This window comes from Siphateles boraxobius, unplaced genomic scaffold (assembly GCF_051911475.1).
Source record: "Siphateles boraxobius isolate OS27281-9 unplaced genomic scaffold, OSU_SipBor_1 130, whole genome shotgun sequence".
Lineage (NCBI taxonomy): Eukaryota > Metazoa > Chordata > Actinopteri > Cypriniformes > Leuciscidae > Siphateles > Siphateles boraxobius.
This window is the reverse complement of record NW_027508734.1, coordinates 37,941,581-38,085,759: the sequence shown is the minus strand read 5'-3', so window position 1 is coordinate 38,085,759 and position 144,179 is coordinate 37,941,581. Positions and strand designations below refer to the sequence as shown.

General features: G+C 42.0%; 1 protein-coding gene across 4 annotated transcripts; it reads left to right on the top strand.

Annotated features, from left to right (window-relative positions):
* The first annotated feature begins 40,243 nt into the window (after positions 1-40,243).
* mtss1lb (MTSS I-BAR domain containing 2b) lies at positions 40,244-131,843 on the top strand. 4 transcript variants are annotated; one of them, XM_077229335.1, is made up of 15 exons: positions 40,297-40,776; positions 67,904-67,965; positions 68,076-68,149; positions 110,542-110,626; positions 114,726-114,817; positions 114,913-114,987; positions 116,619-116,776; positions 123,160-123,267; positions 123,386-123,483; positions 125,630-125,762; positions 128,214-128,288; positions 128,569-128,718; positions 129,146-129,322; positions 130,705-130,870; positions 130,989-131,843. In XM_077229335.1, exons 1-15 carry the CDS (start codon positions 40,693-40,695, stop codon positions 131,750-131,752), a joined length of 2,301 nt encoding a protein of 766 aa, XP_077085450.1. In that variant the 5' UTR covers positions 40,297-40,692; the 3' UTR covers positions 131,753-131,843. The 4 variants fall into 4 exon arrangements, with proteins under 4 accessions (XP_077085452.1, XP_077085450.1, XP_077085449.1 ...); XM_077229334.1 differs by having other exon boundaries at positions 125,543-125,762; XM_077229337.1 differs by lacking the exon at positions 128,569-128,718 and having other exon boundaries at positions 40,244-40,776.
* Positions 131,844-144,179: the final 12,336 nt, after the last annotated feature.

Here is a 144,179-nt window from a genome sequence, read left to right as displayed (position 1 = left end):
CTTGAGAGGATCTGCAGAGAAGAATGGCAGACAATCCCCAAATCCAGGACTGCAAAGCTTGCCGCATCATACCCCGAAATACTTGAGGCTGTAATTGCTGCCAAAGGTACTTCAATTAATATTGAATTAAGGGGTCTGAATACTGCAATGTGATATTTCAGTTTTTTTTTAAATCAAGTTATCACAAAACTGTTTTTCCGCTTTGTAATTATGAGGTATGGATGTAGATAGATGTGATACAATTCAAAGCATTTCAGCGTGAGGCTGCAAAAAAAATTTGGAGAGAAAAAAAAAGAAAGGGTTGGCATATCTGAATATATATTTAGTTCAAAATGTATTTGTAGTAATTCCCTTGCGTGGATGTGTGAGAAGGAAGGAGACCGGGGTTGGCTGGCTGAGGCTCGTGGGTATTTTATTCAATAAACTCAGATCACACTCGCGCCACATGCGCACGTCAACATAAATCTCATTCACAGTTCAAAGTACTCGGTAACTTGTCTTGCTTCAATAGAGTCCTCTTTCCTCTACGTTCCCACGAGTCCTCAGCCCTCTCTCCTCGAACGCTGGTTCCCGTCTCTCTTTTATACGGTCTCCCCACGCCAATTACTGCAACAAGACACAGGTGTCAGTCATTTTGCACTTGACCCACTTACCGCCGCTCGTCTCTCCACTTTCTCTCTCGTCGCAGACCTCGCTGAACCACGCCTCCCCGCCACATGCCCCCACCGCCGACTCAGGCCGGGGAGCCATCCGGCCTGCAGCCCCCCCCCCCCCCATTCCTAGAGAGGAAGTAAGCCACAGCCATCTGCACCCCCGGCCTGTGGATCACCTTGAACTTAAAAGGCTGTAACGCTAGATACCAACGGGTGATCCACGCGTTTGTGTCCTTCATGCGGTGGAGCCACTGCAGGGGCGCGTGGTCCGAACAGAGGGTGAACTCCCGCCCCAGGAGGTAATAGCGCAGGGTGAGGACCGCCCACCTGATGGCCAAACACTCCTTCTCTATGGTGCTGTACTTAGTTTCTCTCTTCGAGAGCTTACGACTAATGTACAGCACCGGGCGGTCCTCCCCCTCCACCTCCTGGGACAGGACAGCACCCAGCCCCCTGTCCGACGCGTCAGTCTGCAACAGAAAAGGGAGAGAGAAATTAGGAGAGTGCAGGAGCGGGCCACCACACAGAGCAGCCTTAACCTGGGTAAAAGCCTGTTGGCACTGCTCCATCCACTCGACCGCATCTGGTACCTCCTTTTAGTGAGGTCAGTCAGTGGGCTGGTGAGGTCCGAATAGTCAGGAATAAACCTTCTGTAATATCCCGCCAGCCCCAGGAACTGCCTCACCTCCTTTTTGGTCTTAGGTCTAGGACAGGTTGCAATTGCTGCTGTCTTGTCAATTTGGGGACGCACCTGTCCATGACCCAAGTGGAAGCCCAGATACCTTAAAACCCCGTGGAAGCTTGCAGGACCTCTCGCACGGCGAATAAGAGGGGTTCTAGCCATCTGTCCCAATTTTTATGTTTTTTGATAGACGCTGGTACGCACCGATTTAATGCCCAATAATTCATATAATTCGCTTAACGTGCGTGACATAAACGCGGTGCCTTGATCCGTGAGAATCTCTTTCGGGATTCCCACGCGGGAGATTAAACGAAACAGGGCGTCTGCCACACTTTTAGCTGATAGCCACCCCACTGACCCTGACAGATTAGCTGACCCACCCCACGCTTTTGGGGCGGCCGGTGGGTTTACCAACTGACATTCACAACACGACGCGCACCACCTGCGTACGTTCTCGTGAATGCCCGGCCAGATGAATCGGGTCATTAAACGACTTAACGTAGCTGTCATCCCTAGATGCCCCGCCATCGGATTACAATGTGCCGTCTGGAAAACCATTTCCCGACGGCCCCGTGGTGCTAACAATTGGGTTGTATCTTCCTTTGTCTGAGTGTCTTGGGTCAACCGATACAACCTATCTTTAATAATGGCAAAATAAGGATAGGAGAGCGTGCGGTCAGGTTGGAGGATCTGCCCATCGATGGAACGGACCTGTTCAAACGCATGTTTGAGCGTCTCATCTTGGGACTGTTCCAGGGGAAAGTCATCGCGAGTGGAGAGGTTTAGCCTCGCCAAGCCGCTCGGTTCCTCTGAAACAGTTCTGCTGGGTCCAGGAACAGCCTCTCCGACCTGAGCGCTCGCCCCCCTTCCCCGCCTTTTATTTTTCCCAGAGGCATCCGTTGTCAAACAACCCAATAATTGTTCAAAAGCTGGCCAATTCGTTCCGAAAACTAATAGATGCCGGAGGCGCGGGCTAACTGCAACCTGCACACAATGATTTTGTCCCCTGAAATTAATAGTGATGGCCTTTAAGGGGTATTCTACTATATCCCCGTGCACACACCTCACCTTAACCATGCGGCCCGTATCCAATGCCCCAGATTGTATCAGGCGTTGATGGATGGAGGTCTGGTTACAACCTGAATCCACCAAGGCCTGATAGGTACCCCCCTTAATACTCACAGGTATCTGGTATAAACCGGCTTGATCGGGGGCGGCCTGTGGGACGTCCGGGATCCGGACCAATGTCCCAACCTCCATGACCGGGAAGCGGTCCACGAAATGGCCCGGATCCCCGCAACGCCAACAGGCCGGCCCAGGCTTCCCCGTCGCCCTAGTGGCAGGAAGCGGGTCAAGGAATTGGCGTTGGGAGAGCGCAGCAACCGCGTCAAACCCCTTCAGGATGTCCCGGCCCCCCTCCCCTGACGGATCCACGCGACCCGGCTGGACCCTCTGCTCCAGCCTTCCAACGGGGAGGTGCCCTCGGTGGTCCGGTGAAACAGGTCCTGGGAAAAGGAACGGGCTTAGGGGAATGGGAAGAGAGAGAGACAGGGGGAGAGGGAGAGAAATAGATGGCAGGGGTTCGCCGACCCCGGAGCACGCCGCCAGTTGATCCTACGCCAGCTGGATGGCCAGATCTAGCGACGCCGGCCGGTGGCACTGGACCCACTGGGCAGTCCTCTTCGGTAAGCGCGAGACGTACTGTTCCAGTACCACCTTGTCGATGATGGCCTCGGCGTCGCCCCCTCCGGCCAACAGCCATTTGCGGCACGAGTCCCGGAGCTGCTGCGCCAAAACAAAGGGTCGGTTAAAGGGACGGTGTTGTTCAGGGTTAAGGCCGACCCTCTGGAGAATGGCTCGTTTTAAATCAGCGTATACCAGGAGGTTCTGGACGGGCAGTTGTTGAGCAGCCTTCTGGGCTTCCCCCGAGAGCAGTGGTATCAGCCGTACCGGCCAGCTGGTCAATGGCCACTCACATGCCTCAGCCGTTCTTTCAAACAAGTCCAGGAAGGATTCGGGATCGTCAGAGACACCCATCTTCATTAGTGCCATGTGAGCGCCTGGAGTGGAGCTGGGGGAAGCCCCTTCCGTCCGAATCTCCCGGTCCAGCAAGCTCCGGAACAGCTCGCGGTCCGCCTGCTGGGCTTGCATCATGGCTTGGAATCGACCTTCCTGATCCGCTCGCAAGTCCAGCAGGGCTTGGTGGTTCTCCTGATGCAGACCCACGAGCGATGTAATGATGTCCGCAAATGGCGTTCCCGATGATCCTGACGGAGTTTGCATCTTGGCGGCGACGTTCTCCTTCCTTCCCGGGTTTCGGCACCAGTGTAGTAATTCCCTTGCGTGGATGTGTGAGAAGGAAGGAGACCGGGGTCGGCTGGCAGAGGCTCGTGGGTATTTTATTCAATAAACTCAGATCACACTCGCGCCACATGCGCACGTCAACATAAATCTCATTCACAGTTCAAAGTACTCGGTAACTTGTCTTGATTCAAAAGAGTCCCCTTTCCTCCACGTTCCCACGAGTCCTCAGCCCTCTCTCCTCGAACGCTGGTTCCCGTCTGTCTTTTATACGGTCTCCCCACGCCAATTACTGCAACGAGACACAGGTGTCAGTCATTTTGCACTTGACCCACTTACCGCCGCACGTCTCTCCACTCTCTCTCTCTTGTCGCATACCTCGCTGAACCACGCCTCCCCCGCCACAGTATTGAACCACACCATTACCGTTCACTTGAAGATAACCGCACTATGAGTACATCTCGACCTCCTGCAAAACTAGTGCCTTTGGTGCATTTTAAATATGATTAAAGAAAAATTATATAATGTAAACATTCAGTGCCATAGCTTTTCTAAGTAGGATTAACACTCTACAATCCCTACACTCCGCTTACTGTTGAGCAGTCTAACAATTAAGCATGACACCAGGATATAACATCATTTTCAATACATAATGTGTGACAGAATTATACAGAATTATATAGTTTAATTGATAATCACCTAATCAAAATAACTCTTCAATTCTATAAACATGACTCATTTCCACACAAACGTAACCAATTGAAGCGTAATACATATCCCCTCAGTGAGACACGCTAATCCTGCAAAAAATACTATACCAACATAACCCATTTTCATTCAATTAAACATTAGAACCAACTGGATCATTGAAAAATAAATAAAAATTGGATCTAGAAATTAAAACAAAACTGGCTATATGAGGCAGATATGGGAGAACATGTGGTGGCAGTTGTACGACAGGTGATGGAGAATCTGGACTATGAAACAAATTGTACATTCAACAGCCATTACATATGTATATCAATAAAATATTTGCACAAATGCCAAAATGCTTAAACATCTATCTGTGGCGAGCAGGACAAGGCCGAGGGACGTGAGAGAACGGAGCGAGGCCGGTGGCGTGAGTGTTAATGAGCGACACCTGTGAGATGCACCGGTCTAGCATCTCTCACGGAGGAGCGGAAGCATAAAAGTGGAGCGACGACGTTGATGATCGAGGGTCAAACAACGGGTCAAATGTCGACGGCTTCTGCAGTCGTCGCTGGGTCAAAATCTAATTGAATATTAAATATCCTTTCCATCTCCCCTAGCACCAGAGACCAATACCTTTGCAATCTGCTACATGACCACATACAATGTGTTAAAGTACCTATTTCAATTTTGCATTTTAAACACATAGGCGATAAAGAGGAGTTGAAAAAATGTCTGCGGTTAGGGGAAATATGGAGTCTATGAATGATTTTTAATTGTATTTCTCTTATTCGTGTACAAACAGATATTTTTTTCGCATTAGACCATATGGTTTCCCATGTTTCATCGTCAATGTCAGTAGCTAACTCTTCAACCCATTTAGTTTTAATACTCTGTGTATCAGCAGAAGAGATTGAGCACACTGAACCATAAATCCTACCCAGAGACATTTTTCCTGATGATAAAAATAATAACCTTTCAGTAGAAGAAATTTCACAACTTCTAACCAGTGTTGTTTTGTTAGTAATATAATGTCTCAATTGGAGGAAACGAAAAAAATCTAATTTGGACAAATGCTACTTCTGAGTTAACTCCTCAAATGACATTAATTTATTGTCTGAAAAAATATCCCCAAGCTTACTAAGTCCCAAACAACACCATCGTTTAAAACCATCATCCAAAATTCCTGGGGTGAAATCAGGATTGTTAAGTATTGGGGTAAAGAAAGAAGTCAATTTAGATCTACCTTCAAGCCTACATACTGATCTCCATGCTTTCAGAGTATTTACTATAATTGGATTGTCATATATCTCTTTTATTTTTTGAAAACTCTTAACAAAAAGAAAAGCTCTTAAAGGAGTTTGTGAAAAGGAAGATTCGATATCCAACCAAGTAGAGGAAGAATCATTCCTGACCCACTCTGCAATGTATTTCAGATGAGAACTTAACTGATACTTCTTGATATTTGGAAAATCCAATCCCCCCATAGAACTTGGCAGATAGAGTACTGACATTTTTAATCTAGGCTTACGTTTACTCCATATAAAGGAAGTTAGCCAGCTATTCAGGCCCTTTAATGTCTTATTTGAAAATAGAATAGGAACCATTCGAATAGGGTATAATAGTTTTGGTAGAACAATCATCTTTATAAGTGCTATCCGACCTAGCCAAGATACTGGCAAGGAATTCCAGCGTTCTAAGTCTAGATGTATTTTCTCAAATAAAGGAACAAAATTAGATTCATACATTTGCTTCAAGGACGAAGAGATAGAAATACCTAGATAGATAAAACCTAGAGGCGACCACTTAAAAGGAAAACAGGGTGTAATATTAGGTATGGAAATGAGAGTGCCTAATGGCATAGCTTCAGATTTATCTAAATTAATTTTATAACCAGAAAAGGTACTATACTTGTTAATCAACTCGATCAGAGCAGGAACTGACTTCTCGGGCTCAGATAAAAACAGCAATACATCATCAGCATACAGCGCAATCTTGTGATGTTTATGTCCTATCTGCAAAACCGAAATAGATGTTGCCGATCTGATTGCTTCAGCTAGAGGCTCTATGGCCGCAAACAAAAGTGGTGACAGGGGGCAACCCTGCATGGTGCCTCTATGTATAGGAAAATAATCAGATCTAAAACCATTTGTCAATACAGCAGAGCGTGGGTCCGTGTACAAGACTCTAATCCATTGCACAAAATTTTCACCTAGGCCAAATTTCCCCAAAACAAAGAAAAGGTAGGACCACTCAATACGGTCAAATGCCTTCTCTGCATCCAAAGAAAGCACTAGCCCATCTATGGATTTCCCTTTAAAGGCATAGATAATGTTTAAAAGGCGTCTTATATTGTCAGATGAATTCCTACCCTGTATAAATCCTGTTTGATCGATCCCAATTATTGTAGGAAGAATTTTTTCAAGGCGCATTGCTAAAATTTTAGAAAGCAATTTCCGGTCCACATTCAGTAATGCTATTGGCCTATAAGAGGAACATACATCTGGACTTTTACCTTTTTTTAATATAAGCGTGATATTAGCTTCTCTAAGGGTCTTTGGTAATTCTTTAACCACAAACGAATAATTAAACATATTAAGCAATGGGTCTACAAGCAGCTCTTGAAACTCCTTAAAGAACTCTCCGCAAAACTCATCTGGTCCAGGTGATTTACCATTCTTTAGAACATTAATAGCATTAATAACCTCCTGTCTAGTAATTGGTCCATTGAGGGAGTCTTTTTGTGTAGCTGAAATTGTATGAAGATTAATCTCAGAAAAAAAGTCAACCATTTGCTTGAGATGGTCATCTGTTTTCTCAGAAGAATATAGGTTCATATAAAAATCTTTAAACAAGTAATTAATATTCTTATTATCGTGAAAAATATTATCATCTGAGACAATAGTAGCGATAAGGTGAGATGCAGCACGTTGTTTTGCAATATATGCTAGAAATCTCCCAGGTTTGTCTCCATGCTCATAAAATCTTTGTTTTGAGTATCTTATTTTCTTCTCTGCTTCCACGGTAAGAAGACAGTCTAAAGATGCTCTAACTGCCTGCACCTCTTTCAATAAATCTGCTGATGGAGATCTGTTATACATTTTTTCTTTAACCAATAACTGAGCCTCCAAAGCCCTGTGATTCATCATTCTTTGACGCTTTCTAGAGGAAGAGTATGAAATGATTTGCCCCCTTGCATAAGCTTTACAAGTTTCCCACAATAAAGATGGATTATCTGTGGATAGAGAATTAATAGATAGAAAGGATTTAAATTCAGAAGAGAAGTAAACTGAAAATGCGCTGTCTCTAAGTGTTGCAATATTAAGCCTCCACTGTATAGAACAGTCCACTGTATTCCTGAATCGAAGCTCCATAGTGACACTGGCATGATCTGTCAGTAAAATGCTTTCAATATTACATGATAGTACTAAGTGTAGATCTGTTTTTGGCATAAAAAAGTAGTCTAATCTGGACTGACACTTATAGGAGGTAGAAAAAAAAGTATATTCCTTATCAGCAGGGTGAAGAGTTCTCCAGACATCTACAAAACCAAGATCTTTACAAATATTCTGCAGGGATCTCGCCTGAGCAGTTAGAGACGCAGAGCTATGTGGGTGTCTATCTACAAGAGGATTCATTACACAATTAAAATCTCCACCCACAATTGTTAAATCTGCTGACCTGGCACTCAATTCCAGAAACACTTTAGTAATAAAGTCAGATGGATGAGCCGGAGGGTAATACATATTTAGTATGAGAATAGTTTTACCTTGCAACAAGCCTACAACAATAACATAACGACCGCCCCTATCTTTAATACAGTTTACAATTTTGAACGGTAAATTACGTTTAATGAGAATGGCAACACCTCTACTTCTAGTTGTAAAAGAAGAAAAATATACCTGCCCAAAACCACCCTGTTGTAATTTCAAATGTTCTGCATCACTCAAATGAGTCTCTTGTAAAAGAGCAATTTCTATATTTCCTTTTTTCAAAAAAGCAAGTATCTTTCTCCGCTTTATAGGATTAAGAATACCTCGAATATTCCAAGTAAAAATCCTAAGCACTTTAGACATTCAATATTGTACAGGCAATCAGTGCAAACATAATACAGATGATTTTAGAGCATAATCCTTTAAGGGAACCCTTAGGAAATCTGAGCCTCAAACAAAAATTAACTAAAATCAAAACAGAACACAGAAAACTATACAAGGGAACAAACCTGCCAAACATGCAGGAAGAACTGTTCTTACTCCTTTCTTCTGCAGGCAACTGACTACTCCCCCAAACACCACTCACATCTCTGAACATAGGGTAAACACAAACCTCACCCCGCTCTCAGTAACATGATACATCTTCGCTCAGCATGTTATTTTGTTGAAGTACCACATAGCCTAACTGTCCGCGAAAGCTCGCCAAATTATCCCAGGCTGTCAACGAACTCAGTCGCGTCATCTGAAGAGGCAAAGTGCTTCACTGTCCAGTTGACGGTCAGCCTCAGAGTTGCAGGATATAGCAGGGCATACTCAATCTTCATCTTCTGCAGTCGTCGTTTGACATCGTCGAAAGCCTTGCGTTTCTTTATCACCATCGCAGAGTAATCGTTGAAGAACGAAATCGTCGGTCCTGCGTCAGTGCTCCTTTCGGGATCCATGCCAACACGACGAGCTGCATCCAACACTCGCTGTTTGTCCGTAAAGTTATGAAACTTTATGATGACAGGTCTGGGTCTGGGTGCTTAGGTCCTGGTAATGGTGCTAAAGCGCGATGAGCACGATCAAGCTTAATCCGTCCAGCCTTCGTTGCAATCTTTAAATAATCGGGCAACCACCTTTCAAAGAAGTGCACCAGATCGCTTCCTTCCGCGCCCTCCTGAAGACCGATAAGACGCAAATTACACCTACGCCCGCGATTCTCCAGATCGTAGATGTGCGCTGACATTTCGTTCATTTTTTTATGGAGATCAGCCATGGTGGCCTGCAGAGATTCCGTTGAGCTTTCCACACCAGCTAGTCGTTCCTCCGCCTGGCCCACTCTCTCCACCAAGGCTTGGAACTGAACGGTTTGATCATTTATCGCGGCTAGGACAGTATTCACTTTCTCATCTATTACCTTCGTAATGTTTTCAGTTAATTTATCCAGAGCTTGAGCAAAGTTAGAGTTGGAACTTTCCTCCTCACGACTCATGCTCGCGTCGCTCATATCATCACCCTGCTCGCCGCCGCTGATAGTAGAACTTTTCGGCACATTCTTCTTAGCTTTCGGCATTCTGTCAGATCCTTTGAAAAATATTGATCCAAAGACATGGCACAAAAACCATTTAAGCTCGTAGAATGATTCCGCTGAGTGAAAATATTAATTAATCAAATATTTGAACTAATGTCCCGAGAGCTCGCCAAAAAACCTGTTCACTCTACGACGCCATCTTTCTTCCCGTTTGTTTTATTTTAATAAAGTTTGTTTCATGTTCGCCGGTTCCCGCCTCCTTCCCTGAACATTGTTACACTATCATTTTACACAATGAGAATGAAGATTAGCTCATTATTTCCTCATCAGAAGCACATATGGATGTCATGCAAATGAGATGTTCGAGCATGTGCGTTATGTGTGCACTGAGGGGATCCCTGTCCATGATTTATTTAACAGGGGGATGCTGGTTATTGAGGCAACGTACATATGATGTGATGGATGAGTCCTTCACATGATTTCTGTGTAATGTGTGCGTGCGTGCGTGCGTACGTGTGTGTGAGGGAGGGAGGGAGATCTTGCCATCTTTTTTAATTTCTCCCATGGGAGGCAGTTAAGAACCAGGCTTAGCAAGGGGGCAAACTGCCTAGGCTTCCCCGCTCCATCCTTACATTGATCCCTCACCTCTCTCCATCTCGGATGACCCTCAGAGGGGGTAAAGATAAGGTCATGTCATCAAAGGGTGGAAAGCACTTGTACTGCAAACACAGGGCATGTAGTGAGAAAAGGCCTAACTTTTTATAGCTATTCGGCATAGATATGTACCCAACATATATTCCCCAAGATATAAATTATCCTATTTTAGGGATGCAGCAATATATCGGCCGATAAAAGCAATTATCTTCCCTATCGGCCATCGGACGATTGTTTAAAAACAGTTGATGATGAGGGCTGATTATATCATGTCAATCAAAAGGGGGTGGGAAAACATGCCAGGCTGCAACTCATAGTGTGTGAAGAAAATATCTCTTGTGTTGAATTTAGGGCTGTCGTTGTTATTGCGACGATAACGCATAAAATTGTTTTTAAAATGGCAATGCTAAAGTAGGCTCTATTTGACCCTATGAATCAGTCTTAGTTCAAGCCGGGTTTCCCTACAACAATATTTCCTCCCATTCAATAATTCCAGAGCTTTGTGCTTTACTTCTAATAATAAAGTCTCAACTTTCAAATTCTTTAAATTTTATCAAAACATTCAAACTATAAATGGCATTTTGACATTCTTTGTGACATGACAGATAGCTGTAGCGCCTCAATTCAAGCGGCACTGCGGATCGTCTTTTCTTCCACTTTAATGCAAGCCATTGCACAGGAAAAAAAACATGCATGAACATTAAAAGGTATGTTGAAAGATACAGTACAACTATAACTTACCCAAATGTATAATGCACATGTAATCGATCAATCACTGTTTCAACAGTGGAAAGACATCAATAAAACAGCTTGTAAACAATGTCACTTAAACTTGCATTTACCTTAGGAAAGTTATCCACTGATAATAGATTCTTTTGATAGTGTAACAAGGTTAGATGTTACGTGAAGGAGGCGGGAACCGGCGAACATTCAACAAACTTTAATATCAAGAATAAAACATAAAAATGAAAGTAAAAGACAGCAGCCCCTCACGGACGACTGCTGTCACATATAACAAAACAAACACAAGTCAAGGGCTGGCGTCTCTTGATCTCCACTGTCGTCGCTCCGCCTTTTATGGTTCCTCTCCTCCGTGAGAGATACGAGACCAGTGCATCGCGCAGGTGGCGCTCATCAGTAATCACGCCACCGGCCTCGTTTCGCTCTCTCACGTCCCTCGGCCTCGTCCTGCTCGTCACAGATAGCTACTGTATAAAACACTAGAAGTGCTTATTTACTGTTAACTATATATGCATGTTTGAATAAATTTGCCATAAAGACATATGTTTATGTGCAATTGAGGTGTATACAAACATTTCAGTTTTTAAGTGTAATTGTACCCTGTACAGTTTACAGCATGGGAGAGATTTTTTTTCTTCCAAATAATTGTGTATTGGCGGAGAAATTTTGTATCGGAGCATCTCTATTCTATTTAAAAGTTGTCTCACTTCTTAACCTTTTGTTGCGCATTAGTTTTTGACAAAAAGCCTCCAGATCGTGCAAGTTTTTCGGGTTTTCCAGCATGCTTTGCACATTTTGTTTTTCCCCACATACATACAGTTTTGACACTTAAGGATCCCAAAAGGCTGCAAACAGGGATTGAATTTACACTAAAGACCACAGCCTCTAGCATCAGTTACTAGTGGTCTCCATTACAGTTACACATGTTATATGTACCTATTATAGTAATAACAGTAAGTTGAATAATTGAATAATGAAAAATGAATAATTACAAGCATCTAGCCCTAAACCGGTAACTCTTTATTTTACAGTGTCCTTGTTACACATTGCATGTAGTTACTATAGTAATAACTTTACGTTAAGCGTAATTACATGCAACTAACCCTAAAACAAACTTAATTCTAACTCTAACCCTATAGTAAGCAAATGTGGTTAAATAAAATGACTATGTACTTAAATCTAAAATTTAACTGTAACAAGGACACCTTAAAATAAAGTGTAACCAAATTTTTGAACAGAATAGTTTGTATAAATTAAATTATTATTTTTTCTTGAGGAATATTCTTATATATCCATCATACTGTAACACACGAAGAAGAGAATGAAGTAGAATAGACTTTAATCAGGAATACACTGGAAACACAACCAAAAACAACCAATAACCGACAAAGGGCTAAACTGAACAGAGTATACTGTATATGCAGCAGATAATCAGGAACTTAATTTGATGCAGCTAATGATAATCACAGAAACAACAGTGACTCCGCCTCCCGGTAAGCACGGCCTCGCATAGTAACTGATAGTTCGAGTGTGGAGGGAGGGGGCCTTGGAGTAGGGCGTGGAGCTAATGATGGACAGGAATGTGGAGTCTGTGGAGAGACACATCATGTTGGAGCCGACAGGTGAAGGAAGCCAGGGTGGAGTTTTTATTGAATGCCTGGGCGAAACATGGAGGGATGAGGGAGCCCGGACGAGTCCTAGGGCTGACGGACCACAGCCGAGGCAGAACAGAGCTAAGGCGGAGCCAACGGGTTGACAGGTCGAGGTGGATACTAGGCTAGAGGTGAAGCTGGGGAATCCGCATCCTCGTGCCAAACTGGTGATTGGGACGCCAGAGGTGAATCCGATGAGCTGCATGGAGTTAGCGGTGGGTGCAGAGCTGAGGAGACAACACCAGTGGAGCCGACGGGTCCAGGGGACTGTATGTAACCAGTGGAGGAGATGGGACCAGGAAGTCGGCCAGGAATATTGGAGGAAAATTTCTGAATGGGACCAGCAGAGAAGGCAAAGATTCAAAGGGTGGGGACTCTGGAAAGAATTGGATCTGCGGACCACAGGTCGATAAGTTAGTGGACCGCTCCTGACTCTGGGCTGGACCGGACAGAGTGTGTAGACTCCGAGACTAACTCAGTGGTTGCCTCAGGCATGCATGTTGTGATGGGGAAGCTGCCATGCTGGAGCATCCAACCCAAAAACTCCACCAGACTCTTCTGTTCGGGAGGAGGAGCATTGGTAAGTCCATGTTTCTTTTACTTGTCTTTAGGGTTTAGAAACCAAGGAAACCGAAACGAAATAGAGCATGGAAACAGGAACTAAAGGAAACAGAACAGAATATCAAAATACACATGCAACTTCAGGAGCTAAATACAATTTTAATTTTAATTTAATTGTTTTATTACAGATTATTATAACTCCCAAAATCTATATTAATGGATCTTCACGAGAAAAAGAAATGTTTGTGCAAAGCCAAACAAAATTAGTTTAAAGATGTATTGGATGGGATGGTACAATCGTGTGTGTGTGTGTGCGCGCGTGCATATATAGTATGTGTGTATTGATGAGTGTGCAGGAATCTATGTTCTGCATTCACATGCTGTATGTTGTGAATGTGTGCTTATGTGACGCCTCAGTAACTGGGGCAGAACTGATTGCTGCTGATGGCTGTAGGCGCGTAAAGACCTACATTCAGCACAGACACAGAAAGGAGGCATAGCGAAAGAGGAAGAAGGTAATGTTGCAGACAGCGTGTCCACTGTACTGGTTTCATTTTCCTCCACTAGATGTCCACCAAACAGCTGACTAAAAATTCTATTTTAAAAAATCATAAAAAAAACAGAAAATCACTCCAAATAGAAGTGGAATGACGAATGATTAACAGCTGAAAGAGAAGGAGTGATAAAAACAACAACAACGCTTAGATAGGTCAATCACCAGGGACAGGATCTGGCCCATCTGCTCAGCTGATATAACAGTGAATTATGCATGCAGATTGGCATTGCATCTCCATCCTCACCCCCAAACACGCTTCATGACGCAGTTATGCCATCTCAAAGATATGGATGTGAGTGAATGAAAAGAGGAATGTGTTATGGGGGTTAACAGAAGTGAAAAGAGGGTGGGTGCATTGGAGAAACGTTTGTGAGGAGAGAAAAATTGAAAAGGCGAAAGGAAAGAGGAAGAGTGTTGCTGCTTTAGGGAGTATAAAGGATGAAGGTGACTTTTCTTCCTGTTTCCTCGTGTCCTTTCACAGGTGTGTGTCTGCTCGTGAGAGAGAACCCCTGTGTGGAGGAAATCTGTTCTTCCTTCTAAGAGTCATACTGCATGAGCTGACATCATATGACATTATTTCCTTCAAAAACAGCTTTAAGCAGGGGCGATTGTAGGTTCTCTTACGAGAGTATCTCTCGTACTGCGTAATATCTTACGCTATGGGGAAAACCTCTTTTCCACGAGATACTGAAGCCAAAAATTATCCTTAATTTTGAATTAATGTAAAACGCTGTGCAGCAGCATGCAGACATAGCCAGGACGGCTCGTGCGCCTATTGGCTGCCCTGCGGCAACAGCAGCAGCCTATCGAGAGAGGCGCTGCGTGACACCATATCCAATGGGGGCATTTCGCGCCCATTTCGTCACGTCCCGCCTGAAAGGGCGTGGTCTAGCCCTATAACTATAGCTCGATAAGGCTGGTACACTGATTTTCATCTTTTCAGCGAAGCATCACGCATCGCTGGATCCGGAGTGAGAAGCCACGCCGTCTGAGATAAGCACACAGCGGGACCAGCCATTGAATCTGAAGTCGCTGGCATCGCCGCCTTTAGCCGCCGTACCTGCTACGCTTTTCGGCCTTATATCCTTTTCATGCTGTGTGTGTGTGTTCGCTGCTGCGACACACATTTTTTCACTGTCTCTCTCTCTGCTAAAAGAGCTGCGTCTTTTTCAAGATGCAAAGATCCTGCGGCTCGTGCTGAGCCACACTCAGCGACGGGGACTGTCATGTCATCTGCGTTTCCTGCCTGGGTGAGGATCATGCGGCTCTCGCTCTCGTCGACGGCGGATGCCCTCACTGTGAGCTACTGCCGGTGGTGACTCTGAGGACTCGCCTGGCATCATTCTCAGAGCCTGCACTACAGCCCGCTGTAGCGCCGCGCCGTAAAAGTGCGATGCCCAGCGCGGCCCCGAGCCTTCTCCTGCCCGCCAAAGCTCGCCGGTTCGCCCGCCAGCTCCGCCGTCTGCCGCCGCTTCCGCCATTGAGGTTGACGAATCAGCCCCGAGCCTTCTCCAGCCCGTGATAGCTAGCCGGTTCGCCCGCCAGCTTCACCAGCTTCACTTGAGTCGGTGGCTGACGGATAACGGCCGCCCCGCGCCGCCGCTTCCGCCATTAATGACGACGAGATAGATGCATCTGTAGAGAAGGCCAGCTGCTCTATCCTGGCGTCGGACAGTGTGGATTGGGCGAGCTCTGTGGACCTCCCCCTTCTGCCCGCGAGTCGTCAGGGTAACGGGCCAGCATTAAAACCGCGGCTAGCTTTCTTTACGTTATAAGAAAGCTACCCCGCCCGCCCCCCCTGGGCATGCGTCACCGGCGAAATGAAGAAAGAGTGTATTTTTAGTCCCGCCGAGGCTGGACCAATCTCCATTTCTCAAACATTTCTCAGCTCCTCTTAGTTGAGCGGCTGAAAATGTCAATATTGCAGCAATGAGCCTGTTGTATAACACGCACCCCTGCAAACAAACGCCAACACACACAAACTGTGATGACGCTCTGTTATCCGCTCGAGCTATTTTAAGCTTTTGTCGTTTCCCCCTGTGGCTCAGTGGCGAAACCCAAAGCCTTCGCACGGGAGACCCGTGTTCGATCCCAGGTCTCGCAGCAGATAAAAATTTAGTCTCGCCTCGGCCAGACTTGCACAGAAACTTTTCGCTCGTTCAGTTCCAAGAAAATGTGCCTGTTCCAGTGTATTTTGCAGTAAACAAGCCGGTACCATGGCCCGCTTGCCTGCACAAGAATGCCGTTTCCACGGCGACCCAGAAAAATCATATAAGCAGTGTATTTTCTGGTATTCCGGCCACAGCCGATGGTGTTATGAGTGTAATAAAAACGCCCACAGCCCAGCGTTCATTTCTACACACAAACACAGCCCGCCACAGTGCAGGGCACGCACAAATGAGATTGACTCATGTCATTGTGCATTAAATGTAGTGAATGTGCCCACAACCCAGTGCCCACAAACACTACACACTGCATGTGCCACGTTTTCTGTAAAACGAAACCAACACACATACAGTCAGCTAAAACCCACGGTGTTTAAGTCTCGCTGCGGCCAGACTCCACCGAAACTTCTCGCTTGTTCAGTTCCAAACAATGTGACTGTTCCAGTGTATTTTGCAGTAAACAAGCCGGCACCACAGCCTGCTTGCCTGCACACAAATGCCATTTTTACGGCGACTCAGATAAATCCCAAAAGAGTGTATTTTCTGGTATTCCGGCCACGGCCGATGGTGTTATGAGTGTTGTAAGAATGCCCACGTCTCAGTGCCCATTCCCACACAGAGACACAGCCCGCCACAGTTCAGGGCTAGCACAAATAAAATCGACTCATGTCGATTGTGCAAAAATGTAGTGAATGTGCCCACGACACAGTGCCCACAAACACTACACGATGCGTGTCCCTCGTTTTCTGTAAAAACGAAACCGACACACATTCAGTCAGCACAAGCCGACGGTGTTCTCAGTGAAGTGAATGTGCCCGCCGTCCCGCGCCCACATTCCTTCACAGACACGCTCAACCCCACGGGGTTTGTCCCGCTCTCTCTCTCTCCATAACCTGTCATAGAGAATTCGAGCGCGACCAGGCTACCCGCCGTGATCGGCGCGCCTCCCGCCTCGCACACTATAAACACAGTGTTTATGTCTCAGCACACCGAAGCTCTGCAGCCGCCGCTATGCCGCGACCAGAGCCCGGATTTCATTCTACCACTAGCTATTCACGCAGATGCGTGGGCAAAGCTTCCCGGGATATCAGAATGGGTGTTGAACACTATCAAAGAGGCTTATAAAAAAAAACCCGTTCGGCCTATCCCTAGCACCCCGTACATTTACGAAGTGCATGGACGCGGCCCTCGCACCCCTGAGACTTCAGGGCATGCGAGTTTTGAACTACTTGGACGATTTGCTGATTCTAGCTCGAACACATTCAGAGCTCATAGAACACAGAACCACATTACTCGAGCATCTCGAGAATTTGGGTCTCACAGTCAATTGGGCGAAGAGTTCGCTGTTCCCCAGCCAGAAGATCTCTTTTCTGGGAACAGTACTGGACTCCCTGTCTATGACAGCACGTCTGTCGCCAGAGTGAGAACTGGATATTCAGCGCGCCGCGAAATCCTTTCGCCGCGGCTCTATAGTCCCGCTCAAAGGTTTCAGAAAATGCTGGGCCTCACGGCCTCGGCATCTTCAGTACTCCAGTGGGCCCGCATACGCCCACTGCAGTTATGGCTGAAAGTGCGAGTTCCACCCCGGGCATGGACCTCTGGTCTATTTCACCTCAGGGTCGACATGAAATGCGTTTCGGCTCTGGAACCTTGGAAAATAGCCGACTGGTATCAGTCAGGCGTGAGTCTGGGGACTCCCTTGAGTGTGACGGTGGTGTCCACAGACGCCTCCACCTTGGGATGGGGAGCGCTGCTCGAGGGCAGACCGTTCTTCGGCCAGTGGTCAGAACGGGGAAAGCTCCTACGCAAATGCCAGTCAACAACACGCTATGGCGCTTTTGTCCCCAGATAAAAGGCCGCCACGTCTTAGTCAGGTTGGACAACATGTCAGTGGTGGCATACATAAATCACCAGGGTGGCGTCGGGTCCCGAAACCTTACAGGCTGACGGAACGCCTCCTGGTCTGGGCTCAGCACAACCTGCTTTCACTGAAAGCAGCGCATGTGCCTGGTCGCCTGAATCTGGGACCAGACCGTCTGTCCAGAAACAATGTCCAAGCAGGGGAATGGTCGCTGCACCTGCAGACGATCCAACTGCTGTAGGAGACATTCGGCAGAGCGCAGGTGGACCTGTTCGCGTCCCAAGAAAACGCTCACTGTCCGAACTTTTTCTCCAAGAGCAGGGATGCGCTGGCCCACGTATGGCCCCGCTGCCCCCTCTATGTTTTTCCCCCCCTCTCGCTCCAGCCTCAAGTGCTGGAACGAATCAGGGAAAACGGATTGCCCAGTGCTACTCGTGGCTCCGCTCTGGACAAACCATAATTGGTTCCCAGTCCTAATGCGGCGGACCAGCACTGCCCCGTGGCCGATACCGGTGAGGAGAGACCTCCTCTCTCAGGCAAAGGGCTCAATTTGGCATCCTCGCTCGAAATTATGGTCCCTACATGCATGGGCCAGTGGTCAGTGTTCTCTGCCTGGTGTCAAGCTCAGGGCTTTTCACCCGCAGATTGCGGGGTTACGGAAGTGCTCTCCTTCCTTCAGGAGCTACTGAATAAGGGCAGAACCCCATCCACGCTCAAAGTATACGTGGCAGCCATAGCGGCGCTTGCAAAGCTGACGTCTGGCCAGTCACTGGGGAAAACGACCTGGTCGTGCGATTCCTCAGGGGAGCTCGGAGGCTGAATCCTCCCAGACCCCCCTCAGTCCCTGTGTGGGACCTTTCTACGGTTTTGGAAGCCATGAAAGGTGCCCCATTCGAGCCAATCCATTTGTCAGACATAAAACATCTGTCTCTCAAAACGGTATTCCTTATGGCTCTCGCTTCAGTGAAGTGCGTAGGGGACTTGCCAGCGCTTTCGGTAAGCGCGTCATGCATGGAGTTTGGGCCTAATGACTCAAAAGTCATACTCAAACCAAGACACGGGTACGTGCCCACATCCCTCAACACACCGTTCAGGGCCCAGGTTATTTCCCTGTGCGCCCTCCCGGTTCGTGATGAGGAGAAGGATGCGAGTCTCCTCTGCCCTGTCAGGGCACTGAGAGCTTATGTGTCCCGCTCGTTGGTCTTCAGACTGACTGAGCAGCTCTTCGTTTTGTTTGGTGGACGCTCCAAGAGACTGGCCGCATCAAAACAGAGCCTATCCAGATGGATAATCGACGCCATAGCACTGGCTTACACTTCTAAGGGCCTGCAGTGTCCTTTGGGTGTCAGAGCGCATTCCACGAGAGGCGTGGCCTTGTCGTGGGCGTGGTATAGTGGGGTTACCGATATCTGTACGGCCGCGGGCTGGGCCTCGCCGTCTACATTTATAAGGTTTTACGACTTAGAGGTTCCCGCCTTACAAGCCAAGCTTCTGTCGGTATAGAATTCAGTGCTATCTGCCCTGCTGTGCCGGCCCAGATGCTGAGTTTTGCTTGTGCATCGCTCACTGAGCGATAAAACAGCTCCATGGGTGTTGAATAACCCATACTATTACCCAGTTCAGGCTGAACACGTTCACCCTGTCTGCGTGAAACACTGTTAACATAACTAGCTCCTGTAGGATGCTATTTCATGGGGAATGATGCTTGCAGCCTCTCTTCTCCGACTCTCTGTGAGTCTATGGTGATTATGCACTATATGAGCTCCCGGTTACTGCCCTTGGGACTTTGGTGTCGGATCCCAGTACGCACAGCGTTTTGCATTGTGTTCCCCATAGCGTAAGATATTACGCAGTACGAGAGATACTCTCGTAAGAGAACGTACTCGGTTACTAACGTAACCTCGGTTCTCTCTAGAGAGGGAACGAGTACTGCGTATCTTGCCGTGAATACACAGCTCTGGTTCGCTTCGGCGATGAAAACCAGTGTACCAGCCTTATCGAGCTATAGTTATAGGGCTAGACCACGCCCTTTCTGGCGGGACGTGACGAAATGGGCGCAAAATGCCCCCATTGGATATGGTGTCACGCAGCGCCTCTCTCGATAGGCTGCTGCTGTTGCCGCAGGGCAGCCAATAGGCGCGCGAGCCGTCCTGCCTATGTCTGCATGCTGCTGCACAGCGTTTTACATTAATTCAAAATTAAGGATCATTTTTGGCTTCAATATCTCGTGGAAAAGAGGTTTTCCCCATAGCGTAAGATATTACGCAGTACTCGTTCCCTCTCTAGAGAGAACCGAGGTTACGATAGTAACCGAGTACGATTTCAATAATAGGGGTGCACATCTCCCAATGAGGGTATGATTAAAACATATTAGAGTAGGCAATAACAATTAATTACAGTAGGTTCTGCACTATCAAGTGAACACCTGAATATTGATTTTATTTCAAATAATTTTAACCAGATCATATTCATTCATTTAGAATATAGACAAACCTTATATTGCTGTCACTGTTATGTATATCTTTCCTGTATTAAACCATTCCTTTTTTGTTTTCTATTTAAAAAATATAATAGCACATGAATCCTTTCAATTTGCCAATTTTATGTGGAGATAAATTGACATCAAAAACCATAAATACCTTTACTCTAAGGCTAATAAATGTGTCACAATCAGCTGCTTGGTCATTGTTTAGTAGAACAAAACTAAATGTAGGGCTGGGTATCGTAACAAAATTTTCGATACCGATACCGATACCTTGACTTCGATTCCGGTTCCTGAACGATACTTTTTTCGATACCAATTTTATCCATATAACATTACCTAAAAAAAAACGTTTATTTTTACACTCATATTTTGAGTCTGTAAAAAAGCACCAGTGCTAAAGTTTTCTATGTTTCCTAATCATTTAACAACATGTATTCTTTACTTCAATGAGCTCATTGTTTCTGCCTTAACTTAATGCATTGTTTAACAATGAAACTGAATGAAAATTAATTGAAATGCATTACACACAGTCACCCCTGATAACAGATCACTCTAAATTGTAATTTAGACACATGCATTTTCTGTAAAGCTCCTTTGAAACGATATGTATTGTGAAAAATGCTATACAAATAAATGTGAATTGAATTAAATATAGACTACTGGGGTGCGGAATATATGCCTCACGCTCAGCACACATGAAGCTTGCGCAAAGCACTGGCAAAAGTAGCCTAATGATTATGGATGTGTCGGGAAATAGCAAGGAGATATTTTAATTGTTTATTAATGAACAAGTGTTTACAAAACGTGTTGCCTGCAAAGATGATTATTGCGAATTTGCGATGCTGACTCGTCATCCCTGCAGTAGTGAACGCGCACGCTCCTATATGGATTAGGTAATCAAACTATTTATTTCTAATTGTTTCGTTTAAAAGTAGACATATTTTGAACATATATAGAACTATTTCTCATGTCTGTGAGGCAAGTATCCTATACGCTGAGTTTTGGTTTATATGTGACGCGCTCCAGTTCTTGTAGTCGAAGGCGGATAAACGTTCTACTCTCGAGTGTATTCTGTGCGCTTTTAAGTGCCTTATCAGATTTACCGTGTTACCGGTCTTGGCAGCAAATATCTTGTCGAAAATATTGCATTGTGTGCTTATGGCATCGAGTCGGGTACATAGGTACCCTTTTGATCATTTCTACATATTTTCTATCTATCTGGTTTGGACGCTTACACACACACACACATACACATACATACACACTACAGCCACACGTGCGACGAGGCAGAGCCACGTCTCTGGGCAGCCGCGTAAACTAGTGTTTTTCCGCCACAGCCGATCATGTTGCATGTTCATTGTTTCACTGACGTTGACGAGATTAACCACTTAGGTACCGAAACTTGGTACCGAAAAACAAGACATGTTTCGGTACTCGGTAGTATCGAGGCAATTCGGTCGGTACCTAAAAAGTACCGAACTCGGTACCCAGCCCTAACTAAATGTACATCATGAGGTAGAAATATACAAGCAAATGGAAATTAATTATTAGCAAAGCTGCTGTTCATAACATCTCAAGCAAAAGAAAGTCATGCGCATTTGATCTGATATAACTGGAGTGCAAGGTTATGAGATGCATTATGTGAATGCTTGTCTAAAGAGATGTGTCTTTAATCTAGATTTAAACTGGGAGAGTGTGTCTGAGCCCCGAACATTATGAGGATGGCTATTTCAGTTCAGGAGCCAAATGCGAGATCGCTCTCCCAACTTTAGTGGGCTTAGGTATCCTACAGTAGGTACAACCAGAAGCCCAGAGTTTTGTGACGTTAAAGAGCGTGATGGAGCCTAAGCCAAGCATGTCTGACCAGTTGTGTGAGCCGGCAACATCTGTAGTTCCTGTGGACATATTTGTGGAATATGAGGGGATGGAGTGGAGCCCTTCCCCTTCAACTATAGTGGATGAAGATGCATGGGACTCTGAACTCTTGGTTGATTTTGAGACCGATTCTATACTGCTTCTTTTGTCACCTGGCACTAAGCCTGTTTCGTCACCCAACACTGAGTTACTGAAATCTGTGTTCCCACCCTGCCTCCCACTCCCAACTACACTACCTGTTCTGATTCATCTGAGAGATTTATGTATGAATTGTTTGCCTGTTCCGAGTCAATCAAGAAGATCGTTCCTGAGATATTTGTCTGTCCTGTATTTACCTAGAGATTTTTTTGTGAAACCCCTGTCTGCATTGCCCTGTACTTCAGCCCTCCCCTCAGCCCTTTATCTCCTGATCAGTTCATCATAAATACGACTCAGGCTCAGCGTTTGCCAGTCCAGCCCTTGAGTGTCGACCCACTAGCCCCGTCCAGAAACTCTGTGCCAATCACTCCACCTCAGCTCCTCTGCCCCTCGGCTCCACCAGGGACAATCATCCTTACGGCTACACCAGGGTTCCCCATCCCTCAAGCTCTGCCTTGGTCAGTCGTCGCTCTGCCATTGCCATGGTCTTACAGGATTTTGTCAGTAACTCCCTCTGGCTTCACCTCAGTCCTTGGGCACACCGGCTCCGCCTCAGTCTTCCGGCACCCTGGTTTCGCCTCGACCGCTTGTCCCGGTCCCACTGGGTCTTTGGCTCCCCCTGGGTCTCCACCACCATCGGCTTTGTCTCAATCATAGTCCAGTTGGGCAGTGCACATAAAAAAATAATACCGTTACTGAGGTGATAAAAGCATCAAATTTTACATGAAGCTTCTTTAGGACCTCTTGAATGATTTCAGCCTAGGAGCCCAGCTGAAATATTGAAATTTAGAGTCAAATCACTTAAAAAACAATATTCATGAACATTTTTGTTTTGGTTTTTTTCCCTCTCAAATAAAACTTTCAGGGTAATGGCCTTTTAAGACCACTGAATAAGCTTCCTTTTGTTAATTTGTGCTCAGGCCAGTACATCTTCCAAATTATAAGTGTAAAATAGAGTGCCAAGACACCTTATACCTCAAAAAACCTCAAAAAGCCCTGTATAATATAGGCAGAATTATTAAAAAAAGGCAGCAAAAACGCTTAAATGTTGAGAGATCTTGGTTTTCTCTTTTATTTTTCAATTTAACTAGGCTATTCATATAGCTATCTACTGAGTTCATAGTTTGGTCATTAGTTTTATGTTAGGCTCTATTACATCACATTAAATCCCATTTGTGTGTGACAGTACATAGCTAGATGTACTTTGTTATTTTGGTTTCCTATTGTAGACGTGTTGCAGGTCAGCATTTCTTGATTCGTTCGTTCTTTTATGCTTACATAACATTAGTTTCTGAAACTTCAAAATGGAGCTGAACTGGGCTCTATGTATTATTTGCCAGAAAGACACCTCTGAACCCCTGAGATGTCCCTTGCAGACATCTGGGACAAGTGGTGATAAATCTAATGCCTATAGATCATTGCTTGCTAATGTCGAGCAATTCAGGGCGATTGACAATCTTCCAACTAAACTCTATTTTGGGAATGATGAAACTGCTAGCAATTTTGCTTCACATTCTGCTTCTTGGCACAAATCTTTCCACATAAAGTTTAACAATTCAAAGCTTATGAAAGCAACAAAGAAGAACGTGCGGTATGTTGTTGAATCTGGAGGGGGAAAGCCAATGAAACGCCAACGACTGGATGTTCTGTGAGGGTAGCATAGAACAAGGTGCTCTCCATGAATTATCAACATTTGACACTGACAGGAATATCCTAACCATGATCACTGAACTTAAGGACACAAGGTTTATGACAAGGATTATTGGAGGAGATTCAATTGCAAAATAGGCAAAATACAATTTACCCTGCCTTGTAAAGCTGAGAAATCGCTACCGTGGACTCGCTAGTAACAGCAACCAATGCCCAGAAAACATAGATGAAAAAATGAAAGATCAAAAAAAATGTGAGTCTCAGGCTTGCCTCACAACGGGACAAGGCATTCTTTATAACACAAAGAAAAGGGCAACACCCACTGCTAGGATGACCACCAGACACAGCCTTGAAACGTGAACCACCACTATTTACCCTATTTACACAGGCCTTAATGTACATGTAGAAACCTGAAGCAAGCAACTGGTCCAGGAATCAAACCAAATGGGTATTTGCATTTCATATGACAGAGTTATTCAAATTGAAGACTGGCTTGCTAAAGCCACATGTGAACGCTTTGAAGTTGATGGTGTTGTGGTTCCAGCTTGTCTCCAGAAAGGGTCTTCACAGTTGGTGCCCTTGATAACCTTGACTATGACTCAAGTTCAACCGTTTCTGTTGGCTCCTTTCATGGTACTGGAATCAGCATGTTTCAGCTACCAAATAAGGATGACTGTTGTACGGAGACCCCCCATTATGAGACCACCTTTTGAAAATAAAAATAAAGCTCTTCCTGAGACTTTTGCCACTGTCCTCGCTGTAGCTCTGAAAAATACTTCTGTGCCAGAGTGTTACAGTTGTAGTTACAGCTATGGGCTTATTGGATTATGCAAGAGAAGAGGAAAACAACTGGGTCATTCATGCACTGTCACTTCTATAGAAGACAGAATTGGTCAGTGATGATGCAGTTGCATGGTCTGCATATCATGCTTCTATTCAACCACTGGTGGAAGACACCGCAGCAAAATGTGCACTCCTTCCCCTGTTTTGTGATAAATCTCCCACTCCAGCCACGATTAAACATGGTATGAATGTTCTTAGACAATAATTTCTTGAATTTCTTAATCCTGGGCAAATCCCAGACACTACATTTGACCAGCCTCTTTTGGCTCTGGCAAAGTTAGTGCAATGGAAATGACCAGACACCCATGGTGAAAGAGTTCATGTAGTTATGCTAGGTGGCTTACATACATAAATGGCCCTCTGGGGTGCACTTGGCCACCTCTTAGAGTACTCTGGTTGGACGACAGCACTCACTGAAGTAGAAGTAGCATCTTTTGGAAAGGCTGACTCATTTCTGAAAGCAGCACATATAACTCGCACCAAGCATGCCTACCAAGTCACTCTACTGTCACTTCACAATCTACAGCAGGAAGCTTTTAGGCTTATTGCTGGCCCCAAAGATCACTCAGAGAAATGACATGCCGAAGAAGAGTCCAATTTTCATGTATTAGGATCTAATACTAAGATGTGAAACCCTCATTCTCATTTTTGTCAGAGCTCATAAAGAGAAGAACTTCCTTCTATATGTTGAAGTTTTAGAAGAACTCATCCCTCTATTTTTGCCTTGGACCACAAACTATGCAAGATGGGTGTCTGTCCACATCAGGGGCATGAAGTCTTTGCCCAGCACCATCAAGGATGAGTTTGAAAAGCGTTCTCTCAAAGTCATACAAAAAGTTCTCTGCAATACCTTTCGATCAAGCTCATGAACAAGAGAATAAGATTGTGAAAGGTTGCGGTGGTGCAGTTGGTCTCACAGAAAACCCAAATGCTTTCAGACGATGGATGATCTCTCAACCAGAGTTGGGGAGTGTAGCCAACCTGTCTGAAACTATTAAAAGAATGGGCAACCCTTTCTTGGATGGTTCTAAAGATCTAGTCACTCTTGACAGCCGTAACTGTGCAGATGAACAAAAGGTGCTTACTGAGCGCAGCCAATCCATCCATGATCCAATCAAGAGGAATTCATTGTAACTCTTCAAGCAAACTCAACGCAAGACATTACCTACACACGGAAAGAAGATTAAAATGCTCCAGAACAACGTGACACACTTTGGTCAACTGTATATTGCAATGCAAAGCCGTGAGAGTGATTTGGATAAGTAAGTAAAGTAAGTAAGTAAATTTTATTTATAAAGCCATTTTATTTTACCATAGCGAAGCTATCCAAAGTGCTGAACAAAGTAATGTAAAATAAATAAATAAAAAACACAGAAGCTTAAAACCAAACAAAAACAAAACATTGAAACAGGCAATCAAGTATCAAACGCCAGGCAATAGAGATATGTTTTCAATTTTGATTTAAAAGTACAAATGGAAGGTGCAAGGCGGATGTCCAGAAGGCAATTGATTCCATAGACGGGGGGCGGCAACTGAGAAAGCTCTGTCTCCCTTAGTTTTTAAACGGGAGCGGGGAATTGATAATAGAGCCAGATCTTAATCTGCATGGTGGTAGAGGAGTAAGAAGATCAGTAATATAAAATTGAGCATGATTATTAAGAGCTTTAAAAACAAACAACAAGATTTTAAACTGAATTCTAAAACGGATCGGGAGCCAATGAAGGGACGCTAAAATTGGGGTGACATGATCAAATTTCTTTGTCCCGGTCAGCAGCCTTGCAGCTGCATTTTGTACCAACTGCAGTTGAGCAAGTGATGACTGAGGAAGACCCAGATACAAATAATTACTATAATCTAAGCGTGAGGTAATAAAAGCATGAATAACCTTCTCCAAGTCTTGTGCTGACAGAAACGATTTAATATTTGAGATAATCCGCAATTGATAAAAACTATTCCTAACAACAGAATTTATTTGTTTAGTTAAGCACAATTCTGAGTCCATGATGACGCCAAGGTTCCTAACCTGGGAGGAAACAGAAGGAAAATAATTGCTTAGCTCCATAATAGCACTGCTCCTCAATTTTGGGGAACCAAAAACAATAGTTTCCGTTTTGTCCTCATTAATTTGGAGAAAGTTAAGCGCTAACCATTTCTTAATGTCCCCAATGCATTCAACAAAGGTTGAATTAAATCACCAGCTTTCAACGGCAGGTACAGCTGTGAATCGTCTGCATAACAATGAAAGGATACATTGTGCTTCCTAATAATATCCCCAAATGGACGCATATACAAATTAAAAAGAAGGGGAGCCGAAATAGAGCCCTGCGGAACTCCACTAATAATAGGAGCAGAAGATGAAGAAAATTTACCCATCTCCACTGAAAAAGACCTGTTTTTAAGATAAGATCTAAACCACTGTAAGGCCGTACCCTTGAAATGCTCCAAATACCAAATAAGAATACTTTGGTCTACAGTAACGAAGGCAGCCGTAAGATCAAGTAGGATCAAAACGGCAATTTTACCGGCGTCAACTGTGAGTAGAATGTCATTGAACACTTTTAGCAATGCAGACTCTGGGCTATGATGGGCAGTGAAACCAGATTGAAAAGGTTATAGTAAGTTTGCAGCATTTAAAAACGAGTGCAATTGAGACAGGACAACTTTTTCTAAAAGTTTTGATAAAAATGCTTACTTAGAGCCAGGCCGAAAATTATTAAAGCAACCCTCATCCAAACCTTGTTTCTTAAAGGGATACTCCACCAGTTTTTCTTATTAAACTATGTTATTCCCTTAACTAAGACGAGTTGATACATACCTCTCTCGTCTCAGTGCGTGCACTATATCGCTCTGTATTGCCGCAAAACTATGTTAGCACTTAGCTTAGCCCATGCATTAAATATGGGCCAAGCAGAGAAGCGACCAAACACTTCCACGTTTTCCCTATGTAAACACAGTTACTCGAGTAGTGTAACTTGACCTGGGCTGGTGACACAAAATAAACCGTTGCGCTTTTCTAAGCGTTTAAAATTGATGACTATATTGTATGGCGGAATACCATAACAAGTGCTTTTGAGCACTTCGACTTGGCGCAATAATATCTTCACTCGTGAAAAATCCTCTTACCGGCTCCCGCTTCCTCTCCCCTCCCTCTGACATTTCCGTCAATACAACCAACGTGACATGCGCCGGCAGTAGTAGTTCGAGCGGAGTTGACGAAGTAACAGGTTGTTGGAAGCTAGTTTGTGTACAATAATGGTTAAAGCGTGCATCGTAAAGGGTTGTGAAAATAAGGAGAATGTACATAGTGCTGTCATTTTTCACCGAATTCCAACACACCACATACAGCGGAGAGCTTGGTTGAGTTATACGGTTTAAGGCTTATACTACATGTATCTTTCTGAGCTCAGTCCTTATCTAAATAAAACAGTAACTTTTTATTTCCTGTCTCAGAAGCGCACTGATTTCACAGATATGTTACTCAGCTAAGGTTACTGACACTTCCAGGACAACTAAATACCATGCAAAAGTACACTTACAGCGTTGGGTGATGATCCTCTTTCTTGTGTAAGTGATCTGAATATTGTTGGTGTAGCCTCATCCTTTAGGCGTGTTCCTGTGCAGGTATAGTCCTCCTTTGTGAAATGTTCGGAGCAAACACGCCACTTCTTCAGAGTCATCAATGGTGTTTTGGGATTCTTGTTCAAAGCAGCTAACCAAGCTCTCCGCTGTATGTGGTGTGTTGGAATTCGGTGAAAAATGACAGCACTATGTACATTCTCCTTATTTTCACAACCCTTTACGATGCACGCTTTAACCATTATTGTACACAAACTAGCTTCCAACAACCTGTTACTTCGTCAACTCCGCTCGAACTACTACTACCGGCGCATGTCACGTTGGTTGTATTGACGGAAATGTCAGAGGGAGGGGGAGAGGAAGCGGGAGCCGGTAAGAGGACTTTTCACGAGTGAAGATATTATTGCGCCAAGTCGAAGTGCTCAAAAGCACTTGTTATGGTATTCCGCCATACAATATAGTCATCAATTTTAAACGCTTAGAAAAGCGCAACGGTTTATTTTGTGTCACCAGCCCAGGTCAAGTTACACTACTCGAGTAACTGTGTTTACATAGGGAAAACGTGGAAGTGTTTGGTCGCTTCTCTGCTTGGCCCATATTTAATGCATGGGCTAAGCTAAGTGCTAACATAGTTTTGCGGCAATACAGAGCGATATAGTGCACGCACTGAGACGAGAGAGGTATGTATCAACTCGTCTTAGTTAAGGGAATAACATAGTTTAATAAAAAAAACTGGTGGAGTATCCCTTTAAGCAAAGGCTGAACAACCGCATGCTTGAAACTATTCGGAACTATAACCAAACACTCCTTGAAAATCTCAAATGATACAGTTAAAAGATCAGCCGAGTGCACTGGCGCCATCTTCCTACAAAGAAGCCAAAGGATAAATTCTTTGCACATGAAGTGAGTCATGTACAAAGACCTCTCTGACTTTGGAAAGCTTCACCTTCTAGGCACAAATTACTTCAATGTCTTGTCCACCCTAGGCAATCACAGCCACCCTCATGCTTTGACTGCAAAATCTTGGATGGAGTGGTCATTGTCCAAAGTCTGTCTACTAATACAGTGAACACATTTAATGAATATGAAAGTCATTAAATGTGTTAAAATCGCGCTTAAAATAGCATCTGAATGTACGCGCAACGCGCCACTGACTTTAGACTAGGTTTTTTCTGGTCAGTGGCGCAAATATTTTATAGAACAGCAAAATAGCATGAGGGAAAGTTTGCGCCGGAACACGCCTCCTCTTTGCGCTGAACCGCCCCGGGGAGCGCAAGTGTATTTCTTAGTTAACCGACGTGTGTCTGTGGAGGGAAAAGTCCGCTTTGCGCGGGTGCAAAATAGGAATGATACATGCGTCAGTGTACAAAGTAATTTGCGCCGGGTGCAAGATAGGGCCCTCTGTATTATGGCCAAGCATGCGCGCTTAAAATAGCATCTGAATGTATGCGCAACGCGCCACTGACTTTTGACTAGGGGCCCTATCTTGCACCCGGCGCAAATGACTTTGTACACTGACGCATGTATCATTCCTATTTTGCACCTGCGCAAAGCGGACTTTTCCCTCCACAGACACACTTCGGTTAACTAAGAAATACACTTGCGCTCCCCGGGGCGGTTCAGCGCAAAGAGGAGGCGTGTTCCGGCGCAAACTTTCCCTCATGCTATTTTGCTGTTCTATAAAACAATTGCGCCACTGACCAGAAAAAAACTAGTCTAAAGTCAGTGGCGAGTTGCGCGTACATTCAGATGCTATTTTAAGCGCGCATGCTTGGCCATAATACAGAGTGTGAACAACGCGCATACACTGTAGATGATTCTCTCATCTACACAGATGCATTTTACTTTTTGAAAATTATACATTATTATAAGGAAAAATATTAAAACACGAGGGAAATCATTGTCGTGTCCATGACGATGGGGAAAATAGGCATAAAGCTTACACATTTACCCAAATTATTATATGCATGTTTAACCGAAGCTAATTTGGGTGGGTTTGTCCATTCCCCAATGTCACTTATCTTTCTTTTACGGGCCTGGCGAGAACATCGATCTCCTCGGCTGTGAACCGATTCTGAAGAGCGCCTGGTAAATGCGCCGTTATAATAGTATTGCGCCATGGAACAAGCGCACCTCGTTCATCATGCTCTTATAGGGAATTTGATATGAAGCTCTTATTGGTTTGTTTCCCGTTACGCCCAAACCACACCTATGAATAATGAAGCTACTTCAGACCAACCCCTTTTAGATTTGCGCCAGGCGCTAGAGGCATTTATCCCGCCGGGAAAATAGCAACAGCGCTTGGATCCGCCCACAAAGTTACTTGCGCTTTGCGCTTTGACACTTGCGTTTCAGATCGTTAAAATAGGGCCCTAGGTTTTTTCTGGTCAGTGGCGCAATTGTTTTATAGAACAGCAAAATAGCATGAGGGAAAGTTTGCGCCGGAACACGCCTCCTCTTTGCGCTGAACCGCCCCGGGGAGCGCAAGTGTATTTCTTAGTTAACCGACGTGTGTCTGTGGAGGGAAAAGTCCGATTTGTGCGGCTGCAAAATAGGAATGATACATGCGTCAGTGTACAAAGTCATTCTCGCCGGGTGCAAGATAGGGCCCAGGGCCCTGAATGTCATCTTGTATGACAAGTCCAGTCCTTCAAGCTCCATTGTCCAGAAGAGGAAAGTCTTCTGCCATGGGAATAGGACAATGGAGAAACTGCCACCCACCCAAGATACTCTGCTGCAGCACATCAGATGGGCAGTTTTTCAGACTGAAATCTGGGTGACCAGCACACTCTCACAGCAAGGAATTCCTTCTCCAAGGGACTATGGATGGACCAAGGAATCAGAGTCTTGGGAACCAGTTTGGATAACACTTCCAGAAGTCCCCACAGCCTGCAGAGAACTTATCAAATTTTGCTGTAAGGGGGATTGTTCCACCTGCAAATGTGGCAAAGCAAGTGTAGACTGCCCACCTCTTTGCAAACTATAACGACTCATAATTATCAATTACAGGGCCAATAAAGATCATATTGCTAATACTTTGACATGTATTGAAGCTTAAGATATGTAAAAGTTCATAAACATAAATAAACATACAATTTTATTTTTGGGATTCATTTGAGCACTTTATCTTGTGCAGGAACTTTGTTTTTTAGAGCATATTTCATTGATAATGATATACTTCTAATATGACGTTACAAAGTTTTTTTTCCAAGGGCTCCTAGGGACCCTAAGGAAACACCTTGCAAAACTTGGTGCTTTTATCAGCTCGGTAACAGTATTTTCATTACACCACCAGACTATCAGTTGCCCTCCTGGTTCCACCGGTCAAGCCTCCACCATGGCCCCTCCCTCCCTCGACTCTGCCATGGGCTTTTGTCATAGGATTCCGCATGGGTATTCCACTCTGCTTGATATTTTTTGTGGACACAATGATATATTTTTAAGGTTTCTTTGATGAATAGAAAGTTCATGAAATCATTTTTTGATCAGTTTAATGCATCCTTGCTGAAAAGTAGTAATATCTTCTTTTTATTATACACACTGACCCCAAACTGTAGTGTAAAAAAAAAAAAAGTTTTTTACTATACTAAATTTATAACATCAACACTCTAAATAGAGCCACTCCAAAATAACACAAAGTATATGGGTATTGGCCAAACAAAAACTGTGATGTTGTGTAACATGAAGTATAAATAAGAGCCTGCATACTGTAGGCTGCTCAGATTTACCAATGTTCAGAAGTGTTGACCTCCACAATCTGCACAATAAGGTTTGTGAAATTTTATTGAAATGTCAAATGGTATAAGAGAGGAATGCCAGAGGTAGGGTGCCACCCTTGCCTCATCACATTGGATGGACCTCATTGTGGATTTCATTGTGAATATTATGAAGTGTGCCTCTTTTTTTCCCAACATGCACAAACACACAATGTGTTGTTGTGTCTGATGGTTTGAATGTATATGAGCTGTTACAAAAATGTAGTTACTAGATATTGGCAGTATTTAAGTACATTCTAGTAGATTTTATTTGGGTGGAGCTGTCAATTAGTTGAGGCCTTAATGTCCCTCCCCTATTTGATAGCAGGTTGTGCTCGTGTTGCTGATTCAAAGCAGTAAAAAAAGAGAAAAAGATACATATATAAATTAGATGTGGACATAGATTAAATTTTTTAATCTAGATTAATCTCACTGGAATCTTGGAATTAATCTAGATTAATCTAGATTAAAATGGCTCATTTGAATTCTGCCGAAGGCATTCAGAATATGTGTGCTACCCAAATAATGACTAAAAGTAAGTCTTTGAGAATAGTTCGCCTCGCGTAGGGATGTGAATTTCTGCCAAAAATGCCATTCGACAATAGAGGAGCAAAAGTCGAATATCGATCAAAAAAATGTATAAAATAAAATAAATAAATAAATAAAACGCACAATTACAATGACAGAAAGGGATGCCAATTTCATCTTTAGCGATTTGTCATCAAACAACTGTTTATTTATTGAACAAGTAGCATGTTTTCGTCGTTTTTTTTAACATAGTAGGCTAATTGGAAGAAGAAAAAAACAATAAGCACGACGTAGAACTTACAGTCCGTTTTTGCATCGCCAAACCAGATGCTCGTTAGATCAAAAAATAATGTCAAATGATAATGATTTTATGTGAACCTGCCTATACCGGCAATAGCCTCCTCCTTTTTAAACAAATTAGTTTCAATCAATGTAAACTATTCGTGTGACTACGCCCCTGCGCAATACACACACATTACCGCGGGATGGCGGGTGTTCATTTCATAAACTGTACACAATGGTAGCTTATTTATTTTGTAGCCTATAAATTAATGTATATGTCCAACGGATAATGTCATACTTTTTAGTAGTGCTATCGTGGCGTCATAATCTGTTTGGTTGTAAAATGTCTTACCTGAATGAAATTAAATCGAATGTAGGCCTATCGTCCTGTGGAATCATTCATTCACAGACAGCTTAAGAAGATGTTCAACTAATAAAGATCTTCATCGCTGGCAAAAATATGATGCATTTGCAGATTTGCTTTCACTAGACTAAACTGTAGCTCTTGATGTTCTTATCTTCCTGTTACGACTCCGTGTCGAGTGTGATTGAACGTTCAGAGTTCAGACGATTCAGTGCGTGAGGAACTAAACAGAACTGATTCGCGAACCGATTTAGACAGATCTGCCAACTTGTTTGATGAAGTCTTTGAACAGAATCGACCCAAAAGAGTGATTCATTTGTAATTTGAGCATCGCTCATGCCCACAAAAAAGATACAGCGCGCTTGGAATAAACTCATTTAACAACATGTAAAGTAACGAGAGGAACGATCAACGTAACATGTACAAGTATACACCTTGTGTCCCTGACAGGAAAATACCTGCTGCGCAGTTTGCGCGAAAATATAACGATATTCGAAAAAGCTATTTTATGATCCCAACCCAACTTTGAGAATAGATTAACAGCGATATTTTTTAGATAAGAGTCTCACGTTAACGCAGCACGTTAACGCCGATAACGGCCCACCACTAATATAAATACATATCAGCAACATATAGCCATGGCCAAATTGTAATTCGTGTCAATATGGTCAACTTCTACATTGTACTTTTCATTTATGCTACAAAGAATGTGTAATAAGGGTTTTGTGTTCTCGTTAGGGAAGTATTATGTGCTTACTCATTTAAAAATGCTGTTTCCTGAGTAAATTAGCCAAGAATGAAGGCACTTTTCAGATAAACTGTTGCCAGATCATCTTTATTTAGTTCTTATGAGGTTTGCAGTGCATCCAAAGCAGTGGCGGTTCTAGGGGGTGGCCAGGGGGGGCCAGTGCCCCTGTGACAACAAGCTTGGCCCCCCTTGTGGCCCCCCTAAATGTGGAGTGTGAAATAATTACAAAACTTACAAAGTTACAAAACTGTTTTTTGCTATCGTTGTTTATCATTGTTATCGTTGTATGCCTATCATTTTTTATTATTCTATTTTTGTGGATTTGCTTGTTCACGTGACAATTCGCATCACATTCGCGGGAATCGCGGCAGAATAACGTCTGTCTCATGCACGCGAGAGAGGAGAGAAGAAGAAAGCTGGTAAATGTCAGTTCAGTTGTAAGTTCATTCTTTATGTGCGTATGGGGTGTGCGATGTGTATTTTTTATTATGATATTGTAATCAAAACTATAGTAGGAGGCACTGTGAGCTGACATCGCATTTGTCTATCGTCCTTTCACTGCTGTGTGCAGTTCATAGGTAGCCTATGCCCCCAAATTAGTTTTTGTCTTATATTTATATCATATTATGTTCTTATATTAGAATATCAAATCAACAAGTGCGCTGTTTCCCGTGCACAATTGCAACTGTGATATTGATGTTATACAACAGTTAAATTAACAATAAGTTAACATTGGGAGTTACTTTTTAGACACAATATTGTCAATATTGTTTGTTTTCCCTTTATTTCGCCGACTAGAATTTAAAAATGAAACCGTAGCAGAGTCAGACAGCGATGATTACTTGACTGAAATCCGCGTTTGGAAAGGAATCACTTGCTTCTTTCCCGAATGAATCAGCCGTTTGAACGAATCGGTTGAATGAATGACTCCCTCAACTCACTTAAGACAGGGACTTACCGCGGCCTACTGGCGGTTTTAGTTTCATATTTAAAGTACCCTTTAATTAAAACTCAAAATTCGAAATCATTTCATATTTAAACATTGATTAAAAAAAAATCTCATAGCTTTATTTATGCAATTGTAAATGGAGGGTAAATATATTAATGCCGCTTCTGTGTCTCCTCTGCACTGCAAAGATGGATTTTGATTGAATGATTTAATTTGACTGGTAGCAGTGGTACTGTATAATTATTGTATAACTAAGTATTATTGTATAAATAAGTAAAATTACTGTATAATTTGAATGTTAGTATTTGACATAAAAGGTGATGCATAACTCTAAATAAGTTTAGAAAGAATGTCCATAGGTGAAATTGCCCCTGGAAATCAATTTAAGGTGGCAAATTTTGCCCTTAATTAAAAAATTAATTTCTGTCACTGCTGTGAGCTGACCACTGCATAGAATATGAAAAATATGAATATCTTTGTGAGTCTGCTGTCAACAACAGGCCTAAACCAGCCATGGCACCAGCACAAAAACACAATCAGTAAAATATCATCTAATTATTATCAACAAAACGTTGAAAATATTGAGATATATTTTTGTCAATATTGCGCACCCCTAATGTACGGTATTAATTTTAGATTTCTTCAGGTCTTAAAAAGCCTTAAATTTGACTTTAAAAAGTGTGCAGGAACCCTGTAAACGGTTAGACATAGTTACCTAGCAAGTCAGTTATTTTCAGTAAATGAATTAATAAGCTTGTTGGTCCCCATTGCTTTTGCTCTATAGTTCTCACCAAAATGAAGAGAAAGAAGGACATCATGTCAATTACAGTTACTGTGACTAATACTGAATATGTAATGCAAATGTAAAAATATAATGGAAATGCAAATACATTGAATGATTATAAACATGGTATTTTGCCTGTTAATGCCTGCAGTGCAGTGCAGAAAATGATATGACAACAATAAAGTCTAAATGTAACTGGCCCCTCTAACAGTACAACTGGCCCCATCTTGGCCCCCCCAGTTTAAATGGTCTAGAACCGCCACTGATCCAAAGAGTGATAGAAAAAAAACCCAAGTCTCTGAATTCTATGTTTTTGAGGCCCGCATGCAAGATTTGTTACCAGAAACCCAAGGGCCTAATGATCCTTATTCAAGAGACCTCACAGTTACCCACAACACCACACTTTATGGAAATCTCCATCTGCTACTGCGCTGAGATGTGGCCTTTCAGAAAGATCATATAAACCAAAATAGATTAAATGTATATGCAGAGATGGATGATGGAAAACACAATTATGCTGCATTTAGTGGTCTGCACAGCGAAATGAAAGAAGCCTTTATTTCTTAAGTCTGTGAAGATGTCTGATAGTTTGATGTGTCCATATGATGATTCACATGGATGTAACAGTTTGCCCATAAAGATGCTAAATACTGACGTCAAACTTCCCAGAGGGTCATTGCTGGTCAAATCTCCTGTGGAAAATCATCTATTTAGTCAGAGGAGTGTGATAGACTTCAAACATAAGAAAAATAGCTGTGGGCGGTTCTGTACTGTCTAGCAGAGTTAAGGAGAGGATAGAGAGAGGAAAAGGGGGAGGGGGTATGTAGCAAGAGTGGGTTGTATGACTCATTCTGACCTAGTTTATGGGCTAAGATGGGTAAGTAAGGGATAATACAGAAATGTGTATAATGAAATAATTTTTTGGTCTCCAACATTTCAATCAGATAATAGTCTTAACAGAACCACAAAACCTATTAATTTGGGAGGAAACTGAACCAGTTTGCTCTGGGCACATTAGTTTCCTTTTTGATGTCCAGGTAGGCAGTCAAGTAGCTGACATGCAGTTTTACAGCTCTAGAGTTTCTCACTGTTTTTAACACTCTGCTTGCCTATGTTAGTTTGAGTTAATCCGTGTTTTCGTAGTGAGGATTTTTAATTGACTTTCTGCAGGTTGCATCGATACACCGGAAGGGGGTGAAAAGTGACGGTCTTTATGAGTGGATCCTTGAATCATTTAGTCAATTGATTCGTTCAAAATATTGATTCCTTCAGGAACGAAAACAAATCCGTAGCTGCATCCGAAGTTCCATATTGCCTGAGTTGGTGCAACATTTAAATAAGGACTGTCAAAACAGTATGTTCTATATAGTATGAATGTGTGAAATAAATCTAGAAATACTACATTCGTCGTATCATTTTCATGTGGCCTACAAGCGTTAGTTGCATCACTTCACTGCCATTTTCAAATCCTCGCCCGTGGCCTGATGGGATAGTAAAGTGTCCATTGGATGCACACTTCAGAATCTCGTCGGAAGTAGAAAGTCATCGTGATACATTTTTATACTGTTAATTCAGGCATACTATTCTTTTCACATACTGTTGTTTCCACCTATATAGTAGGGAAATATGCAGCCTATGAATTACTGAATCCTTCACTCAACCAATTTGTTCAAAATACTGATTAATTCAGGAACTAAACAAATTACTTTATGAGCAAATCGTGGAATAATTCATTCAAAATCACTGATTCAGGAACGAACATTACAAAGGTTCTACTTTGACTTTGGAACTATTTCAGTTTACAGTGCGAAAGGTAATATTGTGTCTAAAATGTAAGTTACTCAGTATTAACTTCTTGTTTATTGAACCGTTGTATAAAAGCAAAATCCCACTCGCAGTCTTGCTGTTAGATCTCAATATAAGCATTCTAAACAAACATACAAGGAGTACTATACAATATAAGCATTCAATCACTTTTGTCAAATCTAAGATCAGACTCAACAAAAAGAGATCAACAAAAGCCACTGGAAGGCAGTGCCATGTCACACCCATAGTCTTTAGATTCTTGCTTTATATCCACACAAACTGGTTTATTTTGGGGAAAATATCTTCCTTGTTGCCTTAACCCTTCATAACAGTGCCCCCATTAATTGTCATGAAGCAAGATTTTAAATGTAAACAGTTCACTGTGAGTGGAATTGTCGCAGTGCCCAAGTTTTTTGTGGTGGAACCTAATAAACCCTTGTGACTGGCTTGTGTACAAAATAACATTGGTGCTGTGAAGTTAACGCATCATTGAGCAAGTATGAGATGTTGCATACATATTAAATTATACTGTATCTCCCACTGTATTTGGGAGACTGCATAAAAGAACCCCAAAAATGAGACAGTGGTTTTCTTTGGCTTTGAAATTTTGAAATCTTTCCCAGAAATAGTCTGACGAAATGAATTAGTTTTTTTCCTTGTTATTCTCTCTCCATTTAAAGTATTAATAGTGTAAAGACCCAAGGAATCGGGGTTTGGAGGAGGGTTTATGCTCCACTTGAAATTAATCTGATGTAAAGTACTTGGAATTTGGTTAAGGCTATATTAAAGCTTTGTGTTACTCTGTGTGAAAGAAAAAGAAAACAGTTGGGATTGGAATGCATATCTGTATGTGCTGGGTGCAGCAGAAGGTAAAATAATATGCAATGTAGTGGTATGGATATTCAATATCAATATTTTAAAATAGAGGAAAATATATATATTTTTTTGGATTTTTTTCACCAAATGTAATTACTTTTCTCTCAGGTAAAATTCTAATTCACACTCTGTAGATCTCTGTAGATTTGCACCATTGCTAACTTGTATAAAACAAGTTACAACAACCACAGCAGCACTGCTGAGTCCCTGAACATCATTTGGTGCCAAGTACGTGTTCGTGGACAGTAGATCTCAGATATGTGAATGTGAAGGGACTAAATTCTAAACACTTCAAAACTTTCTGCAAAGATATGAAAGGAAATGTGGAAGATATGGTAATATATGTATTTTAATAACGGGATGAAGGATGGCTGAAGCAGGTGGTTCAGCATGGTTGTTGGCAGGACAAATTGATGTTGATACAGGCAGTCTAGTTGTCTTGCTGAGTAATGTATGAAATGGAGGGGAACCTTGTTATAGCCACAGACAGTGAAGATCAGCAGACACGGGGTGAGAGAGTGCAAAAGAGATAAAGTTTCAGAGTGAGAGACATTTACATTTGTCCAGGCAGATCTTTTCTGACAAAAGTGACTTACAATAATGCAAAGTGGCAATAAACAGACAGTGAATACAGAACTGATTATATCTCTCTGTCCCTATAGCCCAGGGGAAGGCAAGTTCGGTCCTAGAGAGCCGCTGTCCTGCAGAGTTTAGCTCCAACCCTAATCAAACACACCTGAACAAGCAATTCAATGTTTTCAGGATTACTAAGGATACAGGCAGGTAAGGGTTTTTTTCAGGGTTGGAGCTAAACTCTGCAGGACAGCGGCTCTCTAGGACCGAACTTGCCTACCCCTTGTATAGCCAATACGCATTGGCAGGCCATGAACAGTGCCTTGACTTATTTCTAGCAAACAGCAGAGCAGATCAGAGGTGTAACGTGAGAAAATTCCCAAATGAGTTAAGAGGGAGAGGTATTTCTGTAAATATGACACCCGGTTTTGGAGGCAAAGGCCACTCAGACACTGTGACCTTGCTTATGAACCTTTGCGAGAGGGCTTCATCCTCCCCCTTCCACAGTGACAAGAGAATGAGATGATTTTTTTTTTTTATTACAGCAGTAAGACATAATCATTAAGTCTTACTTCAGCTTCATTATCATTTATCAGGGCATTAAGCAGTCACTGAATATATGCAGATTGAATCCCACCCCTTATGTCCAAACTGAGATGGGTTTCATTTAAGGAATAGTTCACTAACAAATGGAAGTTCTGTTTTTTACTCACCCATGTTGTTTCAAACCTGTATTTCATTCTTTCTTCGGTGGAATATAAAAAAAAGATTCCCATACTATGGAAGTCAATGGTTACCAAAACTTTGTGGCTAGGAACATTGAACTAACTGCCCCTTTAATAGCTAATCACTGATCTTTCATACTCAACTAGATACACAGAACAATATGCAAAATGACAGGATGAATAATAGTAATGATAACAATAATTATTATTATTATTATAATATTATATTTCATTTAAAATAATTGTATATAGCCTAATTAGCCATTATTAATAATTCATTGTCTCCCAGAATTGTAATAGCTATTTATATTTGCCTGTATAGTAGCCTAGCTATAATCGTGGATGGCTCCGAAATAGTCACATAAGTCATTATCGGACAATGAGGCTGTATAATCCTTGGAAATGTCTGTCTTTCAGATTTTCATATTCAGACTGTACAGAACGAATGACACGCTTTGGTCTGTGTATGTTGTGTGTTTGTGTCCCATCTCTCCTCCCTTTGGCCTCCATGTGACAAGAGAAACTGTTCTGCCCAATACGATTCGCATAGATCGAGTTACTGGCCCTGCCGCGCTGCGCCGCTGCTGCTCAGTTCACTCACTCTCTCACTCACGACTCGAGTCTCAGCCGGGCGGGTGGCGCACCGATGCATCGCTCCTCACACACTCTCCGCTTCTCACATCCATTCAACTCGATTCAGCCTCGTTGTCCAAAGATGACCGTGACTATTACGGGGCCATCCACGAGCCTAACCTCCTCCAACCGCGGAGAGTAGATCCGGAGCCGAGGAGAGAGAGAGTTAACCCCACATCTCTCCTGTCTCTCCCCATCATCTGCCTCAAACCTCTGGGCAACGAAACCGACAGCTTCTGCTGAAAACAAGCTCTCACCCACAAACACTCTCCTGATTTTAGCTCTCAAGACGCGTCTCTTCGGGATATTGTGGAAGTAATTCAACACCAGGATTTTTTTTTTGCTCTGTATTCGCTGAAGATGGATAATATAAACGTGGAGTCTGTGGAGAAGGAGTGTGGGGCTCTTGGTGGATTATTCCAGGCGATTGTCAATGACATGAAGGTGAGAGGTTTGACACGACGCTTTAAACACATGGAACCGTACATTCTTCATGAGCGTGACCAGCATGCAGATGGTGAAAATCTGAAACCTGTTATCACGATAGTGGCTTTGAGCAAATAACCATAATGCAATATATACAATCGCCTATTTATGTTAGACCAAAATGACAGGGGGAACTACTGTATGACATTCACTATCCTTAAAGAAGACAGATAGATAGATGCATACATACACGCATAGTTTACATACGTATACAGGCATGTTGTGTATCGTTCAGCTCGATACATTTTTCCTTAATTCCCTGATGTAGAGAGGAAATGGAGGGGGTTTCACTCACACAATGGGAAACAGACTCAACTGCTGCTGATTAAGTAGATGTGGCCGCGCGCCATTCCGTGTCACACACAGTGAGATATGTTGCGTCTTGAGTTCCGTCATATCATTGGGTCTATTAACGTAAAAGAGCGACCGCGCTCGCGTGGAAGCACCGTATCGATCTTCTGTCGGGGTTCATATTTTAACCACAGCGTGAAAAGCGCACACAATCGTTCTGAATGTATGCTGACCGGTTTTTGGGGTCTCGTTTCCATGCAATAGCCTATTCTGACGTTCTGGCAATAACACAGCCGATGAGACCCAATAGCGACCACATGAGTTTTCTCTTGAGACGCTTTGCTTGTTAATTTCACAGTGTTTTACTGTATTGACAAAAGACGTGATTTTCTTAAGATCTAACAGCTTTAGACAGCACACCCACCCCATCTGCATCTGATCTCTGCTCTATTTACACAGATATTCTCTTCTCATTCATAATTTAACTCTTACTTCTCCAGCATGCTCATGGACCCATTTGCTTCCATGCTGTTAAATGGGGGATTGCAAAATATGGGTCAGCTATCATGCCAACATGCCTGTCTGTCTATATGTCTGTCTATTGAGCAGACAGTGGCTTTGGAACAGTGGGTCAATGATGTTTGCCTCAGAGCCCCTCATTTCGGTGTCTGGCACAGTTCAGTAGTGAACGAGTGCTAAAGATCCAGATCCAGGCTTCACCTTTAAGATGTAGGTTGATTCAGATGCTGTGCTGTTCCTGGTCTCGCTCAAGCTCGCTCTGTGATTGGACCTTGTTGCCGCGTGGATCCAATGCAGACATGCTGTTTGTCCTCGCCAGTCTCTCATTGCTATATTGAGATGAGAAAAGTAGGGAAGTACTAGTGGAGTTGTTAAAGTTGAAGAATTTTATGATGCTTACTCAAAGAAAATGCAGACATTTAATTCAGTAATGAAACAAAAATGAAGTTATTGTTCAAGAGCCAAGATTTGGGAAATCTACCACTGTCTTTTCTCTGCTTCTGCCTTTGCGTGTTTTTGTTACTGGGTTGTGGGCAGCCTGTGGCAATGCCAGCTCACTTGTCATATGTGTCTCATCACCAGAATGTCAGCTGGATCTTCTTTGTTTCATCTCTGAGTTCCCCCACAGTACTGGAATAAATAAGAGGCCCCAATTCCCCACCTGAATCAAGTATAGATTCAGCTCACTGTTCTACTAGTGCTCTTCTTCACCCAGAAGATTTGCAGGAAACTAGCATGTGGGGAAAATGTGACTGTATGTGAATGATTACTGTTTTCTGTCAAATAGGAACAGAAAGGAATAATATGCCATACAAGGCTCTTTTAGGAATGTGAATGTTGTTTCTAATTTAAAATCAGCATCAGTTTGATTTCGATGCAGAGCTGTACATGTGTGTTTTTGTGTCTGGCTCTTGGGGAGACATTGTTGTAAAAGGGTTGTTATGATGAGTATGGCTCTGGATCATGGGGGGAGGATGATCGGATTTGAAGGGAGGGGGATGGAGAAATGAGATGGAAGGGGTTGAGGAGTGGAGTGGGCTGTCATATTTAGACCCACATTCTTACCCCCCTTCTTTAGGTGAAAGGGCCCTAAGCAAGCGAGAGGAACACCAGCATTAGACGTGATGATGACACAAGCACACAGTTGTCTGTTTGCCAGCTGGACCTGTTGTATATCACTGCTGTTTACATTTGTGTGCCTCACACAGAGTTGTGCATACCAGCCTAGAGTAGAGACGCTCATATAGACTCACACACTTGGTCTAGATCTCATTCTGCCTGGCTACTGAATCTGAACTATGCCTTCAGTAATCCTTTGAACGTTTGCCTGGAAATGGACCTGAAATCCTGGTATACATGGGGTATACATGGTATACAGTTTATTTGGCTTCTGGCACTTTTACATTCCAGGGGTTGATTTTTAGTAAAACTACATTTAAATGTAAATAAAACAAAACTAAATTTACTTTTAGATTTGATTTCGATCTTTTCTTAGTTATATAATATCACATTAAAACCAACTGGGTCTGTTCTTACTGTTGTTCCAGAGCCAAACTTTCATTCTTAAAATATGAAAACCCATCATAAAAATATGAATTATCACTTTCTATTAATTGTTAGTAAAAAAATACTTCATCAAATACTTCCTGTGACGTGATGAGTGATAAAAATATAAAGGTACGTTTTTTCACAGCAGAAATGTTTTGTTGAGTCAAACTTTTTTCAATTTGTGTAAAAAAATTTAACATTTCATGTAATTTTAATTTAAATATAATTTAATGTGTAGTTAAGAGACATAGCATGCTAGCTATGAAAATAGCAAGCCCTCTTATTCAAAAAATGTTTAACATGTAATTTTCACCACTGTCATTTCTACAACAGAATGCTAATATAATTTGAGATGTGGCAGAAATGGCACTGCAGTGGGAATTTCAATGATTTACTTTCAGAAATAAATGAGACAAAAGAAACACAATGCTCTTGTGATGCATGTGTTGGACATTATTAGTGGACAAATAAAACAAACTAGAGAGAGTCCACGCGGCCAGAAGTGCACTAGTTGAAGTAACAGCTGTAAATGTGGCTTGCTGATAACCAAATTTAGGTTAACCAACATCATTGTCTTATTCACTTTTGCAGAGCAGTTCAGTATGAGTGAGTATGACAGACAAAAACTATTTGTCTGTATTAAGGCCCATTCACACCAAAGGCGATAACTATAATGGTAACTATAACTATGAATAAACAGGGAAGTCAACACCACAACTATAACAATGATAAGGGACAATATTGTTGGAATCACTTAAAGAGTGATAAAAACACTTACAGGCAATCAGAATCCACCAGACTTTAACAAGATTGAGCATTTAAACCTGCAGATGACATAACTGCAGTATGCTTATAATAGACAGAATGTTATCATGCTATGGTGTATATGCTAATATAGTTTTCATTCTGGGTGTGAACTGGCCTTTACTGCTTTATTCAAACAATGAGGCTGAGAATCCTCACGACCACTCAACTCATGTCCACTCATCGGTTATTTTTTAATGGGAAAGCCCTGAGACAACAGGTTTGCGCCATCTAAACGAGCATGTGTTTTCACTGGCCCCTCGTTAAGGTTGTTAAAGATGAATCAACTTGTTTTGTATGGAGGAGTGTTCTTGGCAATTTTCCAGGAATTCTCAGCGTCTTTGTTTGGACTGTCAAACTCATTTCATCTCTTATGTCTGCTGACATGAGGAAAATCTCCCAATGAGTAATGATTATGGGTAAGCACTGAAATATGTGTCAAATGAGCATTTTACTACTCAGGTTCAAAGCGGGGATCTTTGCTGTTGGGAATACTGTCATATGAGCCCAGTGGCCTCTTGCTAGGGCATCAGATTTTAGAGCTGAGGATTGTGGGTTTGCGCCCCATCTGGGTTGCCTTTTAAGCTCAGCTGATCCTGCAGCTGAATATGTATCAAACTGCATTTCATTTTAAAGCTCTATCTTTCACACATGGTGCAGCCTAGTGGCAAAGGATCAGGGGTGTTAACAGAGGGCTTTAAATGCAGTGGCAATTAAGGGACAGGAGAGGCAGATATACCCAGACCGCTCTTTAGACCCATTCTTGACATTATAAATATATTTAAATGGCTCTGAACAGAAACAGGGTTCAAGGATCCCCAGAGATCCGCAATGGTTCTTATAAGAAACATTTCTTATTATTATTATCAATGTTTAAAATATTTTGTGGAAACCATGACATTCCAAAGTTTGGGGTAAATAAGATAATAATAAAAGCCTTGGTGAGCATAAGAGACTTCTTTCAAAATGTTTAATGCATTAAAACAATCTTAATTATTACAAAATTTTGACTGGTAGTATGTATATATATATATATATATATATAAGTAAGTATATGAACGAAAGAATGAAAGAACGAACAAACGAACGAAAGATGGAAGAAAACCATCTCTATTTCTGACATATACCAGATATTTGTGTGTGTTAAATTTAAAAAAATATTTGGCAAGCTTTTATGTTTTACAAGAGGATCATCATACTTGTTGGTCCATGGTTTAAAAAAAAATCAGTTTTAAAGGAAAGAAAGTGAATTTCATAGACTTGTTTCTCACTAGCTCTAGCCAGAACTATAGACAGATATTGTTGTGCACAAGGGCACCTGTTCTTTCAGCTTGATGACAACCCTGTCGTTAAAGTTGCACCATTTCTCTGACCGGTAGTCAATCACAGTTACCTCCCTTCCTTTTAAATTACATACATCAGGATATAGAACATCTAGTATATCTGAGTGGTTTCTTTCATATAGCTTTCAATCAGACTAAGTACCCTTATTGAACTTGAGGCAGGAAAACAAGAACAGATTTGAGTTGGGTTGGTGGAGTGTGTTAGAAAGAGATAGGAAATATATGTTTATATACTCAAATCAGTCTCTGTCTGTGCCTAACTGCTCTCATCCTTATGTTGGTATGTTCTGTTATTATCAGGAAACTGAAAAGAATGGAAATTACTGGTGGTTGCGTATTAGGGAAGGATTCAAATTGGAAGGAAAGGGAAATGAAAATGAGCAGTTCAAGGAAAGACACATTTATTTTAGAGAATGGACGATAAAGAGAGATAGAGGGAGACGGGGAGAGAAAATAAGAGCTTGGATAGCGCTCATGTTAAGTGATTTCCATTATTCATTAGGGCATGGCTTCAGGCGGCTGTGGTAAATGTCAGAAATAGAGATGATTTCCTTCCATCTTTCGTTTGTTCATTCATTCATTCATTCATTCATTCATTCATTCATTCATTCATTCATTCATTCATTCATTCATTCATTCGCACCAAATACTTTTGTGTACTGTATTGAGTGCTTTGAACACACTGGCAGTTTCTGTCCTCTGCCCATAAAGGCACAAAGCCAATCAGTGCCGCTTCAAAGAAGCCAAGCGGAAGCAGAACAGCCAATCACATTTCACGGCTTCCACTAGCCCCTTGATATCTGTTCTCCAAATATGTGCATTCCTCCATTCCCCCATTCATCCCTTTATCTGCTCGTTGTAGAACTGAAGGAGGTGAGAGAAGAAATTGTTTTATTAAGAGCATATCAAGAGTCTCAGAGGTTCTATCACAGACCCATCATTAGTTATAGCTGAGGAAAAAAGAAATCAAATGGAGCAAATCTTCTAATCTTTTTAGACCCCTATATCTAATAAAACATCCATAATTTGTTTGTACAAGTATGTCAGAGCTTTTTAGCTCATAAATTATGAAGCATACAATCTCTCTGTTTAATTTGATACCTGCTTGTCTGCCAGTGTAATTTAAAGTTAGGTGATTTTCCAAAGAGTCTTTAAGAAACATGATGCACAACTGGCACTCTGTTAATATAATTTCATTTTGTGTAAATTTTTAACCCCTTAAACATTATTAATACAAACTTTGCATTTTAACATTAATCTGTTAAAATTAATCTGTTAGATTAATTTGTTTCAGCGAGATAATTTTAAAAACACAACGTTAAAGCTGCAGTGGGGAGTTTTGAGAAAATGTTGACTTAGCCTGACAATTTGAACAAGCACAACTTACAGGGTCCAACCCCCTTGCTCTCTGCTGCGCTACAGCCCTCCCTCCACAGCGGAGCCTGCCGTGAACGCGCAGGCTAGTAAGCAGGACCACCGTTGACGGCGGATTATAAACAGTTATGGAACATTCACTAATAGGGCCGAAACATCAACAGTATGCTTTACATTGACTATGGCCTGCCCATACTTTGACAACAAACTTGGTCCTCAAATCATTATGTATTTTGCAATACTTTCTATAAGTTATAAATAGCTAGTAAGATAGCGTTAAAGGGTTAGTTCACTTTAAAAAAAAACTTTTGCTGATAATTTACTCACCCCCATGTCATCCAAGATGTCCAGGGCTGAGTTTCCCGAAACCTTCTTAACGCTACGTCGTTCTTAAGTTACACCTTAAGCTGTACCTTATCGTTAATACGTGTTTCCCGAAACATTCTTAGTTAAGTATACCTTCGGTAAGTCATACGTTCGGAAGTTTGGTCTGGAGCACTCTTAGCTATACCTTATCACTGTTGGCAGTTCACTCCGCTAGTGGGCACCACTGCAAAAAGATTCTTTACATCTTATGCTTTCTGTACACCTAAAGACTTTGAAAAGATTTAGAAAAGACTTTATAAGATTATCAGCTCACATCTAAAGACTTGGGTTCACAGTTTTTAGTCTCAGACTAAAGACTTGCGATAATATCAAACATGTTTGATAGCATACGGAAAGTTACTGTAGTGGGCTAGACGCATGACACGTTTGAGCACGAGGTTGTGCGTTCGCGCACTCTTTCCGAAATTATATAAAATATCCAGGGTTTAATTTAGTTTGCAATTTTTTTATTTTTATTTTTTATAATATCCCATGAGTCCAAATAAATGCAATTTCCACTATTTCTAAAGTGCTTCTTTTAAAAAGAACACCGCTTTCTCACATAACGCAGTGAAGCAGCCCCTGCACGAGGGAATAATTGATTCTCGAGCCATCGATATCAACAAATTCAGCACCATCGCCACGGACAGCACCGGGTAACGTCGCACGTAAGAAGGTATATCTTAAGCGGCTTCCTAAGGCATGGTTCGAGGAACACACCTAGAAATGGTATACCTTCAATTTATACCTTAAGAGTCTTCATAGCGCGCTAAGAGACAACGTTATCGGGAAACTCAGCCCATGTCTTTCTTTCTTCAGTCGAAAAGAAATTAAGGTTTTTGATGAAAACATTCCAGGCTTTTTCTCCATATAATGGACTTCGATAGGACACAAATGTTTCAAGGACCAAATGACAGTTTCAGTGCAGCTTCAAAGGGATTTAAACGATACCAGACGATGAATAAGGGTATTATCTAGCGAAACGATCGGTCATTTCAAAAATAAATAAAAAACTTTAAGGTTTATAAGCACAAATGTGACCCTGGATGACAAAACCAGTCTTATGGGTCATTTTTTGAAATTGAGATTTATACATCACATGAAAGCTGAATAAATAAGCTTTCCATTGATGTATGGTTTGTTAATATCCGACAATATTTGGTCGAGATACAACTATTTGAAAATATGGAATCTGAGGGTGCAAAAAAATCGTAACATTGAGAAAATCGCATTTAAAGTTGTCCATTTATGTTCGCGATTGTGCTGCAGTCACTCACAAAAATAAATGTTTTATACATTTACGGTAGGAAATTTACAAAATATCTTCATGGAACATGATCTTTACTTAATATCCTAATGATTTTTGGCATAAAACAAAAATTGATAATTTTGACCCATACAATGTATTGTTGGCTATTCCCACAAATATACCCGTGCTACTTTAGACTGGTTTTGTGATCCAGGGTCACAAATGCTCACCTTGCTCCGTTCTGTGATGCACGTTCGTGATCCTGTTCGAACTCGTTCATCAAAATTAACAAATCTTTTTTTCGAGTCATTTCGTTCGTTGAATGAACGAAATGACTCGAAAAAAGATTTGTTCATTTGGATGAACGAGTTCGAACAGGAGAGTCACGAACGACGGTACGCGCTCGCGCTGTGCAAGAGAGGGGTGATCAGCGCGTACACGAGTGTGATTGACACTGCTAAGACATTCCTCCTGGCTCTGATTGGTTGTTTCTGACTGGGAGCGAATGTATTTCTGCAAATGGCAATAGGACAACGGGGAGGAGCCAGAGGAACTTGATTTTTTCACAGATTATTAGGGCTGGGTATTGTTAGGAATTTCACAATTCGATTCGATTTCGATTCTTGAGGCTTCGATTCGATTCGATTTCGATTCGATTCGATATTGATTTATTAGCTTCGATATCGATTCAATAATTAGTAAATACACAAGTAATTATAGTACCTGAGTATATTTTTAAATAATGCGTGCAGTATTACCAATGTTTAAGAACAAATTGACCCCAGCATGTTTCCTGTCATGGTTTATTTAGCAGAACAAACTGTACAATATTGTACATGTGTTGAATACAAACCACAACTGTAACAAACAGGTGCTTTATTAACACCTCTAAAGTGCATGTAACTGTAATAGAAAGTATATTTATTTCCTCCTATACATTCAAGTTATAAAATAAATGTAAACAGAAACACAAAATGTGCATACTCATCAAAAAAAAAGCGCATCGTGAGGCACACGCGTGCACAATTGCACACACACGCAAGGACTCTTCCTCTGTCGTGTTTGGAGCTCGCGAGCTCTAGATTTTGGGAGATTTGAACTAATTTGGGGACATCAGGGAGCCGCTATCAATATGCGGGAGACTCCCGGATATGAATCGATTCATAGGATTTGATGAATCGATATTGAATTGAGAAACAAATAATTGCAATGCATTGATGAATCGATATTTTTACCCAGCCCTACAGATTATCTGTCTCATATTCTTCTGTCAGGACATAATGACAGTTTTAACAAATACTGTATTTGTTTACAAAAAGTTACCTGCTGGAGTTTTAACATTGATATAGAACAGTTAAATATTCATCATCTACATTTAAGCTCCACAACTCGCATGGTGCTAATGAAAACATTAACAACGATTTCAGAGGCCCTCTTAAGAACTTTTTAATGAACTACTGATCAGGGACCAGTCCTCATGGATCACTTGTTACAGTCATTAGATTTTAAGTACCCTTTACATATGTGATTGGGAAAAAGGCAATAAAAAAAGCATGCCTAGTGTCCCTCTGCCGGGACACTGACAGTTAACATGGTATATATATTTCTTCTTTTTAGACTTTGAAATCCTCAACAAGACTCTTTAGTTTCTCACTGTTGTAAGATGTTATTAGCTATGTTTCCATCTAAAGTTGCAAATTTAACTTATGCGCAAAATTGGAATATGGCATAAAACATTTGCAAATAAAGCATCGGCCCGCATCCCATGTGTTCTAGAGAACAAAATCGTCACTTCCTGGGAAATTGGCACAATATATCTGTAATAAAAATTGAAGTTGCTGCAATTGGGAAGCCACCATGGCTCTTTTATCCTACATCATAGGCCTACATCATATACATAAAAAATGTGTCCACCTCAATTGACCCTTCGCCGAAAACCGCCACTGGCCAATCGTGTCTTAGCAACCGTAACTAGGCTAGGGAGGTCTGGCAAGCTTTCGAGCGAGGGAAACATGCCGAGGCGTTGTGTATGGATTGTGCAAATCTGATACCCGGTATCCTAAAAGTTTGGACGGGGGAGTGGATTATTTTTGATGGGCGTGGATCAAGCAGTGTGGGAGACCCCATTCACAACTAAATGTCGACAGGATTAACAAAAACACCTATTGCTTGGAAATAATGATGGTTCTTTGTTCATAATGCATTTTAATGTAAGATAAGATGATTAAAGACAAGACGGAGGCTCACTGACATACTTATGTCAAAATATATTTCAGCATTTTGTTAATCGACGGCCTACTGTTGGCCCTGTCTGAGTAACTTAAACCCAATCCGATCACGGCTCTCCCGGTGTTAGTGTTATTCCACAAGATTTATGGATAAGCTGTTTGATTTATAATTATTAGATTATTTTCACATTTCACTTACCCTGCTGTGCACGAACATAGCTGTTCCTCAATTTGTGTGTTTCCCATTTGAATGGTCAGCGTATGAGGCGGCTGCTGCTTGTGCTGGGACTATAGGCTTTAGCTTAAATTTTTATGAAATTATTATCTAATCGGTTGCATATTATGTCGTGGATATATCCCTCGAATGCATACTGCAGTCCCTTTTGTCTTGCTCTCAGGTATTTCACATGTTTGCCAAAAATTACAAATTATCTCATTGGGAATGTCTGACACCGGTGCATACACACTGTAATAGATGAGCCAGGTGCGAAAGCTTGACAGTCGTAGCAACAGTAACTAGGGAGCGCGGGGCTTAGCGAAGGGTCAATTGAGCTCATACATTTTTTAAGCATATTTTTAGAATTTATGCGCATCTTGGCATTTCCATCCAGTGTTTTTTTTTCTTCAGGCAATATCTCAAAATTTGCATAAAATAGGTGGATGGAAACTTGGCTGTTGTTGGAAAGTAGCGAACTACAGCTCTACAGCCATGTTGTTAAAACACAGTTCTTGCAACAACAACTTTAAGACCTTAAGAACACATTAAAACATTAATCATAAGCCACTTTTCCACCGCTGCGCCGAACGGTTCTAAGAACAGCAAGGAGCTGTTCCAGTTGTATTTCCCCAAGAGCCTGGTATGGCACGCTACCATTGCAAACCGTTCTCAGCCCAGAATTAGCCAACCGTGCTGAATCGTCCAGGTAGAATGTGTGTAGTGACATCACCACTCAGGATGTGTCAATTGTCATTTGGCTGGCTTCCAGTTTCTCTGTAGCTGGCTAAGCACGCAATTTGAGTGACGTGAACACAAATTAATAATAAAATTTAAATAAATATCTGATCATCCCCCATTACGGTCGCTATTTACATCTCATATCATTTGTAAACTAAAGTAATAAGCTCCGCAAAGTTCTAAATTCACTGTAAAACACGGCTTCAAAGGGCTTATTGCTTTTATAAAACCGTTACTCCATATATATATTAATTTTAATATTTACTTTATTCATAAAATAAACACCAGCAACAAAAAATATAACGTTTTAACACATTTATTCCTCAGCCAAGCAATGTAGTTCCAAAGAGGTTCCCAAGCAACACATGCAGCAACAAAGAATCACAAACGACAGTTGGGCAGTAAGACTAATGTAATGCGGTCACAGGTGTATGTTTGTTGAGTAATTTACAACGGCTTCGAACGTGGCTCAATCAATCAGAATCAAGGAACTATCCATTTTATAAAGAACTGAAGCTTTTGTAATACTTTCCAAAGAGCAGTGGTTGTCTGCCCTACAGAGGAAATGAAACCATATCCGTACCGGCAGGCCCGGATCGGTATGGAATAGAACTGTTAAGCAAAGACAACGGTTTGGCCCGACGGCGGAAAAGCGGCTATACAGTACAACTATACCGAATGCTTCAGCTTGGACATTGTATGAAAAGCCTGACAACAGAATTCAGTTGCAAAACTAATACTCTAGATAAGTGTATGAATTATGAAATAAAAAATCCATTATTGTTTAATGGCTCGACCATTTATTTGAGCATTTGAATTGATTCAGTTGTAGAAATAGAATTAGTCTAATTCAGCTCTGCCTTTGTCTTCTGCAATCACTCCGAAAGCAGTGGGGAAAAAATAGAAATGAAGGCAGCAATGAGCTATTCATTTTAGGATGATAAATAAAAATGAGTCATTTGAACTTTGACAGAATGTGTCTTTAAGATCTGAGGCAGTGGCTCCTCATGGGATTCCATTAGCAAGAATAATGCCAGAGAGGGCTTCCTTTGTTAAGACAGATCAATAGCAGCAAAATCAGTCTTCTCTGGTGATTTCATAGACATCTATGGAGCTAGACTGGCTCTTTTAGTTGCATATCTCACTTTTATAGGAATTACATAGCAGACATACTGTACGTCTGAAGTTTAGGAATCATTTGCTTAAGGATCATTGACAATGATGGAGCTCAAATTGAGCATGGAGTATTTCTCTGAACAAGTTGCGCTGACCTTTACAAGCGCCATCATCATAATCAATTGAATTTAATCCTCCTCACATTATCAAATCACATGGTTTGTTTGCCCTGTACACCTCTACAACAAAACCGGGGATAATGGCTGATTGTAAACAGAAAGTATGTAAGGCCAATGAGAGTAAAAAATGCAGTGGCTGATCAATACATATGTTCCTGTGTGTGTCTGCGGTTGATACACCATGTGATTCTCAGAGATTTTTAATAATGTTGATTGAATTAAAGTATCTCTGGACCTGGGCTACATTTCTCAAAAGCATTGTGAGCAAAATTGACTGTAGAGAACATTGGTGGCAATGGCTCTACGATCTACTTAGGCTTAAGATGCTTTTGGGAAAAGCAGTCCTGGTCTATGCACAATCATGGTGGTTTGGCAGGTGTGACAAAGACCTATAAAGGTGTGACCCAGATCTATAAAATTGTTCAAAATACTATAAACTTAATTCATACTACTCTTATTTGACAACTATTTGACGACTAGGGATGGGCATTCGATTAAATTTTCTTAGTCGATCGTCGGGAGAATTAACGATCGACTATCGATTAATCATTAATATTTTTTTTATTCAAAATCATTATTTATTTAACTTTTTATAAATTAAAAAGGCAATGAAAATACAGCGTGTTTTTCCTCGATTAGATCTTTATTACAAGATGATCAACTTGTGGCAGTAAAACTGGACGTTCGGTTAGGCTAAACTTGAAGATATATATGCGCTGCGGTGCTCGAAAGCAACGGAACCTGCAGCTGTGAGTTGGCGTTCTTAAACAGAGACCCTTGTTTGTTCCAAAATAATAAATAATAAAAAATCATGTTAAACAATAACTTAACCAAAAACATAATAATACTTAGATCTGACAGGTTTTGTCAAAATGTAACTCAAAACTATCCAAGAACGAAGTCGAGAAAGAGGGTGAGAGAGATTACTGTAACAATCAATTAGGCTAGGCTACTTAACAAAGCCTCATATAAAATAACTAGTAACTCACATACAACTTCTACACCAGTCTACTGATTTTTGTTGAGAAAGATAAGCATGTTGATGACATGATCTGGGGTCAGACGCGACCGCAACTTGACCGTCAAGCCTCGTTTACACTTTCGCCTGGCTCTGCAGCGCGAGTCTCCGCAGACTGCGCGCGCACCTCCCCAAACAGACGAGGCGTTTATACTCGACGCGCTCGCCTGTGAAACACAGAATACCGCAATGACGTCATTTTTGCCGCGCTCACCTTCGCGCTCGTGCGGACGCGTCGAGTGTAAACAAGGCTTCAGTCCAGCCGCTGAAAACACCCGCTCTGAGGGGACTGACGTTGCCGGGATGCACAGGTACCTCCGCGCTAACTTGACCAGCCCGGGGAACACGTTCACTTTCCACTCACACTATACGCAGCAGCATTAGTTTAATGATAATCGATAACAAATTAACGTGATCGACGAAATTCTTAATGATCAATAATCGATCGTCGATTAATCATGCCCATCCCTATTGACGACTCTTAGTTTTTTCTCTTAATTGTCATTGACCCAAATCCAGCAGCTGCCAGCTGTGGTAATGTTGGCAGATTATGTAGTATCGCTATATTGTGCTGTTGCTTATGGAATGCATGAAATGGCTTTAGCTTTTATCATCTGCTAGAATTCTGGCTTTTTTTGGCTTTATTAAAATTCACCTTTAGTGCCGTTTTTTTCCACTCGGTTTGGTAAAACAGAAAATAGCCTGCTTCCTTTACAGGGCTCATCTGAGCATGTTTTATCTAAAATGGTGGGGAAGAGGTACTTACCCAATTGTTTGTGGATCACTTGGCAAGTCCAGAAAGAGACTGAATAAAGACAGGGATAGAAAGATATAAAATGACTTTGCTTCAATGAGCCAGCAAACAGTATTTGCATAATTGGACACAGTGCCGCTCTGCTATTGGATTAGCCTATGAATATGCTAATGTCCGGAGATGGATGAGGGGGGTGGGTCTTGTGCCTTATCACTCTCCCACAAGCCCCCAAAGATGATGAACCTCTGTCCCATGCTGCAGATTAGAGCACTTCAAACAGTGCAGGGGTCCCCTCTGGAGGAACGTGTTCAGATTTCAGAGCGAAATTAGCAGACATCAAACAAGCAGGACGAGATGCTGGATCAAAGGATAGACGCTCACAATCTTTGTCAGCGTACCAGCCGCTTTTGTAGTGTAACCAGTGACTGGGCCCTTCTGCGCTCATCCACTGTCCTCTGCACTGTACTGTTCTTTCTTTCTTTCTTTCTTTCTTTCTTTCTTTCTTTCTTTCTTTCTTTCTCTTGCTTGACACATTTGATAGATTTGACATTTTATTTTTAATCCCCTTCTACAACAAACACAAATCTAAAGGTCCGAAATTCTCGTCCGAAATTGTCGCACGTCAAAAAATAAATGTGACCTCAGGTTGTATCACATTTACACACTGCCTCAAAAACTTTCGTCCATCATAAAAAAAAATTGGACCGGATTCAAATTTCTGCATTTTTCGCATCCGTAGCAAACATTTTGAGGGGTGTTTTGACCATTCAGAGCCACAGTACAAGCCAAATGCCAAAATCCAGAACTGTTCAGGATCAATTGGTTCACGGAAATTGGTGGTCTTCTTTTTAATATGTGGCTCCAGTATCTCTAGCAAAGCATCAAACTGAGCCACTGACATCCTGAAGTAAACTTTGAATCGCTCGGGATTATCTCACAGCTCCTTGACAAGGAGGTGGAACTCTCCTTCCTCTCTACGAAATCTCAGGATTGGAGGGACCCTTCTTTGATAGGGCCCCTCTTAACCTTTACGCTAAGGAGAAAATTAGGGCTGGGTAAAAATATCGATTCATCAATGCATTGCAATTATCTATTTCTCAATTCAATATCGATTCATCAAATCCTATGAATCGATTCAGCCCACCGGCCAGTGGCGGCGCACAACACTCTAGTGAGAGCGTTCAGCATTGTACCATAGACAGTATAAGAAGTGGACAGAGCCATCTCATTGGAACTCAGTTGAGACAGTTGAAGCCCATTTTTAGCGATTTTTGAGCACTTCCGTTCCTGACGCGCAGACTCAAACCGACTCAAACTAAGCTTGATGACGTGAGCAACCTGTCTGACAGACGTAAATCTTCTAGTAGCTGTGCGTGAAAATTGCCAACGTTAATCACTTCATATGTATTCACTTACCACATACCGAATTATTTCCAATTCCCCAAAAACGTTGTTGAAATATTTTGTCCCGTTGCTTTTATGGACTCATTATCTATGGGCTTCTCCCTTGACGGGACGTCCCCCCGATTGCCTGCGAGCTTCTCCTCCTGTCTATACGGTAATGTCTCTATTGTGTGACATAAAGTCGCGTGGTTATGACGCAATCGTTAGCCTGTTTTTAACAAAAACGGCTTCTACTGGGCCATAACGTAAGATACAAAGTAATGGAGCCTTTTATACATTGTCGTGTTTATTTAGAAATAAATAATGGACAAATGAAGTCTTTGGACGCCTCAGATGTAAAGTTATTCGCTGTCAAAGTGACGCCAAAATGAATGGTAGTCAATGGAATGCTAACAGCAGGTGAAGTTCTGCTACAATGGCGGCTCCCGCGAGGCTTCAACTTCCGGCTGATGGATTACCCCCTTGCATTGTACAAGACGCGCTTTACCAAAACAGCAAGATGACGGACAGTAACTGCACTCCGTTCAAGCCTCCACCACCAAACAGGGACGTCGTTAGGCCTATTTTAGGGGGGCTGAAGCTACCCCAAAATGTTCCTAAGGCCCCCAAATGATGATAAGAACAACAATAAGTCTCCGGGAGTCTCCCGCATATTGATCGCGGCTCCCTGATGTACGCAAATTAGTTAAAATCTCCCGAAATCTAGAGCTCGCGAGCTCCAAACCGCGTTGCGCGTGCACGACAGAGAGGGAGAGAGAGACTAGCTGCGTCCCAATTCGCCTACTCAATACTACGCCCTAAAAGTATGTACTCTTTTTGTGAAGAAAAAGTACATACTTTTGAGTGTGTAGCAAAAGAGTAGGCAAGCTTTGGGACATACTACTTCGTCATCTTTAACGGACAGCTCTGTCGCGTGCATCACCGTAAACTGCCCTGTCAATGATCTCGTCACAGTTAAAATCCTCCATTAAATCTAATATAATTTCTTACCGTTTCGGAGAGAAATGTTGTAGCACCTTGGTCTGCAGCCGTGGGTCATTCATGCGGAGACTCTCACTCTCCTCATGTGTTTGCAATTTGAATGTAATGATGCATTTAAAATTGAATGGCTATAAACCATAGGTTCTCAAAGTGCGGCCCGCGGGCCAATGGCGGCCCGTGGGAACATTTCTGGCGGCCCGCGATAACGTGTGAAAAACTGTTAAAACTGTACATTGCTTTGAAAAAATTAATCTATCAGTTTAGTGGTGTTTAGCGGCCTAAAACAGCACCGCAAATCCCATTGTAATTTAAAACGGTATGTTGACCAAGTAATTAATATTCAGTAGTACTTAATGACAAGCTTATTAATAGCCGCGCTTCCATTAACTTTCAAATTTTTCGCTGCCGCGAACACTTGCATTTTCCTATCAACAGTGGAAACAACTTAAAATACTTTCTGAATCATTTCTGATCATACAGAAAATAATAATACATTATTCGCAACTACTTTTATTTGTGTAAACTCATAATAACAAGAAAACATTGTGCTTTTGTAAAATAAAATAAAACAACCAGTAGCTAGCCTACGCGCTTTCATGACCTCCGTGAACTGGAGCGCGAGAACTGAAACAATATAACCTATGTAGGCGAAAGCTTGAAATGTCCACTTTTAAACAAATTCGAATCGAAAGCAAAACCTTCTGATTATGTAATCCGTATGAAAGGTGCATTTCTCTCTAAAAGCGCATCTGCTTAACAGCGGAGATAGAGATATGTTTTTAGCCGACACTTAGAAAACAATAATTAATAAACAATTAAAATGCCTCGCTGTTTTTTCAGACACATTTATTATCATTCGCCTATAACTCACCTATAAATCACCTTTCTGTGGGCTGTGGTTCCAGAGAAACAGGCTATAGCCTATATGGCTCTTCTCATTCAGCACTGCGGGAAAAGCATAAATTCCAGGTTCTAATTTGGCCTTAGAAAACCAGTAAAATCGACATGTTTTCCATATTAATTTGTGAATATTTTAAATGTCTAATAAAGGGGCAAAAAGTAGGCTAATTTAAACAACAATTTGAAAAAGTCTGTCGATATTTACTTTTTTGCGCAGCAGTTGCTGTTGCCAGTTCAAATTAAAATGTTGGTGTTCAACTTTGCGTTTTAAAAAGACAACAACCGTTAATTTTTCGTTTTTCAGTTACAGTAAAAAAAAATAGATAATAATAGCGCAAAACATTTGCGAAAATCTGCAATAATGGAAACGCGACTGACAGGCAATGATAGATATGAATGATGATGACTTGTTTGGTAAGCTTCTATTTGAAAAGTTTCTGTTAAAAAAAAACTCGCCAGGTTTTGCCTCAGTTATGAATTAAAATGTGTTTATTGCAATAAATGTAAACTGTAGAGATGCAATCTGTTCATTAAAATTATTTCAAATGGGTTTTTTTCCATTTTTTTTTCTTTTTCTCCCCCACCCCTTTGGCGGCCCTCAGTTCAATGTTGGGTTACTAAATTGGCCCTCACCTATGAAAACTTTGAGAACCCCTGCTATAAACGTGTCTTTACAAAAGTTCACAATGCTGCTGCAGATGCAATATAACGTAGCCAACATTGAATAAATAAATTTTCGTCAGGTTAGATACTGATAATTAATCACTTAAACCCCTTTATCTTAACCTCTCTAGACAACCGCCGGACTCGCGCGCGTCCTCCATGTCTGTAGTTTTTTAACACTTTTCACTCGTGTTTGTAGTTCTAACCGAATCCTCGTCCAACGCGCGATGGGTTGTGGGCAATATCAGCCGTTAGAGTGTGCATCGATCTGCACTTCAGATTCTGACCGGATGTAGACCATCCGGGTCTCTTTGGAACACTCATTTCAACATACTACGATTTGGGACGTACGAGTTCTATTTTCGAATACTATTTAGGACGGATAGTATGCGAATTGGGAAGCAGCATGTGTGTGCGAATGTGTGCGCGTGTGCCTCACGAAGCGCATTTTTTTTTATGAGTATGCACATTTTGTGTTTCTGTTTACATTTCTTTTATAACTTGAATGTATAGGAAGAAATAAATATACTTTCTACTACTTACAGTTACATGCACTTTAGAGGTGTTAATATAGCACCTGTTTGTTACAGTTGTGGTTTGTATTCAACACATGTACAATATTGTACAGTTTGTTCTGCTAAATAAACCATGACAGGAAACATGCTGGGGTCAATTTGTTCTTAAACATTGGTAATACTGCACGCATTATTTAAAAATATACTCAGGTACTATAATTACTTGCGTATTTACTTGTTATTGAATCGATATCGAAGCTAATAAATCAATATCGAATCGAATCGAAATCGAATCGAATCGATGCCTCAAGAATCGAAATCGAATCGAATTGTGAAATTCCTAACAATACCCAACCCTAGAGAAAATCCAACGTAACTTTGAGGGGACCAAGCAAAACATGATTATGTATTTCAGCTCAGCTAGCGACACTAGTTATCAACCAGACGGCAATACCTTTTCATACACTGTCTACTTTCTATGTATAACAGTTCTATCTAATAACGTATTAAACAGGACTGTTACACAGATCGTAAACTAATGAACACAGAGAATGCAAGGACTATGTGATCACTGCTCAGGTTCTGGCTGGCGTTCTCAGCGCCATCAAAATAAAAGTCACAACAACAAGTGTGGTTTTATGTCATTTCAGAGTTCCAACTGGCGAATGAAACCAGGAAAATGTTCCTAAGGTAACCATTAGTTCTCGGGGAACCACCCTGGTGGCTAGTTCCTAAAACTAAGTTCCTAGAACTACCTGATGCAAGAGCCCCTTTTAAAAGTGGGTCAAAGTAGACGTAGGTTCTTACAGGAAGGAAAACTGGAATTACTGATGACTCGATTCAGGCAGTTCAGATTTACATTCACAAAGTGTGAATAACACTTCATGAAAGGTAATGTTTGAAAAAAGCATAATAGGGGCAATTTAAAAAGTAAATTAAATTAAAGAGCGCTAGTTAACATTAGAGATCCCGATTCTGCCCGATTCAGTAGATGAAATGACAAACGTCCTAAATTAAGAATAGTAAGCCAGATGTCATGTATGAAACAAATCCCTTCTGAACAGTGCTCTAGGCTATTTTGCTCCAGTCCCCATGTGTCAGTCTCTTTTCTCTTTATCTAAAATTTGTTCTCTCTTTTTTTGACTGTGGGGTAAGGTGAGACATGGCACAGGGGTTATTTGGGTAATGTGTGGGTGTATGAGGAAGGGGAGGGGTCTTCTTCCAGTTGCTGAGCACAGTCTTGACCTCCAGCTATGCTCTGAAGTGCGGCTAATTTCACCCCTTGACACACAGCGGTATGAATCTGCCCTGCTCAAAGCCCAACTGAACTCAGCAGTCTTAAGATGCTAACAAAGACAGCTGTGGCCAGGGGCGGCTTTTGGAAATACTTTCAAAAGAGCTGGAAGTGGAGATACAACAATGATAGTGAGATCACAAACTAACTTGCTGATGAGTCATGCTGATTGATAATAGTAGAATATTCTTAAGTTTAATATCTTAAAAAGATACTTAACATTGAAGTAACAAGGTGATACTTCATACATTTTTCTAATATTTTGGGAGCTGATGTCCTCCATGAAAATAGAAATACACCAAGATATAAAAACATACTAAATTTCACATTGTAAAAACATTGTAAAATGTAACCTGCAATTGTTACTTTGAAGAACTATTTCTACCTGGTCTTTCTGCTAAATTTAGTTTTGTTGGTGTAACTTACCATACTTATGTTGATTCAGTAATGTTGCATAACATTTTTAAAGGTGCTGTATGTAACTTTTTCACTCTACTAAAGCATAAAAATACCATAATATGTTTGCAGATAATTAGGAAACATGCTCAGTTCACATACTCGTTTCTCCGAAAAACACTTCTACAGCCAGTTATTTTACTTTGAAATGTGCGTTCCGTGTTGGAATATCTGTTTTTGTTTTGGTCTGTGTAATCTCGCCCACTTCCAATAGTATTTCGACACCCCAGGATGCCAGTTGGTAGGAAACACAGCGTATTGCAGCCAGCAAACAATTTCTGGGTCAGAGATTGCAGATTCTACCCAAACTAAAAAGCCTCGGTATCCATCTAAAAATCCCTAAAACGTGGATAAACCAACTCATAAATTTACAGGCTTTCATTGTCAATTGCGCTTGTTCCTGTTGTGTATCCTCGAACTGGCAACCAGTTTGAGCGTCAAGGCGGTGGAAACAACGATCTCCGAAATTCTGAATTTGGACGGCAGTACCTATTTCGACCACTAGCTCATTCTTACAGATGGCACCTTTAATTTGAATACAGTTAGTTTAAATATTAGCATATGTAGCATATTTTTTAGGTTACCGCTTATTTAAGCAATTATATATTTTTGAGCAGTTATATCATGCCCAAAAACCATGCCATGTACTATGTTTTGTTATTGTGATGTTGCAAAATTTATCAAAAGGTCTTGCTGTATTAAAATTAATTTCAAGAAAGACCATTCAAGAAAGTAATTTAATGTAAGAAAAAATCAGTTAGAATCGAAATTGACTTAATAATGAGAGTTTCATAGTATGTTACTGTTCTAGAAGGCCATTTTGACCGTTTCTGAAGCAAGATCATTATTGAAGTGATTTCAAGAGAGAAAAACACCATTACAGCTCAGGATGGCAGTCACAAGATTGTGTATACTAGTCGACATGCTTGTTAGTTTCTGCTCGGTTACTGTGATATTGCATTTAGCCTGTGGCCTGTTGTAAAGCAGACTTCACACAGAATCCTTCGTCTGCTGCGTTTCCGTGGCAACTAGGCAGAGATGTACATGGCTCGTCCCCTTATCATCAGACACTCCTGTTCCTGCCCCAGGACAAAACACATCCCTGCAAATTATCATGTCCGTATAGATACACACACATTATATATGTAAAGGACCGCATGACTACAGTGTTTTATCTATAGCTAACGTCCTGCTGCAATTATTACTACACAAACTCCATCAAATATATTCACCTTTATTTTTACTCATACTGATTTTTTTCAAACATTTGCTATTAGGATTATGGATGCCACAATTAAATTTTGGTTTTGAATGGAATTAATACTTTTATTCAACAAGGGCTCATTAAATTGATCAAAAGTGACAATAAAGACATTTATAATGTTACAAAAGGTGTTTTATTTCAAATAAAGGTTTGTCAAAGAATACTGAAAAAAAACCTATCATAGTTTTCCACAAAAATATTAAGCGGCACAACTGTTTTCTAAACTTATAATAACAATAAATGTTTCTTGAGCACGAGATCAACATAATTATTAGAATTATTTCTGAAGGATCATGTGACACTGAAGACTGGTGTAATGATGCTGAAAATTCAGCTTTGCCATCAAAGGAATGGATTGCATTTTAAAATGTATATCTATATATATATATATATATATATATATATATATATATATATATATATATATATATATTATTTTATTTTATTTTTTTATTTTATTTTTTTATAATATTACTGTCTAATTGTATTGTTGTGTAAATACCTGCAGCCTTGTTGAGCATAATATATTTCTTTAAAAAAATAATAGATAAAAAAATAATAGATTTCTTAAAAAAAATTCTTACCGACTCCAAACTTTTTAATGCTAATATGCGAAAAATGCACTGAACTTGAAAAACGTACTCGGTTACTAACGTAACCTCGGTTCTCTCTAGAGAGGGAACGAGTACTGCTTAATATCTTACGCTATGGGGAAAACCTCTTTTCCACGAGATATTGAAGCCAAAAATTATCCTTTAATTTTGATTAATGTAAAACGCTGTGCGGCAGCGTGCAGACATAGGCAAGACGGCTCGCGCGCCTATTGGCTGCCCTGCGGCAACAGCAGCAAGCCTATCGAGAGAGGCCCTGCGTGACGTGACATCCAATTGGGGTGCTTCGCGCCCATTTCGTCGCGTCCCGCCAGAATAGGCGTGGCCTTGGCCTATAAATACGCTCGACAGGCTGATACAAACTGGTTTTCATCGCTGAAGCGAACCAGCGCTGTTGTATGCACGGCAAGATACGCAGTACTCGTTCCCTCTCTAGAGAGAACCGAGGTTACGTTAGTAACCGAGTACGTTGTCTTACGAGAGTATCTCTCGTACTGCGTAATATCTTACGCTATGGGGAACACAATGTAAGACGCCGTGCGTACTGGGATCCGACACCAAAGTCCCAAGGGCAGTAGCCCGGGGCTCATATAGTGCATAATCACCGTAGACTCACAGAGAGTCGGAGAAGAGAGGCTACCAGCATCATTCCCCATGAAATAGCATCCCATAGGAGCTAGTTATGTCAACAGTATATCCCGCAGACAGGGTGAACGCGTTCAGCCTGAACTGGGCAAAAGTACGGGCTATTCAACACCCATGGAGCTGTTCCATCGATCAGTGAGCGATACTCAATCAAAACTCAGCATTCTGCGCCGGCGCAGCAGGACAGATAGTACTGAATTCTAGACCGACAGCAGCTTGGCCTGTAAGGCGGGAACCTCTAGGTTATAGAACCTTATAAATGTAGACGGCGAGGCCCAGCCCGCCGCCATACAGACATCATGCAAGGAAATCCCACTAGACCACGCCCACGAAGAGGCCACGCCTCTCGTGGAGTGCGCTCTGACACCCAAAGAACACTGCAGGCCCTTAGAAGTGTAAGCCAGCGCTATGGCATCGACTATCCATCTGGATAGGCTCTGTTTTGATGCGGCCAGTTCCTTGGAGTGTCCGCCAAACAAAACAAAGAGCTGCTCTGTCTGCCTGAAGACAGACAAGCGGGACACATAAGCTCTCAGCGACCTGACGGGGCAAAGGAGATTAGCATCCGCCTCCTCATTGTTCACCGGGAGGGCGCACAGGGAAATAACCTGGGCCCTGAACGGTGTGTTGAGGGATTTTGGCACGTACTCGTGCCTTGGTTTGAGTATGACTTTTGAGTCATTAGGCCCAAACTCCATACAGGACGCGCTTACTGAAAGCGCTTGTAAGTCCCCCACGCGCTTTATTGAGGGAGGTCTGGAAGGACTCAGCCTCCGAGCTCCCCTGAGGAATCGCACAACAAGGTCGTTTTTCCCCAGTGACTGGCCAGACGTCGGTTTTGCAAACGCCGTTATGGCCGCCACGTATACTTGGAGCGTGGACGGGGTTCTACCCTTATCCAGCAGCTCCTGAAGGAAGGAGAGCACTTCCGTAACCCCGCAGTCTACTGGTGAAAAGCCCTGAGCTTGACACCAGGTAGAGAACACTGACCATTTCGAGGAGTAGAGCCGCCTAGTAGACAGGGCCCTAGCCTGCGTGATCGTGTTTAACACTCACTCCGGGAGGTTAGCGGGTACCCGTTGATGGCCCACATATGTAGGGAGCATAACTCCGGGCGAGGATGCCAAATCGAGCCCTTTGCCTGAGAGAGGAGGTCTCTCCTCACCGGTATCGGCCACGGGGCAGTGCTGGTCAGCTGCATCAGGACTGGGAACCAGGTTTGGTTCGTCCATAGCGGAGCCACGAGCAGCACTGGGCATCCATTTTCCTTGATTCGTTCCAGCACTTGAGGCAGGAGCGAGACGGGGGGAAAAGCATAGAGTGGGCGTCGGGGCCATACGTGGGCCAGCGCATCCCTGCTCTTGGAGAAAAAGTTCGGACAGTGAGCGTTTTCCTGGGACGCGAACAGGTCCACCTGCGCTCTGCCGAATGTCTCCCACAGCAGTTGGATAGCCTGCGGGTGCAGCGACCATTCCCCTGCTGGGACATTGTTTCTGGACAGTCTGTCTGGTCCCAGATTCAGGTGACCAGGCACATGCGCTACTTTCAGTGAAAGCAGGTTGTGCTGAGCCCAGTCCAGGAGGCGTTTCGTCAGCCTGTAAAGGCTCCGAGACCTGACGCCGCCCTGGTGATTTATGTACGCCACCACTGACATGTTGTCCGACCGGACTAAGATGTGGCGGCCTTTTATCTGGGGACAAAAGCGCCTTAGCGCGTTGTCTACTGCCAGCATTTCTAGGCAGTTTATGTGTAGGAGCTTCTCCCGTTCTGACCACTGGCCAAAGAACGGTCTGCCCTCGAGCAGCGCTCCCCATCCCGAGGTGGAGGCGACCGTGGACACCAACATCACACTCGAGAGAGTCCCCAGACTCACGCCTGACTGGTACCAGTCGGCTTTTTTCCAAGGTTTCAGAGACGAGACGCATTTCCTGTCGACCCTGAGGCGAAACAGACCAGCGGCCTGTTTAAAGTGTGCGAGGCGGGGGGCGCGCCGATCACGGCGGGCAGCCTGTTCGCACTCGCTTTCTCTATGACAAATTGTGGAGAGAGAACAAGCGGGACAAACCCCGTAGGGTTCAGCGTGTCTGTGAGTGAATGTGGGCGCGGGACAGCGGGCACATTTACTGCACTGAAAACACCGTCGGCTTGCGCTGACTGAATATGTGTTGGTTTCGTTTTTACAGAAACCGTGGGACACGCACTGTGTAGTGTTTGTGGGCACTGTGTCGTGGGCACATTCACTACGTTTGCACAATCGACATGAGTCGATTTTATTTGTGCTAGCCCTGAACTGTGGCGGGCTGTGTCTGCGTGTGGGAATGGGCACTGTGACGTGGGCATTCTTACAACACTCATAACACCATCGGCTATGGCCGGGACACCAGAAAATACACTCTTTATTGGATTTATCTGCGTCGCCGTAAAAATGGCGTTAATGTGCAGGCAAGCGGGCTGTTGTACCGGCTTGTTTACTGCGAAATACACTGGAACAGTCACATTGTTTGGAACTGAACGAGCGAGAGGTTTCGGTGGAGTCTGGCCGCGGCGAGACTTAAACACCGTGGGTCTTAGCTGACTGTATGTGTGTTGGTTTCGTTTTACAGAAAACGTGGCACATGCAGTGTGTAGTGTTTGTGGGCACTGGGTTGTGGGTACATTCACTACATTTAATGCACAATTGACATGAGTCGATTTCATATGTGCGAGCCCTGCACTGTGGCGGGCTGTGTTTGTGTGTAGAAATGAACACTGGGCTGTGGGCATTTTTATTACACTCATAACACCATCGGCTGTGGCCGGAATACCAGAAAATACATTGCTTATATGATTTTTCTGGGTCGCCGTGGAAACGGCATTTGTGTGCAGGCAAGCGGGCCATGGTACCGGCTTGTTTACTGCAAAATACACTGGAACAGTCACATTTTCTTGGAACTGAACGAGCGAAAAGTATCAGTGCAAGTCTGGCCGCGGCGATGCTAAATTTTATCTGCTGCGAGAGCTGGGATCGAACACGGGTCTCCCGTGCGATGGCTGTAGGTTTCGCCACTGAGCCACAGGGGGAAACGACAACAGCTTAAAATAGCTCGAGCACATAATAGAGCGTCATCACAGTTTTGTGTGTTGGCGTTTGTTTGCAGGCGTGCGTGTTATACAACAGGCTCATTCCTGCAATATTGACATTTTCAGCCGCTCAAACTAAGAGGAGCTGAGAAATGTTTGAGAAATGGAGATTGGTCCGGCCTCGGCGGGACTAAAAATACACTCTTTCCTCATTTCGCCGGTGACGCATGCCCACGGGGGGCGGGGGCGGGGTAGCTTTCTTATAACGTAAAGAAAGCTAGCCGCGGTTTTGATGCTGGCCCGTTTCCCTGACGACTCGCGGGCAGAAGGGGGAGATCCACAGAGCTCGCCCAATCCTCACTGTCCAACGCGGGGATATAGCAGCTGGCCTCCTCTACAGATGCAGCTATCTCGTCGTCATTAATGGCAGAAGCGGCGGCGCGCGGCGGCCGTTGTCCGTCAGTGAGCGACTCGATTGAAGCTGGTGAAGCTGGCGGGCGAACCGGCGAGCTTTCACGGCTGGAGAAGGATCCGGGACCCGCTGAGTACGGCGCTTTGCGGCGCGGCACTACAGCGGGCGGGAGTCTCACTCACCATGGCAATAGCTGGCCTCCTCTACCGATGCAGCTATCTTGTCGTCACTAATGGCGGAAGCGGCGGCGCGCGGCGGCCGCTGTCCGTCAGTGAGCGACTCGATTGAAGCTGGTGAAGCTGGCGGGCGAACCGGCGAGCTTTCACGGGCTGGAGAAGGCTCGAGGACCCGCTGAATACGGCGCTTTGCGGCGCGGCACTACAGCGGGCGGGAGTGCAGACTCGGAGAAAAAATGCCAGGCAAGTCCTCAGAGTCACCATGGCAATAGTTCCACAGGAACGAAGCGTCTTCAAAAAGACGCTGCTCTTTTAGATAAAGAGAGAGAGAGAGAGAGAGAGAGAGTGTGAGTCGCGACGGCGAACACACACTCTAGCAGTGAAAAAGGATATTAACGCCGGAAAGCGTAGCAGGTACGGCGGCTGAAGGCGGTGAGGTGAAGGCCAGCGGCTTCAGGCTCGAAGGCTCGTCCCGCAGAAGGCTTACTATCAGACGGCGCGGCTTCTCACTCCGGATCGAGCGATGCAGTAGTGCTTCGCTGAAGAGATGAAAATCAGTTTGTATCAGCCTGTCGAGCGTATTTATAGGCCAAGGCCACGCCTATTCTGGCGGGACGCGACGAAATGGGCGCGAAGCACCCCCATTGGATGTCACGTCACGCAGGGCCTCTCTCGATAGGCTTGCTGCTGTTGCCGCAGGGCAGCCAATAGGCGCGCGAGCCGTCTTGCCTATGTCTGCACGCTGCCGCACAGCGTTTTACATTAATCAAAATTAAAGGATAATTTTTGGCTTCAATATCTCGTGGAAAAGAGGTTTTCCCCATAGCGTAAGATATTAAGCAGTACGAGAGATACTCTCGTAAGAGAACAGAAATGACACATTTACTGCCTTCTATATCGAACACATATTTACACAAAGGACGCAGTCATAATTCGCCTTGTGTCTTTGTTCTTTTGCAGTGTTCATATCCTGTCTGGGAAGACTTCAGTGCCAAGGCCACCAAGCTGCACTCTCAACTCCGGTAAGTTCAGTCTCCGGCTCACATCCGCACCTGTCATGTGAAGAAGGTTTTATTGAATGCTAAGAAAAGACAACGTCATCAATTAATCCCATTGGTTTTGTGCTTTTCAGAACCACCGTGCTAGCAGCAGTGGCCTTTCTGGATGCCTTTCAGAAGGTGGCGGACATGGCAACCAACACAAGAGGTATAGGCACGATTACGGATGTGTGAGAGTGTGTGTGTGTATGTTTGCAATTTCTGTCCAACTATGTGTGTGCAATATCTGTATGTATATCCCATTATGAGGGTTATACATAGCAGAAAACACTACTGGAGAGAGAGATACTGAGTGTCCAAAAAAAAGGATTATAGAAGGTACAGAGCCAGACCCTCTAGATTTAATGCTCTCGTTTGGCTGATGAAGTATGTGAGGATGTATTTGTGTTAATGTTTGTATTTTTGTACATGTAAGACAAAAGCTTAACTAACTTTATCAGCAAATAATTCAACACAACTGCATTATTCATCTTTACCTCTGGTGAGTTTTGAACAGTATGTTCACACGGCAGAAATAAACAGATGACTTTTGGATAAATGAAAGGAAAGAAAGACGTGGCTCATTGCTGTAGAGAGTTTTTTTGGTTATTTACGGTGTGGTGCTTTATTAAAGATTTGACAGAGTCGAGATCTTCAAGGGGAATCAACTGATGAAAAAAGTTGTTTGGAAATAAACCACGAGCCTCATTATGATTATATTACTGATTTGGGCTTTTTTCTCTTGGTTGGGGGATTTTCTCATTTCATCTTGTCTTGTGGCTTGCCTGAGGTAAAGACAGTGTTTGAAGGAGTATGATGATCTGCGTTATTATGGTTGCGTGTGGGCATGTTGTGTTTTTAATGAGCTGACGGAGCTGGGAGCCTTCTCGTATGCCTTATAAAGGCAACAAGGATCGCATCCAATCCCACTTGTGACACAAGCTTCAGATGGAGGCTGTTGGGGTGCAAAAGGAAAGTGAGTGAGAACAATAATCAAAAGGAGCATTAAATAGTCAGAGTAACAAGGCTAAAAGAAAGTGAGACATTTTATTACAAACATTTATACAGATAAATGCACTTTTGTCACATGCAGTGTTCAAAAATGTGCATTTTTCTCAAGCTGTCATACATCTCTGTGTGAACGGTGAATTATATTCATACACTCCAAAATTAATATCAACAAATCTGTGTATTATTTTCCAATAATATAATCTTCTCGTCTTGATTAAATGGATTTTGTTGTTTTTCCATTTCCACATTTTTCCCCCCACTTGCTTTATGCTTAAACCTCAGTAAATATATTATTTTTATATCTTATATCTGGCCAACTCTCATGTTCACTGTTGAGGAACTCACTGCTCTCACCAGAATGAGAAGGACAGATGCCAGTAATTTACAGATTGTATAACTTATTGATGACAGTATAGTTTTGTAGCACAGAGCTAGTGTATTGGATATAGGTCAGATTATGCTGCGCATCACTCGTTTCTTCTTTATCACTTTTTGATATGCAAGCTTTTGCGTAATATTTACTCTGTTTTGATTTAGACATGCATCAGCCTAAATCCACCCTTTGGCTCAGAATAGACTTAAAATGACTGTAGTTGAAAGGATGACAACAGCTTCCATAGATGCATTTCAGAATGATATGGAGAACTTTTTTTTTTGTTTTGTTTTTTGCAGCCAATAAAAGTGGATTAGGAAGTTGTGGAGTATATAAAAGTGGGCTAGATAACCCAAGGGTTTAGTCATGAGAAAAGAGCTCAAAGAACCAATTCATTTGTATCTCCTTTGTTTTTGTTAACTCTGTTGGTTAGGTCAAGGGTAGGGTTTAGTGTAGGTGGTACGTTATTTTCAAGCACAATAGAGCATTAAAATTTTAGTGACACTCACCAGACATTTCATTTCTAAACTGCCACGATGTGCACAACAACCAATATAATAAAATGTTTCAGGATTCACGTTCATCTATTTCAGATAAAACTGACAGTGTTTTTAGTGCCACTCATTAGACATTTCACTTTGCATCACACAAAAAAGTGTAAAAAGCAATGCAAAATTATTTTGCAGAAATGTTGCCAGAAGCACATTTTTCCAGTGTATTGCATATTCATGTTTAGTTGGTAAGGTTTATGTTTGGGACAAGTTTCACCCCCTCCCCATCACAGCGCCACAGACTGCCACGAAGCAATGAGGAGGGGATGGCAGTGAACCGCAACGAAACGGAAGCAAACACACAAACACAACCGCACACACTCACAAACACACTCCAGGCCTTCATCCTCTCAATGGGGGTCTGCCGCTATAGTGAGGGAGGAAACTGATGCTTCCTGCCAGTAACTGCCTATAATCTGCTTCTCATTTACTTTCTTTACTGTTCTTCTTCCTTCAGCTCACCCTCCTCTTCTCCTGCGGAGTTTGAGTCTAGCTAACTCTCTTCATCACTTTTTCTTGTGTTCTCACATTGGCTATAAAGTTAATTAAAGGGATATTTCACCCTGAAATGAAAATTCTGTCATCATTTACTCACCCTCATGTCATTCTAAAACTTTCTGTGGAACCTAAAAAATATAATTTAAAAAGGTTTTTTTTATTTTATTTTATTTTTTTTACACAGTGAAAGCCGCTGGGGTCCAGTGTTGTTTTGGACCCCTTTAAGTTAAATTGTTCAGACAAACCAGTCAAAAAACATCTTCCTTTGTGTTACACAAAGTCATACAGGTTTGGATGACTAAAGTCATACTGTTTTAGATGATGATAAAGGGTTCATTAACCCTTTAAGATAATGGTCTCACACTGTCTCCTTTAAAGAAAATCAGGGCTTTAAGCCAAGTTATTGGCTTTTTCACATGTGTACAATAAGTGGCAGGGGAAAAGAACACAGCATCGGGAGGCCTAGATAATAATCTTGTTCTGTATGGACGGATTCATTGGAGGGAGTCTGGCTGTGTGTGTGAAAGCCCTAAATGAGCCAGAATCAAAACAAAAAGTGCTTTGGCTTGTCCTCTCGATCTTCCTCTCGGCCTCTCACTCTCTCTTTCTCCTCGCGCTCAGCCTCTCACACAGAGACTCTCTTTCCCACTCTGTTCTTGGCTGTGGTGGGAATAAATGTTGATAGATCACAGTCTGTCCTGGAAGCCTGGCACGGGAGCTCGTAAAAAAAGGCGTTCTGCAGATGTGTGCGCGGCGCAGAAGGCTCGTCCAGCGTTTCATAGTGGTGTTTTACTGCCCTGCCTCCATGAGCGGAATAGTAGCAACCATAATGAACATCATAAATCTGATTCATACACCAGGGGGCAAAATGGCTGCCCCTCATATTCAAAGAGAACATACAAAAAAAGTCTGCCAGCTCAGCAACCGACAAGCTATTTGGAGGATCAGTTTGTGTGTCTGAGTGTGTTTGTGTGTGTGATGGGGGTTAGTATTTCCCCAGATGTTTTAAGTAGACTGGTGTAGGCAGCAGGGTGTTACCATTCACACGGCCCTGTAAGCAAACACCAGCCAAACAGTCTGAGAGGAACATTCTCAGTCGCCTTAACACGTCTATTTCTGATAGCATCTAGTGTAGATTTTCAAGCCACACTCTATAATATCAACAAGAGATAGTAAATTCTGCTTGAAGTGGTACACAAATATATATGTAACATGAATAATATGTAATGAAACCAGACGAGCACCTTAGCCATCATTTTAGTGTAAGAACAAAACACCAAAGTATGACCAGTTGTACTTAACACATGGGGATGGTCTCCAAAAATGTTTTATGATCAATTAGTAAAACTGCAATGGAATTGCTTTAATAATTAACCCATTCTTTCTGAACTGTTATTGTCTTGCTCACATTGCATTACTTTTGCATTTCTAAAGTTTTCCATATCTTTACTAGATAAAAACGGAAGGATGGACATTATCCATTGTGATACATGCAGGATGTATTAATTCAATATTAGTATATTGATATAACATAGTATAGCTTTTAAAGAACTTTGACTGGTCTTTAACCACAGCTTAAAAATATACACTGCTGTTCAAAAGTTAGAGGTCAGTAAGATTTTTTAAATATATTTTTTAAAAGAAATTACGGGAAAAAAATACTTGTGCATTTACAGACTTACAATGTTACAACAAATCTATTTCAAATAATCATGAAATAATTCACGAATGTAGTCCTATATTTATGCAATCTTTAGATTAATAAGCATTTATATTATTCTTTAGTTCTCTTATTTGTTCTGCTTCATGAACGTAAAGCATGTGTGTCAACCAAATGAAAGGGAGCAGGTGCGATTCTGAATGATAAATGTAAAGTTTTTAATTAATTCACCTTTAATTCATTGCTGTCCAATTTCTAATTGAAGTACTTTTATAATTGTAGTAACTCTAAGTGCTATACATTCCTTTGTCACAAGGAAGAATAGTCTGACGCTGCAATTTAAATGACTGAGGATCAAGTGAAGTCCATCTGTGTCTGCCAGTCTATCTCTCTATAACCAAGCCTTTGACAGCCAATGACCTTGAATGATCCCTTCTCAGTACAGTACAGCCAGGCACTATTATGGCTTCTCCTTTTAGAGCTGTTTATTCTTTTTCATTAAATGGATGCATTATCTGAAGAGACAGAGTGTTTTGAATATTTTGAAAATACAAGCTCTGTTTATTAATATAATGTCAGCTTAAGGACAGAAAAGAAAAGTGAAAAGACACAACACACAACACAGCCTTGTGATATATGTTTGATAGCAACGGCTGCCAGAAAAGGTATTAAAAAAGGCAAGAAGATAGAATCTCTTCTTACAATCCATCACTGGCTTTGTGCTCCCCATCAACACTCTCTTATTACAGGAAAATTACTGCTTCTCTTTAATTCTACTGGGCGGTTTGATGGTGCAGGACCTCCCGCCAGCATGGTGAGCCTGACTCAGCTTTCCCCGTATACCTCCCCCCTCCCCACACACACACACACACACACACACACACACACACACACACACACACACACACACACACACACACACACACACACACACACACACACACACACACACACACACACACACACACACACACACACACACACACACACACACACACACACACACACACACACACACACACACACACACACACACACACACACACACACACACACACACACACACACACACACTCCTGACCTCCTCTAGGAAACACCTGTTCTCACTGAGAGACTTGTACAGCTCAGCACTCCTACATCGTCCCAAACTACACTATTATTAAAACCTTATAATCAAGAAACACTATTAACAAAAGACAGGATGCTTGAAATTAGCTCCTCAACTAAAAGCCAGACGCAAAGATTTCCATGAACAGGTTCTTTGAAGAGAAACACACATTAGTTCACACTGTAATAAAGACCACCAAGAAAGAAGGACCCGCTTTTTCTTTGTCAGTGTTTTTTTCAAGCGCTATAAGTTTGGATTCTTTTGGCGATTTTATTTTAAGCTCTTGGCTGCAATATCCTTCATTTATCACTCCATCCTATAGTACTTAATTAGCTGCTTAACCAGTTAGTTCTAGACCTACAATTTGCCTGGTAATGTAACTTATTCCCATTGTCTCTGTTTGTTTTGTGGGTAAACATGGCCTTTCTCCAGGTTACATTGTTACGCCAGTACGTGGCGACAAGTAGCTTGTCATTATGACTGAGTCAGTGATTCATTCACTCATTGAAAAAATACTGATTCATTCAAAAATACTGATTCGTTCAGGAACAAAACATCACTACTTGGCTTTGCTAGGTGTCGGAGATGATTCTGCAGTGGATTTAGAACTGTTTTTGTTGGACAGGCAGAACTAGAAAAAGTAATTTACTACAGTTTTTCTTAATTGCTAACATACTATAACTGATTCACTTGGTCAAATTTCCTAAACCATTCATTCAATTCTCGAAACAAAGGCACGTTTCTCAAAACGTTCCAAACATTTCACTCTCGTTCCAATTTTCTCTAAGTTTTCTGCAAAACTCACAAAAATGTCTCATGTCTCATGCTCTCATTCAGAAAACACAAGTACGCAATATAATTAATTCAAGTGTCACACTGTGAGCTCAGATTGCAAACATTTATCCATGTGTAAACATTAAGTAGGTTTTTTGTGTCATCTGTGGCCAAAGTTTGATTTTGACAAAAGATAATATGTTTTTGACTGGCAACGGACATTTGAGGTTTGTACAAACTGGTAGATGGTAGTTTTGAGATTGTGTTTACAGTTGTGAGAAAATGTTGAATTGTTTCATGAATTATGTGTTAGCAATCAAGAAAAAACTGTAACTTATTGTTGATTGAACTATTGTGTATAAGCAAAATCACACTCACAGTTTTGCTGTTGGTCTGAGGAACAGCACTGTGTACTGCTCCTGTGATATTACCTAAATATAATATTTACCAGTTCACACAAAAGGCATTTTTGAATTCCACCGTGCAGCTTTTTTACTCGTTTCTGTAAATAAACATGCACAAGATACATGCATTTGACCGCTGCACAACATTTGCATGTAAACGCTGTGGTTTTGAAAAAACATGGTTTTGAAAAACTTGCTTTACAACTTATAATAAATATATAAGTTTCAAAACAGTAAACCGATCAAATGAGCTGAGGCACGGTCTACATGAGGCGTGGTCGGCCTGAAATGGAAAAAAATGTAGGACTGAACTTGATTTTGTCCAATGGTAATTGATTGGATTGTTTGTTGTTTGCAATTGTTGTGATTGACTGGTTGTTACTCATACTTTTTAGTGAAATTATTTGTTCGTCAGAAGTGGGGTGAGTTTTGGGAGGTATAAAAATGGGGGCGTGACCAAAACAGTTAGAGAACCACTTGTTCCCTTTCGTTGTCACTCCGAGTTACGTCGGATGACGACGAATGGGGGTTTCGCTTAGAACACCTATCGACTTCGAGTATTACAAAACGAGCCAATGGCAAGGAAATGCCATGGGTCTGCGGAATTTGCATGGCGTAACTCCGCCCCACCTCGTGGGTATAAAAGGAGGACGCCGGCAACAGGCAGATATGTTTTCGCTTCGGAGCCAAGAGCATTTCTTCACTCCACAGTCATCTCTGACTTCGCTCTACGAGACGAGCTTCTCTCTCCGGTGTTGGTGTGACGGCGATCTGCAGCGAGCTCACAGTGCCTGCTGATCTGTGCAGTAATCTGCCAGTGTGTGTGTGTCTCCCTGTGCGCTTCAACATCGCGGAGTTTTTTCTCTCCTCTCATAAAAGAGCTCGCACGCGGCACGTCTTTTTAAAGACGGCTCGCCCGTGCATTTCTGGTTGCAGCGGACTGGTATCGGACTCTGATGGGCACGAGCGCTGTCTAGTGTGTTTGATCATGCTTGAACAGCGCTCGTGGGTGACTCATGTTCTCGCAAGGGAACGTGATCATCGCGTCATAAATAGGTCGAGACTCGGTGAACTCGCAAGAGTGAGATTCCCCTCATCCACCCCCCGATCTTCGGCGGGTGGCCAGGGTGACCTGAGGGTTACGGTCTGGAACAAGGCGCCGACTATGTGTCCGTGACCCCAGCCCCCCTCTTCAATGACGGTGCCCGCTAGTGAACTACTGATTCCCGCGAGTCTACCCTCTGGTGGCCCGCGTGTTTCAGTTGAAGCTACAGAGGAAGATGCCATGTCTGTTGCAGCATCACTAGGTGGGCTTGAGTCTTCTGGAAGTGAGGGCTCGTCACAGCTGCCACCTTCCGGTGTGCATACGGCTGTGCCTGAGTCTGATCCGGAGATGACGGCCATGCTTTCCTGGGACGATTGGTTTTGGGTAAGGCCGCCGACCCTCGTCCGTGGCAAACCCCAATACCTCTCTTCCCGGACGTGCATCATGAGATCTCGAAGTCCTAGAAGACCCCCTTGTCTTCTCAGGACCGCTCGCTGATCTCATCCGCCTTTCCTCCCCTCGATGGGCCGCTGCCCTTGGGTACACTGGGGTTCCCCCGGCTGAACGCTCTGTTGCGATGCTATGTGTCCTCAGAGTGCTTCTTCTCGGCGCAATCCTAAGCACCCGCCCGTGGCCTGTAGTTTTTCGTCTACGCTTGTGGCGAGATCCTATAGCGCCACGGGACTGGCAGCCGCCTCACTGCATGCCATGGTCATTCTGCTGGTCCACCTGACCCATATGCTCATGGACCTGCACGAGGGCGGGACTGACCCAGGGCTCTTCACTGAGCTGCGCGCCGCCACTGACCTTGCTCTCTGAGCGACGAAAGTGGCCGTACGCTCCCTGGGTCAGGTGATGCTCACCAGTCTGTGGCTGAACCTGTCTGATGTGCTGGATGTCGCGCGGACCCGTCTGTCCGACATTCCCATATCCCAGGTCGGCCTCTTCGGCGGTGCGGTTGAGGGCTTGCCCAACAGCTCTCAGCCGCCCATGAGCAGAGTGAGGTTGATTCTGTCCCGACGGCCGGGGAGGGCCGGGGAAGAATCCTTATTCTCCAAAGAGCTGATTCTCCCGTCTCTGAGCACAGAGTTCTCGGACGTCACAGAGCGCCGCCCACAAGCCGTGCTCTCCTCGTCCCCCTCTGTCCCAGAGGTGGTTGACATGGCGTGCCGTCCACGGACCGCTTCGCCCCTGTCCCCCTCTGTCGCCAGACCCCTGGCAGAGCAGGCCCCCGCGGGACGACCAGCCTGGTCCTCCCCTGGCCCCTCTGCCAGGGCGCGGTTGCTAACTGTGCCCCCACATCGGGCCGCTATGCCGTCCACGTCTGGGCCAGTTACTCCGCCTCGCTGCCCCTCCGGGGGGACGCCTGTGGTCGCATGATCCCGCTGGTTCAGTTCCTGGGAGCCTGGTTAGAGCTTCCCCGTCTGGCCCGCTGGGTCGCGCGGACCATCAGGCTCGGCTATGCGATTCAGTTCGCACGGTCTCCTCCCCACTTTGGGAGTCCGCTCCACTTTTGTCGGTGGCTATGCCCCCATCAGGAGAGCAGAGATTGCCACCCTGCTGGCGAAGGGCGCAATCGAGACTGTCCCTCCAGCCGAGATGAGGTCCAGCCGGCTTCTCAGCCCCTACTTCATTGTCCCCAATAAAACCGGTGGGTTACGGCCAATCCTGGACTTGCGCGTGCTGAACCGCTCCCTTCACAGGATGCCGTTCAAGATGCTCAAACGCGTTTTCGAATGCATACGGCCCAGGATTGGTTTGCAGCGATCGACCTGAAGGACGCCTACTTCATGTCTCTATTCTCCTTGACACAGACCATTCCTTCGGTTTTCTTTCAGGGGCAGGCATCCAGTACGCGGTTTTCCCTTTCGGGCTAGCCCTGTCTCCTCGCATCTTCACGAAGGTCGTCGAGGCTGCCCTTGTTCCCCTTCGGGAACACGGGGTTCGCATCCTGAGTTATATCGACGACTGGCTGATCATAGCTCACTCTCGAGTTCAGGTTGCGAACACAGGGACCTAGTGCTTCGGCACCTAGCTCGTCTGGGCCTTCGGGTCAACTGGGAGAAGAGCAAACTTTGCCCCGTGCAGAGGATCTCTTTTCTCGGTATGGATATCGACTCGGTCGCCATGTCCGCGCAGCTTACGAGCTAGCGCGCGCGCAGTCACTGCTGACTTGCCTGAGACAGTTCGAGGGCAAGAGTGCGGTTCCACTGAAACTTTTTCAGAGGCTCCTGGGCATATGGCTTCTGCAGCCGCGGCAACGCCGCTCGGATTGCTTCATATGAGACCGCTTCAGCTTTGGCTTCGCGACCGAGTCCCGAGGTGGGCATGGCAACACGGCACCCTCCGAGTAACAGTTACTCCGACCTGCCGTCAGACCTTCACCCCGTGGTCGAACCTCAGTTTTCCACGGGCCGGAATGCCCCTGGAACGAGCTTCGCGGCATGTTGTTGTATCGACAGATGCCTCCTCCGCGGGCTGGGGTGCCATGTGCAATGGACGTGCTGCCGCGGGCTCCTGGACAGGACCCCGCCGCCTCTGGCACATCAATTGCCTCGAGTTGCTGGCCGTACGTCTTGCTCTGCGCCGCTTCCGGGCCGTGCTCAAGAACCAACACGTACTAGTCCGTTCAGACAATACCGCCACTGTAGCGTACATCAACCATCAAGGTGGTCTACGCTCCCGCCGATTGTCGCAACTTGCCCGCCACCTCCTCATATGGAGTCAGAAGCATCTGAGGTCGCTTCATGCCATTTACATCCCCAGAGCCCTGAACTGTGCAGCGCACGGCTTCAGCCCCTCCCGGGAGATTGGCGACTCCATCCCCAGTCGGTTCAGCTGATTTGGGACCAGTTCGGGGACGCACAGATAGATCTGTTTGCCTCTCACGACTCGACCCATTGCGCCCTGTATTATTCCCTGACCGAGGGCACGCTCGGCACGGATGACTGGCGCACAGCTGGCCGCGGGGCCGCAAATATGCGTTTCCCCCAGTGAGCCTTCTTGCGCAGACCCTGCACAAGGTCAGGGAGGACGAAGAGCAGGTCATTCTGGTCGCGCCATACTGGCCCGCCCAGACCTGGTTCTCCGAACTAGTACTCCTCACGACAGCACCTCCCTGGCCGATTCCCCTGAGGAAGGACCTCCTTTCTCAGGGACGGGGCACCCTATGGCACCCTCGTCCCGATCTTTGGAACCTCCACGTGTGGCTCCTGGACGGGACGAAGCAGGTTGAGTACCCTTCCACCTACGGTGGCGGCTACCATCACTTCCGCTAGAGCGTCGTCCACGAGACATGTCTACGCGTTGAAGTGGAACCTCTTCGTCAACTGGTGCTCTTCTCTTCAAGAAGACCCCCGGAGATGTTCGATTAGTGTCGTGCTTTCCTTCCTTCAAGATAGGCTAGAGCGAAGGCTGTCTCCCTCCACCCTGAAAGTCTATGTTGCCGCTATTGCCGCACACCATGACCCAGTCGAAGGTAAGTCTGTTGGAAGGCACGACCTGATCATCAGGTTCCTGAGAGGAGCGAGGAGACTGAATCCTCCTCGCCCTCCTCTCGTTCCCTCTTGGGACCTCTCAGTGGTTCTAACTGGCCTGCGGAGTGCTCCCTTTGAGCCTTTGCAATCAGTGGAGCTTAAGTTCCTGTCTATGAAGACAGCGCTCCTGGTTGCATTGGCCTCCATCAAGAGGGTGGGGGACTTGCATGCATTCTCCGTTGACGAAGCGTGCCTGGAATTTGGGCCGGCTTACTCTCACGTGATCCTGAGACCCCGGCCTGGATATGTGCCCAAGGTTCCTACCACTCCCTTCCGGGACCAGGTGGTGAACCTGCAAGCGCTGCCCCTGGAGGAGGCAGACCCAGCCTTGGCACTGCTCTGTCCAGTACGCGCCCTCCGCGCCTATGTAGACAGGACGCAGTGTTTCAGGACCTCAGACCAGCTCTTTGTCTGTTATGGTGGGAAGCTGAAGGGAAAAGCTCTCTCCAAGCAAAGGTTGTCTCACTGGATAGTGGACGCCATTGCCTTGGCATACCATCAGCAAGGTCGACCGTGCCCCCTTGGTGTGACTGCCCACTCCACCCGGAGTGTGGCATCCTCTTGGGCTCTATCGCATGGCGCCTCGCTAACAGACATCTGCAGAGCTGCAGGCTGGGCGACACCTAACACATTCGCCAGATTCTACAATCTCCGAGTGGAGCCAGTGTCCTCTCATGTACTCGCTTCAACCAGCTAGTACTGGACCCGCTCAGGTGTCTTCGCTTGCTCGCCATTCCACTCCACGGACTGGATACGTGCGATATTCTCCTCAGGTGAGCTTCCCCGAAAAGCCCTGAGTTCCTCCAGCACTCCTGACGTTGGCGCCAGTGTCTATTGCCTGTGCGTCGGCTAGGTGCCTCCCGTGTGCATGGTCCCTCCCCTGAGCGACCCCCACATGTGTATTTCCACTGTAAGCCTCCCGAGCATGTGTCTTTCCCTTGGCAAGCCACCTTGCCACCCCTGGGGTTGAAATATTCCACCTGCGGCTGGACACCCCAGTGTTCTCCATGTCTCCTTCGGGTCACATGTGTATTCTCTAAGTCCCCCCCTCTGGGTTGGCAGTAATTGCATATTTTCCCTGAACTTGGGATATGCTCCCCAGTGTACCTTGGTATTCCTGTGCTAAATAGGAGTCCTTCGTCCGTGCCAGTCTCACGACAGGGATCTCAGATTTACGCAGGGCACTGGAAGACAGCTGAGAAGGTGGCGTGATTAGACTGGTAACCCCATTCGTCGTCATCCGACGTAACTCGGAGTGACAACGAAAGGGAACGTCTTGGTTACGTATGTAACCCTCGTTCCCTGAGTAGGGAACGGAGACGTTACGTCTGCCTGCCACTTTCCGCTGTACCGCGGGGATCGCCTGAGCTCAGTCTTGGCTCCTCAGCGAAGAAACATATCTGCCTGTTGCCGGCGTCCTCCTTTTATACCCACGAGGTGGGGTGGAGTTACGCCATGCAAATTCCGCAGACCCATGGCATTTCCTTGCCATTGGCTCGTTTTGTAATACTCGAAGTCGATAGGTGTTCTAAGCGAAACCCCCATTCGTCGTCATCCGACGTAACGTGTCCGTTCCCTACTCAGGGAACGAGGGTTACATACGTAACCGAGACGTTTAGAGTATGCTTTTGTTTTGTAGTCTTTTAGTTTGTAGTGTTATTCCTGTTTCCTGTTTACCTGTTAGTCTAATTACCCGTGCGTATAGTGTTTCCTATGTTCATTGTTAGGATTTGTCCTTACGCTTACCTGTGCTCAGTTTTGGTTTCCTTGTTTCTCTGTTTCCATGTTCTTTGTAATCTACTTTGGTTATTATTTCATTAAGGAATTAAATAAGCTCTCTTGTGTTTTATAGTTCCGGGCATGTCAGTACATTTACGTCCTTACATGAACATGCTCTGAAACAGCATGTACAATATGGAAATTCTGAGTCTCGATTTTGCCTTAATGGCAATTAAATATTTACAGTGGTTTGAGATATAGACCTAATTAAGATAGTATCCTGTGTAGACCCTCCAGCTCTTGTTCCCTGAGAGGATTCATAAAGCTGTTCAAAAGCTGACAGAGATGTCGAAAACTGATCGAAAGACCCTAATTTTTACACAAAGGTCTGTATGGATTATATTAATCAAACTATAAGGTCCTGTGCCTTAAGGCCCAATGTGAAAAATAGCATCTAGAGATATAATTTCTGCTCTCCCTCATGTAACTGTATCATCTTTTTCTGCTTTTCCCTTATCCCTATCTTCTTATTGGTTCTGACAGCTCAATATGACCAGACCCTTGTAATAACTGACTAATCCATATGGGAGAGTGTGGGCTTCTTGGTGCTCTTGGCATTTACCACAGGATGTCGACTGTTTTTCCTCAAGCTAATCTGAAACACTGGATGCGGTGCAGTGGCACATGACACACAGGTAGACTCTATACCCCACCGCCAGCCAGCTCATTGCAAAAAGGGAGGGCAATCGCTGCATTGTTGCCTAGCAACAGAGAGAGATGTTCCCCTGTTGCTTATAGTGTTGCTAAGAAACTGGGAAAAAATGTTGCAGTCATTTACTGTGTTTGCAGAGTGGCAAAGAGTAACATGGTAGGCTACATGCAGAGCTGCTTGTTGCCACAAGCTGTTTCAGTTTTTTTTTTACAGCGTTGAACGAATGCAAGGGTTCAACAGAGGATATAAGCTCAAACCCTAAAGCTGTAGGTGAAGACTGGGTAGAATCTGAATCAGCACTTACAGTGTGGGCGAACTGTGAAGAGCATGCGTGTCTTGTCATTAGTAACAGAATCTCTGTCTAGCACATATACTCCCATGCGCTCACACGCACATACCCACCGCTCTCATTAAGAAGACGGGAGACTTGCCTTGGCAGCGGAGTCTAGTTTCTGCCGCTTCCCACGTACATGCTGCTGGCTGCAGGCACAAAGAGAGCCTGTGACACAAGGAAGTGTCCTAAAGAGAGGCTAAAGAGAGAGAGAGAGAGAGAGAGAGAGAGAGAGAGAGAGAGAGAGAGAGAGAGAGAGATGCAGAGGGAGGAAGAGAAGCAAATAGATGAGCATTGTGAACGCAGCTTAATTAAAGACAATAATGTTGTTTTTGTAGCACATTCTCAAAAACAAATGGCTGACTCAGAGAGGTGGAGATGGCCTAGTTTCCCACTCGAGAGAAACTCTCAGCTTTTAAGAGAGTTCAGATGAGACTGGCTTTAGATAAAAGGCATTTTCTTGAAAGACTTAAGATTGTTTGCATCTGTATACATTGACTTGCATTGTATGGACAAAAACAAACAAACACTGAAACATACATGGTTTGGACAATGAAACTGAAACACTGGCCAGTATGGTATTGGATGTTTCATGCCTATGTATGCGCGCCCTGGTGGGCAATCATCTCTGATTTTACATTCCATCAGTAAGAGCAGAGCGTGAAGGTTGGATTAGCAGTGCAATAGCACAGGCCGGGCTGCTAATGCCAAACCTTTGGTTACTCATGCCAATGCCCAAATGTCAGTTTCATTGGTGTGAACAGTGCAAACCTTGGGCTATGGACAATGTGAAACATGCATTGTTCTCTGATGAGTCCACCTTCACCGTCTTTCCCACTGTCTTTGATGACAGAATTTTCATTATTGGGTGAATTATCCCTTTAATTTTAACCAATGTGAGAAGTCAGTGCATATGTATGGAAACATTGTATCAGACTCTGTTTACATTTAAAATAATTTAAATGGGTCAGACCATAAGGAGAGTTCCTTGATCGGTGGAGATAAAATAGTTCATTGCACTGTAAAATATACCGTAGAGCTAAAAACCTCCAGCCCAAAAACAGCATAAAATACAATTAAGCACAGTTCTCATGCAAATCACACATGATCAAGACAGATTAATACATTTCCAAATCAACCATAGACATAGGCACACCCAGTTCTAGATTTTGGTTGGATTATACAAAAGGTAGGATTATACATTTCAGGTTTACACATTTCAGGTAGTCCCAGTGAACTAAACCTTGTTGTTGTCTCATGTCCTTTTCTCTCTCTCGGCAAGGACTTGCACAAATTGATTGTTGCCGAGTCATGTATTAAAGGCCATTTGCTCTTATTCAGTCAAATGTTTGTTCTCAAGGACTCTTTGTATTTCCTGATCTGGCAACATGGGAAGTAAAGATACATTTTCAACATGACCATCCATTTCTACCAGTTTGATCCATTAAGGCCCTTTTGTGAATGTTTGTGAACATAATAGACGACCAACATTTTATTGATAGGGTAATCAGCCAAACAGTGCTAAGGAGGCACTGCATGCTTTCTCGTGACAGTTTTCACGTATATTTTATTATGCTCCCTTCATATGCGCACTTTTAGACCTGTACAAAGGCCTGTTAACACTAGTACAAATGTCCTTGACATGTACAAATGTGAAAATTCAGCGCAATAAACATTTTATTTGAATGAATAGCTGTTAATGTGTCCGTTCAGACTGACAGAAACATTTCCATGTGGCAATGTGACTGATTTAGAGAAAAAAATAACTGGCTAGCCAATAAGATTTGCTTTTTTGGTCACATGTCCGGAACAGCACTGGTCTAAACAAACAAATTGCATGCTAAAATCAAACCGAATTTTCGTTCCAAACATTCATGTGGTGAACGCCTTGAGAATACATTGAGTTCTAAGGACACAAAATAGACACTGCCTCCATCTGGAAGAATTTCACCTTGTGTTTTGTAATCTTTGTTTTGTTTAGTTTGTTGTATTTGCAGTTATTTTCTCATCCAACGATTGAGGAGGTGCTGTTTCTCTCTAGTCTTCAGAGCACAGTAAATGTGTATTCCACTTTTTACATTTATTTTGTCTTAATTTTTTAGTGCTAGTGGAATTTGTGTCTATGCCTTTTTCTATGGAACTTACAGGATCAAACTACCTAGAACAACCTAATATATGTGTCTATATGAGTCCAATCCACTGATAATGCCAGATGAGTGTGATATGTGTTGTGTTCAGAATGTATGTGTTATCATCTGTGTGTATGTGGAGCATGAGTGTTGTAGGGTGATCAGTTGGTGAGTCCAGGCCGGACTTAGCATAATCCCTGCTATTAAGAATCAGCATTCAGGCGTGATCTATGTCTACAGGCTCTACTGCTGGCTCAGCTGGTGCTATCATCACACATTTCATTAACCCTACACTGCCATTCTCTTTCTTGTCTTTATGTCTCCTTCTCTGCTGTTCCATCCATGAACTGAATATGTCAATCAGGGGGCTTTTGATCTACCTCTGCTTTGTCTGCACTGCACCCTTTGTGTTCTCCTCACTTACATGTAGATGTCAATCCAGCGCAAAAAGTGTGTCATATGTTTCTACGCACCTACCCCAGCACCCCAGACAGTCACAGAATGTCTTGAAGGGTCGTGTTATTGTCTTGAAAAGCTATAAACTGTTGAAGTCATGAAGTCCACAGAGTCCACACACCACATTTGCAGTGGGCACCGTGGGATTGAGAGATGACAGGGTCTGATGGACAGAGAGAATAAATATAGATCTGAATGATGAGATTATTAGAGCATGAATGAATAGACATTGACAGGTTTATTGATGGCTGTACTGGAATTCCATGTTCTGCTCTCTCAATCTCTAACCTTCCTCATCATTTATTATTATGGTCTCTTTCCTGTCCACTTTCTCTTGTTCCCAGTGGAAGGAGCACATTTATAGTGCTTCTCTCTTTGTCTTTGGGAAACTCCTCTCTCTTTTTAATGTCTGTTGTTATTTTTTACTTTTTCCTGTTGTTTCTCTCTGATTTTACCGGTATCTCCCCGTCTCTCACTGTATATAATTTCTATTTCTGCTGGTCCTTTGGGTGTGTTGGCATGGCAATCACCTCTGCAAAATCCTGATTTGGGCTTAGCTGTTTTTATATGTCTTTGTGTGTTTGCATATCTTTGTTTTACTTCCTTTTGCTGCATGTGTTCATGTCTATAAATAGACATCTCTAACGCACAGACACCACTGGGATACTTGAAGCCTCAAGTATTATGTATGTATGTATGGACAGTGGGCACCAACCATCTAAAACAGATCTGGTACAGGGTCTGGTAAACCCTACATTATGGGGACAAAATGTCTCTACAAAGATGGCATTATTCAAAATCATTGTCCTTGTTGCGACCTTTTTTGGGGTCTCCATGAGGAAAACTGCCCATAAATCATACAGAATGATTACAGAAAAATGCAGAAAGTTTTATAAGATGGTTAGGTTTCGGGAGTAGGGTTAGGGTTAGGAAATAGAATATACAGACAGTATAAAAATCATTGTGTATGGAATGTCCCCATAAACATGGGAACTCATCATATATGAAAGCGTACCGGCCTAGAGAGAGTGGGAGAGGTTGGAGTTTGGCAGCTCTTTTCACTCTGAATCTCTTAGTCTCCCCTGGAAGTGCATGGAGCACACTAGGGTGCAGATTTTGTGTCCCTAAAGTTTTCCTGTGAATGGCCTTATTGGCAATTGGTGTGTTTGTCTAGTTTGTTACCATTGTCTTGTCATGTTTGAAACGCTGGACACGGAAAAGGTCAGCAAGGGCTCTGGGTTTTCAGTCCTGGTGAAATGATTACAGAGCTCTGCAGTGCCGGACACTTTTTCCCACAGCCTGTAGAAAAAGGAGGGCTGGAGCTCAGCCAGATGGGATTGCTGTTAGCAAAGCCATTCTCAGAGAGCCCCTCCACCCAGCGAAAGAGGGAAATCTGGACCCATGACAGAGGGGAAAGTGTTTAAAACTCATGCTGCAATGATGCTAAATTTACACAAATTGGCAGCATTTGGCAACATTTTGGAGCCGCACCATTTTCCCAGACCAAACTTATGATGAATGTCTTGTTTTTGTCTTTCTCTATTTATTTATCAACTGCCCCCTCTTCTTTCACATAAAATATATCATGCATATTCTTCAGTTTCTTATTGCATTCACTGTCACCTAACATTTTTTGATTTGATATGGAGCAGGCTGAAGACTTAAATTTAACCCTTGTTATTAGATCCTTAACTCTTGTCCTTGTAACCCTGATTCAAAGATTCCTACAGTACTTGCTTTGCAGACGTTAAGGATTTCCCAAAAATGTAAGGAGTTGTGAGGAGCCCATTAACCCTGTGGAGTGTTTGGAATGCCTGAAATGCCCAGAATTCTGTTCTGCTCCCTGTAATGAACTCACTGACAGGAACTTTTTGTTTACTTGAATAGTTCAGGGTACATTTTGTTTAACAATTGCTTTAATAACCCTAACATAATTTGATATTATTCTTCTGATCAATCAAACAAATTCCCAGAATCTTCTTATCTGCCTGTATAAAGCAGCATACATTTTATTTATTTATTTTTGTGGATCTGAGGGCACAGAAAATTTAACAACATAAATACTCCCTTCTATTCTATTCAATTCTAATCTGCACAGGGTTTACAGCTGTATGTATAACATATATATTTTGGTATGCCCCATTTTTAATCTCACAAGACAATGATTTTTATCAGGACTCTTTTATTGAGTTATGTACAAAATTGTTTACTATATTCTATAGGTTGAATTTTATTAAATGATTGTATTTATTGAATGATGAATCTGTTTCTGCTACAGTATGATATAGCTTGTGACACTGATATGGCAATAATCTTTAATACAAAAACTACAGCTGTATGTGTATGTGAGAGAGAATATGAGACGGTGTATTGATGGGTGTATTTATAGTTAGGCTATTGTGGGAGTTTTCTGAATGAGATATTTTTTTCATGAAGACACTGACAAACTGACTAGATCATGCGTAAGTATGTTGATTGTGTCTGTGTTTAAAAGGCCACAGGGTTAGTGGTTAGATTACCAAAGTCAGTTACAGTGGGATTCAGTGTTGTGTACTCGGGACTCGGTCTCGGACTCGGTCTCGAGACCATATTTTAATGGTCTCGGTCTTGTCATGGACTCGTGTGCATTTTGACTCGGAATTGACTAATACTCGAACATATTAGGACTCGGACTTATTCCCGAGTCCACTCGAGACCCATTCAAAATATGTCATGATTATTACTGTTTGTTAATATTTTCTTTAAATTGTTGTTTGATTGAAACGTCTTGCTGACTTTCTTGTGCGCAACTGCGCATGACTAATTATTTGCGCGAGTAGATTACATACAAAGTCAATGCAAAGACGCGAATAGGCGCATCATTCTCGCCGGGCGTTGCGAATGAGGCGAATTGGGCGAGGCGTTTGCCGCGAATGTCTTCCGCTCAAGTTGAAAAATTTTAACTCGACCGAATATTCAAGCGTCTAACTAGACGCGTATTTGGCGCTCTATTCGCGTTCGGTGTGAACACACCGTAATGTTCGCGGCGCGCAAATTCAGCAGGACCCAGGTCAGATGTGATGTGGCCTCTAGCTCAACTATGTATTGAAAATGTCTGCCTTATCATCCATAATTCAGTTTGCATATAAGAGCCACACAGAATTTGTGTGCAGTATGTTATGTGTAAGAGCACTACTGATTGTAATAATTAAGTCATAATTTTAATAAAATTACCTTTACACCGCTATGTGGCCTTTTTTTTGAGTATGCTGCCAATTTTATTGTTACCACCAAATATTTTACATATTCTTGAAGATATCTTTAGGTCTGGTTTCAGACCCAACCTAGGTTATCCAACCTCTCTGGTCTCGGTCTCGACTCGGACTCGACTCTCTTTGGTCTTGGTCTCGACTCGGACTAAACTCTCTTCGGTCTCGGTCTCGACTCGGACTCGACCCTCTATGGTCTCGGTCTCGACTCGGACTCGAGTGAGCTGGTCTCGACTACAACACTTGTAAGATTATAGCAAAGCTAATTCAGTAGTTAGTGGATATTATAGCCCTATTGCGTGCGTGTGTGTGTGTGTGTGTGTGTGTGTGTGTGTGTGTGTGTGTGTGTGTGTGTGTGTGTTTGTGTGTGTGTGTGTGTGTGTGTGTGTGTGTGTGTGTGTGTGTGTGTGTGTGTGTGTGTGTGTGTGTGTGTGTGTCGTGTGCGTGTGCATGTACTATGTCTGTGGTCGAATATGTAATCCTCTTTGTCACTGACACACAGACCGAGTTTTTATGAGACCTGCCATGCCTCTACTTTTATACACCTATGTGTATGGGGCAAAGCTCAGTAGATGATGTATAATAATCATTGCAGCCATCAGGTTTAGAGGTAGACAGCACATGTGTGACTTGTGAAAGAGGCATGCATATCCATGTGCGTTTACACACAGTCACATACAATTCTGCACTGATCATGTAGATCCGTAGATAGTTGCAATGTTGTGTAGCATTATATTGATTTATATAATGCCTTTTGTAGATTATTTGATTGTTCTGTACAGTAACTAAAACTTCTCTCGTCTGACAGTTAACAACAAATATATTCTTTAAACGTTTTGCTAACTTTTCCGATTAAGTTATGAAAATGTTATTTCTGAACGTTTTCTGAACATTAAAAACATCCTGTTTTTTAAATGTTTTATTACATATTTTAATTACATTATTCATACATTCCATTATATATCATTTTGAAAGATGAGAACATTACTCTTTAATGTTTTGAACGTTCTGAAACAAGTAGTAACGTTTAAAAAACTTATTTGAATGTTTCAGAGAGAGAGAAAAAAATCCATGAATGATATATAAATAATGTTTTTGTGCTAACATTTTGAGAACATTATTAAAGACCAGATAACTTTGAACAAGCATTCTATGAATGTTACTGGAATAATGTTTATTAATAACTGAGGGAACATTGATTTAACGTTAGCTCAAGTTTTGAGAAGGTTCCCTGTTAGCTGTTGAATTGCTCATCACTGCATTGTTTATTAGATTTTGGTGTTTTGCAATTATATATTGTGTGGTTTTATGTACTTACTAAGTTATTTTTTTTCTTTTGCTGGCCATGTCACTGGTACTGTATCTCAACAGGACCTTCCTGGTTCAATCAATAAATCAACCAATCAACCAATCAACCAATCAATCAATCAATCAATCAATCAATCAATCAATCAATCAATCAATCAATCAATCAATCAATCAATCAATCAATCAATCAATAGGCCTTCATTACTGTTTCATGACAGAATATGTTTAAAAGTGAATAATATTAATAAAAACCCATATGAGATGTAACTTATTAGCATTATCTTCAAACATATTTTAATGCTTCATGTGTTAACCCCCCTGACTGCCCTTTATTAGTCTGTTCATCATGTGGATCTAGTTAAAGGAAGAGTAAAACAGTGTTTGGCTTGTTTTTCTTCCTTCTCAGAGCTTCTCCCCATATGTGTAGTCTAGAGGCTTCTTCCCAGGGAGTTCTAATATATTTGGTAAAATCTATCCATTAGTGTCCCATTCATCTCAATGGCAGTTGCTTGGCTGGTGTCTTCAGCCCCAAAAGTATGTGAATTGGCAGCTGCTTTTGAAAACACTTTTTTGAGTCTTGTCAGCTGAGCCATAAATGCCATGTGACTGATTATTCTGGAATTGATGTCATTTTCCAACATGACTTAATGGTTTAGTTGCAGCATCAACCAGCCCGGACTGACTGCTAGAGATGTCCATCCAAACCTTGACCCCTGGTTTGGCCTCTCTTGCCCTAGAGACTGTCTGTGGGCCTTCCTCTTTCCATCCCGCCAGCACTTCTCCTGTTCTGATATATGCAGAAACACTTCCTCTTCTCTCATTCCCATGCATACAGCATACACAGTCTTTCCTGATCTCATCTCAATACCATTCCTCAGTTGTTATCTGTGCATCAGGAAACTTGCCATGAAACATCAGTGGGTCACATCCTTTTAACTAGTTATTTTCTGTCCCTAGAGATTGGGTGAGATTTCCACCAAAATTCTTTATCTCCATAATGCTTTATAATACTTATAATCATGCACAGTTGTATCAGAAACTTAATTTCAGGAATGCAATCAAGACAACAAAAAGAAAAGCTACAGCTCATCCCAGAGTGCATCCATGGCTGTTGATGTTTAAGGTGGTTTAACCCTTGAGTACATTATTATAACTGTGAGCTCACTTTACAGTCTGCAGGAGTGCAAGCATATGCAAAGAAGTTTCATTTTTACTGATTACCAAAGTTTAGGTTTGGTGAACTGTGACCTGTGAAAACATATAGCAAAGATAAATGTTTGACCAACAGGCAATGGTTCTGAAGGTCAATTTTTGGCTCAGTACAGCAAAACCTACCTTTGTAATTTACATTGTTGTGGGAAAATAAAGTGTATATGATACATTGAACATCATTTTTTTTATTCATTAATATCAGAAGCCATAGAATTGGAATTTCTTATATTCATAGCATATTCATATTCATATTCATAGCAGAGTCATACCAGATATGATAATAATAAACAGTCAGAGATATTATTTCCAGGGGCATTTCTAGCTTTTCATCGTTACTGGGGCAAAGGCCGCCCATCAATATGTGCCCATATTTTGATACTCTTTATACTACTTTTATACTACTTATATATATATATATAACTCAAGCTGCACATACAATAAAGAATAAATGAAATATTATTAAGGGAAATGATACTCAAATATTTATTCAGTAATAATCATCATCTGGAAAGAAATATTTTACTAGGGCACACAGGTATTTCATCGGCCTGGTGCCCTAGTAAAAAGGTTCATGTTCAAAGGGAAACTCTGATCTTCCTCTCAAGAAGTTCAGCATTCCACATTATCCATATTGATGAAACATTATTCTTCCATATCTCCAAAGACTGTGGGAAGGGGTGAAGAAAATAGAAAGTTTGGACTGTGCACTATGGCAACAGCTCAAATGAGTGAGCGTTTGTATTGTTTAGTGCTGGTGAGCTCATGTCTTCCGAGTGCTGTTTTTACCGCCTACTGTACATGGATCCGTCAACGATGAGGTCATTTTGTTTCCTGAAATACTTTGGCAAATATCTGAAAGAGCCGGGACAAAAAAGAAAGAGTGAGCAAGTTGGGGTGGATTGATCCAAGGGCAGATAAAAAAAGTTCAACTGTGGAAGGGTAAAGATAAAGCCAAGAAATTGGCAGGGGTGAGGTTGTGCTACGAAATTCTTGTTTGGCTAAAAATTTGTAGTCTATTTTTTGCCATTACCTTTTTATTTTTAATGAAAAGGACATCTGGTGTCGGCAGTTGCGTTGGAGTATTTTTAGCCTTAGCAGCTTCCTTTGCCAAGAACTTCCCTTTAGAGTAAATATTTCTTGCCCTCTGTCTGCTTCATTCTCCCTTCAGCCTCAGGAGGGCTGGGTAAGCGCTTGCTAATCAAACCCAGATCCTGTCATTGGCCCACAGCCTAGCTGATTACAATCATCCTCCATTACACCACCATAGTTAACAGTCCAGGCCCGCTGGATTTTGTCTTGCGCCTCGGGGCCAATCGTCTGTTTCGGTTCACTTTAAAGCAGGTGATCAGGAGCTTTGAAATGCTAGCCATAAACTAAGCCAACATTCCTGATTATCTGCATTACAGCATAGCTCAAATTAATGATATACCAGCTAATGAAAAAGGTTCATCCAGCATTCACCTTAAAACCAATCCAATAACACCTTTAAATTCTCGATGCGTGGTTCTTTGCATTGAGTTTACATCTGGAAAGCATCAAACCCACAGCCGTACGATGGTTTAGAGTTGGAAATTCTTTCTGACGCTGAAGAGTGTTGATAAGACGTGAGTGGAAGGTTAATGTGTTAATGTGAGTTCTCCATGGAGTGTTAAAATGAACAATGTGCACATCAACGTTACTGATGTGATCTCACACACTCAACTGAGCATTTGAGGAGTCTTGTTTGGTTTTGTTCATCTTTCAGGTCAATGAATATCCAGGTTGAGTTTTTGAAAGCGGTCAATTAGGGGGGCCAATGTTTTGCGGGGCCTGGGATGACGGTGACGATTTGCATTGAGCTGCTGCGATATAAAGGGATTCCGTGACAGACACTTCTTTATGTCTAAAAAGAGATCTGGTCAGGGAGATCAGAAGGTTGCGAGAGAAGCACACTGACCTAGTGTTATGTGGTAATGAATGACCAGAGGGGCTGGCTGATCTGGATCTACGCTTCTATCTTTGGTGACGGAAAGTTTCATGTCTCGATTAGATGGCACATGATTGGTGCTTTAATGTCTCTGAGGGATGGTTGGCCTCAATCAGAGGGACATTGAGGCTTGCAGACCTACTTTCTTTCCCTCTTAATTAGACTTTTTTTTAACTGCTGATGTGTGTTAATGGACAGTATGGCTTGATAGAAGATTGGAGACACTTGGCTCCCCTCAGATGTTAACTGACCTTGCTATTTAGACACAGATTTCCTCATGGGCCTGAAAGAATATGGATTGTTGATATTTTTGGAATCTCACTTACATTCTCAACAGAGTATATCCATGCAAACGGCAGTAAGATGATGGAGCACTGCATTAAATGCACATGCACAAGATACTTGGATTAGCTGTAGCATAAATGGGAACTAAAAAAAAACATACACTTCTAAATGTTTTAGCATTGCACCATTAAACTGTTGAAACATAACCTTAAAAACTTAATAAATCGGCATGAAACAGAAGTTCTTCATGAATCATCTTTTCTTCTCTTTTGTGATGAGAAAAAGGGATTCTCGAATGAGAAAAAAAATGGGTGCAGGACTTAATAATAATTTTATCCCTTAACTCGTATTTGATCACCAAAATTACATATTTAAATGTTTTTCCTGTGGAAAAAAAATGTCTTCATGCCTTGGAATAGCTTGAATGTAAATCTACACATTTGCTCCATTTAGTGTACATGGATCCATAAATATAAAGATTAGCTCTGCCTCCACGCAATCACACAAGCTCAGAATATCTGATCCACTCAACTTTACTTTAGTAAATGCTACACAAAGGCAATGTATGTTTGAACCAGAAACTGATTCAGAAGAGGGTTAGAAGAGTGAACTATACAGGCTCATATACAAGTCGATGTATCAGAATGGCAATGTGTTTTAGGCATTGCTCTCTATGTCGGACATATAACGTTAACTAATACGATTAGCCTTTTGCTTGGCTATGTTATCAAACAGCTAATAATATGTTGCTAATGTTTCACAAACCATGTTCCCGTTCGACTTCTCAGTCTGCCTTCCAAAAATCTGTATCCTTAGAAATGGCCTGGCTTCTCTTGAGACTTCAGTCACATCATCCTTCAGAAATCATCCTGATATGCAGATTTGCTGCTCGAAACATTTATTATAGTTATCAATGTTGAAAACAGTTGTGCTGCTGAATATTTTTGTGGTATCCAACTTTTTACAGGATTCTTTTAAGTTAAAAAGAATAGTATTTGTTTGAAAAATAAATCTTGTGTACCATTATACATGTCTTTACTGTCTCTTTTAATCAATTGAATGTGCCAAAAACTCAACGCTAACAGAGTTAGTTTCAACTTAAATAGTCACTATGTCCATAATGTGAACTTAATGAATCAGTTTAAGTAAGATTATAGCTGGTGCAACCCTAAACTAGACTGTATCAGTGTTCTCTGAGGATAAGTGTGAGCTCTTTCAGATGTGTCAGATGTTCTGCCTCACAGCCAATAAAATTTGAGGACAGCATCATCCCGAGAGACAGCCTGTTCACCACTGTAGTGCATCATTAGTGTATCACTGCCCAGATACTGTAATGCAAAGTGACACACACACTCTGACTCAGTGCAGCACCTCACCTGACATTACGTGTCACTCTCCAGGAATTGAGCTCAGCCAGTGGCCACTGCACTGCCACACTACTGTAAGCATGTGTGTGTCTGTTTTTTTTTTTGTTTTTTTTGTATGTGCAAGAGCAAAATATTTAGCATGTCACTGATGTCCATTTTAATTATTAATATTAACCCATAACACTGGGGACGGACTGAATGGACTGAAAGTTGATTTGGATAAAAGCAGAAACTACTGAATCCATAGATGTGATGGCCACTCTAAAAAATGGTGCTCTGTCAAAAAGGGACTATCCCAGCGCTGGGTTGTTTTGACCCATCTTGGGTTAAATGTTTGACTGAACATGCCGGGCTGTTAAAGAATTTTGCACATTTTAAAGTTAAATACACCAATCTGGTGTACATTGAGAGCAAAATTAGGAGCTCCAACCCCTTTTCAGTGACCAAATTAAACAGAATATTTATTTTTTTTGCCTTAATTTGTACTTTAAAGTGGACTCAAACTTATTTTCTGTTGTAATATTTTCTTAATTCACATTGGTGTTTTTATGAATTTAAATATAATGATGATGATGATCTCACTCTCTTTTACATTCACATTCCCAATCTAGCACCATTGGCTTACTGATTATGAATGAGTATCAATGCAAATTGGGTCAAATCATCCCAGCTTCCTTACCCAACAGTCTCAACATTTTTTTCATTTCATGTTTTTATGCATGTACTCCCCCTTTTATTTATTTGATGAAATTCATGCGGTGTCAGGTTTGACGTAGATTTCGTTGCCAGTGATTCTCTATGCTGTTCTTTCTGAGCATCTCAGTCTAATCAGAAGCAGTTTTTGGGGCAGATGCTCTGAGGTACAGACGCATGCTGAGAGGGGAATCAAGGCTTGCATGAATTATGCTATTTCATGTGCTGCTCCAGTCATCGTTTGTTGTCTTTCTCTTTCTTCCCTGCTTTTCTTTGCATCAGCATGCACCCTTAAACAGCACAGTACTGTTATTTAATTGTATATAGTGTATTCATGCCTCTTTAGAATAACCTGACGAGTGTCTGTGCAAATCAAGACTATTTGGTGATGTGGAGACAATATTTACCTTTATAGCTTTTCTTGTTTTGAGAATTTAGTGAGATTTCTTACTAAAGTGGCAATGTAACAGAAGTAGATAATTTGTTCTGTATTGTGATGTACTGTACATCTAAATTATTATTATTATTTTTTTTAATTAGGGTGGGGACTTAGTTCTGTCCATCGGTTGTTGATTGTTACAAATCTGAATGCGAACTTGAGGTTGAGTGTAAGAAAGGTCCGGGGTTTAAGCGGACTAAATTATTGTAGAAGTTTGGCATATGTCACCGTAAGATTGAGTTATGGTATTTTAATTCAAAAATTTTATTTATTTATTGTATTTATTTTTTTACAAAAATGAGATATGTATGGATGAATTGTTTGGAATTGGATCAATAACATGCATTTTGACAATAGATAGAGTATTTCCATTCCATTTCGACTTTAAATCAACTGGGGTAAGAAATAGTAAAACATTTAACAAACATAAGAATTATTATCTTCAATCATTTTGATTTCTTATATTATATTTTCTTGGTTTAAGAATATCCAAAAAAAAATTGTACAAGAAATCAAAATAAAAATTATGGTAATTTTAACATGCTGCAGTGTTTTATCCTGTCTTCAGTCTCACTTGGATGTCCCGCAATAATGTTAACACCCCCAACCCTGGCACACTGGGTCGGCTGAAATTGAATCTTTTGTCCTCAGACTGATTTTTGCTGTATTGCCTAAGAAAATGAATTTGCCTCGGTTATGGGATACAAAACAAATTAATGAGTGGCTTTAATATGAAATTTGGTTGACATTTTATTAGCATAGTGTGTAAATTTCAGCCCTATACCACATACTCTTATCTATGGAATGACCTGCAGAGGCATCATCAAAGGCATAACATCTCTACATGTCAGTTATGTTATATTGTATTCACTGAACCCTCTGGTGCTGTTTGGTCATTTTTATTAGATTTTTTTACTTCAGAATAGTAAGAAACTTTTTTGGCACTTGCTATGTGCAAACACACACACACACACACACACACACACACACACACACACACACACACACACACACACACACACACACACACACACACACACACACACACACACACACACACACACACACACACACACACACACACACACACACACACACACACACACACACACACACACACACGGACAAATCATGGACATGATTCGAAAAGGTAAATGGTCCTGAAAAAAATTGTCACACTTGTACTGTTATTGGAAACAAATGGAAAGCGAATTTCATCTAGTGGAAATGTTTTGTACTGCTCCCAAACAAAATCTTCATTTTTTGAAAGCGCATTTTTTGAGATATCAAACTCAAATTTGGAGCACAAATTGTTTAGATTTAAGGCTTTGATTTTCGAACAGTTTTAGAGTAAAACATATATTTCATATAAAATTAAAAAAATTGAATTTTAATTAATTTTTTATAATAAAATAACTTAAACTTCTATAACCTTTTTTTATCACTTTTTTTATACTTTTTTATCACTTCAGCAATAATCTTCTTTAAAATGAGACCAAACTTAAGTATGTGCTCCAATGCATTCAAGATTTACGACAGTTTAAGTTTCAATTTCATTTCTATACTCACAAAAACAGATTATAAATGGATCTAAATGGAACTATTTCGTAAATATAATTTAGTACCATACATATACTTTACTTCCTTTACTTACTTTACTTTACTTGTAAAATTTACATTAGCGAACTAAAATATAGTACATTCATTTCATTGGAAAAAAAAACAAACAAAAAAAATGTAATTTGTGCCCGCCAAGCAAGCCACACAGAGAATAGACTTCTTCTTTTTTTGGAGTACTAAAATGTTACTGTGTTTTATTTTATTTTATTATGTTATTGTATTTTCTTCTATATTTTGTGTAATCAGGACTCTCTAGATGTCCACGAATGTCTCATGCAAAGGGATACAGACTATCCTGGGAACTAGGCCAGCTTGTGTGGTTTACACTACTGGGCTTACTGTAAACATACAAACAAACAAACAAACAAAGAAGCCCCCACTATACTCCATTTGACCCTTGGGACCCAGTTCTTCATAATCTCTATTTAGCCCCTTTATATATAGCCCCTTTAGTATTTTCTCATATATGAGTTGAATACATAAAGTATTAGCGTTCATGCCGTTGCATAACAGTGAAACCTTGTGTGTTTGTGTGAGAGCATGTCTGCATTATATGAATGGTGCAGAGAGAAGAAAATTGGCGGGGCAAAAATGCTTGAGCAGATTTCATGTCTCCTGTTGCTATGGCAAAGCATGAAGGGCATAAAGCCATAGGAGTAAGGCAAAGGAAACACTTTCGTACGACGTATTTGCATCAAGTGGAAATGATAATAGCACCATTGCCTCATTGAGGTTAACTGATAGTCCATGAAAAATGAGCTTGATGTGATTTATAAGCTCAGTTCTCCCTCACTGAATGATTAAATGGATTTGAGGGTCTAATAATAATACTAATGTAAAATAAAGGTAATTTGTTACCCTTCCACCCTAAGTGCTGGAATTGTTCTGTTCCCTTTCAAGGGAACTCGAGCTGCGTCAAACGCTGTGGGAACGCCCCTGCGTTGTGCGTCATGAAGCACGTATGGAATCAGCCCAATGGAGAGATGGAACGTCATAGGCGGGTGACGTCATCGACCAGGAAACTATAAAGCACCCCATAAACACAAGCGTAACAGCTTTCTGTGCCTTCAGTCGCGCTATATGTGAATCTGTCCCTGTGTGAATATTGTCTTTACATACTCTGCACCACACAAACAATTTATATATATATATATATATATATATATATATATATATATATATATATATATATATATATATTAAGAGAGATATGGCGAACGAACAGCAGTTTAGGAAGTGTGTCCCTCCCTGCTCGCGTTATTTTACGAGTGGGGATACACACGTTCTTTGTGTTGTTTGTTTGGGAGTGCAGCATGCCCAGTCAGCTCTCGAGGGAGCTGATTGTGAGCATTGCGAGCGTCTGCCATTAAGGACGCTCCGCTCCCGCCGGGCGCTCTTCGAGGAGAGCGGTTCGGTGCGCGCTCCCCGCGGTTCGGGTCCCGCTCTTGCCGAGGCAGAGCGACGACGCGTATCGTGGGGATCGCAGATGGATCTCTCAGCGGGGTTAGAGACGGGCTCTGCCTTATCTCTCCCTTCACCTGTGAGATCCAGTGCCTCAGTCCCGTGTTCGGAAGCACGCGCTGCGGTTTCTTCCGCTCGGGCTGAGGCACCAGTTATAAATGAGGGAGATGTGGAGGATTCGCCACCTTACACTCTGCAGGTGTCGAAATCGTGGAAAAAACCGGTGTCATATAGAGTGTTTAGTCCCCAGACTTCAACATATTCTAATATTGTGGGGGAAAAATCATATGGTTATTCGGCTATGCCTCGCGTGGAAGAGACGCTTGCGAGTTTTTTCTCCCTCGAGGCTGCGTCATCTGTTAAGGCACCGGCATTACCCACCAAGCCTCTTAAAAAAGAAATATTTCGGTTTTTGTGGGTAAAGCGTATTCGGCGGCGGGTCAGGCTGCGTCATGTCTGCATACACGCTGATTTATCCCTGCGTGCAACCAGAGAGTCGGCCAAGCTAGTGGGTCGATCTATGGCAGCTCTGGTGGACGCAGAAAGACATCTATGGTTAAATCAGACAAATATAAAAGAAAAAGAAAAAGCTTTCCTTTTAGACACTCCTCTCTCCCCCCTGGGTTTGTTTGGCGATGCTGTAAATTCTGTCATCGATAAATTCCAGGAGAAGGAAAAGCAAACAACAGCTTTTAAGAAATTTCTCCCTTTAAAAATTCATGTCCCTGGGGCTGCTGAGCGGGAGCAGCCCCGGCCGTCTGCGAGCTCATCATATAGGGCGCTGAAGCAGAGTGTCGCGTCTCGTGCTTCCCCTGCTGGACAGTGGGCCCAGCCGCGGCACTCTCAGCCGAAATCTCCCAGTAATAGAACTGATCTGAGGACAGTTATATTAGCTAAGAAGGCTTCGGCTAAGAAGAAGTCCTGGCGCCACGGCGCGCAGGACACTGAGGGTGGTCCCCACCGAGGCGGAAAGGTGTTCACCTCTTTCTACGGTGCCCATTCTTCCTCTGTGCCCTCAGGGGCCCGTTCTGCCAACCCCGCCTTCATGCCGGGGCGCAGACGGTCCCAGCGAGCGATTTCCCGAGGGAAGCTCGCTCCCTCTGAGGAGGGTTTCAGAGCGGTTAGACGAGTTGTTCCCTGCCGGTGTGCCGTTACAGGGCGTTGCGTTTGCTGCTCAAGTTACACCAGAGGCCAGTCTCGAGAGACTGGTACCCTTAGTAGAATTTCTGGCAGAGTGGAAAAGCCTTCCAAAAATATCTCATTGGGTCCTGCAGACAATAGAAAGGGATTATGCTATCCAATTCAGGTGTCGTCCACCAAGATTCAGAGGGGTTCTGCCTACAGTGGTGGGCCCCGAGCAGGCTCTGGTTATGGAACAAGAGGTGAAAGCATTCCTTCAAAAGGAGGCTATAGAACGGGTTCCTCCTCCCAGTGTGGAGTCAGGCTATTACAGCCGATATTTCATCGTTCCAAAATAGGATGGGGGGTTGCGTCCAATTTTAGACCTGCGCCTATTGAATCGCTCGGTAGGGAAGCCAAAATTCAAGATGCTCTCTATCAAGCAGATCGTGTCACAAATCAGATCCGAGGACTGGTCTGTCACGATAGATCTAAGGGACGCGTACTTCCACATTTCCATCCTTCCACAACACAGGAAGTTCCTGAGATTCGCCTTCGGGGGCGAGGTGTACCAGCACAGGGTTCTTCCGTTTGGCCTAGCTTTATCTCCCTGCACTTTCTCGAAATGCATGGATGCAGCACTAGTGCCCCTGAGGCTTCAGGGTGTTCGTGTCCTCAATTACATCAACGATTGGTTGATTTTAGCTCAGACAGAGCAGATGGCGGTTCGACATTGAGATGTCGTGAAAGTCACGCGGCGCTGCCTTCGTGCTCTGGTCATGTGGAAAGAAACTTGGTTCCTATTCAAAGGGCCTGTGTTGGGGGCTCTTTGTCGTTGCGTAACGCTAACGACGGATGCTTCCCTCACAGGGTGGGGGGTGGTCACGAGTGGTCGTCCAGCCCAAGGGCTGTCGCAGGACCATCATCTATGACGGCTTATAAATTGTCTAGAGATGTTGGCGGTTGTTCCAGGCTCTGAAACACTTCCTAGCAGACCTGAGAGGTCATCATGTGTTAGTTCAGTTAGACAACACGTCGGTGGTCTTATATAAATCATCAGAGGGGCCTGCGGTTTCGCCGGCTTTACAAGTTGGCCCGTCAGATCCTCCTGTGGTCCCAAGGGAGGTTACTATTTCTGAGAGCAATGTATCTTCTTGGGTATTTGAATGTGGTAGCAGACTCCCTGTCGAGACAGGGGCCGAGGCCGGGGGATTGGAGACTCCATCCCGAGGTGGTGGAGCTCCTTTGGTTGAGTTTCGGTCGCGCCGAGGTTGGCCTATTCGTTTCCAAGGAGACCGCGCATTGTCATCTGTGGTTTTCCATCAGCCATCCAGCCACTCTGGGGTTGGACGCTATGGTGCTGCCGTGGCCGAGGTCACGTCTGTTCGCCTTTCCCCCGATTGCTCTGCTACCTGGAGTTCTGGAGAGGGTTCGCCGGGACGGGGTCAGCCTACTATTAGTAGCCCCGTTCTGGCCGGCCCGAGTATGGTTTGCGGACCTGATTTCTCTCCTGGACGGCTCTCCCTTGGAGCTCCCGGTCAGGAGGGATCTACTCTCTCAGGCGGGCGGCATGATATTTCCCCCCAGCCCAGTATTGTGGGCTTGGCCTCTGAGGGGATTCTTCACTCCAGAGCTCCATCCACGAGGAAGCTTTATGCCTTGAAGTGGAAACTCTTCACTTCTTGGTGTGGAGAGCACCTGCAGGACCCAGTTAACTGCCCAGTGGGTGCAGTGCTGGAATTCCTGCAGGAGCGCTTCTCCACAGGGCTATCCCCCTCCACACTAAAGGTGTATGTGGCGGCACTGGCTGCTTACCACGTCCCTTTCAGTGGAGTTTATCTTGGGAGACACCCACTTATAACTCGTTTCCTTCGTGGCACACTGAGGCTGAGGCCAGCAGTTCGTACGAGGGTGCCGGCCTGGGATCTGGCCATCGTATTAGAAGGTCTTTCCCTAGCTCCTCTTGAACCTATCGAAGAAGTTCCTGAGAAGTTTATCACGTTTAAGACTATCTTTCTTCTTGCTATCTCCTCACTAAAGAGAATCGGAGATTTGCAGGCTCTGTCGGTTTCACCCTCGTGCCCGGAATTTTCGCCTGGCATGGTTAAGGCTTTTCTGCATCCTAGACCAGGTTACGTTCCCAAGGTCCCTACTAATGTTGTTAGACCTACAGTTCTGCAGGCCTTTTATCCTCCTCCATTTCTGTCGTCTGACCAGGAGAAACTTAATGTACTCTGCCCTGTTAGGGCGTTAGACGCCTATGTCCACAGAACTGCCCTGTGGAGGAAGTCAGAACAACTATTTGTGTGCTTTGGGCCACCCAAGAAGGGGTGTCCCGCGTCTAAACAGAGAATGAGCAAGTGGGTGGTCGAGGCTATCTCACTTGCCTATGAGTCGGCTGGTCAGCCTTCACCTTTGGCTGTACGAGCCCACTCTACCAGGAGTATGGCGGCTTCTAAAGCCTTACTGTCAGGAGTTTCCCTCAGTGACGTTTGTGATGCGGCTGGATGGTCTTCACCGCATACTTTCATTAAGTTCTACGACCTAGACTTAAGTTCTACCCCTGGGGCACAGGTGCTCTCGTCCTCTGTGCGCTAGTTCTCACATGGCGGTCACTTGGTCCTATGGCGACGTGGGTATTAGCGTTCCCACAGCGTTTGACGCAGCTCGAGTTCCCTTGAAAGGGAACGTCTCGGTTACGTATGTAACCCTAGTTCCCTGATAGGGAACGAGACGCTGCGTCATTCCACTATACTCCCGGCATTCCCGCTAGCGCTTCCTTCAGGCCTATCAGAAGCTGTTGCGCTTGTGTTTATGGGGTGCTTTATAGTTTCCTGGTCGATAACGTCACCCGCCTATGACGTTCCATCTCTCCATTGGGCTGATTCCATACGTGGTTCATGAAGCACAACGCAGGGGCGTTCCCACAGCGTTTGACGCAGCGTCTCGTTCCCTATCAGGGAACTAGGGTTACATACGTAACCGAGACGTTTGTGTCCTGTTCATGATCATTATGATATAGCTAGTTTGATGTCTGTCAGAATCTATGTGTGTAACGATCTGTTGTTTTGATTTAGATACATAGTAAAGCACCTGTGTTATTACTTATTATTAGCAGAAAAACAATATTGTATGTAAAAGGTTAGGTCTGGTGAAATGAGAGCAGGAATGTTCTGGAGAGGTGAGGGCTGGCCTGTGTGGGGGTTTGAGGCCCTGCAGGCTGAAGTCTCTCTGACAGTCTTTCATGTTCAGAAGCTCAACAGGGAGTCATGAGGCAACATGCGCCACACATCATCAGCTCTCGTGACGGAGAAAAAAGGGATGTCTGAATTACTTATAAGAAAGGGGTGGTGTGGGGTTGGGTGAGTAGTGAGGACATTGACAGGTGGGAGAGAGGGAGAGGAGGGGGGTGGAGAATGATGTGATACAATTACTTTTAATGCATATTCTAATATTTCCATAGTCCATTGATACTGTGGTACAGTGGTGATATTTCATTATATGATTTTTTTTATATAATAATGTTGTGAAACAAACATTTACTTGTATAATTATTATTTTTTTATTTTTGGTTTTTGATGTTTTATTTTTCATTTATGTAGACAAAATAGTATAGAAGTTTACCATACTTTTTTTTTTTACTGTATAGTGTATAGCATATAGCAATACTGTATAGCATTTATCGGTTATTGGCCATAACATGAAAATATGTATCAGTTTATTTTATTTGTATCAGCCAGAATATTAATATTTAAGTTGATTCTAGTGATTTCATTTGGCTCTTTTAACCTGATCTCATTAGAAAATTTTACTATTTTACGTTTTGGCGTATTGGTGGGAAATTTGAAGGAATTTGTATGAAAACATCATGAAGCATGAAGGTTAGGGATGGCCTGATACCGATACTGGCATCGGGGATCGGGTCGATACTGTCCTCATATACTCGTACTCGTACTCATAAAAATTCGCCGATACCACGCCCCGATACCACGTACATTTTGCGAAACGAAACTGGCCGCCGCGAGTGCTTTGTCGAGGTGAACTGAGGCATAGGGACGTGCACTCCCAACGCAAAAGAGTGCGGCGCGGCACTAGATCTGATGGCCGAGCGCGGGCGCGGGCGGTAATGCACTCACTCTGTGTGTGCGGGTTCCGGGAGAATAAAACGATTCGCGGGACTCCCGCAAACTAGAAATATCTATGAATACAACATATTAAAACTAATAGATTTTCATTCATCTGTTGCAGAAAAGCAAGAAGAACAACTAAAACAAAATAGAAACGATTTACAGGCCAGAGTTTCTATTCATAACATGTTTGCAGCGTTGAGCGATGTAGCCAATCACAGACATGTGTGTTGATTTCTTGAACGCAATGGCTAATCAGAAGCATTTAAGATAGACTCCCCTCACTGCTCAAAACTTTTTTGTTCAGTGCTGAATTCTGTATGCTGGCAAATCCTCTAATTATAACAAACAAAGTGTGGATATTATGAAAGATTCATTGTGCAGTCAGCTTCATTGATAATAACAGATGTGTGAGATCGCGATGAACTGTCAGCTTTTTAGGAATTAGACTATTAAGGGAGCGCACTTTGGGCGCATTCAGTCATGTCAGACCATGCACGCAGTAACTGCTTGCTTTTATGTTAAATTAACAGTGGTTTGTGTGTTAATACATTTATTATTTTACTCATTATTATTTATTTTTAGACTTGTTAAAACGAGCAGAGAAGAAAATAAAAACAGTCTTCTAACCTGTGTTCTAAAATAGTCTTCTGTCTTCTTTTCTGGGAGCCTATAGTTACTTTTGCGGTAGAAATATCGGTATCGGTACTCGATATCGGCAAGTACACAAATGTAAATACTCGTACTCGTATCGGTTTGAAAAAAAATGGTATCGGGCCATCCCTAATGAAGGTCCACCCTAAACCGGACCCTCATGAACCAGATCGTAAGAAAACTTACAAATGAGATCCTATGAATTCATACAAATTCGCTAAAATGTAAAATACTTGCAAATTGCCATGAGAGAGTGCTGGGTATTTTGTAAAAAAAAAAATATATATACAATTTGTTTTTATTTAATGTAATTATATCTACTGGATATGCGGAAATGGACAAAACTTTCAAAACATCAAATAATTTGAACATAATTTAAAAGAGGGCTTCTATAGCAATAGATAATTCCTGGAGAGCAGCACAGTGCCCTGTCATGGCAGCATCTGTCCCGTCATTCTGCACAGACTAAATGATTTTTGGACCACTCACTGGCATGTCTGTCCTGAGACCTGCACTGCTCTATATGTCTCACCCACCATCTGTTGCCCTGGAAAAAGCAGAGAGACTGGTCAGTAGAAGCTCCCCAACTGCCCATAGAGAGAGTGAAAACAATCATCACATTACTTGAATATTAGCAGAGCCATTACATGTTTCTGTTTGCATTCATTTACTGTATATGGCTAAGTACATCTGCTGTTTTTATTGCTTCCTCTATGTTACTGATGCCCAACTGCTTTTTATGACCTAGATTTCGCATTGCACTACAAGTAGTGAACCAGTGCTGTACCTGTACCAATATCGTTTATTGTACAAATAAAAAAATGACACGTAAAAAATATTAACATGAGTGAAATAGGCTGAATCTTTTTATGTGAATGTTTTTTAAGGGCACAGCCTGTTTGTGTTGACCTAATTTTGCTCACCTAGAGCTACCAACTTGTTAATATTTTTCTAATATTTAGGTTTTTTTTAGCTATATATATATATATATATATATATATATATATATATATATATATATATATATATATACAGTATATATGTACATTCATCACTGTTCTGTGTTCATCTTTATGCTAGTTTTTCTATGGGTTGAGATGGCAAGACAAGATTAACGATTATAGCGTTGAGTAAATGCACCTATACATCAGCTATTTCTGAAAACCCAACTCAACATTATAGACCTACCACTGTTTCTCTCTCTCTCTCTCTTTCTTTCTCTCCCTCTCTCTCTTGTGTAAGTGCTCTGCTCTGTATACTTTCCTGCTGGTCGTCAGCCAAGTAAATGGCCCTCTTTATCCAGTTACTCTATTCAATTAAGTTCGGAAGCCACAGAAGGAATTCCCAAAAGGCAGATCTCATTCATTTTTGTCTCAGATGTAAAATGATGGAAGATGATCATACAGTACACGCTGACACAGAAACAAACACACAGTTATTATCAGGTGTTGGTGAGTGAGCAAACATTCTGGCGTGAATAACTTTTTATGCATATGGATCGCACAGCCGTAAAAGTGATTTAATGAGCAATATGTGTCATACTGTGTCACCAGTATGATGTAGGGATGCATCGGAATTTGTAGCAGCTAGAATTTTGGTTAGTCTATAAGTATTTTCCATGGTATGGCCAATAACCAATTTATGTCCCATATTAAAATTGTGAACTTTTTTGATAAAATAAGTTAAAAAAATACACTTAAATCTAAAGTCATACTTGTTCACTTTGAGATTTGATATAGTTAATATTGAATAGTGTTAAAATATTAGTGTTTTTTAAGATTAGGTGAGCTTTAAATGAAGGCAAAATTGTGGAAATGAGCATGCACAAATAGCTATACAATACTGGACCATAATACATACCGTTAATATGGTTGGGGTGGGTAAGGTTTTGTAAAGATTTGGAAAGAAGTCTCTTATTGTAACTTTTCTAGACAAGCAACATGCATGTATAGGAATTCTCTAGAAAGACTTTAATGATGAACACATGACTAACAAAATAATTTACATAAGACAATAACAGACAAGGGACTGAACAAAACACAGAGTTTAAGTATAAGACAAACCAAATGTCTGACAGGTGAAAATCAAACGTAACCATAGAAACAAACGAGGAGACAATCAATAACCAAAACTAAACGGAGCAGAGAAACAGGAACTAAACAAAACACAACAGAATATGTCCAAGTCCGTGACAGTAGTCACCCCTTCCTCCCGTGCTATAACCAACTGTGGAGGGAGGTGGGCAAAGAGCTGGTGACGGAAGAGGACCCGGAGGAGTCGGTGAAGACAGACACTATGATAGAGCTGATGGTGTTAGGAGGCAGGGTGGAGCTTTGCCTGAATGGCTTGGTTGAACCCTGGGACTGACACAACATGGAGACGGAGCCAGGGTGTGTGGAGCATCTTACAGGGTAGAGAGGCCGACGGAGCAGGGCGACATACGTGGCCGGAAGCCCAAGGCGGACCGAGTTGAAGACAGGGACTCGGCTGACCGGGGGGACGATGAAGCGAGCGAAGATTACAGTGAAACCAGCGGAGTTGAAGAGTCAGGTGGAGCTGAAGGGGTGGAGGGTCGAGGCGCAGCTGGAAACCCGGAAGTCTGCGGCGGAAGCTGAGCAACGTCTGACTGAGGTTGATCGGGAGGGACAAGTGTGCCCTAAGGAGTCACAGGACAGAAGGGCCACAGTGGAGAGGAGGGAATGCAGAGCCAGGGCAGAGCCGATGGTCTGAAAGACCGAGGTGGAGACATGGGCCTGGAGGCCCGAGGTGCAGCTAGGGACTCAACCTCACGCCGAGCTGGTGGAGGGGAAGCCAGAGAGCCTGTGATGGTAAAGCTGAATTTTCAGCACCATTACTCAAGCCTTCTGTGTCACATGATCCTTCAGAAATCATTCCGAAATCTTTGCTGCTCACGAAATCAAGAAAAACTGTTGAAAACAGTTGTGCTGCTTAATGTTTTTTCAGGACTCTTTGATGAATAGAAAGTTTAAAAGAACACTATTTTTTGTATCATTATAAATTTCTTTACTGTCACTGTTGATCATTTAAATTCATCCTTCAATAATAAAAGTATTAGTTTAAAGTGTCTCACTGACCCCAAACTTTTGAACACTAGTGAATATCCAATATCAATAGATGCCTATAAATTAAAAACAATATAGTTGTAATACTGTATCTGCAGATGACCTTTATGGTGCCCATATTTTATGCAAGCCATGATTTTTTATGAGACTTTTTGTTATTTAATTTATATTGATTTATTCATTGTATTGACAATGTCTTTGTAATTATTATATTGTGAATATTAGACTTGGTATGGCAATGTTATGGCACTGAAAGGGTGATTAATGAAATACAGTAATTCATGAGGAAGATGATGAATTTATCCACTCTTTTATAACAGTCCACCAGTTTGTCAACGCTTTCCACTCATCTTTCCCCAGGATGGTCGTTTTCACATTGTGGTGACTAAATGGCATGAGAAAAATCAATATGTGGGGGATAGTGTGGCAGTGTGGGTCTTAGCGATGAGGCCAACAGTAAACACAGGCTGCTGTAACAGATGGAGGCGACAGCGCTGTTTGAATACTGCCACTCTGTACAGATTACTGCGTTAACAACAGTACACTGCTTCAGAGCACAGGCTGAGCCGGACATTCTCAAGTGGCCATCACATTTCAGGCTGATTGGTTTGCGAGAGACACTCATTGGAAAAACTGAGCATGCGCTGGGAGAACTTGTATTGTTAGCCAGATGTTTGCTGTCTTCCTTTACGTTAAAGTAGCGATGAAACGGAAGTAGCATCAGATCTTATCTTCCGTATTTTGACGTACATCCAAGTTATTATCGAAAAAGAAAAATTTAGAGCGGGAACTTGGTTCTATCCATCGGTTGTTGATAGGATGGAGGCAGATTTTAATCTGAGCTTGTAGATGATTGGTGCAGAGTTCAAGCAAACTAAATGATTGGGAAGATTGAGAAGTTGGGTATGCATCACCAAGAAGTGACGTCTTCACTGGAAGACTGAGATGAATCATTTGCAATATTGTATTTTATATAGCTTCTTTTTTTGGGGGGGTGGGGGGGGTTAGCAGAAGGTAAAAAACACAAACAGAAAAAAACATCTCACATCTCTGCTGCAAACAGACACAAACACTAAAGAACGTCTCATTTCAGAAGCAATTACAATGTGCAACCTCACTTGCTCCTTCCATTCTCACGCTTACTCGTTCCCAGTTTTTGTCTTTCATAATGTTTTCTCACTATCTTAAGATATGGTGGCACTTTGACATTAGACACTGTATCATCTTAGTCTTCTGTGTGTTTGTGGGATGGATTAATGAATGGTTGCTGGGTAGAACAGGAGGCATGAGGCAGGAATGTGTTAATTATGAATGGAGCTTCTCTCGTGGCTTACTGGAGGCTCTCATTGGAGTAACACTGTTTGTACGCATGTGTGCCCTGTGTGAGTTTGTGTGTGTATCGGCATGCATGCATGTTTAACTAACTGTGCTCAGAGCAGCCATGCAGAAAATCTGTTAGTGAACACCTTACTGCTCTCGCAAAATGGCAATAGATTGTAATGGCAATAGATTGTTGGCAATAGATAATATATAATGGCAATACAAGTCAAAGGCATGCCAAAGCAAGGTCGTTGTGATTTTGCCAAGCAAGACGTGTTCCTGGATCATGTTTTTTCAGGGTCAGGATTTTGTTTAAATAAATACTGCACTTGGGTTCTCTACTACTTGTCTCCAGTGACTCCATTACACCTTCCATCTGATTGGTTGATTGGACTGTTGTTCCAGGATCAAAAAAGATGTTTATCCAGGAACTTTTTCTACTTGTACAAAAAATCTGTCAAAAAATCTCATCAGTGTCTTAAATTATTCTCATATTTTTCAAGACACTAAGTACAAAAGTCTGACATTTCAATATTAACAAATAGTAACCAAACAATCTAAGCTATGGTATTCAGATTTATTGTATATCTCTAAACTCTCAATTGTCAACCATTCAATTCAAGCCTCATTTACGTCTTTAAAAATTGTAGGAGAAGCATCTGAGACAGTGTTCGGAACTTAAGAAACATAAATTAGAACCAAATTAGGCTCTTGAGATATGAGATATGTAATTATTTTAATTACTTAAAATTACAGTTGGTGATTTATTTAACATAAATATGGGCTGCAATAAATACCAGTAAGATATAAATAGGTCTATATCATTTTCCATAAATGGTACAAAATAAGGGATGCCAGGGATGATTTGTTAGGGTTTGTGCATGTTTGACAGGCCTATCTATACAGCACTTTCCAATATGCGCGCCACTGAGTGACGTCTGTACTTCCAAGTCAGAGAGCACCTGTCCATCAAAAGCTCACTATCCAATCAGAGTAGATCACTGTTAAGCCCACCCCCACGAGAGGTTTGTCTCAAAACAGCAAACGAAAAACTGCAAAGCGTAAGCGAAATCTGTGGCAATGCATTCAGAATCCACGATTTGTTTTTTAGAAACAAATATAATTCCATAATTAACCAGGTACTTCGGTACCACGCCGGTACTTAAAAAAAGCTGGTACCGTAACAGTTTAATTTTTTATAGTACCGACTTGGTACAAAAGTACTGAGTATTTTGACAACACTAACCCTGAGAATATATAAGCTGAAAATACTCATTTGGAGAATAGACTGGTAAATCATTCATCGCAGCCACCCCGGTAACAGAGAAACATATAGGCTACCTTTAATGTTTATTGATATGATGACATGACATTGAGTTAGATTCCCAGTCAAATTTCAACATTTCATCTTCAAAAGTGTCTTCTTTCTTTTGTATTGTGTTGTGACAGTCATATGATGAAATACATTGTTTTTATATTGTAAATAAAAAATTGTATCCTATTTTGAAGGTCATGGTACAGTTAAATCTATAGGGCTGTTGTGGTTCCTGGCAACACTTACAGACTTCTCAGTTCAACAATTCAGTTTGACATCTTAAACACTTCAGGAAAATTATATCTGTCCAGGCCACCTACTTTGGAAGAAAGCACACTGCCTCTTATAAACACTGGGGTCAGGATTTTCCAAAGGTGTTTTTTTCTTTTTTTTTACACCCTGCTACTAAAAATAGCCTAATTTATACTGTGTCTTTAGGTTACAAACTCACTTTTGGGAATCTCATAAATTAAACCACTCTATTTGAACTTCAGTAAGCATACATTACTGGTCCATGTTAATGAGAAATATCTAATTCAGTCATGAAACTCTAGAGGGCGAAGGCTGATACAGTAGGTCTATTAAATACAGTCCATTTGCAATCACATCATTACCGCATGGCACAAGCTGATTGGCCTCTGCTGATCCCTGCAGCCAATGAGACTGGTAGACCTGCAGCACACTATCAGAGTTACTCTAAAACCCTCCAACACCCCCAGCTCCACCTGCCTAGATCTGCTACGGGATGTATGTATGTCTATTTATGCAGCAGCATGTATCTTACATATAACAATGGCAGCAGCGTTTCTGTGTATCTATTAACTCTAGCAAGGACATACTTGCTCTGCAGCAGCGTAGCAGATCTAGTCCGCCGATACCAAATACATTAGCATTGCCATATTCGATTACATGGTAAAACTATTCTAAGAGTTGTCATAAAATAAGTATTTTATAAAGGTGCATAAATGTGCAGTAATTTCTGTGTTATAATTTCAGTGTTGTTCTGACAGGTTTTCTTTCACTTGTGCATCCTGTAGGTGCCACCAGGGATATCGGATCAGCTCTGACCCGCATGTGTATGAGGCATCGCAGCATTGAGGCAAAACTACGCCATTTTACAAAGTACGACCACACTTCTCCTGTTAACTACTTCCTGTGTGTTATAGTTCAGAAGTCTATATACAACACAAATATACTTATACTGCATATGATTCTACACAACATAAGAACATACTAGAGCACAAAAAAGGGCCAAACGTAATAACTATACATTTCATATGGAAATCATATATGAAACTGAACAGTTTTGTTTATAATGCAGCATTATGACATGTCACCTGCAATACTGGACTCTGAATGGTTTATTGTGGCATTACATGGTCAATCTAACATTCTAACATTAATTACAACCCAAATCAGTAAATCAATCAATATTTCATGTCTGTTTTATTTTGTGTTTTGTTTTGCACACTATAATCGCAGACTCACTCTCAAAGTCTGATGACACTGGCATGGCAAGAGAACGTCTCGGTTACGTATGTAACCCTCGTTCAAACTCCTCGTTCCCTCCCTGAAGGAGGGAACGGAGACATAGTCGACGTGTCGACTGATTGGGATCACGCTTAGGGAGCCTGTCATCTTCGAGTCCTGTTAAAATGAGTCATTGCACATTGGCGTGCGTGAAATGCATCACACACTCCGCCACCGTGGCGCAGGTGTAAATACGGAAGTGGATGCACGCACTAGTTTTTTTTCACTGAGGAGCCCAGCTTAACTCTGAGTCAGCGGTGGTCCAGCAATAGTGGCGACGGGACTACGTCTCTGTTCCCAACTTCAGGGAACGAGGGTTACATACGTAACCGAGACGTTCCCTTTCAGTCGCCCACGTTTGATGTAGTCGCTTGGCCAGAGTCTTTCTGTGTCGAGGGGTGTCCACTCAGACAGAAGAAAAAACAACTGGCGGAGGGATGAGTCCAGAGGGGCAACAGATGTAAGTGTGCGGCCCCGAAGTGGTCCCAAACAGCTGGACTGCCTGGGCAACGGAGTCTCCACACTCTCTGGGCCAGAGGCTGTCATGAGGCTCGTCAGTGGCACGATTGAGCAGACCAGAAGTAATAAATGGAACGAAGTGACCTCGGAAGCTTCTGACTCCAAGAAGGAGGTGGCGAGCGAGTTGCAACATGCGAGGGGAGCGTAGCTCAACGGTCGCCATGTTGTCTTTTCAGACCAGAACATGCTTGCTGAGCATGTTCTCAAAGCAAGGTGAACTGAAAGCAACTCGAGGCAATGGATGCCATTGCAGTCAGAAGGCCGCCTAGACCTCCGTTACTGCCTGCCCTTTGTACGTGGCCCCTCAGCCGGTATTGATGGACACTTATTCTAGGAGCCATTGACCCGGATAATCAAAAGGTCTGTTACGGACTGAGGGTTTGGTGGAAAGCCAGGGTGCTTTCACACGGAGCGTGCAGCTCTGCCACGGCCACCTCTTGATTCGGCTGTAAAGTCAGTGCTGAAGTAGTCTTCATATGGAGGAAGCCAAGTGGCTGCGTCTAGCATATGCCCCAGGAACCTCTGAAGATTTTCAGAGATGCGCTGGACCGAATCCATCTCCAAACTAGAAAAGAGATTCTCAGCCCGTGGACGAGTTTACTCTTTCCCAGTTGACCTGAGGACCCAACTGGCTATGAGCACTTGAAGGGCAGGACTTTGTACTGATATTTCACACCTTTCAAACGCATGAACACAGGATGGCCTGTGGTGCGGAAGGATAGAGATCTGAAGTACATGTCTCTCAGGTCAAACGCTGCAGACCAATCTTGGGGATGGAGCATTTTGAAATGCATCTGTGTGTAACAAATTGAATGGAGGCTTTCGAAAAAGGGCCCGTCTCAATTAACACAGGACCAAGATGGTTGTGACCCACCTCTCTAGGGTACAATGAAGTACGGGCTTATAGAAGCTTACCTTTATATCTTAAAGAATAAGATATTCCACATAAGCATTCCACATATCGGCTGGAAGGAGCGGCTGCATCGCGTCTTTCGCCAGTAGACTGCGATGTGCGCACACAAGACAGGAGCATTGCTCAACACCTAGCTGTGATAAATATCACTAATTTTAGGATCATATCTCCTCAACTCCTAGGTGATGAATTTCACTGAACTTGGGTGGAAGCCAAGCGAAAAGGAATCGCAAGCCGAGTCTGATGGTATAGTTTGGGGCCATCTGGACCGGTTGGGAAGCATTCCACAAACTGGGCCATGGGACACCAACATACCCGAGGTGGGGCAGCGAAGTGGAGGACTGGGACCCGGCTTGGAAGGCCTGAAGGTGGCCTGGAACAGGGTCTGAGTGTAGTGCACAACGCTTATCTGTCACCACGAGGCGGATGCATGAGAAGGCTGATGACCGGGTCCTCGAAACGCACCCAGCTGCCGTGCTGGCAAACAAGAGGGGCTGAGGGGTGCAAGGCTTTACAGGGTAGAACAACGCCAGACTTGCCCTCTTGGGGCCCAGGAACAGAGGAATCTGCTCTTCCTTTGAAGTGTGGGTATAGATCGCTCCGCTTTTTTGGGAGCCAGCGGTGGAACAGACACACACACAAACAAAGACTCCACTAGCCACTCACCCAGGGGGAGGGAGTGGATCGGTGATCAACTTCAAGAGCATCCTCCTCCATCCTGATGGGCTCCATCTGCGCTTGGGCGGCAGAGAACTGTTGGGTGCAGCCCAACCTGGTAAATTGGGGAGACCAGGAACCGAAGCTTGTCCGCATCCGCCATATCAACCAGGCTGAGCCAACGATGGCACTCCTGAACCACCAAGGTGGACATCGCCAGACCGATCGTGCACACCACAACACTCATGCCCCGTAGGGCGAGGTCGGATGCAGTGCGGTGCTCACCTATGAGCGCACGTTCTGGGCTACCCTTGTGCATGTCCATGAGTGCCCTGGCCTGATATACCTGTAGAGAACTCAAAGGCCTTGAGGGGAGACGAGGATCCCCCATCCAAAAGGCAGCGGCCGCCGGACACAGGTGCACCTGTGTTGCGACAGACCGCTCCACTGGAGGGATAGCCTCGCAATCCTTCACCGCTCCTTCGTCACTCGCACTCGTTACACTCGCAGAGGTAGATAACGCAGCCGTGTCGTCATCTCCAGAGGCCACCTCGCCCTCCAATGCTTCTGTCGACATCCTATCCTCTGGGGGAACCCCAATTAAAACGGCTGATTGGTCCATTACAGAGGGAACAGCACTTTCAACAGGGGATTCCACTGGATGAGGTGTGATGGAGGAGTGAGGAGCCCACAGGGAATGGTTACCGGACGAGACATCCATCAAAAAAATAAATTAAAAAAAATCTGCTTCAGCGTGCTGTAAGCCCAAACACGTGATGCAACAATTGTGACCGTCAGAGAGGAACAGGGAACGACCGCATCCAGAAACGCACGGGTGGAATGACATCTTGAAAAAGATGCAAACTCACCTGTGTTGCCCTTTTTAGGAAATGAAAAACTCTCACCAGTGTCGGAGCACACAGGGAAATGATCGCGGCAACACTTACAGGGATGGTGCAGCCTGTACCAGTGAAGCACTCACTTTCTTTCGTCAGATAAAGAAACACATTTTTTACACAGAATTGTGATCCTGTTAAAACAGCTGTTGAGAGCTCCACTCTCTCACTCCACTCGCTGCACTCGCGCTGTAGAACCACCAGCACTGGGAGAGACTTCCTGAAGAAGTGCCGACACAGTCGCTCGTTGTAATATAACAACACTCTTCAGAGACATAGACATGAAGACCGATCGGCTCCGAAGAGAAAACTAGTGCGTGCGTCCACTTCCGTATTTATACCCGCGCCGCGGGGGCGGAGTGTGTGATGCATTACATGCACACCAATGTGCATTGGCTCATTTTAACAGTACTCGAAGGCTCCCTAAGCGTGATCCCAATCAGTCGACACGTCCACTACATCAAATGAGAGCGACTGAAAGGGAACACAAATACACACACTTTTCACACTTCATTAGTGGACAGTGAATGGTAACCTCAAACTCTAAGCCACACTGTAAACCAAAGCTTTAATTTCGCATGATCAGAACCCGCCACCGGTTTGATGATATTTCCTTGTGAATGTTCATATCCTTCTGTAACTGAATAAGAACCTCTTACTCAGCTATGAATGGTTTAAAACATGATTTTCTCTCCATTGCTCTCAGTGCTTTGATGGAGAGCCTGATCACTCCTCTACAGGACCGCATTGAAGACTGGAAGAAGACAGCCAATCAACTGGACAAGGACCATGCCAAAGGTGACTAAGCAATTTTTTTTTTTTCCATATGTACACTATGTCAGTTCTTAAAAATTAAAGAACACACACATTTTCACACACTTCCATTTTCACAGAGTACAAACGGTCTCGTCATGAAATAAAGAAAAAATCTTCGGACACAATGAAATTACAGAAAAAAGCCAGGAAAGGTAACACACCTTCTTTTCACTAAGAAATTTTCAGCATTACAAAAAATTGGTCAATTTATTCTGTGAAATATTGTCATAGTAGCACCCACCAACAACACACTAGCATACCAGTGTTTTAATGTCAGTGAACCTGATGGATCAGATCAATATTACATAACTTTGCCCTATTACACAGCAGAAATGTGTTGGGAATAACTCAAGGACATTTCCTCAAGGTCAAAACTGGCTGTTTTATTTGACGTTCAGAACAACCAGCTGATTGGATACCATAAGCGTTCACTGTGTTTTTAGTGGCTCTAATGGTCGATGATGGACAGATGAATCTCAGAGCTGTTGTTAAAGCCGTATAGACTGCATAGAGTGCACAATGCGAATGCGCTTGGTGAAATTACCGATCCCTTTATATCAGGCAAACAATCCTCTGTAATGTAAGCAACCCCCTCTGCCGGCTGAAATGCAGAAGTGCAACTCTCACCTCATTTGCTAAGCAGTTTGTGTTCATATCCCAGCAGCCAATAATTTCTGCTTTTGAAGATAGGATGACAATCCTGTGTGTTACTAGGAAGAGTCCGGTGTTTAAGGATAAGCTCCCTTTTATTCTTTTGTTACAAATCTGGCATCTCTTTCCTTCTAAGACCAGACTACCTATTTGATTTTCTTTTGGATCCATTGCACATTAAATCGTACATTTTTGGATGTTTTTTTTTTATTAATTTGGCTGTGGTGGTTGGCTTTTCTGAAACAATTTGGCCGTGAAATGAGCTGAATTGCTTCCTAATACTAACCCTAACACAGTGCTCTCCCTCCTCTCTTTCTCTGTATCTCTTTCTCTCTGTTCTTTTCCCTCTCTTTGATTCCCCCCCCCACTGTGTTGTGTTCTCTCTCTCTTTCATCTACTCTCCCTCTATAGAGCTACAGGGTAAGTATGTTTTTCCACGCAAAGCTGTGGCTCACTAAGATTCTTCTCACTCGTTTCTCTGCATGGCCCTTCAACCTGGCCTCAACTCGAAAAAGACCCCAACACGTCTGCAGACAGCTCTGTGGTTGTCGGATTTAACCCCCACATGACATTTTGGCTTGACAACAAGTGATTTCTCCCATTATAACATCTGAGGGTTTGCTTAGTGCATGATTTTGCTGATGCCCTCCCAGCATGCATGCTGCTTGTGTTCCTGGAAGCAGTTCTTCTGCGGCTAACTTACATTGCTTCCTCAGCAAAGGTCACGACCATCTCTAACTATCTAGTCTGCATGAGTTAACCTTTTAACCTCCTCTGGGAGGTGCAATGTGTTTCATTAAGAGTAGAAGATGTTCAGAGTTCAGCGGCGTCTGTCTCCATCTGTTGTGTAGTAGGTGCTAGTCGGAGTAGTTTGATTTGTTCTGTGTTCACATTACGTCTGTATTGTTGGAGGGTGGAAGAGAGAATGATCATCATGTTCTAATGCTGTATTCCCTCTTGTGTCACTGTTTTCTTCATCTGATTGTTCTTTAAAATTTTATTTTTCCATTTGACCTTCTGTTTTGTCTGATTCTTTGGCCATTTTTCATTCTGTCCATTCTCCATCTTGTTTCATTCCTCTCCCTGTCTTCCTTCCCTTCTTTTCTGTTATGCTCTCTGTCACCCCCTTTAGGCCGGGGGGACCTTCAACCTCAGCTGGACAGCGCCATGCAGGATGTGAATGACATGTACCTGCTGATGGAGGAGACAGAGAAGCAGGCAGTGCGGCGAGCTCTAGTGGAAGAGAGAGGGCGCTTCTGTACCTTCATCGGCTTCCTGCAGCCTGTAGTGGTACTACCCACCTCAACCCCACTTACATCAACTGCACAGCTGCTCCACTTATTAACTCTTTCCCTGCCATTAACGGAATTTTCCATAATTTATGAGACAACGCTTCCCCAGCCATTGATTTTCTGACTTTCTGTGTTTTCACTGTTATACTGTAGGGGGTGCTATTACACATCTTCTGAAAGAATAGAAAATCTCCAAATCAAAACACAGACAAAAAAGGAGCAGAAACAAGCTATAAAAGCATTGCTTATCTAAAAGATTCAGCGCATCGATCATAAGCTGGCTGGTTCGGAGTGACCTCAGTCTGCATTGCTGTTCGGATCGCTGAATTATTGACACAGGACTCGACGTGGTTCACTCTCCATTCATCTTTGAAAGTCTTCACGAAGCTAAACTAAGTTCCTTTTTAATGCTCATTGTTAAAAGCTATCAGGATATGGGCAACATGCTTGTTGCTAATGCTATCAGTGTGCTTGGGCTTATCTAGTCGTTTTCATTAAAATGCTCTAGCTAGGCTTATGCGATCATATTGGAAATGTCCAGTCAAGTCATCTTTATTTATATAGCGTTTTTTACAATGCAGATTGTTTCAAAGCAGCTTTATAGAGACAACAGGAAAATAATGTTGTAATAATATTGTTAAATATAAAATTAATTGTTAACCCAACTAAGCAAGCCAAAAGCCAATGGCGACAAAGGTGAAAAGGCAACAGTGGCAAGGAACCAAAACTCCATCTGGTGACAGAATGGAGAAAAAAACCTTTGGAAAACCCAGGCTCAGTCAGGGGGCCAGTTCTCCTCTGGCCAACAAACGAACAGACAGTGTATGATTATGAATCAGGCAGCATTATAGGTCAGAAGTCAGATTGGATCAGAACTTTCACAATATTTATCCAGCTCCATCTGGTTGGGGGTCGGACTCATAACGCCGGTATGGATACGAGTTTGTTGAGGTGTCCATGAGGCCTTCACAGGGCTGATGAGGCTGGCACTTCAGTGATGCTTTGTCGTTGTGTCCATACGATGGTCCTTCATCAGATCTGGATACGACCTGGATCCGGCGGACTGCGATAAACCTCGGGATAAACAGAGAGACTAATATAAGCATAGACGCCTTCTTATGATGTACCAAGTACATCAGGATTTATGGGAAGTGTTCCCGGTTCCGGCTGATCTAAACTATGCAGCCTAACATTGAATTATAGAAGTCTATAATGTGTTATGTGTATGCTAAGCCAAAGAGATGGTGCTAAATAGGAAAAGGATCTACCACCAGCAGTCGATTTTCATATTCTAGGTATTATCAACTGGCCAGAATTTTGAGATCGCAATAGATGTGAAGGACTATAATGCGTTAAGAGCTTGCTCAAGTACTGGGGAGCTAAACAATTTCGTTTTATTTTAAAATGTATACAACGTTTAATAGGGAGCCAATGCAGTGTTGACAGAACCAGGCTAATATGGTCATACTTCCTGGTTCTGGTAAGTACTCTAGCGGCTGCATTTTGGACCAGCTGTAGTTTATTATTAAACGTGCAGGGGAACCACCCAGTAGAGCATTACATACATTAATCTAGACTTGATGTCATGAATGTATGAACTAATTGTTCTGCCTTTTAAACTGAGAGCATATGACGTAATTTAGATATATTTTTAAGATGATAAAAATGCGGTTTTACAGATACTAGACACGTGACTTTCAAATGAAAGCTTGGTATCAAAGAGCATACCCAGTTTCCTAACAGACGACGATGACTTGACAGAGCAGCCATCAAGTGTTAGACAGTATTCTAGGTTATTAAGTGAGGATGTTTTTTGTCCAATAATTATAATCTCTGTTTTTTCAGAATTAAGTAGTAGGAAATTACTAGTCATCCAGTTGTTATATCAGCTATGCATTTGTCGATTTACATGATTTTACGAGTTTATAAAATTCACCCTCTCCTATTGAGAATGAGGACATACGTCACAGTAGCTTGCTGTCACGTGACGAATTGAGCCCGTCCACCATTTTGGGATCCAACGCTATCGGTTGCCAGGGGCAACAGTGTTAGAGCGATACAGAGACAGAGCAGGAAAGACTGGAATAATGTATCGTAAATAAATGAATGTTCTTCCTCAAAATACAGGTTGCATAAGTCAGGACACCCCTATGTTAAATTCCCATTGAGGCATGCACAGTTTTTTATTTTAAAGGCCAGTTATTTTATGGATCCAGGATACTATGCATCCTAATAAAATTCCCTTGGTTTTTGGAATTATAATAGCCCCACATCATCACATACCCTTAACCATACCTAGATATTGGCATGGTTTTATTTCAGTTACCCTAGTAGCTGGTTGGATTTGCATTGAGAGATGATCTTATGGAAACTACCCTATGCCAATCTCTAGGTGTTTTTAATTAAGGAATTAAGATCAATTTACAAAATATGTTTTTTTTATTCCTCTTTTTAGTCAACTTTAGCATGGATGTATTCACTTGTGCTTAGCACTGTAGTCAGATAGCAGGCTAGGCAACAACGTCAGGTGCACTTTGTGGCTTTAAGAGACGACAACATAAACACATTTAAAGAAATTTTTAGAGAGCTTAACCGAATGAAAATGAAGAGAACACACTCTCATCGACTCGGAGATGCGGTCGAAAGTAATGTCCTTTCTTCTAATTTCAGCCACCCAAGAAATCCGACGTCTCCTTGTCACATCGGAGACATGCTCTCCTTCATGTTTTTTCCATGTAGGGAAACGGAAAAACTGTAACGCATGGTTCTTACGGTTTCCACGAAACTCGTGTGAGACACTGGAGCAGTTTTTTACACAACAGTGTTTTCCAGGCATTCTAAAATAGTGCGACAACCTCCTCTACTACCAATATAAACAATGAACGGTGCTGGCGGGTATCCTCCCAAAATAGGGGAAAAGGGGAGAATGACGCGGTCTCTGGGGGCGGGGCGCTGTGTCGTGATGACATCTCCTCATTCTCAATAGCAATGAATGACTCAAATTTTTCGTCAGGGAGACTACAATGCATTGTCTGATGTGATACTGTAGTAGATGGTTGCATAGTTATAATTTTCTCCCTGATATTATCAATCTTGTAAGTAAAGAAGTTCATAAAGTCATTACTGCTGTGCCGCTTGGAAACGTCTGGGCTTGAAGCTTTAATTTTTCGTTAGTTTAGCCACTGTTTCAAATAAATATGTAGGGTTTTGTTTGTTTTTTTCCAATAGGGTTGAAAAATAAGCAGATCTAGCAGTTTTTAAGGCCTCTCTGTATGCAATTATGCTCTCTCTCCATGAAATGTGAAATACCTATAGTTTTGTTTTCTTCCAGTTGCGCTCCATTTTTCTGGCTGCTCCCTTAAGGGCCTGAGTGTGCTCGTTGTACCATGGCATTGGACTATTTTCTTTAATCTTCTTTAAGCGCAAAGGAGCAACTGTGTCTAAAGTACTGGAAAAGAGAGAGATACAAGTTTCTGTCACAATATCGAGTTCTAAGCTATCTGGGATGCTGAGATGATGAAACTGATCAGGAAGCTTATTTATAAAGCAATCTTTAGTGGCAGAAGTGATGGGTCTAACATATTTGTAACACGGGGTCTGCTTTGCAGCCTTGGCTAAATGAAGTTTACACGAGACTAGATAATGATCTGAGATGTCATCGCTCTGCTGCAGAATTTCAACAGCATCAACATTGAATCCATTATATTATAATATTAGATCTAGAGTATGATTACGACAATGAGTAGGTCCTGACACGTGTTGTCTAACTCCAATAGAGTTAAGAATTTCTTTAAATGACAATCCCAAGGCATCTTTTTCGTTATCTACATGTATATTAAAATCACCAACAATTAGGACTTTATCTGCAGCCAGTACTAACTCTGATAGAAAGTCAGCAAATTCTTTGATAAAGTCTGTATGGTTCCCTGGTGGCCTGTATACAGTAGCCATCACAAATCTCAAATGTGATTTATCATTAGATAATGTTACATTAAGCACCAACACTTTAAAATAATTATATTTGAAACTAGATTTTATAGTATTTCTGAAAATATTACTATAAATTACAGCAACACCTCCCCCTTTGCCTTTCATACAAGGTTCATGTTTATAACCGTAACCTTGAGGGGTGGACTCATTTAAAGTAATGTAATTGTTTGGTTTTAGCCAGGTTTATGTCAAACACAGCACATCTAGGTTGTGGTCTGTAATCATATCATCAACAATAGCCTAAGTGCTTTTGAAACAAAGTATTTTCTTGGTTTCTACAGAAGTAAACTACAACCAAGTATAACAAGGTTATGTCATCATTGACAGGTGTCAGTGTACGCAGTTTTTGCAAACCTACATATTTTTGTCTAAATATATCTAAGTATCAGATTCACACTTGTTGCATTAAACCATCCAGCTGTATTAATGACATGTGCTGCTTAATTCTGCGTGAATTGGAAGTTTCCACCAACATTACTCAGAATTGTGACATATTTCCAATGAAGAGGATAATTGAAAAAATAAATCTTCATCTCTCATCTCTAGCTTACAGTCGTCACTCAAAATAAACTGGAACTGGACTCAGGATATACATACACAAGCAAGCAGCTGATTTATTTTGATATCTCAATTTTCACTTCTTCATTTCAGACGGCATGTCATTCATGGCAATATGCATGTTTACTGCTTAAGCATTTTGGGTATTGACAACGTGCTTGTTGCTATGGCTGATGGGGGTATTGGCAACATACTCGTTTAGGTAATCCAGGTAAGGGCAACATACTTGTTGCTTAATACTTTTCGGTTTTGTTGGTTACATGCTGTTGCTCAAGCTTTTCAAGTATTGGCAACATGCATGTTGCCTTGGCTCACTCAGGTAACTGCAAAAGCATCCAGAATGGCGCTGTCATTTGGGTTTGGGGGATATTGGCATATGGTTTTGCTTTAGGGGGTTATTGCTGCTCTCCCTGCTCTTATCCATGCTAGGCTGCATGGATGCGCAGGGAGTTCTCGCCCAGAAAGGAACCATACTGCCAATCCAAACTGTATGCTAAATGTCAATCGTATTTTTGACAATAGTGGTCCTGACAGAACCTGTTTTGTTTTGTTTTTTTAAGCTGAGGCTTTGTTTTTTCTTTTGATATATTGCATGTTCAAATATTCATATTTAATATATATTAAATATATACATATATAAAATAGTCTGGGGACCATGAATTTTTTGTGAAAATGATAAAACACGCTGGCAGTGGCTGGCAACTTCTTTTTTTTAAATGCTGGCGGGGAAAGAGTTAAGAGAACATAAGATTTTAGATTTGAGAGCACATTTAATTTCTTCCTCAGTTGACTTTGTTTTGAGGAAAGAACTATATATGAATGACATTTATTAAAGCAAAAATCAGGAGGACATATAAAGAAGTGATTGAAGTTTACTTTTTTTTTATTGTGAATGCAGTAAAATTTTAACAAAGCAGGTATCATTTAAAAGCATTTAACAGGTGTCAGAGTTCCCATATACATCACCGTTCAAAAGGTTTGGGTCGGTAAGAAGTTTTAATGTTTTTGAAAGAAGTCTATTATGCTCAGCAAGGCTGCATTTATTTGATAAAAATACAGTAAAACAGTAATATTATGATATATTCTTACAATTTAAAATGTTTATTCAATATTTTTTTATTTTAATTTAATTTATTCAATTATTACTCTAGTCTTCAGTGTCACATGCTCCTTCATAAATCATTCTAATATGCTGATTTGATGCCCAAGAAATTATTATAATGTTTTTTTTTAAAAAACTGCTTAATATTTTGGTGGAAACCATGGCACTTTTTTCAGAATGACATTTTTTTGAACGGTAGTGTATGCTGGACATATAATAAATAATTACTTAGTAATTAAGTAAGTAATTAATAAATTAATAAATAAATAAAGTAATTCATACATAAACACATTATTACATTATTTTTTTATAATTACATTTATCTTCAAATCTTATTTAACATTAAATGAAAATATTTGTATATATTGAAATGTAAAGCGTAAATGTTTCATTACATTTTTATTTTTTATTTTGTATATGACAATGGTAATGAAGAATCTGTCCTTAAGCAGATATTCACAAAAACAATATGCTCTTAGAACATGTTGTTGTCTGTCATTTTCAGAATGGCATTATGCACTGAAAAAGTAATTTAAAAATGATAATATATTTAACTGATTTTACTTAAGTCAAAAAAATTATTTAACACAACTGAATCAACCTAAATTATACCAACAAAACTATTTTTTATTGATTCAATTAGGTAGAAATAGCTCTTCAAGGTAACAATTGCAGGTTACTACATTTTTGATCTATGAACTATTTGTTCTTCTCCCTTGTGTAATTGTCAGAATGGAGAGATTGCCATGTTGGGAGAGATCACTCATCTCCAGGCCATTATTGATGACCTCACCGTGTTAACCACAGACCCCCACAAACTGCCCCCAGCCAGCGAGCAGGTGCACATACTCCTTATACGCTTCAGTCAGCATGTAGCATGTGCAGTGCTTTACAGAAACAAACCATAGTAAAACCATTCATATTACAGTTGTGTGTCTCTCTGTCTCTTTCTTTCAGGTAATAAAAGACCTTAAGGGTTCTGATTACTCTTGGTCGTACCAGACTCCCCCTTCCTCTCCCAGCAGCTCCGGATCCAGGAAAAGCAGCATGTGCAGGTGAGAGCAAGAGTGATGAAGAAATAAAGAGAGACAGTTATGTTAAATCTTTATTTCTGCTAATTAGCTTTTTTTCTCCTGGATAGGTTTGTTGCTTGTGCTGTGTACTACTGTATGTTGCTTGGCTTTTCATTGTCGTAATTGTTGTTTGTTGCAAAAAAAACAGTACAGTACTACAAAATATAAATTGCTGAATGGAATTTATGGAGTTATACTTGTAACTACCCTGCTAGAAAATCAAGCTTATGCTGTGCTTTGAAACACGGTCGCTGGTATTGAGCAGGTCTAAGCTGGTAGACCATCTTGGACCAGCAAATAAACCAGATGCAAGCTGGTCATACCATCTTAAAGGGATAGTTCACCTAACAATGAAAATTCTGTCATCATTTACTCACCGTCATATTGGTTTAACCTATACTTTTGTTAATATTCAAGTCAAGACACAAATGAAGATGTCTTTAGCCTAAAATTGCAGTCCCTTCATTGAAAGCCCATTACACCAAAACTGATGTTTCAAAAAGTTCATAAAGACATCATAAAAGGGACCCATATTAATTGAGCTGCTTTATTAAAAAAACACCTTTTAATCACTTTTTATTTTTAATTTAGGCTTCGTACATATGTCGACGTACATACATTGAGCACATCAAATGGTAAACGGAATCTCAACTATACTTGCACGACAATGTCTTTATAAACTTTTTGAAGCATCAAAGTTTTAGCTGGATGGTCCTTGGGGAGATGGGACATAAATCTCTCAGGATTCATTAAAAATATCTTCATTTGTAAAAATAATGTCTTAACCCTTCATAAAAATCTTAAGGGTTTGGAATGACATGAGGGTGAGTAATTATGACAGAATTTTGATTTTTGGTGAACTATTCCTTTAAGGGGATGCTGATGCCAATGACCATCTTGCATAAGTTAAATGACTTGCTAGAAACTAGCTAATAACTTAATTTTCCAACAGGGTTATATTTTGTGGAAGAGTGTGTGTATATTTTGAATGCAAACATGTGTGTACTATAAGAAAGGGGGGGCTGCTGCAGCTACTGCTGCTGCGCTACACAATCTCCCTGTATGTTGGCATCCCATGTAACCCCCTGACTGCATATTAGTCACAAGAGACAGAGCACTGCGGTCATTGAATGTTAGTTTGTATTCCTGTAAAAGCCTTGCTTTCAACGGCAACAGTTGAAGGCTTATTGATTCATGTTATTCATCCATTGAATCCTTGTGATTACAATTAACAAAATAAGACTAAAGTAGCTTGTTTAATATGATTTTATTACTTTTCTAATTCTCTAGCAATTAGTGCGTCTGATGAGCATAACTCCAGTGCTGTGCTCTTTTAAATTAATATTCCAGGTTAAATACATTTTAAACCCCATTAGCAGAATATGTCTAATATCCCTGTACTGTTTTTAACCCGAAAGATGATGAAACAATTACTTCAATAAGAAGTCAAAGCATTTCAAGATCACTTTTACATAACCAGCCCCTTTAGAGTCTTTGATTAGACCATTAGTGTTTTGCTTTGGCTCCAGGGCCAATTAAAGCTTCATTTTGTACTAGTGTCATTTAGTACCTGTTTGTGTGTGCCGCCTCGCATGGAGTCATGGGGGTTGATTCAAGTGCGTTGGCTGCAAAGCGCCAACACATCTGAACACAGCCTTCAATCTCCATACTAGGCCTCCTGTGTCACGCCTGTCAAACTTTGTCTTACATATGTTCTCCCTCTGCCCCCCCCCCCCCCCCCCCCCACACCCTCACCTCCATCCTTACCCATCAATCCCTGCTCGAGACCTTTCTTTCTCCATCTCCTTTTCACCCACAACTTTTTTCTCATCTATCATTATCATGTAATTTTTCTTTACATCAATTACAAAATGCTTGACTTCATCTTTTCCTATCATCCTGTAAAACCCTATCATGCTCGTTCTGACCTTGTGGGTGTGGTTCACACTTATCACCAAATAACCTGCCCATATTTGACCCTCCGTACCCCACCCTTGTACCCTGGTCCTCTGCCCTGTCACACTTTCCCTTGGCCCTGCAGCAGTGTAAACAGCGCCCATAGTAGCGCCTCTCGATCCTCTGGTGGCTCTCAGACTCACTCACCCAGTTCGTCCTGTCGCTACCGCAGCCTGGCCCAACCGTTAACAACCGCTGCACACCGCCTCAGCAGCGTCTCCTCCCACGACTCCGGCTTCATCTCCCAGGACGCCAATGTCTACTCCAAACCCCCGTCACCCATGCCCTCCGATATAACCAGCCAGGTATTTTATGTCTTATATGTTATTTCCTGTTGTCTTGAAGAAATGTTGGTAATGTAAAGTTATAAGGTAAATTTAACTGATTTTCTCAGGGGTGATATATCAGTCAAATTGACCCTTGTAAAACAAGAGCAAACATATCTATTGTTGTAATAGATGGTAAATATTTATTTATTATATACACTACTGTTTGAGGTGTTTAAAAAATGGCGGACTCTTTTGTCTTGTCGCACGCAAATATTTTATTTCTCCCTTTTTGGTTTGTTTTCGTCCTATACACTACTGATCAAAAGTTTGGGGTCAGTAAGATGTTTTGAAAGAAGTCTGTTACGCTTACCAAGACTGCATTTATTTGATCAAAAATACAATTCAGAACAGTAATATTATGAAATATTACTATAATTTTAATAGCTGTTGTCTATTTGAATATATTTTAAAATGTAATTTATTCCTGTGATGGCAAGGCTGAATTTTCAGCATCATTACTCCAGTCTTCAGTGTCACATGATCCTAAAGTCATGATCCTATATTTGAGTAAATCCTAAATTAAATCTAAATTAATTAAGTCTTTAACGGACATATTTTATCAATTAAATGCATCTGTATATGTAAAAAAAGAACGTGAACTCCAAATTGTAGTGCTAAGTCTTTCGTCGCTGACACGGCAATGACCAACTGAAATTGACCCCCCACATAATCACTTGAAGAAACAACATTGTTCTGCACATCTGTGTCTCAGCTTTAAACATGCAGCAATATTCCCTCTCTGAAAGATTACAGTGACCTCTTGTGGACAAGACTCATGAATCTGAAAGAAATATGAACTTTTGTTTATCAAACAGTTATTAACCAATGTTCAGAATGTGGGTGAGGCAGATTTTTTTACATTCTCTGGGAAAAAGTGTTATAGAAAGAGCTTGAAATTTGCTTGTGAAGCTTTGTATGTGGAACAGAGGTTTTACATTATGTACACAAACAGACAAGGTACTTCTACTTTCTTAAGCACGTAAAGCAAAATAAATGCACTTGTCTCGGAGCTCACATACTACTCTCTCCATGGGATAAAAATGGGATTTTTCAATACATGGCCGAGATGTGACACTGAAGAATAAGCATGTTGCAGGTCAATCTAGCATAGAAAATTCAGAAACACACCATGCAATGTTCATTTTTAGATGGTAGCTTAAGCACAGGAATAAACAACTCTTTGAATCGTTTAGTTTCTTTTTAGTCAAGCGGTCAAGATGATTCATTAATTACAGAGGTTTATTTCTTAAACCAAACACACTCAAACACCTCTACAATGTGGTAGATATGAAAACAACCAGCAGAGGGCAACATACTCATTAAATAAGAGAGAGAGAGAGAGAGAGAGAGAGAGAGAGAGAGAGAGAGAGAGAGAGAGAGAGAGAGAGAGAGAGAGAGAGAGAGAGAGAGAGAGATTTGTGCTCCACTAATAGGGCTTAAAAAAACTAAAAAAGTTAATAAAAAAGTAGCACTTGACTTTTAGAAATCCTAAAGATTGTATATCCTGTTTTTTGTGTTGTTTCATTTAAGCATTAAAAAATCAATTTCTGCATGTCATTAAAATACACTAAAAGTATAATATTATAGGTATTATAAATGTTATAATAATTATTGTAAATATTTTTTACAATAATTATAAGTTATAAGTTTTACAATAAGTATAAGTTAAAATATTTTTTAACAGTAAAAACAGTAATATTGTAAAATATTTAATTTTCAGCAATGTCACATAATTCTTCAGAAATCACTCTAATATGCTGATTTGGTGCTCAAGAAACATTTCTCATTAGTTGCTCCTTTTTTGTTGCAAATGTAATACATTTTTTAGGATACTTTGATGAATAGAAAGTTCCAAAGAACATTTATATGTAATATCATATGATATAATACTATATATGTAATCAATTAAATTTAATGTAATCTATTTAACCCTAATGAATAAAAGCATTGATTACTGAATAAAAGTATTAATTTCTTTTGTATTAATTCAGTGATTTTAAACCACTGACCACAAACTCTTCTCTCCAATAGTAATTAATATGGCAACACTAAAAATGACAAGTCCTTTGGTTAAAAACTGTTTTAAATTTAAGATGTATTTTATCTATTTATGAAGTGTGCATTTTTTATAAGCAGTATACCACAAAATATCCTAAGAATTCAAACTTCTAAAGCTAAAAGCCCATCTAAATGGTTTCCTCGCTGTAAATAAAAGTTTATGCCTTAAATTTTTAAGTTCAATCAACTTGGATATTTAAGTCATTTCAACTTAAATTACATTAAACTGAATAAAAAAAATTAGTTGAATCTTGTATAACTTTTTTGATGAGTTAAAGCAATTTAAAAACATAATGTTGTCATAATTTATTGATCATATACAATTTTACAGTGCTGCTTATAGCCTGTCTACTCTTGTCTCTCTTGCAGAAGTCATCAAGTTCAGCGTCCTCAGAAGCATCCGAGACTTGCCAGTCAGTTAGTGAGTGTAGCTCTCCAACCACAGTAAGTATGGAGCGTTCTGTCCATCAGACATACATGTGCTGAAACTGTCAGTGATATTTTGTACTTGTCCGTGTGACCCATGAGGGTTTTGATGCTTACTGGCAGATTAGGGTCTTCACTTTCTTTCTTGCCGGTATCAGCTTTGTGCTGTCATCAGGTCTGATCTTCCCTGCCACTCTCAGCATGTATCTGCAAAGTCACATCCAAAGGCTCCCATACCGTTGTGTAAAGGGGTATATTGCTACTCTGACAGTCTCGATCTTATCTCTCCATTCCGCAGTTTGGCTCGTCCTTCGCTACCTTCCGCCCTGCTCTCTCTCACACTGGCTCCATCAGGCCTTTCTCTGTCATACTTCCTGCGTCCCCACCCTATAACCGCTCCCCTGGATCCAACACACCCTCTCCCACATCCAAGGTTCCTTGCTGGAAGGTTTGTCTTCATTGGCACTTCTCATTGCAGTTTTGTTTATTTCCTCTTCTTTTATGTGCGTTCTTGTGTGTTGAATACGTGCCTCCTGAATAACACTTTTTGACAGTGCTCCATTTTGGTTTCATTCTGCTTAACCTCATCCATCACCTCATTTTGCTTTTTAACACGCACCTTTTCAGTTGGCTGTTTGATCCTGGTTTCAAATCTCTGGCTGTGAGATTTGCTAAACCGAGCAGGCCACGGAAGGTACCTGTTAGTTTATCCAACTCAAAGAGTGATTCAAACACTGAGATTGGGCTTTTTCTAGAGAACATTGTTGAAAGGACACTCAAACTGCTGGATCGTGGGCCAGGCTTCTCTTCCGCCCCTGAGACCGTTGCATTTGTTGCTTTACACTGCCTTGAACTAACCACTTGTACTTCCTCAGGACTGGTCCAAGGTAGGTTCCAGTGAGCAGCCGTTGGCCAGCACACTTCAGAGGAGGAAGGAGCCTCTTGATAGGCTGAGGGAGGCAGAAACCTCTCCTCAGTCACAGGGGTATTCTGGGATGCATTTGGAAGACCCCCAGAGGCCAAGGATGACCCCGGCTACTATAGCTGCCAAGGTAACTTTCACCATATAAAACATTCATCATGCAGATTTTAATTTAGAAAATGCCAAGCATTTTTTATTTGGCAAAGACATAATCTGCCTGTTGCTTAGGGCTGTTTTTTTTCAAATATGGATGGTTCTGGTCTTGAGAATTTAATAAGGCAGTGGCTTAAAATCATTTTTTTTTTTTAAATTGCTCAAAACAAAGCTAAAACCGTTAAAAATAAAAATGTAAACTGATGTCATATTTATTTTAATTTGCTTCCTTAACAAGTTCTCATGGTCTTCTAAATATGGAGGGAATTTTAAAAGTGTGATTGATATACCTGGACAAGTCATGGAAAATAAAAATAAAAATCCCCCCAAAAATTATAATTAATATAATTTTTTACAGTTATGATGAGCTCTAAAATATAATATATATGGTAGAAATTGCTATTTGTGAGTAAAAAATCACAAAAAAACAAAAAAAAACTGGAATGACACACAACTAGAAAAGTTATTTAAATTCACAATAAAAAGGAAATAAACGTGTAAACCCTGAAGAACATTCGGTAATTGAAACATCTGGAATTTTGGAATTTAATTATTTTGTTGTAATACATTGCCACTAAATTGAAAAGTTTGGAAATAAGCAGCCTTCAAATATTATGATTGACAATGGCAGTTCTTAGAGGCAATAAGTTGAGAACCACTGTAATAAAGGTTAAAAAAAAAGTCTTGAAAAACATTTTACTCTCACTGGCTTATTAAGTTTGTCCATTAACAGTGTCCAACACTGACATCCATTCATCAGAATACATTTTTCAAAATGTTTGCAACATTATGAACATTTCAATCACAGTGTCATTTCCAACGAATCTCAATTGATTTATTGATGTATTGCATTAAGCATTTTCAGCGCATCTTCATAGTTAGCATAATAGCAGTTTATGTAATAAATAAACATTTCAATTACACTTTCACAGTTTTTACATAATTGTTTGGAATTGGTGCACAATAAAAAATTATTTGTTTAACAATTATTTTCCTTTTTTTTCTTCTCCTTCTTCATGTAATATATTTCATATCACTCGTGCTATTTACTGGTTTCTCCTTGATAAACAAGTACTCTAACCTTTGAAAAACTGTTTGTTCGTTTTTTTCACTCCATAATTGTGGGACAGTCGTAAATCATATAAAATGCATCATGTATCACAATAAATATTTATTTTACTCTTTAAACATTTACATTATTCAATGTTTTTTTATATTTACTTTTAAAAAATGTTAAATTCATTTTTCATATCTTAATATTGAAAGTCTAGGTATATACAGTACACATTCACACATTGAACAAAATGTGTGGAGTCTGTGCTTGATGTAACTGTATGTATATATTGTGTTATGGTGCAGCATGGTGAGGAGGTCTCTCCAGCTGCTAGTGATCTGGCCATGGTTCTGACACGAGGCCTCAGCATGGAGCAGCAGAAGAGCAGCCGAGACTCCCTTCAGTACTCTAGTGGATACAGCACTCAGACAACTACTCCCTCCTGTTCTGAAGATACCATCCCCTCACAGGGTAATGCAGAAACACCCACATTTGCTCAGTAACTCACACCTATTTACTCATTATTCATTTAAAAACAAGTTATGAGATTTGAAAAGATTTGAGTTGATTTTAATTTTTTTTTGGTCAGGCTCCGATTATGATGGTTACTCAGTGAATGGAGACACTGAGGCTGACGGTCAGGCTGAATTCGATAAATCCTCCACAATTCCTCGCCACAGTAATATCGCCCAGAACTACCGGCGCATGATACAGACTAAGCGTCCCGCCAGCACAGCAGGCCTGCCCAGCGGAGTAGGCGCTCTGGGCGGACCACCCGGCGGAGGCACGGCCACCATTCGCCGAACACCATCTACGAAGCCCGGAGTGAGGCGCACCCTCTCTAATGCTGGCCCTATTCCTATACGCCCACCCATCGTGCCAGTCAAGACCCCAACTGTGCCTGACTCACCCGGCGGGAACGCAGGCCCTCCCGCCCGTGTGGGCAGCGAAGAATGTGTCTTTTATGTGCCGGATGACGCCTCCCCGGGAGCGCTGGAGTACGTGAAGGCCTCTCCAAAGCGGCTGAGCCTGCCCAATACAGCCTGGGGTTCAGGGGGCGTGGGCGGCTTAGAGATGAGCGTGTACGGCCAACCGGGCGAAGAAGATCACCTGCTGGCTGCAAACCGCCACAGTCTGGTGGAGAAGATCGGGGAGCTGGTGGCCAGCGCTCACGCCTTAGGTGAGGGCCAGTTCCCCTTCCCCTTGCTTCCGAACCAGCCCCCGCCGGGCCCCGAGGCCGAGCCGGACCCTGAAGTGCCCCCGGAGGGTGAGGACATGCTGAGGTCTATTCGTCGAGGGGTGCGACTGCGCAAAACCGTCTCCAACGATCGCTCAGCGCCCCGGATTTTGTGATGCCTCCTGGAGAGATGGGAGAATAAGAGCGAAGTAACCCAGAAAAAAAAAACTTTCCAATGACTCCCTTTAGAAAGCGAGCTATGAAAAATAGGATTAAAAAATGTAATGTTTAAAAGTCATTATAGAAATAATGAATAACAGTAATGAAAAAAAGTAAATGATATGTAACAGCAGGCTCAGGCCACTATAACTCTTAGCGTGTCCGAACGCATGTTTGTCTTATTAACACGACCCATCACTGCGGGATAGTTGAACTGTAGTGAGACAATTAACTAATGAAAGAACAAGGGCCCAGGATGTTTGGGGGATTTTTGTGGTCCGCTCCAGATCTTTCCATGGTCCCCCTATAATGACGGCCCTCCTCAAACTATGGAACCCAGGAATCAGTGCTGGAGAAGCTCATGGGGTACACAGGTTCTCTGAAAATCCTTGCTCTCTCTAACCCCACCCTCACCTCCAGTAAATTTGACATCACATTCTTAAAGTCTAGTTGGTATTGCTGTTGTGTGTTGGTCTGCAGTCTGGAGGTGAGCAGGGCTCTGCTGCAGGTCAGCTCGTGGTTCGTAGAGGGACGAGATGTATCTTTTATTTGTACACTTCCGTGGTTTCGTTTTATTTACAAGCAAGTAATCGCCTCCTAGCTCCTATGAGTAGGAAACGTATATGTCAGGTATGTGGATTTTTGTAGAATTAGGGTTTAAAAACCACCATGATAATGTGGAGCAATAATGCTTTTTTTTTTTTTTGATGGTGGAAGGTTTCAAAAGTTAGCTTTTAAAAAAGCTGTATGTTTTTGATGTTCAGGTGTCTTCGGGGAAGCAGATGCTTTCGAAGACTTCTTGTCAAGTCTAATTATGGCTTATTTTAAAAGAAAATGAGAAATAGAAAGGATGCAGAGCACTTTCAAGGTGTAGTTTAGACCACTAATTGTCACTGTGGCCACACTATGTGTGGTGAATGCTGTGAGACGTCACGTGCCCTGGTACTTAGGGAGACAAATGTGCGTAGCAATGTCAGGATGTAGGAAAAAGAGAGTGATGGGATGTGAAAGAGGTAGGAAGAATGATTTGGAAGTTCTTTACAGTAGGGTTCAATTTCTTAACATTATTCGTTAATGCATTTGCTACCAGGAACTAGCAATGAACAGCAATTATAAATCTAGGTTAATTTTAAAAATCTATTTTAATTCTATAGGTTAGTTCTACTTGTTCTAATTCATTTTTAAAATTTCAAACAGAACAAATTAGCCTTTTTTTCAACAAGGACACATTACTCTGGTCAAAAGTGGCATAAAGACTTTTATAATGTATCATAAGATTTGTATTTCAAATAAATACTTTTATTTCAAATTTGCTATTCATTAAATAATCCTGAAAAAAAATTAATCATGGTTTTCACAAAAGTATTAAGCAGGATTGATCATAGTTCATATGATACTGGAGTAATAGCTGCTGAAAATTCAGCTTTGCAATCACAGGAATAAATTACATTATATATATAAAATTGTTATTTTACATTTTCACAATATCATGTTTTTACTGTATTTTTGATCAAATAAATGCAAATATATATATATATATATATATATATATATATATATATATATATATATATATATATATATATATATAGTTCACTGTTAGCTTATGATAAATACTTCGGTAACTGTTAACCAATTGAACCTTATTGTAAAGTATATATAATGATCTTGAAAGGGAATTGGTTGATACATAATATTTAATTTCATATTTGAGCTTATTAAAATATGAGTTTTTCAGGAATGTTCTTTTACTTGTCAAGCCTCAAGCCACAGTCCCCTGATGTATCCGTAGGAGGAGTGAATGAGCTAAGATGAAGGCACACACCTGGCTGCCATTTTTTGGGCATAAGAATGAACTTTGGTTCTGCAGAGGGAAGAAAGGGATGAATAAAGGAGGTGGAGAGAATGAACTCTGGGAAGAAACTCATCCAGTTGTTTATGATAAAAGCATTCCACTGCCTGTTATAGATAATATAGGAGTAAATACCTATGACACGAAAGGTTGCAGGTTACCCCGGTTCACCGGACGTGAAGAAAAACAATGCTCTGTGATGATACTGGATGTGGAAGTGATATGTAGGAGGTCAAAACTTAGTTTTAGTCATGTAGTGTCTGTTTGTGAGTGACTTTCTGTTCTCCCAAGACTCCCTAAAACCCCTGCAGTCATAAATAGTGCTGTTGCGCCAGACACTTGCTCCATACTCAGACTTTTGTGTTGTTTTTTGAATTATTTATTTTTGCATAGAGCACTCTGTTTTAGGAATGCCTGTAGCGTGTTCAAAAGGAAAAAGTATGTCTGCTTTGTGAAAGTATGTACGAGTGTACCGATCTCTTGCTGAAAATAGCGCCGTTCTGGAACTCAGAGGCTGTATTGAGCACAGGCTGAAATGAAAGAACGGGGTTACGGCAATTCAAAGCCCACACTGCCAGCCGGTGAAAGAGCAGGTCTGAAATTTGTATATATTCATATACATACATGCATATACTGTAAAAGAAGGTGAACAGTACTAGTAGCTTCACTAAAAACAAATGTCCCGCATAAATGTTGTCTTGCTATGGGGTGGGTGAAGAATCAATGACAAGTGCATTTTGGCAACAATATAGTGAAGTTTGCTGGACGAAGAGAAAAAAATATATCTGTTACATACACATATTTCACGTGACGCTTCATGGCCTGCAAATCACATTCAGAGCATTAAATACACAGACACATTAAGGCAGGAAAATACAACAGGAAGGCAGATAGAGAGTGGACGAGAAGTGAAAGAGATAAGAAGAATGAGATAAGCGTGAGAAAGACAAGGCCAGCAGTGAATAATTGCTGAAAGAAACAGATGGGAAGCGAAGCGGAGAAGAAGTGAGAGGGAAGAAAGACACAAAAGTCTGATTGCAGGCTTACTGTTGTCTCTTTATTGTAACGTCAGTCTTTGCAGGTTTCTGCTCTCGAGGTCATGAAGCAAGATGAAAAGTTAAAAGTCCCTCTAGAGGAAACTGAGGGATAGAAAAACTTAAGAGCTCAGCCTTCAACGTCTAAATACCCACATACTCACACAGCAGATTGACTATTTTTGTTCTCAGGTGATTCTAAACAAGTTTTCTCTTTGTTTTGTTCTCAAGTGTTTAACATAACTCGCATCATGTTCATTTGTCCCCGATGAATGTGATATTCTCACTATATCGCAGCAATCACAATTCAGCTGTGAAAATGTGATTTTATTGGCCTGTTACCTTAAACCAGAAATTTGGAGTGGGGCCCAGTGCGGTCGATAACCCCCACTGATGATTAGGTTTAGACTTGGACCTTCATGCTTATGTTTTATTGTTCTAAAAATCATACTTTTCCATACAACTCACATTGTACAAAATTTATACGAAATCACCACCCTCACCCACACAAAAATGATGGGATGTTTTAACCAATGTTTGGGTCAAATATGAACAAACCCAACCAGTGGTTTAAAGTTTTAACTTGAATTTTTAAACCCAATGGTTGGGTTTGTCAATATTTGACCCAAACATGGGTTGAAGCAACCACGTTTTCTCATGAGATTGGGTTGTTTGTTCCTTGAACACCCCTGGTTGTTTTAGTTATTATCAGGGAGGAAGTGCTTTAGAAATATATGTGCTTTGATGATGTGTAAATGTGTTTTTTGAGAGCAATATTTTATTTTAATCCTAACATCATCTCACAACAAAGGAAGTTCCAATAAAGAGCTATCCCAAACGTCTCCCACTCTCACCTAAAAAGAAATCATTAGAAAAAAAAAAGTGTTTTACCTGGAGAACCATTAGTGACTAGGCTACCACATTGGATATATTTCTTTTTTAAACTGAACAAGTGTCTTCAGTTCTGCCTTCACATAAAATTTGTTGGTAAGCCAAGCAAATGCCAAAAAAAAAAGAAGTCTATTGGCTATCCTTTATATTTACATTAAGTAATTGACCAAATCCTATAAGTTAGCACAATCAATAAGTATAATGTTAGCCTTAAGCAACTTTACACCTTTTTGATATTCACTCAGTCCATTCACTACTGCACTCAAGCCTTTTCTCTGTCCTCCCATTTCCTTCTGTGTTGTGTTTCACACCTCTAAAATGGCTACAGACAATAAATGATAATGTGGTGCGGGTGACAGAGGGATGAAATGCAAAATTAGACCGGAACACGTGCAGCCCCCATCTAACGTATCCACCCGCTGTTCGTGGAAAATGGAGAAATTCCCTGAAAGACACCCGTCTCCCACGCTCGGTTCAGCAACGACACAGCGATTTCCGCTCGCTGTCATCTCCATCGCGCGCTCTTGGAAGGAGTGCTTGGCAACCGGGTGTCATGGAAACTGGGCCGTATGTCTTACGCCGTTTGCCTGAGTTGAGAGTCTTTTCTTTTCCGCTCGCATACAGTATCACCCACATGCCTAACAACAGGCTCTACAGCTCAACACTTAGCCGGTGTACATGACTATTTTTTAATACTTCATTCTCATGTAAAAGATATGACGTGTGTATTTGTTTTTTGTTCTTTTCGGCCGAGCCCATTCTCCCCTCCTTCTTCCTGAGGCTCTGACTGAAGTTGAGAAACGCTAAAGGTTCTATCGTCTGTGTCTTTCTTATTTATCGCTTCCTCTTCTGCTTTAATTTATTGTGCTGTTTTCCTAAGGCTAATTTGCCACTGTTGCTGATAACATCATTTCCTTTTTTGTTAATATTTATCCTTCTAATTTTTGTTAAGTTTAGTCACAGCTAATGTAACAAAACACACTGTGATGATTCCAGTATTAATAAAAGTTGTACTTAAACTGTGTGACGTGAAGAATATTCATTTGTAGCCTATAATGTTAAAATTTTTGTGAGGAAAAAGAAAAGAAAAAGAAAATCAATTTCCTATGGTCGGTCTCGGGATGGTGTAACGTTAGCCTATGGAAGCACATAAACAAACAAAAATATTTCATTGTAAACGGTCGAAATTATGAGATGAAAACTCGAAGTTATGACATTCAAATGCATAGGTTAGTTATGAAATAAAAAGTCGAAATGGTGACCAAAAAAAGAGAAACTTATAACAAAAAGTCAATTGACAAATGTGTCAGATTTAAATTTTAATGTCATTCGACGTTTTACCTCATAAAATCATATTTTTCTCATTAGCTTTCTTAACTTTTATGTCAATTATAACTTGGTGGCCTGGTTTCGCAGACAAGGCTTAGATTAAGCCAGGATAGACCTTAGTTCAATTAGGGCATTTAAGTAGCTTTTATAAATGTGCCTTTGAAAAATAAACATTTGTGATGGTGTGAATCTTGAGACAAAACAACGGCACTGACATGTTTTGATATCGTGATGAATGAAGTTCAACTTGAAAGTGCACAGAAGGTAAGAAAATATCAATCTGATAAATGTATAGGCCTATGTGCAATTTCAGACGCCAGGTGGCGTCAAAGCGTTTGCGACTGCAATACAGCCATACTGAAAGTTTGTTCGAATTTTTTTCAATATTATGTGTAGAATTTGAAGTTGAAACTCAAATAAATCTTGTCTTTCACACTGAAAATAAACAACTTGCAAAACCCCTGTAATTAGAATCACAAGTCAGTCTCTAAGCGCCAATCTTGTGCTTATCAGCCTTATAATAACGACTTTCAACAGTAGAGAGAAAGACCGAGATTAACAATTCAGCTCTTGTTAGCTGAGAAAGCCCTTGAAGGTGTATAAGACAGTCCCAGCTGCACACTGGACTGCTCAGAGCTCAAGTGTGTATCTTTAATGATAGTCAAGTCGCTTCATCTATAGAAAACACTTTCGCAACTTAATTAGAACGTCTTCAGAGCTCGTCATCTCTCCGGAGTGTTCTTAAACCACACGAATGCACATTTAATTAAAAAGAAGTAGGCCACGATTAATTTAAGAAATCTTAACAATGATATTCAACGCCACAATAAAGGGATTAGAGAGTTAGAACGAGAAAAAAGTGTTCGAGCTCGTTCAGTTTTCCATCCTATTTACAACATCATATCCATGTTGGATACCATGGCTGTCTACTGAACCCTGGCCTGCAGGTGAGTAAATACATATGATCTTGATTTCTCATTTGAGTAAACTGTTTGTTGTGGGGGGAGCTATTTGAAAGTTTAGTTTGTCTAGCAACATGTGAATCACCATAGGTCAACAGTCAGGATCCATACAAACCACTAATACACGGGAATGCTGGGGTGCACACGAATTCGCTAGGGCCACTTCCATAATAGGCCTAGTAGGCTAAGTGAAAAACAGAATGAGACAAAATATGTCACATGGTGAGCATACGAATTCCAGATCCCATATGAATGGTTGTCTATGCTGGAGATTTTATAAAGATTTTTGTTGTTGTTTTGTTTTGTTTTTTTGCGGTAAGAATGTATTATTTTTCTAACCAAAATTATATTTTTTTAGTACTTAAACTTCTGCAGATAAAGTAATTTCATCAAATATTAGGCTATATTACCTTTTTTTTTTCTCTGGCAAAATGTTAAGTATTTTTAACCTGCTAATTAAAACCATTATGCTATAACGGCTAGCTAAACAATAGCTGACAGGGGTGGGGTAGGTTGTAACATTTCTTTAAAAAGTGTTACAACCATCCCTTTAAATAAAACTAACAAAAGTTTATTTTTAATAATTTTACAAAAGGCCCAGATATTGGAAAAGAAATGTAACTGATGAGGTTTCAAGAAGACAATGTTAAAAGCCAGTGGACGATTCTGAGACCTCAGACAAACTGAAACTTTAATCTTGTCTGGAGCCATTTGGCAGCTCAAAGCCAAAGGAAGTGTGGGTAAAATGTGCCCTATGCAGTATCTGGGCCCACCACTCTAAGGTTAACAAAATTCATTTGTCACCGTTGTGACTGATTGAGAATCACACACACGTTGACTGTTTTTTAGTTTTTTTTAGATCTACATGTTGTTTACACCGGCACACTGGTGTTGAGCGTTCATTAAGCATAAATAACCTTTAAGGAAGTTTGTTCTAGTAACTTGCAGACACTCCTGAGTCAAACAGAAAGTGAATTTGAGTTATGATCAGCCACAGAAAGAGAGACGTTGTTTTGTATTGTTCTTTTGTATTGTTTCAATACATCTGTTTTTGAAGCATATTGCATGGTGTGGCTGCTGTTTTTGCCTCTTTTGTCAATTTGTTGTGGGGTAGACTGCAACAAAGGCACACCACCATGTATCGGACATCAATTCATAAGGGCTATGCTATTCTTCTTCTTAGCAGCTAATGAATCCGAAGTCTCACACATTCAAAGATAATAGCTTACATCCATGTTGCAAAATAAGATGGATAGGCAGGGAAACAGCCTGAATGGATGACCAGTTCATTGCATGGCTATCATGCACAGACATTAACTAACTCACGCTCATACCTACGGGCAGTTTAGTGTGTTTGGATTGTGGAAAAACCGCAGCAACCACAGCAACTTGCACAAAAACAATGAGGAGTTTCAAATAAATTATTAGTGTAGGCTACCTGTTCAAGTTTGATAAAGTCATCCTAATTAAATAAGTACACAGAAAACGTCTCGGTTACGTATGTAACCCTCATTCCCTGAGTTCAGGGAACGGAGACGTGTCGTCGGGGGAGTTCCCTGACAAATTGGGATCACGCTAGGGAGCCAACTGCCTTCGAGGTAATTAAAAACAAGGTACAGCAACATGGCGAACGGACGACACGTCTCCGTTCTCTGAACTCAGGGAACGAGGGTTACATACGTAACCGAGACGTTCCCTAATAAAACGCCATGGTGCTGGCCCCTTCCAGCGCCCAGCTAAACTACCCTGCAGCAGTTAGCAAGGGAATCACTGGAATCACTGGAATCAGTGGATATTGGATAACACTGGGAAAGCGTTCCCCCCAAAAGAAAGGGGAGGCGCTGTGGAAGTCCCAGCCTACCTGAGGAAGGCCTGGAATACACATATGTACTGTCAAGGGGAAGGCACGGCTGAACTGCACGTGGCATCATGGGTCACCGTAGAGACCACTAGAAAAACACCCAGTCTACTAGCAACTTCTACTAGAGGTAGCAGACCACGCCTGGCACCGGAGGGGTGATGGAGGAACTCACAAAGCTACCGATGTAGGGTGCCAACGGAGCAAGTCGCACGTATCCGGCCGAGGCACGGAGTTGCGTAGTAAGCCGACACAACCTATTCCCTCGCACCACTGACCGTAGCGAGTACTCGGGACGAAACAGGTTCCACACGTAGGCTATATAACCTAGCGAACGTGTTCAGTGTCGCCCAGCCCGCAGCTCTACAGATGTCTGTCAGCGAGGCGCCTTGAGCCAAAGCCCAGGAAGCGGCAACACCTCTCGTGGAGTGAGCAAGCAACCTGGGAGGACAAGGCACACCCAGAGATTCATACACTCGGGTGATAGCATCCACTAACCAGTGAGCTAACCTCTGCTTGGAGACAGCCTTCCCCTTCTGCTGGCCTCCGTAACAAACAAAGAGCTGATCTGATTTCCTGAAGCTTTCCGTTCTGTCAATATAAACCCGCAGGGCGCGGATGGGACAGAGAAAAGCTAGGGCTGGGTCTGCCTTCTCCTGGGGCAGCGCTTGCAGGTTCACTACCTGGTCCATGAAGGGAGTGGTAGGAACCTTGGGCACATATCCGAGCCAGGGTCTCAATACAACATGAGAAAAGCCCGGCCCGGACTCTAGGCATGATTCGTTGACCGAAAAAGCCTGCAGATCCCCGACCCTCTTGAAAGAGGCCAAAGCTAACAGGAGCGCTGTCTTAATGGACAGGATATTAAGCTCTACTGTCAGCAAAGGCTCAAAGGGAGGACTTTGAAGAGCTCTAAGTACCAGAGCTAGGTCCCAAGAGGGTACAGAGTGCAAAACACGAGGTGGATTTAACCTCCTGGCACCCTTAAGGAATCTGATGACCAGGTCGTGCTTCCCCAAGGACTTACCTTCTACTGCATCGTGATGCGCGGCTATAGCAGCGACATACACTTTGAGGGTGGAGGGAGACAGCCTTCGCTCCAACCCATCTTGCAGGATGGAAAGCACGACTCTGATCGGGCAAGTTCGGGGGTCCTCCTGACGGGGGAACACCAATCGACGAACAGGTTCCACTTCAACGCATAGAGGCGCCTCATAGAGGGGTCTCTAGCGGAAGTGATGGTATCTACCACTGCCTGTGGTAGACAACCTAGAATCTCCGCGTCCCGTCTAGGGACCAGACATGGAGTCTCCAGAGGTCTGGACGCGGGTGCCAAAGAGTGCCCCGTCTCTGAGAAAGGAGGTCCTTCCTCAGAGGAATCGGCCAAGGAGGGGCTGTAACAAGGAACCTGAGTTCCGTGAACCAAGTCCTGGTAGGCCAATACGGTGCCACTAGAAGTACATGCTCCTCGTCCTCCCTGACCTTGCAAGGGTCTGTGCAAGAAGGCTCACTGGGGGAAACGCATACTAGCGCAGGTCCCGGGGCCAGTTGTGAGCAAGGGCGTCCGTGCCGAGGGTCCCCTCGGTCAGGGAGTGAAACCACTGGCAATGGGTCGTGTCTGGAGAGGCAAACAGGTCTACCTGTGCGGCTCCGAAGAAACGCATCCAGAAACGCACGGGTGAAACGACATCCTGAAAAGGACGCGAAACGCCCGTGTTGCTCTTTTAGAAAGAAAAAAGAAATGCTCTATCACGTGCCGAGGCACAGAGGGACCATCACAGCAGACACAACGGGGAAACTGCAAGACCGTGTGCTGCACTCACCCAATACCAGCCTTAAAAAGAACCACTAATCTGCCCCTCACACCCCCTGACTTATAGCCCATAATACATTTACATCTATACCGCCTTCCCCCCTTCTCCCACATGTATGGATGTGTTCAATAAAATGTGAAATGAAATTTGTGTCCACTCTGTACCTTATTATCCCGCTAGTTATCAAGGAAACACAGAGAGCTGGCACAGGACTCAAGGGGGGATTCTTCACGCCTCTGTTCCACCTACACAATCCAGAGTGGAAGACAGGAATAATGCAATTTTAAAACTATTGACTTCGCTGAAAATTACTATAACTAGATATTCAATTACAACATATTTGATATTTTCCTCAAATAAAAAAATATGTATGTTTTATCTGTATCTTTTAATTTCTCAATGCCGATAATTAATAGCTACTGTATTTCAATGGTGTGGTATTTTTTCAATCAAAATTCCTATAAGCTTTGACTAGACAGTGCACATTTCAATCAAGGTTTTTATTCATTTAAAATAATTACAGGTTCATGTCTTAAATGAGAACAAATAAATTGCATCAAGTGTGGTCACACAACTAAGGCCAATTAAGCTGACCTATTCTTCCTGTATATTGTTCCCATGGTTATTCATTTAAACATGGATAGCCTATAACACGATTTTAAGTTTGTACAATAAGGGAAATCCCATTAAGTAAATTGTGTTGCTCCCACACTGATAAAAAGTGTGTTGGATCTACATGATGTTATCATGGATATTGGATCCACATGAATCCATTTAGTATAACACAAACATAATTTGTTCACATAACGTCATATAGTAATAGTAATAGTAGTAATAGTTATAGTAGTAATAGTTAGTAATAGTTAGCTAACAATCAATGTAGCTAAAGTTATTATGCTTCAAATCAAATGACAAGTTTGCGTTCCCTTTAAGCCACGTGACCACAGTCAGACCACTGACGACATCGGTTTGGCTTGTGAAAATTCTTATCGGCCATCATCTTCTTTTGCTGCAGGATAACCTCGTTAAAAAAAATACATATGGTGAGTAATCTTACAAATGATTTTGAGTTTGTTTACCGTACATTTATAATCACGTAAGGATCAGTTAACTGATTAATACAAGTGTTTTATCAAATAATTGTATTTTTAAAAGTGGACATCAGAGAAGTTACACTTTATCCATAAACGATGTATATAAAGTGACACGTTATACATTTGTAGTATTTAAAAGTTCAAAGTTTAATTAAATATTTGTGACTGTATACTGTTCGATATAGATCTATCGCGGCATAAAAATATATCCAAACCGCTTACAGTGTGCAGGATATTTAAAGTTGATAAGTTCACAGCCTATACGCTATAGTCTATATGCTGATGACACTCAATTATATATCTCATCACGACCAGATGAAAACACTAACTTATCTAAATTGACAGAGTGTCTAAATGATATAAAATGCTGGATGACGTGTAATTTCCTGCTATTAAATTCAGATAAAACGGAGGTATTACTTATTGGTCCAAAAAACTACCCACAAAATCCCTTACAATACAACTTTAATTTAGAAGGATGTCCTGTTACTTTATCCACTACAGTAAAAGACCTGGGTGTTATACTAGACCGCAACTTGACCTTCGAAAATCATATTTCATATATTACAAGAACAGCCTTTTTCCACCTTAGAAACATTGCTAAGCTACGCAACATGCTATCTGTTTCTGATGCAGAAAAGTTAGTTCATGCATTCATGACCTCGAGACTAGATTACTGTAATGCTTTATTAGCTGGCTGTCCTGCATCCTCAATCAACAAGCTACAGTTAGTGCAAAATGCAGCTGCTAGAGTTCTTACTAGATCAAGGAAATATGATCATATAACACCTATTTTATCATCCCTACACTGGTTACCTATTAAGTTACGTATCAATTACAAAGTATTCCTACTGACCTATAAAGCCCTAAATGGTTTAGCTCCTGTGTATTTAACAGACCTTCTATCGCCATACAATCCATCGCGCTCTTTAAGATCACTAAATTCGAGGCTTCTGGTCATTCCTAGGATATCTAAGTCCACTAAAGGAGGGAGGGCGTTCTCGCATTTAGCTCCTAAACTCTGGAATAGCCTTCCTGATATTGTACGAGACTCAGACTCGCTGTCCCAGTTTAAAACTAGATTAAAGACGCATCTCTTTAACCAAGCATTCACTTAATGCTTAACCTTTGATACTACTGCTGAATCAGTTCGAATGCATTAACATTATGAACATCAGCTATGCTAATTATTTCCCATCTGCCTTTCTGCTGTTATCTCGGGACGCTAGTCCCGAGGTAAATAGCGTTCGTCAGCTCCAGTTTGTATCCAGCCTCTCACGGAGACTTCAGATGCCCCAACGCCTGTGAAGAGACGACTCGACGCCTGTGAAGAGACGACTCAAAGCCGGCGATATGTTATGCCATAAATTAATACTTGATTAACTAACTGTATTTTTCTATGTACATTTTCCGAAATGCAATTTCTGTAAAGCTGCTTTGAGACAATGTGTATTGTGAAAAGCCCTATACAAATAAATTTGAATTGAATTGAATTGAATTGAATTTCTGGCAAAGTGAAAAAGCCTTCCAAAAATATCTCAGTGGGTTCT

Coding starts and splice junctions, on each gene's coding strand:
- mtss1lb (XM_077229334.1), top strand. CDS start 40,693: ATGGATAATATAAACGTGGAGTCTGTGGAGAAGGAGTGTGGGGCTCTT. Junction 68,150..110,541: donor CATGGCAACCAACACAAGAG/GTATAGGCACGA, acceptor TGCATCCTGTAG/GTGCCACCAGGGATATCGGA. Junction 114,818..114,912: donor GGACAAGGACCATGCCAAAG/GTGACTAAGCAA, acceptor CCATTTTCACAG/AGTACAAACGGTCTCGTCAT.